The 104,873-nt window shown below is 44.8% G+C and overlaps 1 protein-coding gene and 1 long non-coding RNA gene across 2 annotated transcripts; one reads left to right on the top strand and one right to left on the bottom strand.

Annotated features, from left to right (window-relative positions):
• The first annotated feature begins 9,239 nt into the window (after window positions 1–9,239).
• On the top strand, window positions 9,240–100,346 carry STON2 (stonin 2). Its single transcript, XM_077323404.1, has 7 exons — window positions 9,240–9,446; window positions 20,769–20,978; window positions 23,063–23,320; window positions 30,510–30,707; window positions 83,633–85,495; window positions 91,239–91,441; window positions 93,171–100,346. Exons 2-7 carry the CDS (start codon window positions 20,891–20,893, stop codon window positions 93,252–93,254), a joined length of 2,694 nt encoding a protein of 897 aa, XP_077179519.1. The 5' UTR covers window positions 9,240–9,446; window positions 20,769–20,890; the 3' UTR covers window positions 93,255–100,346.
• Window positions 45,006–51,283, bottom strand: LOC143830634 (uncharacterized). The gene is made up of 3 exons (XR_013228553.1): window positions 51,147–51,283; window positions 49,754–49,825; window positions 45,006–47,703 (listed from the first exon to the last, which is right to left on the bottom strand). It is a non-coding gene; the product is annotated as an uncharacterized LOC143830634 (long non-coding RNA).
• Window positions 100,347–104,873: the final 4,527 nt, after the last annotated feature.

Here is a 104,873-nt window from a genome sequence, read left to right as displayed (position 1 = left end):
CCCTTCTTTCCCTACTCCCCCCTTCCCTTCTTTGAGGCTGGGCTTATGCACCTGGCCTACAGCCAATTCCTACATAGCAGGATGAAGATGGGTGAGATTTTGATGGTTTTTAACATTTAGGACCTCTTGTGGCGCAGAGTGGTAAGGCAGCCGTCTGAAAGCTTTGCCCATGAGCCTGGGAGTTCAATCCCAGCAGCCAGCTCAAGGTTGACTCAGCCTTCCATCCTTCTGAGGTTGGTAAAATGAGTACCCAGCTTACTTGCTGGGGGGTAAACGGTAATGACTGGGGAAAGCACTGGAAAACTACCCCATATTGAGTCTGCCATGAAAACACTAGAGGACGTCACCCCAAGGGTTAGACATGACTCGGTGCTTGCACAGGGGATACCTTTACTTTTAACATTTAGGGACCAATTATGCATGCGGCTAGAAATCTGGGAGGGCGGCAGCAGGGCAGCCCCAATTATGCACCCTGCTGCCACCATTCCAGCCCTGGCCTGGCACAGAGCCCTGGAAGACCCACGACAAGGGAACACGGAATCTTCTGTGTTCCTTTGGATGCCGTGGGTGCCAGCAGGGGCTGGGTCGGGCCAGCCCCATGCTTAAGCTGAAGAACCGGGCCTTTCGGCCTGACCCTTCCCTCAACCTACAGTGTCTCCAGAGGGACACTTCATGCTCCTGTCGGCTCCATGGCTCCACTGTGCAGTGGGGGGCCCATTTCCCCCACTCCCCTCGCTGCTGCTGCCTTCAGGCAGCTAGTCGGGCTTTCCAACCCCGGCCATGTACGCTGGGGCAGCCCGCATAGTCCGGGGGATTCCTCCCCCGTGAGTACACAGGAAGCATCTTGCCCCGCGCAATGCCCAGCAGCAGCCCAATGTGGCTGCTGCCATGCATAATGGGTCAGGATATTTTAATCTGTTTACGGATGTTTCTATCTATTGATGCAAACCGCCCAGAGTCCCTTTGCAGATCGAGGCAGTCTATATATCAAATAACGAATTTATAGAAATACTTCTAACTGAATGTTTTCCAAGGCCAGAAAAAGATGTTTCACCAACACAAGACAGATTCATGGGAGTCTTTTCTTAACAATTCCCTTGCCGTTTTAACATCTGTAGTAATTCCGCAAGCCAGAAGAGGGCGAGGTTGTTCAGCCCTTCAGGGTCAGAATACAGACAGAGCATTTTGAGTATCCAGGGTTCTTTTACACCAATGTCTTATGTACTTTGTATAAAGCACCTTTCAAGGGATGAGTATTTTGAGCAAGGAAAAAGGTACATGGTATTTGTGGTGACAAGGAAAACACAATGGATCTACATTTATCTACATTAGAGTCCCTTTGGTTCCTCTGACTCTTAACCACTACACCAAGCTAGCTCTGCAAAACATCTATAATGCAAGCTGGTTTTTAATGTTTTTCTTATTTTAACTCTGTATTTAAATGCTGTGAGCTTCCCTGAGCCCTTGGGGAAGGGTGGCATAGAAATTTAAAAATAAATTTAAAAAATCAATACCTGTGAACTACAGCACATAGAAACAAAAGGAAAACACAGATTCTAGCTAGTAAAAATATTTGCAGTCTTCAACACCTTTTCTCACCATCTTCCGTCCCAGCCCATGTTCCCTGCATCTGGGGTCTGGACTTCACGAAATGACAAGCTGAAATACAGTGTATATCTCTGTGTGATTTGTCTTTTACTGCAGACTCAAACAGGACAGTCCCATTTCTCTCATAAAGAATAGAGTCCTAACACGACACCCACTCTGATGCATGCATGCAAATATATTCTTGTGTGTGCCTGCATGTATGACTACTGTGTATATAAGATATTTTATACATATATCTATGCATCCATGCACACATAACCCCAGGGTAGGGGAACTGTATGCTTTTTTCTTCCAATCTATGTAAGAGCATCGTGCATATGCATGGATACAAAACCCTGTCCTAATCCATACCCTGCACACATATATGCACACTTCTGGCCTTGCTGAGCTACATTATATCTGTCAATCACCATGGGAACCAGATTCCATACTTAGTCCCCACTGCCAGTAAATAGTACTGCTACGTAGCTTTGAGATCTGTATTAGGCATGGGCTAATTTGGGTAGTTTTTTGGCTCATCCAAGCCAAACCACCCAACCCCTGCATTCAGACAATCTAAATTAGCGTGGCCAGATTGGCGTTTGGGCATGATTCAGCCATTTGAATGCACCCACCCACCCCCACACACACATACACACACACACACTTTTTTGGGCAGTGCTTGAGAAAGGGAAAGAGCATACGTCAATCAGCTGATTATGACAGGTTCCCTGCCTGCTCCATTTAAATGCCTTCCCAATTCGGGAGGCATTTAAATGGAGTGGGTAGAGCACCTGTTATCAACAGATGATCAGCACAGCGGCCGCAGTTAAAAGGAAGAACATCAATCAGCTGATGATAAAGCCCCGGAGCTTTTTGGATTGAGTCGAATCCAGAAAGGTGAAGGAATTTTCGTACATTTCAGATTCGGCCTAATCATTTCAGGCCGCATCTGTAATGACCACATTTTTATTGTATTTTTTTGCACATGCCTATTCTGTATCAAGAGCCTCTTGTGGCGCAGAGTGGTAAGGCAGCAGACATGTAGTCTGAAGCTCTGACCGTGAGGCTGGGAGTTCGATCCCAGCAGCCGGCTCAAGGTTGACTCAGCCTTCCATCCTTCTGAGGTCGGTAAAATGAGTACCCAGCTTACTTGCTGGGGGGTAAACGGTAATGACTGGGGAAGGCACTGGCAAACCACCCCGTATTGAGTCTGCCATGAAAACGCTAGAGGGCGTCACCCCAAGGGTCAGACATGACCCAGTGCTTGCACAGGGGATACCTTTACCTTTACCTTATTCTGTATCATTTATTATTTATCATGTGTCTTTTTAAATTGAAGAAATGGTTTGTTCTGACATATATCCTTGGCAGGTCTCCTGCCAGCTAGCCAAAGGCTCTGGAAAAGAAAAGCCACTGGGATTGCGAGAGAAGGTTTTTAGAAATTACATGCAATGCATGAGCTCTGACCTGGGTCTTGATCCCATTTCGAATCAGCTACAGTTTGCTGGGAGTCCCCCGGGACAGTGCTCAGCCTCTACCTCCAGTCAGTAATATGAAAAAAATGCTGCCTGCCTTTTCAGATTCAAGAATCCATTGGGGGGGGGGGCATGGCTCGGTGGTAGAGCATCTGCTTGGCATGCAGAGACCCCTAGGTTCAATCTCTGACTAAAAAGAATTGAGTAGGAGGTGGCATGAAAGCCCTCCATCTGAGACCTGGGGGAGCGCTGCCACTGACCTTGATAGACCACTGTTTTGGCTCTGTTAGAAGGCATGTATTGAAAGGGTTACTGACATAATGCATATGAAACACATTGACTTTCCTTTGTAACCTTGCACAGGCATATCAGCAGGGTTTCGGTTTTCATGGAGCATTGGTCAGGATCATCTAGAGACGTGTCCCTCTCAGCTCAGGGAGGAAAGTGTAACTTTTAAGGAAGGTGTATGTTTTAGGATGCTTAGGTCTGATCCTTCGTAGAGCAGGGGGTTGGACTTGATGGCCTGTATGGCCCCTTCCAACTCTATGATTCTAGGATTCTATGGACTTCGCAAGGCTAAGGCTGCACCTTTATTTGATTTTTATCCTAGCCTTATTGTCAGGATCTCATGGGGTGATGTCCGTGATCCCTTCCCACAGTATTATCTCACAGCAAACCTACGAGGGAGATTAGGTTGGGCCAAAGGTCCTTCAGTGAGCTACAGAGTGGGGGATTTTAACCCAGCTCTTCACACTCCTACTCCCACAGTCCAGCCGCTATGTCATGTTAACTTTCTTCTTGCTGTGTTCTTCAATCAGGACTGTACTTACATTGTTTTGGGATGTCCTTGTGTAATGGTTTGAGTGCAGGATTAGGAGACCCAGGCTCAAACAGAGAATCATCTCAGTCCTTTTGAGGAGCATTGGAATAGAAAGGTGATGGCATTCTTGTATTTGTATAGTCTTTTTCCTAATATGAGTAGCGAGGCCCTGCAGAATTAAAATCTGCAAAATATTTTCATTGCCTGAGTTACCTGCACTCAGAATTGTGTCCCCAATGTTTTCCAATACTGATGCTTTGCTAGTAGTAAGAAACCATAAAAAATACCTGCTTGTCTCATTTTGAAGGGAATAATAGGAGGAGAAAAAAAGAATTTCATTTCTATAAGCTAATTTTTTCTGACTAGGAATTCTAAAATTCTAAAATTCACTGATTTCTCCAGAGTTTATTTTTGTGCTTTGCATTCAGAATACACTATGTCAACTTGTTTGTGCAGGCTTGGACTGATTATGTTGGTTTGAAATAAGGTTACCGGCTCTGGGGGGGAGTGGGTGGGATTCAGGGTGAGAAGGAACCTTAATGCAGTATAATGCTACAGATTCCACCCTCCAAAGCAGCCCTTTTCTCCAGGGGAACTGATCTCTGTCTCCTGGAGATGAGATGTAAAACCGAGGGATTCTCACATCCTACCTGAGGACTGGCATCCATGGCCTGAAATATTCAGTATTGTTAATTACATTTCTAATAAATATTTTAATGGGGACTGTGCTCTGAAAAGTCAACTGACAGTGTAATCCTGTAATAGCTCCAGTCCAAAACCCATTGGATTGCACTATGACATATCGGTCGCTCTAAACTTAAATAGATTTTTTTTTAAACTTCAGGCTTAATCACTTTGCAGTCCTGTTTATTTCAAGAGAATGAAGTGTGTAGTTAAATCCCTTTCCAATCAAAATCCATATGGCTAAGAGGCGCTTATCTACAGACCGTGGCGTGTTGTTTTGTTTAGAGACTTGGATATTAGCAGTGTTTGGTTCTTCCTGGCAAGAATCACACAGAAGGGAGTGGAGTAAAATAAGAATGCTGAACAAAGTGACATCATATGATCTCACTCTACAGCTGCCTGCTCTTTTTCCCCCACTGCCCCTCTATTCAAGAAGATTCAAGAGGAGGAAGAGGAGGAGGGTGAAATAAGAACGCTGAACAAGATGACAGGAGGAGGAGGATCAAGATTTTATATGTCGCTTTTCCTCTACCTGAAGGAGTCACAAAGCAGCTTACAGTCGCCTTCCCTTTCCTCTCCCACAACAGACACCCTGTGAGGTAGGTAAGGCTGAGAGAGCCCTGATATTACTACTCAGTCAGAACAGCTTTATCAGCACCGGTGGGGAACGGGGAATCAACCCGGCTCACCAGATTATAAGTCCGTGCTCCTAACCACTACACCAAGATGGCTAAAGATTCATATATTTCATCCAGTATTCTGGATAGCCCAATATTTGAAGACACTCCCAAGTAATGATCTTGTGGTATATTTTTTTTAGAATCATCAGGAGGCAAATCCCGAAATGCTTCTTCCTCCATCTTCAAGCTTGAACAAACCCAGACAGACGCTCTGAACTAATGTTGTAATTGTGTTTGCCTGAAAACCACTGGAGACAACATACAATATGAGCCCATCCTTAGATTGGACTGAGAACACTTGTCCTGGCATGCAAAGATTTGTTTAGTAGTGGAAATGTATACTCACGCCAGGTAAACAGGGAGCTGCTGGTGAAATGGTTTCACTGGAACAAAGCGACTGTGAAGCAACAGGTTACACAGGGTTTGAATCCACTGCTTCCCCCCAAAAAATATTCCTACCCCAGATTCCTTTTCTTCAGTGACTTGTCTAACAAAGATGGAGCCTCTGAAATGGGACGCCTAGCTGAACAAAATTCCAATGGGGAACACACCAGAGGCAAGCAAGTTTGTTCTTTATTATTATTGGGCTGGCTCTTGCTGGAGCCTAAGGGGAAAGAGAGTTCAGAGTGGTTCAGACATGAAAGGGAAACACGTGGATAAGCTTTATGGCATGGCTCTGTCAATCATTATTTGTCTATGTGCAAAACTGCTCTCAAACATTGGACCTATGCATATAGCTACTCCCACACATTTGAGGCATTGTACTAGGCAAAAGGAAACCAGGCCAAAAAAGAACACAGTGAAAAGACATGATAAAAATGGACACTGGACAGAGCACTACACACTAAAAGAAGCGGTGCAAAATCTAAAATTTTGGTGATTCATAAGATAGCATGCATGTGTCCTGATTGTTCCCATCTGACTAATTTATTCCAGGCAATTCTGCAATAAGAACAAAATTTGTCTAGGGGAGAAAATTTGGCTGTTAGCTTATCAAAACCAAAATCAGAATAAACTGTGTTCATCCAGACTGAAAATTAATGGCAGATATTCAGAAATCTTTGGGTCTGATTATTATTCAGAAATTCTCAGTTTTGTCTCACCTACCCAGCTTGCTGGGGGGTAAACGGTAATGACTGGGGAAGGCACTGGCAAACCACCCCGTATTGAGTCTGCCATGAAAACGCTGGAGGGCATCACCCCAAGGTTCAGACATGACTTGCTGCTTGCACAGGGGATACCTTTACCTTTACCTTTACCTTTACCCAGGGTCTCAGGTAAAATCTTTCGCATCATCTTCTGCATGATCGTATAACTGGGGCTGCTGTGAATTGTACCTAGTGCCTTCTGTGTGCAGAGCAGGTGCCCTACCCCTGAATCTTAAATTATAGATAGTATCATCGCTGGTTCTTTGTAAACAGCATTTTGCACTTTCAATTCGGATCAGGAACTACGCTATATAAACAGGCTGCCCAGAATAAAAATTGCTGGTGATGCCATCTGATGAAAGAAATCTTAGTTGATATAAGTGAGCCATAATTAAATAAATGTGCCTAGATGTGTAAATTAATGAAACAATAACGTTTAATGAGGAGGAAAGCTTACGTTTTTGTTATGCCTACATATATAGCAGAAGGCACCATTTTAAGATTCTTTCACTCCTCTGAGAGAGAGGGAGGAAGGAAATTTTCTTCTAAGATGGTGCTTGCTAATTAATGTTTTTCATTTTCATACCAATGCCAGCTGCTGGTAATGAACAGAAGGGAGTCTTGCACTGTGTTGCTATTGCTGAAATATAAATATAAATCATCCTGTTTGCCCTATAATACTTATTGAATGAGTCAGAGAATGTTACATGCAACAGTTTGCGGGCGATGCTGAGTTATGTTAACCTTTGAGTAAATATTGCGCATGGAGGAGAACAGATGATCTTGCTAGAGAAATCAATATGTCTGGGCATGTTCTGCAGGGTAGCATTCAAAAGGGTTCTATGAGTTAATAGCGTTAAATCTGATGGGTAAAATATCCTATATATATTGGATGTGCGGGGGGGAATCTTTGCCCGTTTGTACATGCAGGCCTATGTTCCAGAACCAAATAACATGCAAAGGGCTCCTTTCTCCTCCAAAGAAGATTTAAAGACAGCCTAGAGGAGGGGAATTTTGATTGACAGAGGGGGAAGCCTTAAAAATCCTTCTCCCGTGGCAGCTCTGACCTATATCAGTGGTTTCTCTGCAGATGTTTTCCAATACTAAATTATACTTTGGGAGATCTGATTACAGAAACCCAGAGGAGATAGGCCATTATAGAGACCAGAACTTCCCACAGAATTATAGAGTTGGAAGGGGCCATACAGGCCATCTAGTCCTACCCCCTGCTGACTGCAGGATCAGCCTAAAGCATCCAGGATAAGTATCTGTCCAGACGCTACTTGAAGACTGCCAGTGAGGGGGAGCTCACCACCTCCTTAGGCAACTGATTCCACTGCTGAACTACTCTGACTGTGAAAAAATTGTTCCTGATAGGCTAATGGCAAGAAGGGTGACACCTGTCTAAGTGGCACAGAGATGGCAACACCCAGCTGAGCTGGTATGTAGTGGGCCTGGCTAAGCAGGCAAAGAGATTCTTCCTCCTTTTTGGGGTTGGGGTGGGCCAAGAGGCAGGGCCTTTTTCCAGGGGCTGCTTTTTCTTCCCAGTCTGTCTCCATGCTCTTTAAATCAGGGGTAGTCAACCTGTGGTCCTCCAGATGTCCATGGACTACAATTCCCATGAGCCCTGCCAGCAAATGCAGCTCTAAATGATGAGTGTATTAGGCTCTTAGTGGTACCTTCTATTCCTTGTCACTCTCGTGTACACAATGCCTGTTTACTGTGAATTGTGAATCCTTGACCCCAGGATGGAACAAATACTAGTTAAGGAATCCCAGGCTGCTCACCCCACTGCAACCCCTGTGAAAAGGTTGTTTGACCCCCAAAGGGGTACCGACCCCCAGGTTGAGAACCACTAAGAGACGGGTATAACTGGAGACGCACAAACTCTACCACTTGCATTACCTCTGCTCTTTTGCCGAGATGAAAGATGGCTTTCAGGTCTCTAGAACTCTTGATTAGACTAAATGTTGATAGGTGGATTGCTCCACAAAGTTACACCTGTGTCAGACCATTGGCTTCAATGGGCAGGGCAGTAATTCTGCATAGGATTGTTCTGACAGACATAGACAGCACATGTCTCTTTTGCCTGCTGTACTGGGGAGAGGGCTGCCAACTCCTGGTCTGGGAAAACCTGGAGATTTGAGGATGGAGCCTGGGGCAGTGAGGTCTAAAGAGGGGAAAGACCTTGGTCAGGTTGGGTATAAAGCCATGGAATACATGTTCTAAAACAGCCATTTTCTCCAAGAGAAGTTGAATAAATGATTTTGAAACAAAAAAGGGGGGTTATGTTGCTTGCAGATCAGTTGTCATTCCAGATCTCCAGCCCCCACCTGGAACTGGCAACCATAATCGGGGGGTTGATGTTTGTTGCTTTGGTTTTGCTTACCTTTCTCTGTTTCACGCGCACACACAAGAATCCCACGTACTTGACCGTGTTATGCTACGGCCTCCACGCATTCTTCGGATGACTGGAATACTTTGTCAGAAGTGAGGGAGTTTGCAAGGGCACAGATATACGAAAGAGAATGTACAAACGAACCGTGGCGGCAGGGAAGCGAACGCGGCGTGGGGGTTGCTGTTTCTTTCCCCCCCCCGTTGACAGCCTGAATAAGGATCCGGGACGGGATGAAGAACCCCTCCGAAACTGATACGGGAGAGACCGAGGAGCAGAATCGGGTCCCTCCGCGGCCACCAGCATCCCGAGCGCATCCCGGGTGGAAACGAGGGAACACCCTTTGACGGCCTGCCACACCCTCCTCCCTCGCCAGCCAATCGCGTGGCCCCTTGGCTTTCCTCCGGCCCCCAGACCCCGCCCCGGCGAGAGACTCTTTTGCATTGGTTCTTTCCTGCAAAGGGGAGGAGGAGGAGGAGGACAACGAGAGAGCCGGAGCGGTCCCTTTCCCCTCGCCCGGGGTGGGGGGATGGCTGCTCTGCATCCCCGTCCACCGCCTGCCGCTCAACTTTCCGCCGGCGCTTCAGTGCCCGGGTCTCCTCGTCCCTCTTTGGCCGTGGCTGGACTGGAGAGAAGCGGCGTGGCGCTGCACAGGTAATCCGAGCTCTCTCCCACCGCGCTCCGCTCCGCGTGCAAAACCAGGCAGGCAGGCAGGTGGAAAGTGCCCGAGGGAGGAGCGGGGGCGGGGAGGGAAGCATTCGCATAAGGAAAGCCTGCCTGCGATCTGCTCCGCAGCCCGGAGGAAACCGGAGGGACGACATGACCTTTCCCTCTGTAAATAGCGACACGTCCAGATCCCCCTGAGGGCACGGCCGCCTGGACGGTGGCTGGCGGCCGGAAAGCGTGCCAAGAGCCGGCCTGGGGAACTGACCAGGCAACTGGCCATGCTTCGCTCTTGGCAAATCCGAGCCAAGCGTGGGGTCTCCTCCTCCCATCCAAACAAAGGCCAGATCTTCGCCTCTCGGGCGTCTGAAGTGGCTCTTTGTAGCTGGGGTGCCCAAGTGGGGGCGGAGGTGAAAGAAAGAGCCTTAGATTTAGAAAGGATTGTTAAGACCGTGTTTTTTGTTTACGTCCCGTTAAAAACCAGATTTGAGGAAGATTGGGGGGGGGGGGTGCCTACCCTCTCCCAGTCTTGGGCGAACAGTGCTTTGTAGACAGGCTGTGACTTGGATGTGGAGGTTTTCATGGCTCCCCCCTCCCGCCAGGGCAACTGGTTGTTCACCCTATACAGGTGGGTGCTGAACTAGATGCACCACTGATGTGATCCGATGAGACCCCTCTTATGTTCTGTTCTCTCCTTGACAGAGCTCACAGTAGGGTGGTTGGATGTCCGCCCCTCACACAAACAATAACCTGCCCCAGTGTTCCTACATCAGTTGCACTGTTGCTCACGACCAGCCACTCTTGGGTTTTCAGGCAACCAAGCACTTGCTTAAAAGGGAAATGTTTATTTCTCTCCCTATTAACCTCCCAGTCTCTTTCCCTTTTCTGGATGCATTTCCTTTCCAGGTGGGGGTGGCGAGTCAATACTGTGTTGACAGCCCAGTCACCCCAGTACATTCCTTCCTGCCATGCTTAACCTGCCAGAGCAAGTCTTCATACATTCTCTTGATGACTTTTTTGTTTTGTCTGACATTTCCCCCAATAATGGTAACTGGCCTTCCTTCTCGTGTTGCTTGTGTGTTTTACTTGAATCGTTTTATATTTTTAACTGTATTTTTAATGGTTTTACAGTTTAACGTTCACTGCCTTGTAGATCCCAATTGGGTGGAAATTCACCATCAAAATGTTTTGAATAAATAAATGCTTGGGTGGCATTCCAAAAAAAAAAAAATGCCTATTAAGGAATTAATGGGCAGAATGAAAATAAAATCCAGCACGTGTGAGGCTTCCAAAATGTTTAGTAAAACTGATGTTGCAGATGTTTGTTGTAGATGTAAGGGAGATGTAAGGACAGCAGAATGAGTGAAAATCAGAATAATCCAGCCTCAAGCCATCATTCCCTTGCACAATTTCAGTGGGGCCTGCATGGGAGAAATTCCTGTCCTAGTGGGAAGAGGGTCTCAAGTGAATCTCGGGTTATCTGTTGCGGTACTTGTCCTATTAATTAGTCATTACTTGTACTTTGCGATAGACCATATTTCCCCTTTCTGAAAATAAGAGAAAATGTTGATCTGGAAAAATAAGACGTGTATATTTTTGAGAAAAAAAAACGTTTCTGCCCTTCTCTAGAGTTCACAAGTTTTGCTATGCCAGTTCTTACTCCTCTAATACTCTCTTGGAATCAAACTAGGGAATTAGAAGGAAGCAGTTGATACTGCATTGTGTTCCCAGAAGTCCATGATATGGATTAGCAGAGCTGATGTAGTAGTGGCATAAAGTATTCTGAAACTCAAGGAATAAAGCTGAATGTTCAAGATCTAGTGTACCTGCAAGGAAGGAGAAGTTTACACTGTGATTGAATTTCAAGCCTTAGACTAATAGTAACAGTAGCTTTATAAGTTAAAATGAGGTCTGAAAAGACATGCTGGGTTCTAAAGAAGATAAAAGGAAAGGAGCCCAGGTACATATAGGTTGGCTGAAGGAAGATTGCAGCTAATGAACTGACAATGAAAAACTCAGGTGAAAGGCAGGGGAACAGGGCTTTAGAAAAATGACAGAGGAGATGGGGAACTCATATAGAAAGAACCTTCACAATAGAAATGCAATAAAACTGAAACTCACTTTTGATTGAAACAACCAAGGAATTTTTTCCCCAGTGTTTCCCAATATTTGTAGTTTCTCTTTTGTTTTTCCCAATGTTTGTAGCTTCTCTTTTGTTTTTGCTTAAAGCACTTCATAAACTTTATAGCAGCCCTAATGCCTTGCTTAAGGGATGTGTTTAGCTGCTTGAGGAAATGATGCTTCCAGGCATTTTGAGGCATTTTCTGACATAGACAAGATACCATTCAACTACTTGCATGTGTTTGTGGATGCTGGGTTTGTGTATTTTGAACATGCATATTTACTTTTCACCACCACCTGGCCTCCTGACAAACCACTTTTGAAACTGATGTTGAAATAAAAAATGGAGGCGGGGATGGTAAGCAACAGACCTAGGGTTAATGTTAACATAGCATTCTTCATCCACTCCGTTTTAAAGCTGTGTCCGTTTTAAAGCTGAGAACGGTGTCTTCAGAGATGAGTATATGTGGTGGTATCGAAATGCCAGAAGCATCCCTGACGTCTTTGGAGAACAGAAACCGAAAATATTGAAATGGTTCATCAGTTCTTGTGAAACTTCCCTAAATGAGTCTGGAGAATCCGAATTCTTCCATTGTTGTTGTTGTTGAACCTTGGTCAAAATGTCCACCCTCTCTCCTGTTGGATCTCTCCAAGTAGAATTGGTTATCTTGCTAGCTTACTGATTATCTATGGTGTGAAAGCCATTTTCTTTCAAGAAAATCTGGATATCAGCTGCCCTTGCCATTTAATGGACATTTCTGTGAGCCTTGAATTAAGTGTGGTACTAGAACTTACCTGTCCAATATTGCACACACTCAGCTCCTTGCTTAAACTGGATCTGCTTGTGCCTACTAAGTAATTAATGGATAGAATGAAACTAAAATCCAACAGGGGCTCTCTTGGCCTGTGTGTTTAACATCAGCATGCCAGCACAATGCCTGCTCATCCTACAGAAATGCTTTATGCCAATGCCACACATGTACTGGCAAAGAGCCCAGCTTATGGAGATGCAGGGTATGTACAATATCAGGTGACTAAGTTCCATTTGCCCACCAACATTAAGTTTAAATTGGGTCTGAGATGCTGGGAAAGAGGGGCCCGTACCAGAATGCAGATGGCAAGCTAGGGCTGTCAGCTCCGGGTTGTAAAACTCCTGGAGGTTTTGGGGGTGGAGCCTGAAGAGGGCAGAGTTTGGAGCATAATGTCATAGAGTCCAACTTCTCCAGGTGGCCATTTTCTCCAGGTGAACAGATCTCTGTCATCTGGAGATCAGTTATAATAGCAGGAGATTCCCAGCTATCACCTAGAATTTGGCCACCATATAGCAAGTGCCAAATTGACAGCTCACACAGGTAGAGAAGAGCACTTCAGCTGGGAAGAAAGGCAATCATATTCTTTTCCCAAGATCCCTGAAAGGGAGCCAGTGAGGGTTACCGTTTTATGTTGCTAGGCAACAGTTTACAGAGTCATGTAGTATAGGGAACCTGTCTCTTAAGTGGACCTCTCTCTGTTACATGAATGGGTGTGTCATCTGGGATCTACTGGCTAGAATTGTGTTGTTGCTAGTCAGTTCTTCCCTGTTCAGTCAGTTCTTCCCTGCCTTGCTGCTCTGCACATTAAAGAAGGTTTTAAAGACATCCTGCCTGCTGTGTCTCTCTGGCCTTAGGGCAGACCATTTATTCACCTCCACAGTGAGTACACTTTATAGAGGAGACAAATACCACAACACACACATACATCCAACAGCATTCTTGAACCTGTCAGTGTAATTTCTTGGTGTTTCTTATGGGCTCCCCAAATCACTTTGAAAAGTAACCCAACATAAATACACAAGAAGATGCCATGGGGTCTTGGGATGCCATAATACATTATCAATTGTGTGAAACTCAGATACTAATGATAGCAGTCCTGTTGTGGGGAAGTCATTTTCCCTCCCATCTCTCAAGACTGTAGATTTGTTGCTGAGGTAATGCTTTATCTCCCCACCCACCCAGTTTTGAGAGCCATCCACCTACTATCTTACATAGAGTTGCCAGTTCTGGGTTGTGAATACCTGGAGACTTTGGGGGTGGGGTCTCAATAGAGTATAATGCTATGAAGTCTACCCTCCAAAGCAGCCATTTTCTCCAGGGAGACTGATCTCTGTCACCTGGAGATGAGTTGTAATACCAGGGGATCCGAAGATTAGGGACTAACAAACCTAATCTTATAAGTGCTTTCTCCGGCATAGTTCAGTCATATGTACCCTCTTGTCAAGTGTTAAGCGGGTTTTCCTTGTGGGTGGAGCCTGGGAAGAGTGGGATTTGGAGAGGGGAGGGGCTTCACTGAGGTACAATACTACAGAGTCAACCTTCTATCCAAAGGAGCCATTTTCTTCAGGGAAACAGATCCCAGTTGCCTAGAGATCAATAGTAAACCCCAGGAGATCTCTAGCCCCTGCCTTTCGTTTGCCAATCCTAATTTTCCACATGCCCACTGGAATGTAAAATGGAATCATGACCCTCTAATCATCTGTTCTCTGAGAGCTTTCATTTGGATACTATAAATATAAGGTATTATGATTATTTTTCCATCCCTAAGATAGCATTTTAGATGAAGACCTCTTCGAAGCCAATTGATTATGCAACTGTAAGCTTAGATTTGTCATTGGCAGACTGTTTTATTTAAAGACTCCCGCAAAGAGTGTAAGGCAGTTTTCAGCTAAACCAGATCTCGCAGAATGTGGGACTGCAAATGGATATTTTATAACAGGATGATTATACACTTTTGCTTTGTGAAACTGAAGAAAAATCTTTTGCTTGTGGGATGAAATTAGTTCTTTACTATTGGCACTGACTTTTCACTTTCAGAAGAAACATTTGGTCCTGGCATGGAAAGAAAAGTTTGGTTAGAATTTTCAATTGAAAATAAAAGAATTAGTCAAAGGGGGAATACAAGGAGCATGGCCCCTTACAAAGAGAAATCGTTAGCCTTGGAGGAACCCATTTCTCTAATGACTGCAGTACCTCCTTTTCTCCACATTTTGAATCCATTCTGTGTGTGTTCCCCCTCCCAGATTCCTTTGCAAATTATCTAATACCGGTGCAGTAGTTAATGGTAGCTTTCGGATTTATTACCTGCGTGTATTAGGATTGCATCTGATTTCACAGCTTAATAATTGGCATGCAATTACTTCTGTGGTGATTGTGGAAAACCATGTATATTGCTATTTAACTGACATTCATCTCACTAACTATCCAGGGGATCTCAAAAACTAGACTGGATTCCTTAAAATGCAGATTTTTGTCTGCCAGCGGAATAGGAACCTGGTTCTCGTTTCAGGTTATACATGAGGCAGAGTGAACAAGCTCTTGTATTCTGCCACTGGGATGACCTACACGCCCAGGTGCTTTGCAAAGGTTTACAGCAGATAAAAAAGCCAGATTTAGCAGGCAGGTCAGCAGAATCCTTCTCCAGCTGAATCCGTCAATGTGTGCTGTAGAGAGGAAACATTGTTTGAACCTGTGTAAACCTGCTGCATGTTCACAGGTTAGGCAACTACAGAAATCCTACGTCTCTTTCTGTGCTGTTACATAATGAGTGGATACTTTGCACATAAATAATGAAGCACTGGGATTAGCAAAGTTGGTGTCTTTCAAGCGTTGAACTGGATTTCCTTTGAAATGGCTCAAGCTGTATAAGATCCAGCTGGGTCCCTGTCAAGGTGGTTTCAAAAAAAGAACACTTGCTGTGGAATGATGGGGTGTGACTCTCATCCTACTTAACATACTGCAGCTCCCGGTTAAATCCCCTCTGATGTGACTTGTTACCTTAGCTTGGTGCACAGGTAGTCTAAATAGATTCACAACAGAGTTGCACAGCACCTTCAAGGAACATATTGCATTATAAGCTTTTTTGGTCATGTGCATTTGATGGTTAGCTCTGGCCCAGAACAAGTAATTGCTGCTATACATACAATACCAGCACTATGTTGTGATTAGAGTTTCAGAACAGGATCTGAGAGACTGAATCCCCAGTCTGCTAAATAAGCTCAGTGGGTAACTTTGGGCCAGCCACACTCTCTCAGCCTAACATAGGGTTATTGCAAGGATGAAATGAAGGAGGAAGAACTATGTTGCAAACTGTCTTGGTTCCCCATTGGGATGAAACCAGGGTCTAAATGTCAAAGTTAAATAAAGGAAAGAGTAGATTTCTTTGCTTTTAAAACAGCACAAAACTTCAGTTTTGCTGCTGCAGACTTGCATCACCCTCCTTCTGGCTAGGCATTCCAGCCTCCAGGTGAGAGCTGAGCATCTCCTGGAATTACAGCTCACCTCTAGACGACAAAGATTCAGTCTGCCAGGAGAAATGGCTATTTTGGAAGGTGGACTCTACGGCATTGTGCCCCATTGAAGCCCCTGACCTCTCCAGACCCCACTCCTAAATCTCCAGAAGTTTTCCAACCTGGCGCTGGCAATTCTACCACACCTGGTGGCCAAGGAGGACCTAGCAACGGTCATTCCAGCAAGTGTATGGTATTGATTCTTTATCCCAGGACACTATTGGACTATCACCAGCTTGTTATTCTGCATTCAAATAGTGGGTTAGGATGTGCTGCAGCAATGTGAAAGTGGATATGAAGTCCTAGATGAGGGATATAAAGTGCTAGATAAGGAATAGGAAGTGCTAGATAAGGAAGGAAAGATGAATGGATCTTCCAGGCTGTAATGTATGGTTTTTCTGCTGATTTCACTGGGATCAAGGCCAAGCTAGTATAAGTCTGTACTTTTGTCTGTTGGGAAAGGGGGGCAAAAAATTGCAGCCATCCAACGTTCACCCGAGACCATAAAAATCAGCAGCTGATTGTGCTTTCTGCAAGAAACACCAAAGTAGCATTCAAAGTGTGCAGATCAGCTGTAAACTGGTAGTCAGTGTTTTACCACAGCCACACCTTTCCAATTGGTTGCTACTTTTCTCTCTTCCCTGTATGCTTTGTCCATCTCTTCAGTCCCCCTCTTCCACATAACCTTCCTGAGGATCCTATCCTTCAAGCCACTGCCTGGTGTCGTGGTTAGGAGCATGACTTCTAATCTGGCAAGCTGGGTTTGATTCCCCACTCCTCCTCCTGTACATGCAGCCAGCTGGCTGACTTTGATCTTGCCAAAGCACTGATAAAGCTATTCTGACCAAGCAGTAATAACAGGGCTCTCTCAGCCTCACCCACCTCAAAAGGTGTCTGTTGTGGGGAGAGGAAAGGGAAGGCGATTGCAAGCCACTTTGAGACTCCTTCCGGTACAGAAAAGCAGCATATAAGAACCAACTCTTCTTCTTCCTCTTCTTCCTCCTCCTCCAGGAGCTCTGCCTTTGGAGAGACTGCCTCTTAACTTCCATTCCTCACTTATTTTTCCTAATTTTTCCGTATTGGTCCTAACAACGGGAAGAGCTGTGTGAGTTCTTCCTTGATGAAGCTGACCTTTCAATTTAACTTAGAGACATATTGTAGCAGACATTCTCTTGCTGCCAATTTTCCTCTTCAGATAAAATGGTTGTGAATATTCCACGATGTATTAGCTTATCCAACCAGTTCTAGCCACTTTGCCACTAATGCCAAGCCCCTAACCTCATTACAATATAGAAATATTAACCATGTAGCGATCCCTTAAATTCTTACTACAGCAGCTCCACCCAGGGAAAATGGCTATTTATAGACTCTGGCCGCATTATGAGTTGAAGGTTTCCACATTCTCACGATCAGGGAGTATGATTTGGACTGTTTGCCCACAGGCAATGTGCAGTCAGCTCTCCATACAGTTAGAGCCACCATCAGTTCATGCATGCATCCACAATAAATACTTGTGTGAATCCATCCATAGTAGGCTACTGTGATGAGTTGACATGTCCTTTAGCATCTCATTTCACAGATGGAAGCCAGGGGCTATTATCCTGTGGCAATCACCAAAAAGATCTTGTGAGCAGAGAGCCATTGTTTATCTAATGGCTGGTAATGTAGCTCCCTTGTATACCTTTTTGTTCATAATTGTGAGTTTAGCAAATCTTTATTTTACTTACATGATGACGGATGTGATGTCAACTGGAATTCTACAATGTTGCCAATGGAATTTCCACAGAGACAAAAGCGCTTCATAGAATACAACATCCATTGTACAAGTCTAAAGGGCACACAGCATACAATACAACACCCATACTTCCTCACTGTCGGTGCAATCCTAAGCAGCATTACACCAATCTAAGCTTTTCTCAAAGGGTTAAATTATTACTGCTAGTGTTAATGTCTACTGCTGGATAAGTCTTAGTTGGGCTGAATCTTGGTGCTGGCAAAAGGGGAAGAGTTGTCTTTAAATAGCATCAGTGGGACTGTGTCACCCAACCCTGTGAATTGCTGCACCAGAGTGATTCATAGGGTCATTAGGGTCTTGCTCACATATTACGAGACGGTTTTTGTGGTTGGGTGCTGTTCCAGCCAACACAAAGGGATGCTTTCACAGGGCCAATGAGACACCCATTCCACGTTCAGGCTTTCTAACATGACATGAAGAGCACAATTGAAATGCTATCTGTGCCGTCAGGCAAGCCACTCAGTACAGCCTGAAAGCAAGCAGGAATGATGGCAACAAAAGCTACTGAATACCATTTTTAAAAAACCTAAAGACCCATGTGAGAGCTTTTGAGGTCTCCAGAAATTCTTCATCCAGTTGAATGTGAGTGATGTGTTTCAAGCCACAATCTGTATTCTGTAGGAACTCCACAAAAAGCAACCAAGCAGCCTACCCAATTAAACAGCAGATAATCTTTTTAACCTTCAGCCTTTATCACTTCTTGGGAGGAGTGTGCCTGGTGTGAATGTCTGCCAGGAGTAGACCTGGGGTGATGTGAGGTAAATGTCCGTCCAGCTGAACGGAAAACAAGTTTACCTCAGCGACCGCTTGTCTTCCTCTTTCCTTCCAGATGCTTTTCAAAAGCATTGTTGTTGTTGTTTTTAAAGCATTACCCTGGTTTTGATGAGTGTTAAACTCTAGTCAAAGTGTTTTGCGTCTTCATTGTCTGCCCCATTCCAGATTTCTTTCTGTTCTTTCCTGGTGAGACCGAGGTCAATGTCCTGTTATTTAAAAATGACTCAAGTTACAGATATTTAAGCAGGCCAGAAGTGAACAGCCTGTTTGGTTAGGTGGGAAAAACAACAAAATATTGAGGTCAGTCTATCCCTCCCTGCCTCAAGGGCAAAGGCAAATAGAACGCAAAAAAATGTCTGTGACCTTAAATGTCTTTGGATGGTGGTTACTATCCCAACTTGTTGCAAACAACTGGGTGTGACTGAAACTCCCCCCCCCCCCCACACACACAATAAAATTACATCCTAAAATATTATAAAGCTTCCACGGGAAAAGGGGAGTGAAAGTGACCAAATCAAAACTTTGTAACTGAAGAAAGTCTGCCAACTGACTTTCCTGCCAGGAACAAGGAAGCTGAATAAGGAATGAGAATGTGGAGGGGGGAGGGAGGAGTAGAAGATTACCAACAGGTCTTAATTTGAGCCAGAGTTCATCAGAGCCCTGCCCCAGAGTCTGCTTTCAATGCCATGGCTTAAGGCCAAATGACACGTGATGTTAGAGAATTGGGGTTGGATCCCTGAGGTGTAAATTACTCTCACAAAACAGCTGCAGCAGCTGGGAGGGGGGTGCTTGTTAGGAATTGGGGCTGTGATGTTGGCAAAGGTCTTGTTTGTTTTCATTTGGTCATATTTTTATCCCACCTCACTGGCCAGGATGTGTTTTTTCTGGTCTCCAGTTTACCTTCATAACTGTGTAGGTGAGGTTAACGCGGGAGAGAGAAACTGGGCTGAGGTTCTCCGTGGCTAAGTGGGGATTAGAACCTAGGGCCTAGTTAGACATTAGCCACACCACTCCCCTGCCTCCCCCCTTCAGTGCTGTTTCCTCAGTCATAATTCCTCCCCCCCCTCCAGCTGTGTAGTCCTACTGACAGAAAAAAGACAAACTACATAATTATAGTTTTGATGTGCATGAAACCCTGAAGTGGGGGTGAGGCTGGGAAGTGTATTCAAGTCACACTGGACTTGTGGAAAGTCCATATGGTTTTCAAGGTAAGACATCCAGAGGTGGTTTGCTATTGCCTGCCTCAGCAGAGTGACCCTGGATTCCTTGGTGATCGCCCTTCCAAATACTGACCAGGCTGACTCTGCTTAGTTTCTAAGATCTGACTAGAACAGGCAAGCTTGGGTCATCTAGGTCAGGCCTGAAAGTCTATGCCAACCCAAATTACTTCCATTGCTATTTGCAAATACGTAAATGGTTGAGGGTATTTCTATCTAGGGTTCCCAGGTCTATAGCACTGCCGGCAAGGGTTGGAGAGCGCTTTCCAGAAGTGACGTGATGTGCTCGTGTGACATCAAGGAATGACACTGGCTTTTGGGCAAAACTGTATGGTAGAATTTGTTTCTAACCATAGTGTTTTGCTCAAAAAGCGGTGTTTGTCCCATCCCCGTTCCCCTCAGGACAACCCCAGCATGTCAGTGTTACTTCCAGGTGACATAAGCACATTGCATGAAAATTATTAATCAAAAATCCAGTGTTGGATTTTGATTAATAAAGGGAATAATAAGAAGGCTGATCAAGACCCCTGTCGCTGCCAGCTAGGTCTCAGCCAAACCCTGGTTTCCCTCGCAGTTTTGCATGGCCATGGTTCAGATCCAGCCAGTGCTGGTATAGGTTACAAGGTCCAGTGATGCCTGTCACCCTCTTCATGGCCAGAGACTGGGAGTCCTCCGAGTTCCCACCCTTCTCATTGTGCCACCTGAAGCAGTGGCTTGGGTGCAGAAGCAACCATCTGTGAAGGCATGTTCTTACAGGTACCAATAAAATCAAAATGATTTTATTGTAAAATCATGAATTAACATAAATCAGAATGATTTAATGGTAATTCCTCCATCTGAGCAAGGTATTTAAATGCAAGTGTTGCATCCTTATGAGGGAGTTAGCTGTGTGATGGATTTATGGCAGCTGTGTACCCTATACGCCCCAAAAGGAGTGTGCATGGCAATGCAGACATTAGCAAAGGAAACAGACTGGGTGTAGTTAATGGTGTTCAAGTGGTAGATGCAAGATATTTTCATTGCTGTCATTCAGTGCGTGAAATTGATGTGTGCAGCATCCAACGTAATTCTGATCTTCTTCGCAGCTGTTGGAGTTGAAAGGCAACATAGAGCTTTACAGCAAGAAAGAGTGTCTGTTCTCTGTGGATTGTTATTCAGACTGGACTATCTGCTGGGGCATGAAGATGAATAGTGACCTGCAGCGAGCATGACGTCACTGGCCAACGCCATTGCTTCCCAGCAGTCTGAGTGGGTCTCCTTCAGTGATGGGCTGCTCCTCCCCGTTACCTCCCAGGGTAGGTTCCTTCTCTCTGATGAAGCAGACTGGTGCCACCAGTCGCAGTCTTTATGCAGTGCAACACTGACTGTGGGCTGCCATTGCACACCCAAAGTGCAGCTCCCCTTTATCATTTCACTAGAGGTGCATCCCTTTGCCTAGGGTGATATCAACAGTGCCTAGCAGTGGCCTTGCCCTAGTTAGTTTGTGTAGGTTTGCCAGCTATGCACTGAGAAATACCTGGAGACTTTGGGGGCGGAGTCAGGAGTGGGTGTGATTTGGGTGGGGAGGGGCCTCAGATGAGAATGATGCTATGGAGTCCACCCTCCAAAGGAGCCATGTTCACCAGAGAAACTGATCTCGATCCCTGTCACCTGGAGATCAGTTATAAAACCAGGGGATCCCCATGTTCCATCTGGGGACTGGCATCCCTAACTTTGTAGCATGCATCATGAATCAAGGTCAGCCCAGCTTACTGCAGTGGCCCAACACACTCTTTATTTCCTGCTTCTGGGAGGAGAGTGAGCCCTATCTAGCAGACAAATTAAGCAGTGAATTTCCCAGATCAGACTAGAAACCAAGTGGTGTGTATTATTATAATACTAGCGTCAAAGCCCGTTCATAAGAACGGGCTTTGAAAGGGTTCTCCCCGTGAGCGTCCCTGCTGCTTTCCAGGCCACCAGGAAGCGCTGCCTCTCCCCCACGCCCCCCCCCCCACAGCCAGACGACTTTCCGGGGGCCTTGCAAGCACACCCGAGGCCTGTGCGAGGCCCCAAGTATGCTCTCCAGGGCTTTGGGAAGCGCTCCCCCCGCGGCTAGATGGCTTCCCAGGGGCCTGGAAAGCACACCTGGGTCCGCAGTGAAGGCCTCGGTGTACTTCCCAGGCCGTTGGGAAGCACTTCCCGGCGTGATGGCGGGAGCTGTAGGGCCAGGGCCAAACAGGATGCAGCTGGTTGTACCATGATTGTCCCTGGAGAGGCCAGACCGTTCCTCCCCCAAGGCTATTTCACAATTATTAAAAGGCACCAAATGGATAAGATTTGTATGTCTGTAGTTATCCCCACATTCTGCATCCAAACCCTCACCTGAAACCTGAAAAGCCACCTCTCATGAATAGAAGTCAAGTCAGTAAGGTGGCCATCAGCACATCTTTCCTATCCCACAGGAATTTGTTTGCCTGTTTATTCATGTAGCTGCTCTACCACAAAGCCCTCTGGCCTTAGGCCAGCCACTAGAGTTGCTAGGCATGTTCTGGCAGCCAGCAAGAGACTGAGAGGGTAGGGACAGGAGGAAGACTGTGGGAGTGTTATGTCACTTCCAGAATTTCCAGCAATTCCTAGAGAGGACTGATGTCACCTCTGGGCTTCACCCATAAGTGACAATGCTCTGCTTGTCAGTTGGTCATTTTGTATCTTTTTCCCAGCATAAAATAGGAGCCAGGAGTGAAAGGTCCCTGACCAGGTACCTGGAAACCCTTCCAGTTGCTCTCACATAGCCTAACTTCCTTCAGATGGCTGCTGCAACAATATGATTGGGGCAAGAACCCCATGTAAGCTGTCCTGTACTCCCTAGAGGAAGGGCCGTTCAAGACGATGTGTCATTAGTATGTCAAATGTAGTGAAAAAGGATCGGTGAAATAAAAGATTATTTATTGTTTCTTACAGCCCTGCAGCTTTATATTTTTGTGGGAGGGCTGCATTTAATGAGGAATGCAGGGGTGACAATGAAAAACAGCAGGGCTCAGGTTGAGTTCCATCTTCCCTTTGGTGATCTGTAGCTCAGCTTACCCTTTGTCATTACAGCGTTTGCTTTTTGCCACAGCAGCTCCATGTCCCAGCCTGGGAGGGTTGAGAAAATGTTCAGCATAAAACTCCTGCAAGAAGAGACAGATGTTAGAGAAGGGGAAGAGAAGATCTTGACACACAGTTGACATTTTCAGCAGAAACTTGCATTTTTTATGCTGTGGCCTTAGAAGCACAAAGCTGTAGTTTGGTATATGACATTAAAAAATTTACAACTAGTTTCAAATGATGACAAAGTTTAAAGAAAAGAAAGTTCCCTGCCATACTATGTTATCCAAGGATGTTGCATCTCTTGATTCAGGTCATCCTGTGGAACCTCTTGAGCAGTTTCTCTCCTCATCTGATACATCGTCTGAAGGTGTTCAAAACCTGGATGGAGAATTTCAGACCCTTGCCCAAGCTGATCTGGGAGAGGGAATGGACAAAGCGACTGCAGATTTTGCATCAACATGTTTGCTTGAAAATCATCAGTCTCCAAAACTTGAGTTATCTTCCTCCTTCAGCACTTGGGTCCAGTTTGAAGATGCCCCCTGGACCAGCACTTCACCAGAGCACACAGGTCAGAATGTTTTCCTATGTTTAGGCCTATTGACAGGGGTGGGAACAAGTTATATTAGCAGCAACCTTTCGCAGTGAATGTATGTTTAAGATTCAATGACCTTAGCAGCTAGCAGAAGGGTAATATCCATATTTCCTCTGATGGCATAACATGGGCACTCCTGTGAGGCTTGATCTAGGCTTCTGCATGCCAGGAGGAAATCTGGATGCTTACTTAGATTTTCTGTCTGTCTGTCTGTCTGTCTGTCTGTCTGTCTGTCTGTCTGTCTGTCTGTCTGTCTGTCTGTCTATCTATCTATCTATCTATCTATCTATCTATCTATCTATCTATCTATCCAGTTTATTGCCTGCCACTCCCCAAAGACTCATGGTGGGTCACAGTTGTCTCAATAAAAGCCCCAATAAAATCCCCTTAAAACAGACATAAAATCAGCTTACATATATAAAAACCCTTAAGATTAAGTGAAGAGACTGCCTCAAATGTGCTGATTCATGACTGTCACTTTCAGTTTGGCTTTTCTTGTCATCTTGCTGTTCATGCCATGGGAGTTCATGCCAGTTCATACCATGGGAGAGGAACAGCAACAACAACAACAACAACAAAACAGTGACTTCATCATGTTAAAATAAAACACCAGCCTTTGAAATGATGTGATAGGAAATAACTACAGCTGCCATACAACATACAACCTTGATTTCATATGCTACCTGCAGGATAACATTGAGATATTTTGACACAAAAACGTGAAGCTGCCTTATATCGAGACAAATGCTTGGTCTGTCAAGGGCAGTAGTGTCCATTTTGACTAGCAGTGACTCTCCAGGTTCTCAGGCAGCGGTTTTTCAGTTTGCCTCCTGTTCCTCTTCATCAGAGTGGCCCGGGATTGAATGTGGGCTTTCCTGCATGCCCTTGAGCCTTCCTCTTGTCTCCCACAATCATCCCAAGCAATACCCATTGCCTCCACCCAAATCATAGTCCTCTAGACCCGAACTGAGCTTCTGCAGCATCACTGGTACAAGTCTAGGAGGCAATGCCTGACTCCTCCTATGCTATGGATAACTAGGGCCAAGTCCCTTGTGCTGAATCAGATCACTGGTCCATCAAAGTCAGTCCTGTCTACTCATCATCCCTTGTAATTGATGCAATGTGGGACATGATCCCACAGAAGCATCACTGTGGTCTGGAAGCTAATTCATAGAACAGAACTGTAAAGGCTCCCATTGAATAGGAGACACCATCTGAAATGGCAAGTGAATTAAGTACTAATCAGATAGCTTGTTGGCATGAGCAACGCCCAACTTGTGTGTGTATATATATAAATAAAGCCTTTGACAAGCAGCTGGGATCAGCGGCTGGAATGTGGTAGGGCATGAATACGAAAGCTAGGAAAGGTCAAGTGATATCTAGTTTTTGCTCCAATCAAAGGCTCTGTCTGATTCTAAATGGCTGGAGTGGCTTGGACTTTACCTCTTGTCCTTGCTGAAACGTTTTTACAATCGGAGTCTCTCATGAAGCTTAATGTGGCATTTCCTCAAAGCCTGGAAAATACTGAATAGGGAATAATATGGCATCTGAGAGAGAAGAAGAAAGCCATAAATGGAAATGAAAGGTGCTTGTGAGTAATGCTAAAGTCAAAATTAATTTGAAGTTCTACCTTCTGCTGCAGGAGTCGGCTGCTGTAGTTAATGTTTTAGCATATAGAACGCAACACCAATTAAAAGAAAAACTGTTTTTTATACACCGTTTTACTTTACTTGAAGGAGTCTCAAAGCAGCTTACATTCCCTTCCTCTCCCACAACAGACACCCTGTGGGGTAAATGGAACTGAGAGAGCTCTAGTAGGACTGCTCTGTAAGAACAGCTCTAAGAACTGTGACTGGCCCAAGATGTTGGCTGCATGTGGAAGAGTAGGGAATCAAACCTGTTTCTCCAAATTAGAGTCCACCTCTCTTAACCACTACACCACAATGGTCTTCAAATTTTGAGTAGGAATTCTCAGGCCACTTCTTCTGGGTAAAGTCCTGTGACACCTGGAATAAAACTTTGTTGATCTTAAAGGTGCCACTGGTTGCAAACTTTGATCTGCTGCTTCAGACCAACATAGCTACCCACCTGAATCCATCTTCTTGGTAGAGTGGGCTTCAAAGGCTTGAATTTAATTCCAGCAACAGATGCAGTGGTCATTTCCATGTAGGATTCATGAGTTTTAGGGAAAGCAAAGCTGTACATAGGCTAGGGTTTTCAACAATGTGGAGATAAATGTCCTGTCCCTTTAATAGAGGCTTAATGTGTGGAAACTGGTTGGTAAAGTTTTTCATATCATGGATTAAAGTAACATCACCTAGTAAATAATATCCATCAATCCTCTATTAAAGTGACAGAACTTTTTCTCCCAGGCTGTGGGGAAGCTTGCAGGGCATTTGTTAGTTCTTGGAAAGTTGAACAGGTACGTGTCCAACATCTACGATGAAAACAGAAATCCTGCAGTCTCCCTCTCCTCCTTAACCCATCCTATTCCATCTTTGCTTTTTCAGCAGCCGTGCTGCCACAATGGCTGACGTTCTGCTTGGGATCTATTCTTAGGTTTATGGTTTTCCTACAGATTTTATTTCCATTTAGGAAAATAGTTTGAGAGCCAGTGTACAATAATGATTAGCGGGTCTGGCTGGAACCCTCGAAATCCAGGGTCAAAGTCTCCTCAGCCATGATGTTCAGCAGTGTGAGCTGGTGACTTGCTCTCTGCTTAACCTTTTTAACAGGCTTATGGGGATTAAAATCAGGAAGGAAGAACTATGTAGGCTGCCTGAGCTTCTTTGAGGATGGGCATGTAATAGACAGATATGCAATGTAAATACTGCAGCATATGACACACACAAGTCTAGTCTTCAGTGAAGTGGTTGCAAAGTGAAATAAACAATTCAGTTAAACAGACATTCATGTTTCTAACATTTACACATTACTGAACTTGTGGGTTTCCTATACAGATGCTTCAGTGGTCTGGGCAAGAAAATGTTTGCTGTGAATTGGCCCGTAAAGTGTGGGTTAGTGACATTAGTTTCCCCTATAAGCAACTTTGTTGCAGCCCCAAGTGTTTTGTAAGTCTTGAAAAACCCTAGCTTTCATTTGAGAGAGTGTATCTGTTTAATACATTTTTATCCCTTCCTTCTTTTGGGGAATTAATAGCAGCATACAGAGGTCTCCCTCCTTCATTATACCATCATAAAGGTAAAGGTTTCTCCTGTGCAAGCACCGGGTCACGTCTGACCCTTGGGATGACGCCCTCTAGCGTTTTCATGGCAGACTCAGTACGGGGTGGTTTGCCAGTGCCTTCCCCAGTCATTACCGTTTACCCCCCAGCAAGTTGGATACTCATTTTATCAACCTCAGGAGGATGGAAGGCTGAGTCAACCTTGAGCCGGCTGCTGGGATCGAACTCCCAACCTCATGGACAGACAGCTTCAGACAGCATTTCTGCTGCTTACCACTCTGTGCCACAAGAGGCTCCTTGCTACCATCATAGCAACCCTTTAAGTATGGTTGCCAATCTCCAAGTACACCCGGACATCTCCTGCTTTTACACTTGAACTCCAGACAATGAAGATTGGTTTCCCTGGAGAAAATGGCTGCCCTGGAGAATGGACTCTCTATACCCTGCTGAAGTCCCTCCCCACCCCCCCAAGTCTCCAGGTATTTCCCAGCCAAGATCTGCCTACCCTACCTGCAAGGAAAGTTAGGCTAAGAGAGTGTGATGGGCCTGTTGTGATTGGTCCAGCTCTGTAGGAGGATGTCACAGTCATCTTAAACTCTGCTTCTCCTCCACGGCTTGGTACCAATCTTTGTGATTTAAGCTTCATGCAAATCCAAGTGATTGTCAGCCAGTCAGAGCCCATGGAACTCCACTGGATGGCAGGCGGGAAACCAGCCCTCGCTTAGGGTGAAGAATTCCCCCGCCCTTTTGGACAGGGATTTTGTGGCTCTGAAAAAGAACATCAGTCCTCAGTCATCATAGATCTTGAAAGATGCTTTGGAAAGATGGCCTGTAGTAAAGGAAAGATTTTTTTTAAATCACAACATGTTTCTACACATTGTCAGAAGTCCAGAGTTTGGAAGGAACAATGTAGAGTGCTTGCAGACTGTATTCTTGCAGTCTTATTGTTTACCTACAATGTTTCTATGATTGGATTCATCCACTTTGGGCATTCTTGTAGCACTTTAAAATGTACTTGATTTTTCTCAGGTATGCAACTACCTTGAGTGTGTGCATGTATGTGTGTGTGTGTGTGTGGGGGGGGGGCTTTTGGCTCTGATAGGATGGTATTTACTCAGCCTGAAAAACACTGCAAATGAAGGAACACACCATATGTCATAGAGAAATTATGATGCCAACATTTGTCTTTGGATGCAAATTCAGAGACCCACTTCTGGAAACATTTAAATCTGTGACGCCATTCCTATATTATAGACTGCAAGCAATATTCTCCATGAACAGGGCTGCAGATATGATGGCAGCCCCAGACTTTTTTGTAAACTTGGAATTTATTTGTTTATAACCCACCACTGTGACCCAATGTGGCTTACAAATCACAATGTATATGATATCAGTGGGGGATCCACAAGGGACTTGTGAGGGGACATCTCATTTTCCTGTTCCCCACTATTTCCTCTTTCCCTTCCTTGAAAGCCCCTGTAGCCTCTCCCCTTTTCCTGCTTCCTTGTCTCCTTCCCATCCACCACGAAAACTACCTGTATCTTTCTGGCACTGCCCCATCTTCAGCTTTGCCTCCTTCCTGGCCTCCGGCACTCTGTCTCTGGGAGAATTCTGGCTGAGTTGCATGGTGCCAGTTGCCAGATAGCTGAGGCTGGGCTTGCTGAGTTGAGTCTAGTTGGCCAAACCATCCCAGGTGGGGATCCTCCAAAGTCTTATGGAAAGCACCTTGTTTCCTGCTCATTCCCATCCTCAAATTATTCTCTCCTCTTGGCAGCCCCCATATCTTCAACTTTCCCCTTCCAACCCACCAACAAAATGATTTTTATATGCTCCCCCCTATCTTCAGCTATCTTATTTGTTTACTTCATTTATACCCAACTTCCTCCACAATTGGGAGGCTGGGCTTTCCTGCAAGTCGCCTGGTGGTTACAGAGTTTGGAAGGAACAGGGTAACAGGTTTACTGACTGTACTTTTGTGATCTGAGACAGCTTGGTGTAGTGGTTAAGAGCAGCATCCTCTAGTCTGGGTTTGATGCCCCACTCCTCCACATGCAGCCAGCTGGGTGACCTTAGGCCAATCACAGTCCTGTTAGAGCTGTTCTTACAGAGCAGTCCTGTCAAAGCTCTCTCAGCCCCACTTACCTCACAGACAGAGAGAAACGTAAGATGATTGTAAGTCACTTTGAGACCCCTTTGGGTAGTAAAATGTGGGGCACAAAAATCTAGTGAGAGTCTGACTATCACAGGGTATATGGAACACATATCTGCTGTGGGACTTCTTGGCCTGCCCCTCGCCCCCTCAGTCACACATACACACACACAGAGGCACACAGACTCCTTCACCTACTCCCTCTTTCCTGGTCCCCCCCCCCCCCGCTCTCTCACACACACACTCACTTACTTTCCCCCCACTCCCCTCTTCCCTCTCCCAGCTATCTCTCCATCCTGTTCCCTCCCCTCTCCTCCCCTCCCCTCCCTCCTTCCCTCTCTCTCCCTCTCTCACCCATACACCCCTTTCCCCCTACTCCCCCTTTGCCTCCCCCACCTACCTCTCCTTCCTGGCCCCTCCCCTCTCCCTCCCTATCAGTCACACACACACCTCCCACTTCCCTTCCCCTCCCTTACCTGTCACAGCAGGAGTTCTGTGGCCCTCCGCCAGTGGAGTGGCAGAGCTCCAGCTCCAGGCCTCAGAACTCTGCTGGTGCCGCAGTGGCATCTATGCTCTTCCCAGGCCAGCCCCATCCTAGGGGGTGGGACTGGGCTGGGAAGATGAGCAGTAGCGTGGCAGAGCTCCGTGGCATGTCTGCACTCTTCCCCGGCTAGCCCCATTATCTAGAGTGTGGGACTAGCCCAGGAAGACAGGTGGTGGCATGGCAGAGCTCTGAGGCCCAGTACTGGGCCTCAAAGCTCTGCTGATGCTGGTCGCAACATCTGCGCTCTTCCCAGTCCAGACCCACTTTCCAGAGGGCTAGACTGGCCCGCAAAAATGGGCAGTGCTGTGGCAGCTCTGCCGCTGCAGCTGCCATCAACTGGCGCTCTCCCTAAGGCAGGACAACCGTTATCATTTCTGTTTTAGGGAGCACGCTAGTAGATGTTTTCCACATTAAAAAAAACAAAAAACAGCTCTTTGTCTTCAAAGGTCATACGGTCCTAGAAATGGCCATGCCCCTTCCCCTTGCCTTTTACTGTCAGAGACCAAAGCTTGATGGCTGACAGTGTTGTTGTGATTGCCTTGCAAATACCACTGAAAGTCCTTTAGGAAAGCCACATGGATGGCTTCTATCATTTTGAAGAGTTTTAGCCTCCTACTTTTTTTTTAGTTTGCTTTTAGATGCAGATGTTTCTACAAACCGTGGATTTTTCTCAGGTTCGTAGAAAGATCTGTTTTGTCTGTTAATGGCCCCAGGAGAAATATGCAGAGATGGAGCCACATTAAGAATTAATTGATAAAATAAATCTCCAAAACTCCCCTCCCCCTAGGAAAATTCCCTACATTTCTAGGCAACGCACACATTCCCCAAGAGGACATGACCCCCAAATAAAACAGTCTTGATCCAGAAGACCCTGTTAGTAGCTATGCATTAACACAGACCAGAGTATATGGACACATATAAGAAGTATCCTCGAGTTGGTGTTCCCATGGTTAAACCTAGACTTCTGAAACTACTTGCCATGTGCATTCTATCACCCCATAGCTACTGGCTGGCTAAACGTGGGAAGTTATTTTAACCAATTTGTTGTACCTTTCTATCACACCCTTGTCATTTTGTGCCATGGCTGCTGAATTTGCAGAATATGAAAGCTGCCTCAGTGTAGTCTTGTGTTCTCCTTTCTAAAGGCCCAAGGTGATCATGAAAAGGAAGGGTGTGTGAAAAAAGCCCAGTGACATCTCAGGTAGATTTGCACAAAGCAACCCACCAGAGGAAGAGCACTTTTAGCCATGATAGCTAAATTTCTTTTTCTCTTTGTTTTCTCTTTAAGCTCTTTCTCCAAAAACAGCCTGCTGCACCTGTCTCTCAACAGAATCTTCTAGGAAACGACCCATTACCTCGGACAGCAGCTGGACAACAACTTCTGAGAATACCAGCAGCCCTAGTATGACCCCTTCCTATATTGATCTGCAGTCCATAAATACAGAGGACCAGACCAGTGGTGGAGTGTCTGCAGCTGACTCAACTGGTAAGGCAAGCTTTGCTCACTCGCTCGCACTTTGGCCCCTGCTGGATAAATCTCAGGTCACAGGGAATTTGAGTGCAGTCTCAAGATGAGCACTTCAGCAAGAATAGACACTGACCAGGCAACCAGAAGTTCTTTTATAGCCATGGCCCATGTGTGTTTGTGATTAGGAGCAGGGAGACCAGAAAAGATCAAATGGGGACAGGAAATGAAAGAGGCAGACAGATACAAAAGGATGGACCTCCAGTTGCTTGATGGACTTGGTCTTTGAGGCAGAGTGTGTATGTGTGAATATTGGCCCCTGTTTCGCTGTTCTTAATCGAGTTAGATGTGAGATTCTTGAGAGCCTAGAAACTGAATTGCTGTTTGGGCAATGTTAGTACTCTGTGACTAACACATAGAAGCAGCGGTGAAGGATGTATGGGGCGACACTCAAGGGTTGTGACTTTTAACTTGCCTGGAAGAAACTAAGCAAGCTGGGCTGTATTCACATTGTGGGAAAGGTCTGCAGAGCCATGATTCAATGGGGCTTGGCTTGCTTACTTTGGCTCTTGACCTCCTGTAATCCACTTTGGAAAATCAGCTACCTTTGTGATAGGTGTAAAGCAAGAGTGTCAGAGATTTCTTGCCTGAACCCCATGGGTTCTCAGAGCTAATGTGCAAACACACACAAAAATCCTTGTTTAAAAAAAAGAGTTTATTTGAACAATATTCCAAAATAGTTTTATCTCTAGGGCCCTGATTTGATCTAGGTGACTATATAGAGCAATAAGGCTCTTGGTAAGCTGGCATTAGGTTGGGTAGATAGGATGGGGATTTCAGAGGTAAGAAGTTTCTTCTGAGATCTGCCGGTTTAGTGTGGGCCAGCACTGTGCACATGTTTCCCACGGAGGCAGGGATGCTGGGTTCATGAGGTCAGTCAGTTATGCCAAGCTTCACTGATGCTCTGCAGAAAAAGGTTGGCCTGACTTTTGCCTTGTGTTTAGGCCAGAGCAAATGGCCAAAGTCCATAGTCTTGATTGACGAATCACACAAGTGTTATTCTTGTCCCACAATGAGGTCTGTTATTATAGGTGCTGTTCCAGGGTTTCTAGCACCATGGAATACAGTCCAGAGGGTCTGGTTTTCACTGGATATAATCCAGGGTCTGGTTGCACTGGTTACATTTCAGAGGTGTGGTTGCACTGGTAACACTAGCATCAGGCAATGACAAGCAAATCAGGATGTATGTGGAGTTTTTTTGCTGGAACCTTCTAGAACAGGGGTAGTCAAACTGCGGCCCTCCAGATGTCCATGGACTACAATTCCCAGAAGCCCCTGCCAGCGAATGCTGGCAGGGGCTCCTGGGAATTGTAGTCCGTGGACATCTGGAGGGCCGCAGCTTGACTACCCCTGTTCTAGAATATTACCTCATCACACTTGATTCTCTCCCTCCCATCACATGGGCTGCAAGTCCCTCTGGTGAGCTAATTATCCCATTCCTAACTCTGGCCTTGAAGATGATAAGTGCCCTGCAGACAGAGGGGCCCCCTAACAACACCTGCAATATGGAACGAGCCCTTTACTATACACATCTACCCTTGGGAGGAATCAGGAGTGTTTTGCCTCACAAGGGGATTGCGTAGGAATGTACTTGGGATTCTTTGTCAACCTGTTGTTGGAAATCCTCGCTGTTGCGTAGCAGTGCACGAAGCTGCCATACTGAATCAGACTGTTGATCCATCAGGGTCACCGCGTGGCAGCTTTTTTCCTGGGTCTTGGAGAGAGGTCTTTCATATCACCTGATACCTGATCATCTAAATTTGAGATGTCAGCGATTGAACCTGGGATTTCCTGCATGCAAAGCAAATTCTCTGCTGCTGAGCAATGGCCCTTCCCCCTATTCTATTTCTGGTTGGTGGATCAAATTGCTGCATTGGAGTGGGGCAATGGCACCACATTGTTTGGATCTGATCTATCCAGGGCCCTGAAAATTCCATTAAAGTGCCTGGCTCTAAGAAGACCCCCCCCTTAATGAACAAGAGAGGAGAACTTTGAAAATATGAACCGTAAGCAGTGAAAGGGGTCCTGGGTCCCGCCCTTGAGGGAGCTCTCTTTTTTTGTCCTCAATAGATTACCACTGTGAGCGAGAGCAAGCTAGGACTTTGCAAAGCTCAAGGTCTTTCACGGAGGAAACGTACACGGCATGCCATGCAAGTCTCAAGTCTGCAGCGCCATAATGAGCCGGTTTCCCAGGGTGAATTAAATACAAAGCTGAGAAGCTTTCATTCCCTTGATGTGGATTCCAAGTGGCAGGAGATCAAATCAGTGAGGTTTTAGCGGTAGCGCTAACTGCTGTCCCTTGTAACTCGTTTCATATGCTCGCTACTGGAATCTGTGCTTTGCCAACTGCTCAAAGGTGGCATTTGCCACAATCAAGCAGTGACCCTGCTCTATCCCCAAAGACTGACAAGACCACACAGCCAGGGGGGACGAGGAGAGGGGTCCCCCATCTGAAAGGAGAGCCTCTGTTTCTTTTGCAGCTTAAAATGCTTGCATCTAAATCATGGGAAAGGATGAGACGGTCACGCTGGTGAAACGCAGAAGAATGTGGTATGGCAGTGATGAGAGGATGACAGGATCAATTTGAGGCTTCTCTGCTCTTATGCAGAGGGAGCTAATTAGAAGCAGATTCCATGTCAAAAGAGAGGGAGGGAAGTCTGAAGAAGGGCACGTACGCCACAGAATTGGCTGCCCTCATGTGCGGCTTCATTCCTGGATGATGACAGAGGGGCTGACGACTGAGCTGGGTTTTCTGATTACTCAATTGCGAAGATGATCAGGGGTCCGGTCCCGATGAGCCTCCCCACTTGAAAGGAGCTGCGTTACTATAGGCTCCCTCCTCCTTGTCTCCTGTGGTTAAACATTCCTGGTTAGCACTAACGACAGCTACCATTTTCCTAGTTAGTGCTAACCATAGCTTGCAGTGACATTCAAAACCCCACATAGTGAAAGCCCAGCAACTTCCTGGAAACTTTCTAAGCAGTTGCAGGCACCACATTTCGGGGCGAGCGGGTGTGTGTGTGCATATTTTGCTTGAGTATACCAACCACTGGATTTGCCAGGGTTCTGCTCCACACGTACCAAATCTTACATGCACTTGCCAAATGCATGCACCCCTCCTTTTCAGTCAACATGGCGATCACAAGTATCAGAGGGTTGCAGATAGCACATGCTTCCAAGATGTACAGTTTCCAAGCTCCCAATGTATGTGGATGTACCATCCGAAAAGGACTAAAAACAGGAAACCAGGGTTAGCATTATCCCTTTGAACCCAACTTCAGATCATCAGTGCCGATTTCTCCAAGGAAGAAGAGTGCTCAGTAGAGGTTGCATCTTTGCAGATTGCAATAAACTATGCGTCACACTAAACTAGCCTTTCTCAATTTTTCTATCATTGGGAAACCCCAGAAGTGGCACGATCTTGTAGAATATGGTTGGAAAGCATATCTTTCCCACCCTGGACCCCTTCCCTTCTTACCCCTCCAGGCCCATCACTGGCCACGTGGGGGGGCAGGTCGACATGATCATATATGATCATATCTCCCAATAAATATTTCACAAATGTTAAAATTTTATTAACAATTAATTAACTCCCATCCATTCAGGAAACCCTTCCAGGGCCATCAAGAAACAAGGTATGCCGATGGTACAGCTTCTCTGTACTGTAGTTCCTTTAACCATATTCACCTGAGCAATGAATGAAAGAGGGCAGTATCTTGCCTACTGTCCCCTTTGCCAGAGATGGCTGATCTTTTAGAGCACTCACATGCCTACAAGTTCTACATGAAGCGTCTCTGTAAAGAACCAGAAAAGATGAGGAGCAAGTGGAACAAAAGTTCAATCTTGACCCTTTCATGTATTCAGTAGTTGTATGAATAGGGCAACTGAGTGCTAATATATAAAAAGGCAAAAATTCCATTAGCTTGGCAAAGAAGTGGCACAGGCACATGTGCACATAATGCTGCTTTCTACTGAATCGGATGATTGGTCTGTCCAGGTAAGTATCATCTACTCGGTCAATGACTCTCCGGGGTCTCAGGCCAAGGTCTCCCATATCTCCTACTTTCTGGTCCATTAAGCTGATATGCTGAGGGTTGAACCTGGAACCATTTTGCATGCAAAGCAGGTGTTCCATGGCTCTTCCCTGCCAGATTAAGAGTCTAGCACTGCAGTTGTAAAGTATGGCAGTGGCCCCCAACCTTTTAAAGGCTGGGGACCGGCTTGCAGGGGTGAGGGGAGAAGTGACTGATTCGCTCAAGGCCTGGCGAGCTTCTCACTGAGGGGGGGGGGGGAGAGGGAGGTGCTGAGGCTTTCACGGCCCGGGAGTTGACGACCCCCGAGGTATGGCAGACCTGCTCACAGTACTCTGGTCAGTTTCCCCACTGGCTTTAATGCTGGGAGATTTTAGTTTGCCCTTGAGAAAGAATTTGTAGGCACAGTTATGTCCCAGACTGTGTTACAGTTTTGCTTGTGTAGATTGTCTAGAGTACAAGCATTTCCAGGATATTTTTGTATCTGATTTGACACATGCCATGCATTCGGGTGGAGAACAAAGCATTTTATTTAGCAGGCGGGATTCTGAAATTTGAGCTCCAGGTAGCATTTGAGTAGGTAGACGCCTGCCCAGACACCTACTGGCTCCAGCCTTGAGGTTTGCTGATAGTTATCGTAGAGCTCAGAAGTGGAGATGGAAATTAAAAAGTGCACTGGTGTAATTTCCTGAAATGCCCTGAAGCAGATTTGGGAGCAAAGATATAATTTAATGGATGCGCTTGAATGCCATAAATGCAGGGGATTTAACTCCTGAATCCTTCAGTGGAATGTGCAAAGATTTGGAATGAACGAGGCTGGTGCAAGGAGTGTTAAATACAAAGAAGAGGGCCAACTACTCTCAGAACCCCCAAACATGCTTACTACAATTAAGCTTCCTGAATGTAAGCTGTGTTTAGAACTGCAGCTTTAACCACAAGAGTAACCCTCTCTACAAAAATAAAGCCAGATTGCCTGGTTTGCTACCACTCATTTCAGACATTAAATTCATGTGTACTGGGAACCTACTGTCAGCATGTAGATCCTCCCAAAATATGTGGCCTGGATTGGCAGGGCTCATGTTTGGCATGCATTCACATCTTCCATAAGGGCCTACCCTTAACATTGGCTCACACAAATACAAAATGGGCACATGGCCCCTTTTCTGAGAACATAGTGATCATGCAGACTAGGAGCAGCAGAGGTCACACCAGCTCCAGGAAAACATGACTGCTCAGATCCCAATGCATGCAAGTGAAACATTTGGAAAGGGCTGTTTAGCTGTTCATCTGAGTCCACCCACCATGAGAACCAAACAAAAGTTTAATAAGTTACAGAGGGCATTAGCTAGAATTAACTATTCCTCTCAACGTAGCTTTAAATACAATGAATGGGATAACAGGTAGAGAGAGAATGTATTTATTTGCATATAGTAATAGGCCTTTACAAAATATAAGAGACAAGTTTATAAACAGTAAAATAGAATAAAACTGTATACAAACATAAAAAAATCAACCAACAATGTTTCTCATTTCTTATGTGGAACGTCTACCTAAGGGATGAGAATCCTTGTCCCCTGCCCACTCCCACCTCCCCTCCACCCCCACTCCCTTTCCCTACCTGCCTACGTGGCTCCTGAGGCAGCTGCATTGGTTGCCAGTTGCATTTTGAAGAGCATTGAGACACACTTGCTGCCACGGCCCCCACCAGTCTCTCGAGGGTTCTCCTGCTCTCCTGAGCATGGGAGCGGCCTTGGAAGCTTAGGAGGGGTGGCGCAATCCCAGCAAGCCCCAGCCCCAAGGTGCACTTGCCGCCACCAGTCCCACCAATCTTCTGAGGCTGTTCCTGCTCCTTGGATGGTGGGATGGCCTGGGAAGACTGGTGGTGGCGGTAGAGCAACGAGCACACCTCAGTGCTAAGCCTCACTGCTCTGGTGCCACCGCTGCTCCTGCAGGCCATAACGGATGTCACGTCCGTCTACATATCCGTTTGAGGGAGTGCACAAGTAGATGTTCCACATCAAAAATTAAAACAATAGAACTATGAAGCAGCATGCAAAAATACAGAGATGCAAGAGAGTTAAGAGCCTGCCTTAATGGTGACAGCATTAGCCCTTATTTTCCTTGTAGCCAAAGCAAATAATGAGGTTCAGATAATAATTACCATCAGATAGGAGACAGATTATCTTTTCAGCAACAGAGTGAAGGTTAGAGCCACATAAGATCTCATCGAGGACTTTTGCTCTGGATTGAGTATAAAGTGAATAGACAAATATGTAATGGGGTAAATCCTCCAGCGGTAAGGGGAGGAGGTCTTTGGAGAACGATGAACGCAAAGTGGGCAGCAGACATCGCAGGAACTGTGAGTCTATAGTGTTCCATCAAAGTGGATGCAGGGAACATAGGACGACAGGCAGCCCCTCAGGTATGTGGGTCCCAGACAGCGAAGGGCGTTGAAGGTCAAAACCAAAACCTTGTACAGGATCCAGGCAGCAACTGGCAACCAATGCAGCTGCCTCAGCACAGGCAGCATGTGGGCCCTCCAAGATGTTCCCATGAGGACCCTAGCAGTTGCATTTTGTACCAGCTGCAATTTCCGGATCAGGGACAGGGCAGGCCATGTAGAGCTAGTCACAGAAATCTAGTCTGGAGGTGACCATTTCATGGATCACTGTGGCCAGGAGTATGCCCAATTAGAACTGTAGAATTTCGCAGAGTAAAATCTTTCTTAACTCATAGTAAACTACCTCCCCCTCCCTGTTTTTGTAATTTTTCATCTTAAATAGCTGTTGGGCAATCATTTTTTAAAAGGAATACAGGTGTGTGTGTTTTTGAATATTTTTAAACCATCTGTATCAATTGATTCCTAAATCAGATATGTTACATGGGAGAGTATAATAAAGTTTGAGCCCAGGGGCATTTTTAAGAGCAACAAAGTTTCATTCAAGATACAAGCTTTTGCGTGTAAGCACACTTCTGTACATAATGATGGGAGAATAACACAAAGAGCTGGAGGGTTAAGTTCCAGTATTTTTTCAGCTACAGAATCATTGTGGCACCTGGAGCCATCTCCCTCACTATGCCCAGAGGAGAAAGGGAATGAAGATCATGCTTTCGAACATTAACCAGTTTCATAAAGTTATAATGAATATCTGGAATTTGATGAATGTCAGCATTCATATGTGAAGATTGACTGTCCCATCTATGTGGCATTTATTAGGCATCCTCTCCTGTCCTGCATGTACTGACAGATGCAGGCAGTCATTCAGCAGTCAAGACTTATTGGTGTGTCTCTGTCACCTAAATAAGATTACTGCCAGCCATACATGGCAAATGCTGAAAGAAGTAATATACCAAGAAATAATTTTTTCCTCCAAACCCCCTGGGACTGCTGACATTTTCCTATGAGTTTTGACATGCCCCGAATTTTATACATTCAAAAAGTTCAATGTAGAAGAAAATTTACAGATGGTGTCTATATTTGAGAAGATGGATTAGACAGGTACCAGTGGATGTTCTGATGGCTACGGGTCTTTGCTGCTCTCCTTCTGACAGCCATTTTTGCCTCCAGAATAGTTTATTTCTTGGGGTTACAGGAGTGATTGCCTGGTCTAGAAACTGCAATATGGATGGTTCAGGAGCAAAATCTTGCTCCTGCATCTTTCATGAATGAAACTGGGAAAATTGGAGATCCTGGTAAGGACTTTAGAATGTCACACTGAAGTATTTGTTTGCACATTTAAAAGTCCTCTATAGTCAGAAAGTCCAGTCCTTTGTGTAACCCAGAGGGGCACTTTAGTTAACGTTGAATGTTCCTACTGTAGAACATTACAAGAATAACAGAAGAAAGAACTTGATTTATAATCGTTCTCCCTAGACAATAGCCATGCATCTGTGTTCTTCTTGAGGGTGAAACAAGAGAGAGCTCTGAATGAGCAGGAGAATGCATTGCAGGAAGAGATGGGCAAACATCTTTGTGGACGGAAGAAGATTATTTGCCAGTTTTCACTGCTTCCAAGCAATGCAAAACAGAGGCTCTCCCATACAGTGCAGTCCTGGCTCTGAAAGTGGGGCAGTTGGATTCCCCCAGAATGCCTTTCAACACTTTCTTTGTGGCTGGGTGTTCTCTGGCCAAGCAGAATTAGTATGTGGTTGGGAAACTTTGCACAAAGGAACTGGGGGGTGGGGGTGGAGGGGACTCTGGAGGGTTTGCGTTCACGAACTCATTTCTTCTTCTCCTTGCCTGGGTTGATTTGTTTGCAGAGACTTGGTTGCCTCCAGCAACGTAATATCAAAGTGAACTATGGGGTATCCTTGGAGATCTGCCAGATTCCCTGCAAACCATTTTTTTCCAGTTCACAGCCCCTTCTGCAGTGGAGGGGGACGCCCAGAAATTTTCTTCTGACAATAATATTGCTTGTTGTTTTCTCTCCCCCCACCCCATCTCTAAAATATTTGAAAATACCCAAGACTGTTATACAAGCAGGAACTGGCTCAAAGCTCCATTACAGCCTGAGACTCGTCTTGTGGTCTTAATGCCTTCACATAAAGCTTTGGCCTTGGGGAGAAGTAACAGTTGAACTTCTACTGGGGTCGCCCTCCTCACACACACACATTCTTCATCTGTTCTGTTCCTTCTGTCTTTGCCTTTCAATGGGTTGTGTAGGGACATCTCCAGTTGTTGGTCCTCTACTTCAGTGGTCCCCAACCTCCGGTCTGGGGACGGGGGCCAATCCATGGATCAGTCGGTACCGGGCTGCGGCTCCGCCTCCTCCTCCTCCCTAGCTGCTGCCTCAGGGGCTGCCCTGCCACTCTGCCGCCAGCTCACCTTTCGTGCTCTCCAGCGGCCGCCATGGCTGGGACTCTCCCTCGGCGTGGCACTGTGCAGCTGCTGCTGGCAGCACCCCCCAGCGGACGGCGGAAAGTCAGGGGTGCTGGCGAGAAAGCAAGTGGAGCAGGGGCTCAGGTGAAGGCAACATCCCTCAGCAAAAGATTACCCCCTTCCCCGGCCTCAGTAAAATTGTCAAGCGTTGACTGGTCCCTGGTGATAAAAAGGTTGGGGACCACTGCTCTACTTGATCCTATCTCGTTTCAGCCAACAGAAGTGTAGGATATTTAAAGGTGTATGGCTCAAGAGAAAAAGACAGGCCATCGGGTGTGCAGAAAATTGACATGATATTAAACTTCTCTGAACTAACTTCATGTGCTAGCACATCAAAGTATGAATATATGATAACAGCTGCTATAGCAACTGAAGCTTCCAAACTGACTTCAAAGGAATAAAGCACATGACAACAGTCTAATCTTTGTCATCGTGACTAGTCTATCACTGTGCCTCAGTGTTATTATTTGTAAAGCTGTAAGAGGAGCACTTCTCTTCTGCCTAAGATGCATGAAAGGGATGGCCACAGATGTTACTGGAGTCCAAACAAGTCCAATGAGAGCCAGCATGGTTGTTAAGAGTGGCAGCCTCTAATCAGAAGAGTCCAGTTTGATTCTCCACTCCTCCACATGCAGCCAGCTGGGTGACCTTGGGCTTGTCACAGTCCTAATAGTGCTGTTCTCACATAGCAGTAATATCAGGGCTCTCTCAGCCTTACCTACCTCACAGGGTGTCTGTTGTGGGGAGAGGAAAGGCAGGTGATTGTAAGCCACTTTTGACTCCTTCAGGGGGTCAAAAGATGGGGTACAAAAAAGCAGCCCTTCTTCAAATGTCATCATGCTCTCAACAGAGTTCCCAGTTATCATAAGGGACTGCGGGTGAGAAAATAATTATTGTGATGGGGAAAGGTTACCATTTCTTTTCTCCCTTGATTTCCCTATCTTTGCTGTTACAAATTTTAGAAGGGTGCCCTGCCAAAGAGTGCTCTGAAATGGTCACCCACTGAAACACCAGTGGGAAAGCAACTGAGTAGTTCTTCTGCCTCATAATCTCCATTCATAAGGGTGACTGAGCACATCTTCATTAAGCTGTTGGTGTTGCTGTGATGGGGGATTTATTTGGCCCCGGCCTCTTTTCAGACCGTGACCTCGATGAATCAACAGTAATGCATGCACTCGGAAAAACCTTTTGTGTGGTTTCCGTGGTGCTGAGAGCAATTAGTACTTCTGTACCATGTGTCTTGGAATGGGAGGACCCCAGATCTCCATCCCCCCTCCACTTTTTAATGAGTGGGCTAGCTGTCATATAGATTGGATTTACTTTGAACGATTGACTAGCATGTGACTGACTGAGCTCCTTTACTGAAATCCATGAAAGACACTGGGAGCATTACGTGTCTGACATATCTGGACCCTTCCCATTCCCCATCCTCTGTTTGAGCACAGAAACTTCTGTGTTCTAGGTAAAGTGGAGCAGGCATCCTAGATCTTATCCTATCAAATGTACCTTCGCACGGGTGAAAATGTGTTCTTTCTAAGGGTAACAGTGCTGACTTCAAGAAGACTGGCATCTATGGAGTGCTATTGCAAGTGTGAGTGATCGCTGGTCTGCTTTATGAGTGCTAATTGTTTCTGCTTTGGTTCCCGGGCACATTGTGAACTAGTGTTGTGTAGTGACCATGAATTGTGATCTGGAACCCCCACCCCACAAGTTCATCTTTCACTTCTGCAAGTAGGCATCTTGAAGTCTGCAAATCCTATATCTGTATTAAAGAATTAACTATTGTGTTGAGGAAATGTGACATGTTTGGCAAACATGATATTTTATTTATTTATTATATTTCTATAATGCCCTCCCGTAAGGCACAGGGAGGTTTACATAAAACATAGGGGTATACATTGTAGCCATAATAACAATAATCATAACATAGCAGTAAGAACCAGTATTGAGTAACAACGACATAACAATTAACAACAGGATAGAACTTTTTGAAAAGAACCCATAGGGGGTCACAGTTGGGTTCAGGATGTGGAAGGATGTCTGTGATGTCTGGGGGCAGAGGGTGTGAAGTCTGTCAGCCTCAACTGGATGCCTGGTGGAGGAGCTCCCTTTTACAGGCCCTGCAAAATTGTGGGAGTTCAGGCAGCTCATTCCACCAGGTGGGGGCCAGAACAGAGAAGGCTCTGGCCCTGGTTGAGGCCCAATATGCTTTCTGGGGGGCCAGGGATCCTCAGCCAGTTGGCGGTGGCAGAATGTAATACTTTTGGGGGAGTATAGGCAGAGAGGCGGTCTCTCAGACACACTGGGCCCAAACTGTGTATGGCCTTGAAGGTGATTACCAGAACCTTAAGCCTGGGCCGGAATGCAAGTGGGAGCCAGTGAAGTTGTTGAAGGGCAGGCCAGATGTGGGACATCCATGGTGTATTTCTGAGGATCCTGGCCATTGAATTCTGGACCAGTTGCAGTTTCCGAGTCAAAGTTAAAGGAAGGCCTGCATAGAGTGAGTTACAGAAGTTCAGTCTAGAGGTGACCATTGCATGGATCACTGTGGCTAGATGCTCTGGGTAGAAGGCCTGTTGTGCTACTCTCATGACCTCCAGGAATGTTGATATTTGATTCACTGTAGTCATTTCAACCAGCTTCCCCAGAAATATTAAGTGTGAGACGGGGTAGTAGTTGTCAGTCCAGGGATGTTTCCCCCCCCCCCCCAGCAACAGTCACACCACTGCCTCTTTTAATCCCTTCAGGAATTCTCCCATTGAGAGCGAGAGGTTGATTATTTCCCAGAGGGGGCCCCCTATTCTTATGTCAATTGTTTTTAGGAGCCAAGATGGGCATGGGTCTAGTGGGCAAGTGGTTGGCCTCATTTCTGTTAGCATCCTGTCCACTTCAGCTAATGAGAGTCGACTGAAGTAACTCAGTGTTCTCTCCAGAGATGGCCAACTGAGGGGGAGGTGGCAGCCCTAGCCAAGCCCTTAGAGCATGGGTTCCTAACCCCCGGTCAGCGGCTCGCTACCGGGCCGCAAAGGCCATCATACCGGGCCGCCAGCAGCCGCGCCTGCCTCCCCCCCGCAGCGAGAGGGGGGGAAAGAGGCCGGCACGGCAGCTGGCGCGCTAGCGACGCTAATGCGCACGCGCGGAACAGCCATGCATGCGCGTTAGTGCCCCTAGTGGCCAAAACACGCATGTGCAGCAGTTCCGCGCGTGCACGTTTTTGAGCAACTGCGGCTGGCTCTCCCCCACCCCCGGAGACGGTCCCCGACCAGATGAAGGTTGGGGACCGCTGCCTTAGAGCATACTGGTCTGACCATGGCACGGCATTAGTTGTAATCAGATCCACGTCCAACCCCATGCCAAAAATGAGGTCCAGGGTGTGGCCTGCTTGATGGGTAGGGTCAACAACAAATTGTGAAAGCCCTAGCATTGCCATGGCTGACACTAAGTCTAGCCCATTTCCAGGGGTCTGCTGGAACTCATTTCTTCTCCTCCTTGCCTGGTTCTCCAGAATTAGTAGTCTAGGACATTGCAACATCCAGGCAGCCACTGCCTCCAGCAGAGCTGACAGGGCATTTGGCAGAGTGTTGGGCTCACGGTCAACCAGCCAGATGGCCATGCTCTCATTTGTGTCCCACCCGACACCGACACATTCAATTCCTGGAATTGACGGCATGGGGAGTGCTCTGGAGGAGAAAACCTCATGAATTAGGATTGCCACTCCTCCTTCCCACCCCACAGTCTGACTGATGGTGGACGGAAAACCCATCAGGGGCCAGTTCTTTAACGACAACTGTTCCACCCTCCCTGGTCTAGGTTTCTATCACATAAGCCAGTAAATCATGTGCTCTGCAAAGTAAGCTTGCAGAGTAGAGGCCTTTTTATTAATGACAGACCTATTGAATTATCCAATATGAAGTAAGACAATATATTGTATGTGGGGTGAAATACAAGGTAGGGGCCACTGCGCCCATTTCTGAGGGGAACCTATCTCTAGCTGATGGAAGTACACTAGCTGATGGAATAGTGCCCTCTTGCAGCCACAGGGTTGTATTACCAACAATTAAGTTCACATTTCCTTCAAACACTTCAGGATTCCAATCCATACTTTTCCCTTTGAAAGGCTCCATTTTGGCCCTATAGAGGCAGATCTCAGTAGCCAATTCTTTTCTCATCCTGTCATCTGGATCACAGAAGCAAAATAATGTCCTCTTGCTCAGAATTAATCGAGCCCTAATTAATGGCTTTCCCAAGTTCCCAACTGACAAAAGCAAATGGAAATGGGTGCCAGCTGGGCAAGAGGTGGGCCTAGGTAGTTTTGGGGTTTTCTTTTCTTTCTCTGGCACATGCAAGTCGTACCCTTGGCATTCTGCAGATGTAGCACTGCCATTGTTCCTCAAGGTGAGAAAGGTGAGTAAAGTTAAGAAATTAAATCAGTTTATCTGGGAACTGTCACAGCAACATTCTTCTATTAAGCGCATTATGCCTGGCTGGTGACTGCTGTCAGAGAATCAAGTATTTATGGACCCTAATTGGTGTCCAGAAATGTTGGGTATTTTGTACTTAAAAGTAGCAGAGTTAAATATAAATGACGAGACCAGACATGGCGGTATTAAAGTATAATAAAGTATTTTACTAGAACTACTAGGGTAGGGAAACTGGGATACAAAACAATAAAATGCATAGCTTCTTATAGTTCATGACAGAGGTCTTAACTCTAGATGTGACATGGTGGAACTCTAAGATGGATCTCTCTCTCAGCCTATAGCAGTTTAGAGAAAACGAAGGGAGGAAGGATAATTTCTTCTCCTCGGTTTACAGTTCCTTACCTGCGAACAGGACATGTAGACAATGGTGTAAACACATTGCACACTACAAAAAGGAGAAAATATCCTGACCCAAGTCAAGAAGGAAGATCTGAATTTGAAATTCCTCACCTGCTGACTATCTCTGTGGGTGATGGGTCAATGCTCGGCGTCCCCCTTGAGTCCAGATGATAGCTAGCTCTATGGGATTTGGATTGGTCACCACCATTGGTATTTTTATGGGTATTTTAATGGGACTATATTGTATATTTTATTGGGGGTTTTAATGTGACACACCGCAAGGCAGCTTGCTGGGAGCAGCAGAATATATATTGAAACATACATACATACATACATACATACATACATACATACATACATACATACATACATACATACATACATACATACATACATTAAATGAATGAAGAAGAAGAAAAGGAAGAAGGAAAAGAAGAAAGAAGAAAAGTTGGTTTTTATATGCCGCTTTTCTCTACCCGAAGGAGTCTCAAAGTGGCTTACAGTCGCCTTCCCTTTCCTCTCCCCACAACAGACACCCTGGGAGGTAGGTGAGGCTGAGAGAGCCCTGAGATTACTGCTCGGTCAGAACAGCTTTACCAGTGCTGTGGCAAGCCCAAGGTCACCCAGCTGGCTGCATGTGGGGGAGTGCAGAATCAAACCCAGCTCGCCAGTTTAGAAGTCTTCACTCCTAAGCACTATGCCAAGTTGGCTCTCAAAGCCAGCTAAAATTCTTTGAGGCCTTTTATGTTTCTAAAGCAGGCCCTGTTCCAGATGAGCCAGCCTTTCTCCAAAGTATGCTGAGTTTTTACCCTACAGAGGCTTGAGCACCTTTTTCTTATTTTGACCCTTTTTGGGGGCAGGGGGTAAATGCATTGCATACCAATAAACAAATCACATGACTCACTTTGCCTGTTCCCACTAGCAACAGCAAGTGTCAACAAACAGTTAACTGTTTTCTGACAGTCAGTGGCTCTTGCTATTTATTTGTTTATTATTTCAATTTATAATCCCACCACTTTCAGTAGACTTGTGGGAGGTTACATAAAACCAAATAAGAACGCCAGTAAAGGTTTAGACAAAGTCCAACATACCCCTTCTAAGAGTTAGCTGCTGACTTCAAGCAATCCTAGCTTATCTGTTTCTATCTAATAGTTTGGTCAGCACATCAGCAATCATGTTATTCGTAGGACAATACGCAACCTCAATGAGTTTTTCCTTTAAACTTCTGACAATTGCAATCTCGATTGTGACATGCCTCGTTCTGTTCTCCATGTTCTTGCCTTTGATCTAGGCTGCATTATCCTCATACATTGTGGTTGGCTTACGATCATCTATGCCAAAGTCCTTCAGTAGACCTACTATGAGACTGAAGTAGGCTGTTGCAACCTCTTGGCTTCTCCTGCCTTATCACCTGAGACCTCACACAGAAAACTGCTGCTCGAAAAACTCTGGGAGTGAGGCTTCTATAGGCTGTGCAGAGTGTAAGAAAGATGAATATTAAATTGTCAAAATGAATATTCAATAGTTCTGTACAATGTGTAAAATGCATTGGGGCTTCATTGCAGCGGCCCTTTTTATCCTTGTTAATTCCAGGATTAGTGAACAGATTAGCTTCTCAAATTCTGCTGTTAAATGCCTCCAAAGAAGCTTGGTCTTATTCCAATGCAAAATTGGAAATCAAGATCCAGTACGAAGAAGTTCCTTGTGTATAATTTTCCCCTTGCTCTTGTCATGGCTCCTGCATGTCACACTAGGGTTTGTGTGCCTCTTGTTTCTCTGCCTCCATCAGCGATAGCAGTTAACTCTCTGCTGTCAGAATGACTATACACACAATGACTAGCTCCACTGAAATTTACTGTGTCAGAGATAGAACCAAGCAGCAAGTTGGTTCCCACAAGCACGTCATTATCCCTTAACGTTGTTGTCATTATATATCAATGTGTGATGCTGCTTTCTATCAAGTGGTTATGTAGCCCACTTTTGCTTTACTCTCACTCAGGGATTCCCACAGTTTAAGCAAGAGCTCCCCAGGGGCTACTCAACCTTTTCCAGAAGTTTGGATGGCCCCTGACATTCCTAGACATCACTGAAGCCCACTTCCCCTGTCGCTCTGCAGGCTAAGTCTCGTTCTCCACAATGGAAATGGTAAATGATTGATGGATTGATTGACTGCATCCTGCATCTTATTTCCATGCCCGCTTCTCTGAAGGGGCATGCCACCACTTCCAGGTTCCTCGAAGCCTGAAGAATATTTCTGGGGCCCCTCTACAGTCAAAGGTTTGGAAAAGGCTGCTCTAACTAGGGGTGCCATTCCAGGATCTTGAGCATTCCCAGTTCCAAAACCTTTTTTATTGCCCGTGTTACGTATTAAAATTGGGACCTTTTGTAAGCATGCAAACTGCATATTTTCCCAATGTACTGGAAGGGGCAGGGGCTCAGTGATGCAGCATGAACTTTACATGCAGGTGCCCTTCAATTAAAAAGCTGTTCAGTTAAAAAGACCAGGTAGTAGATCATGTGAAAGGCCTCTGTCTCAGACCCTGGGGAACCCCTTCTGCTCAGGCCAGATAGATTCAGATTTCATCATCATCATCATCATCATCATCATCATCATCATCATTATATTAAATTTATAATATAGTACAGAAATAATAGAAGGTGTATAGATAAACATAATATTCCCCCTAAGGGGTGAGTGTTTGGTTCCCTTGCCCCGTTGTTTACTTTTATTTATCCAGAAAGTCTGTATAATAGTGACATTGTTCTTGATATACTTGTGTTGTTCTCTTGTTGACTTGGTTAGTTAAATTAGCCATTTTTAAGAGTTCTCTCAGTTTGTCAAAACATGTTGATAATGCTGGTTTTGGGTTTCCAAGTTTTAGCCAGTATCATTCTTGCCAACGACATCGTGTAGAAGAAGAAAACCTCTGCTTGACATGGTAGATTCTCTGGACAGACACTTAACAGCATATACTCCGGTTTCATAGGTAATTTGAATATAGCCTCTAACAAAGTTTTGCCCAAAATTTACAGACTTTACTAGACTTCTACCACGTATGAAAAAAGGAGCCAGTTTTAACATTGCATTTCCAAAATATATCATTATGATCATTTGCGAATTTGCTTATCACCTTGGGTGTAGTGTGCCAGTGATAAAACATTTTATACCAATTAAATTAAATGAGAAGAGCATTTTGATTTTTTCCTTCTTCAGAACCTACAGGAGACTGAAGCAAAAGGGAAGCAATGATCTTATTGCTGTATAACGCATAGAGTGGACACCTAAAGAAAATATGTCCAATTGCTCAGACCAGATTATACTGACCTTGATGGCCAATGGTCTGACTCAGTAAAAGTCAGTTTCATGTGAAATCCTCCTTTGAAGAACATGCATACATGCTCAATCTTAGGACCAAACTAGAATGCCCATTGCCATTTTAAAGAGATTTTGACTTGCAGGTTGGGCATTATTGGGTTTTAGAAATACATGGGCTCAAGACTTTGGCTTTAACAATAGGCCACAGCTTTTATTAACACTTTAACCAAAAGAATGCGGACAGAGGCAGGGAGGTGAGAGCCTGCTCAATGTGGTTAGCCGACCACTTAACAACGTAACCCTGATGGCATCCAGGGGAGTCTGCTTTATTCTTCAGCTGACCCCCAGGTCTCTTACCGTTGGGTCCTTAACCAAGGAGATGTACCACCTGGGGTGCTGCTGGAGGCATATACCTCCATTGGCCCACCCCAGGCCATCTGGCCTGCGAACCTCTTTGCTTTCCCCAGCCGGGGTCAGCCTGCTTTGCAGATTGCCACCTCCGAGGAGGCCCCTATGCGGTAGAGTCAAGTACCCCTGACCTGACTTCCTCCATCAAAGCAGACTCCTCTACTTGCCCCTTTCTACCACCAGAATAGGAGCATCCGGCCCCGTTCCTGCCAACATTATTTTAAAGAGGATGAAGCAACTGTTGAGAAGATATTACTGGCTGAATTTCTTTTGATTGAAATGTGCATGTTTGGGCATTTCTATGCCCCTTTCATAGGAGCTATACTGTTCCATTCTTGTTCCATCTACACTGGCTTTCAGTTAGTTCCCAGGCCCAATTCAAGGTGTCAACACTTAACTATTAAAGCGCATACAGCTTGGAGCCAGCTTACTTGAAGGACTACCTGCTCCCATAGTATTGTACCTAAAAATTCTCTCAAATTCAAAGGTTTGCTTCTCAAGTGAGCAACATGGTAACCCAGGGAAGTTCAGAAACAGCTTGTTGATTTCACTCCAGAAATAAAACCATAAAACAACAATCAGGCTAGCAAGTTTCAAGTAAACAATTAAGACTTATCTTCTCTGAGCATTCTCAATGTGTCTTATTACACCAAGAGCCCAGAGCTCTCCTAACTTTCAAACCCAAAAAAATGTCCTTTTCAGTGGTGGCACCAAGAGCCCTTTGGCTCTTGCTCTGTCTTTGGCAGATGGTCTTGAAATTGTAGGCTTCCCAATCTGAAGGTAGGGAGATCAGTTCAACCGGATGAAATGGCCCCTTTGGATAGTGGACATCCCTTCCCCAAACCCTGCCCTCCCCTTCATATCTTCAGGCATTGCCCAAGCCAGAACTGACAGTCTTATACTGATGCCCACTTTCTTTGTTTTCCACACAGTGGGTATGGTCCAGAGTCTAGCTGCTCAAGGAAGAGAAGAAAAGCTGGGGGAGGGTTGTACCCCACTTTTCACTACCCAAAGGAGACTCAAAGCATTTCCTTTCCCTTCCTCTCCCTGTAACAGACACCCTGTGAGGTAGGTGAGGCTGAGAGAGTTCCGCAATCTCTAGGGGAACTGTGGCTGGCCTTGGTTGTGTGGGGAATCAAACCCATTTCTCAAGATTAGAGTCTGCCCCTCTTAGCCACTACACTGTAGTGGCTCTCCTGCACCACACTAACTGTCCCAGTGTCTGGAAAGTTAGCAGCATTGTCTGTAGTTGACACTTCAGGGCCAGGCCCTTTGGCCAAGGCCACAGGGGTTCAGGGGCTCTGTGTATGACAAGGTACAATGGTGCCAGGTGTATCTTGAACTCCCCATATTCCCACACGGTGTTCCATGGCTCATCCTGGTTATCCACAGATGAGGAGAGCATTCCTAGTTCTGAATCAGGCCTAGGTGGAGTCCTGATAGCTCTTGCCCTTCAGCTCATGCCCAAGGGCTTGCATCTTTGTCCACACCCAAGGTTTACGTTTCTTCAAGGAGAGAGGGAAAAACTCATAGTCAGCTCAGACTATACTCACCTTCTGCTACCAAAGTCTTGCCAACTTCCTCCTTTAGTAGAAATGACTTTAGCTATGTCCAGGCTTAAGCACCTGTAAGAGGAAGAAAGAACATGTTTAGCTTATATTTACAAGCATACAGGCTCTTCCTAACTTCATCCTCTTCCAGAAATGCCTCTGGCGATGCCCCAGGCTTACATACCTGCAAGGACAAAAACATACCTCAAATGGTACTCAGCTTCTGCAAGCAAACTCTTCCCAGCTCCCTCCCTTGCTGTCTATGCATATTGGCTTAACTCTGTTATTAAATTAATGTTTCAGTTCACAATTTTTTATTTTAACTTGGTGCTGTCTGAATTAGCCACCTTAGGAAAAAGGCGGGCATGTTTCAATTAATGGATTGATTAAATGTTCACCCTGTTAATTAAGACGATGCACTGACACGTTCTCCTCCTCAGATCCAAATCTGCCTCAGTAATTCAAGGCTAGCAGTAAAATTATCACTACCTGTTGACATAAGAACTACTGAACTTCTTGATAAAGAAAATTGGGCTCCGGAGGAGGGGGAATCCTCTGATTAGGAAAACAGAATAGAAATGAGCACAAAATGGAAATGAGCCTTAGCAGTGCTTTTTTCAGGATGGTAGTCTGGAAGCCTTGTTGGGGGGCTATCAGAGTGTCATTAGTGGCTATTAGATTGGGGACAATGCAAGGCCAGAACAAGAGAGGTTCATTTGGGGGTCAATGAGGAGAACCAACAGGTGGTTTTCCTCGTGGTTCTCCCAGACTGCCTTGCAGCGGGACTGAATCAGCCAATTTCTCCTCTAACAGTTTCACTCATTAGTGAGGAAAAAAGAAGAGGGGGTGAATTTAATTTTAATTGAAATTGTCCCCTGGAGGAATGGGGTATCTGGCAATGATGGCAGGATTGGAGACAAAGCTGCTTTAAGATTTCCTTTCTCCCTCCCAAAATGATTAATGACTGGTCTGTGCTATATCTGCAGAGGGTCCTTGTTATCTGTCACTGGGCCTCAGCATCATGTCACCTGCCTCTGCTAAAACATGAGACAGCGAATGGAATTCACAGGATTTCAAACTGGCCCGTTTGCTCAGGAAGCAAGTTAGAGCCTCGTGTTTGTCTGGCATAGGAGGGAAAACATTTCAAGGAGGTTTAAACCTTTCTTTGTCTTAAAAATTAATTAAAGATTCATACAATCTGGTTTTAAAAGTTTTTGATGGCAAGAGAAGCGTAACACTTGAGAAAGCCTCTGAGCACATGCAGAGTGTATTTCCATCTCAACACGATAAGCCCAGATGGATAGCTGTATTTGTGCATGACAGCAAAATGACAGATTGGTGGCGTTTTAAGGATTAATCTTTATTCCAGCATAAGCTTTTGCGAATTAAGGCTCACCTCAGGCTTGACTCCCCCGATGTGTCTGTCAATCGGCCTGGTGGAAGTACACCTCATGAGCTCTGACTCACGGAAGCTTATCCTGGAATAAATTTTGTTAGTTGTTGAAGGGCTGCTGGACTCCTGTTTATTCACAAGACGATCATATCCTGTTCTGACGTGACTGATTGTAAAGGGCAGCCTTTCCCTGTCAAAAGATGTGGCTCTTGAGGCAGCCTCTCAAAAACAAAAGAAGCTAACCAATCTAGCAGCTGTCTTTCCCACCCCCAAAGTTAACTCTCAAAGCCCCAGGGTATTCCTACACTGCCTTGTTTCCTCCTTATCTGTCTGGGTGTGCCTTGTTTGATTTAAAAAGTAACCTGCTGCATTTCCCTCCCCTGTTATGCTCTGCCCACACCACACAAGCAGGGCCGACTGACAGGCAAGGCCACGAGTCCTGCTCAAGCATGCATAATGCATACTTCCCCGCACCACTCCCACAAACAGCCTCGCACACCCGAGCCTTTGCAGTCATTCTGAAGGGACTTGCTAAACCGACAGGGGCAGGGGGCCTGCTCTCAGGGGTGAGTGTCACCAAGTTGCTCGGCTCGCTTTGATTTAAACGGAAGAGGGAGACTGCCTGGGGTTGAGGAGCACTGTGGGAGGAGTGGGAAAACCAGAAGACAATTGGGGAAGGGACGGAATGGGGAAGTGTGTGGCTGATAGGACTTGAAACCGCAAAGTCTGAAGTGTAACCCTAGACTAGAGCGTTGAGGTGTGGGGGGGGGGGCTGTTTTTTTTCTTCTAGAGACTGAGCTGGGATTCTCCAAGCATGAGAAAAGGCTGCTTTTTGAGTGGCTTGGGGAGATAAATAGAACTTTTGGGCATCACTTCTTGACTTGCGAATGTCAAATGCAGAATGAATTCCGGGGACAGTGGTCTGATTGCCCCAGTCCACCCAATGGAGAACCATTCATGCTATTTGGATATGTGCTAACATGAAAGGGAGGCTGGAAGATGGAGGTTGATACTTGTTGGCCAGGTTTAATCCAGCCCTTTTAAAAGAGAAAGACGGGAGGCAAAATATGTACTGGGCTGTCTGAAAAAGAAAACATCAATGGGCTTGATTGTAAGTGCATGTGTATGCCTTCTCCCCCCCCCCCCAAGGAGAAATAAACATCTAGTGCCTGTTTCACAAACACCAACTGCTTGTTTTCACAAGTTGTGTTCATATCTATTTTGACATTTCTTTTGTGTCTGTAATTTAGATAGGAACCTCACATTGGCTAAACCTTAGTTATGATTTTAGAGTCTCCTCACCTCGTTCTTAACATTCACAAGCAACTCTTATACACTGAAGGATGTTCTTGGAGTTGATTGGTAAAACTTATTTCTCGTCTAAGGATACTGGAGAGGCAGCCTTGCAGGGAATGGAATCATTTCAAGGGAGCGATCCTGTGTATGATTAGCTGGGAACAGGGCTGATTGGAATAAATACAACTTACTTCTGAGTAAACAGGCAGGAGATTGGATTACATGGTTGTTGTCATAAATGACCATTGAACATTAACCTGAGCAGGGTGTTTTTGGGATGGTACTCATGTGTACGGAGTACTTGGGGGCTATCCCAAGTCCTGAATAGGGAACTGGTAAGAAATGGTGCAACCTTATATATGGGCACAGGCACTTTTTAAAACAAGAGAAGACAAAAGAAGACAAAAAAAAAGTGCTGACTATGATGGAGCAAATAGAAATAAATCATTTTTTAAAACCCTACATTGACATTCAAGCCGATGAAGGTTTGCATTCAAATGATAGGCACAACATACTGATTTTGATCACTGATTGTGAAAATGGTCTAGAAAAGCTTTGCTGTGATATTAAAAATCAGGACTGTAACTGGCAGCCAAAGGGTTTTGTTTAATACAGTTGGATGCATTGTTAAAAGATGTGCAGTCTGACTCTTTGTGTTTGTTCAAAACTCCATGAGCTAAGCAGGTCCCTTACAGGTAAGTCCATAAGAGGGGATGTTAATTTGCTACTAGCTTCCTTAAGGAAAAAAGTCTTCTGTTATTTTAAAAGAAGGGTTTGAGCACAGCCTGATTACCATTAAAAGCATAGAAGTTCTGGCAGTAAATTTCAGGACAGTCTGAGGAAATTAACATGGTTATTTTTAAAGAACGATATAGCATTACTACTTTTGAAAACGTTATTTTGACTGCATTTTTGAAAGAGAGCAATTCTATTATTTATTTGGAGATTTATTGGCCACTGCTGTCAGCAAACCGGCTCGCGGAGGCTTACATATAGTAGAAAGTACAACATTCTAAAATAAAAAATGCCCCAGTTTAACCCCCCCCAGCCCATAATAACAAAAAAGACAGGACAGTTGTTTAGGTAAACAATTACCTCTCTTGGCAGGCCTCAACTTCCCTGTGCTGTGATTAAATAAAGTAGCAGGCCATACAATGGAATATCCTTTAAAAATGAAAGGAGAGAGAGGGGAGGGGGGACCCAGAGATCTTCAGGCCCGAGCCATGACCCCATGCCTAGTGGAAGAGCTCCATCTTGCAGCCCTGCAGAACTGTGATAGCGCCAATAGGGCCGTCAGCTCATCTGGGATCTCATTCCACAAGGTACGGACCAGGATCGAAAAGGCCCTGGCCCTGTTCGAGGCCAGGCATACTTTACAGGGGCCAGGGATCACCAGCTTGTTCATACCAACAGAACGAAGCACTCTGCGGGGAGCATAGGGGGATAAGCGGTCCCTCAGGTGTGTGAGGCCAAGACTGTGGAGGGCCTTAAAGGCCAATACCGGAACCTTGAACTTGATCCAGAACACTACTGGCAGAAAACAGAATTAACAGCATTACGTAGAAGCAGCATTAAGCATGCAGGAGCCTGGTATTAAGCTTGCTTTCCACACTGATTTCATTGTTTCTCCCTTCTGAAATGTTTTCTTGTTTGCCAGATTAATAATGCCATCTGTTGAGTACCTCCCATCATCATTCTTAACTTCCCCCAAAAAATTACGCAGCCTTGACTGAAATGAATTCTGTGGTTCCTTTTCATTGCTTGAAGCAGTTAAGCTTATTTAAAGAAATTTCAGCATTTTAATCTTCAGTCAATTGTAGCAAAAGCAAAAGTCCTGCCACACCTTCAAGGCTAATACGTTTACTGGGCTTTCTGTTTGCATGTATTATGTTATATAGACTCTTGCCTACAGAAACTGATGCAGCAATAAATGTTTTATGAATATAGTTAGTTATTTTTAATCTCTAAGGTGCTTTAAGATTCTTGGAAAGTATATACTTGGCCTGTCCTTTTCTCAGGGGGGGGAGAGAGAAATCAAGATATGTATATGGTGCATTGTATTTCCCTTAAGTGCTTATTATGCATAGTGGCTTGTAGAAAACAACAGTGGCATTATGCCTAGAAATACAATTCAGAGCATGGGCAAACTGCATTTGTCACCAGGTTAGCATAGGCCAACCATGGCCAGTTATGAGGCAGGGCTTCCACACCAACAGGTAAGCTTTTGTGGAGCTGGACCCCTGCTCAGAAGTGCCCCCCCCCCAAGTTTCTTCCACTGTGTGAAATGATAATGGGGAAAGAAGAGTTAAACGCCTGGCAGAACAGCTCCATCTTACAGGCCCTGCGGAACTATGATAGCTTTTCTCTGTAAGACATGTGCATATGGTGGGAATGAGGTTCTGGAGAGGTAGCATCAAAATTAAATGTGTGTAGTGTAGCCACAACTTTTCCCTGAAAAGCTGGAACTAGCTACAGTAATTAGAATTACCAGCTCCCAGTTGGGAAATCCATGGAGCCTGGGGAGGGTGGTTTTGGGGAGGGGTGAGATCTCAGAACTGTGTAAAGCCTTAGGGCCCACCCTCCTGAGCAACTGTTTTTCCCCAAGGGAACTTATCCCTCGTCTGGAGATGAGCTGTAATTCTGGGAGATTGCCAGCTCCACCTGGAGGCTGGCTATCCTAAGTCAAGGATCTGTGCTTTGGTCACCTTCAGAATGCTGTAATGCTTTTTGTGCAGGGCTGCCTTTGAAGTCATTTGGAAACTTCATTTAGTCCAAAAAGCAGCAACAGGACTCCTAGCTAGAACTGACTACAGGAGGCATCGAAGTCTGGGGCTTAAAGATCTGTAGTGGCTGTCTTCTCCCGTCTAGCTCTTACATGTCCTCCCCCCACCCCGACCCTGAAATCACACAGTTGCATGGCTGTAAAGAACAAGGGGGCTGACCATTTTTGGATTAATGTTTTAGATTTAGGGGGATTAATAAATATCACTATGCATAGTGCTTAGATAATGCTGCTTAGATAATGCCACACATTAGGCAGAATGTGTGGAATCAGCCATGAGATGCGGGACTATATTCTGGGATATCATCTGCCTTTCCCTCCACCTCGAATTTTCACAATCAAACCTTATTTTAGATCCTTATTTCTCATCTCCCGATGCTGCTGGCCTTTTGGTTAGCCTGTTGCTTATCAACAGATGTTAAAAGTGCAAATGAATGAAACTAATGAACAGCATGATAGATGCACACTGAAGAGTGAAAAATGAACCAAATCATAGAATCATAGGGCCATTTCGCACGGCTTCAAAATAGCACAATGGTTGCTAATTGGAAACGCTACTAATTTGCCATAACCCACGACGTCGTAGACAATCTGCAACAATCCTGAAACCGACCCGCAAAAAGCGCTTCGTTGTAGCGCTTTCGGGGGAATCCAGAAAAGTGGATTCACCCTCCAGATAGCGATACACTCCTGCAACCAATCTGCAACAGTAGCGCTAAAGACCTGTGCGTTACCATTGTTGCTGGTTCTTCAAAGTCCCTCCCCCTGGCTCTCTCCTCCAAACTTCTGGCGAAGCGATCGCCATTTTTTTTTCTCCGAGCGAGCGGGGATAAACGCACCAGCGAGCCTCTTTCTGTTTAGAGGCTTCCCTGGCTTCAGTCCTTCACCTTTAGTCACTAAGCACAAACCACATAAAAGCCCGTTTGCTGAAATAAAGTCCCTTTATTTTTTACACATAAATTCAGCCGAAAATTGGGCCCGTGAGAGGGGGGGGGATTTTTTTTTTATCACTCGAGGCAGCGTGCAAACGATCATACAATCAAACGACAGCTCACGTTAGGCAGCTGGATGGGTCTCTCCGTAGCAACGAATCTGCCTAGATTCGTTGCTATGGGTCGGTTTTTTTTTTTAAAAACCTTTCTTAAAGGGAAAGGGGGTGTTTGGGAGCATGCTAACGGCTGCCCATTGGCTGCTTGACGGCCAGGGGCGGGACGAGCTTGGCAATAGCGCTTCCTTTCTAGCGATTTCTGCCGAGACCGGAAGCCTGTGGGAAACGCTAAAAAATGCAACTGATTCCACTACAAAGGCAGGTATGCATAACGACGAATTCCACTATTTTAAATGGCGATTTTTCATTCCGCAAACAATTTGCAACAAAGATCCCCGTGCGAAAAGGCCCATAGAGTTGGAAGGAGCCATACAGTCCATCTAGTCCAACCCAAAGCATCCTAAAGCATCCAAGAGAAGTGTGTATCCAACCTTTGCTTGAAGACTGCCAGTGAGGGGGAGCTCACCACCACCTTAGGCAGCCTATTCCACTGCTGAACTACTCTGACTGTGAAAAAATAAAACCTTTTAAATTGCTCTTTCTAGTTGAAAGCATTTCTTAAGGGTGGGGCGGTGGTAACTTGGTCCTGTCAGGACAGGTAGCTTTGGGAGTTCAGGCAGCCGGCAGGATGTAGTGAGGCATTTGGGTAGATACAAGAAGATCTAATTAACAGCATCCTTGTGAAGTCCTTGCACAGGATGTGACCCTGAAATCACACGGGCTTCCTTCCTGAATCTTGCCATACCATTTCGTACCATCGTGAATTAGAGAGTAGATTACTACATTGAGCTTTGTGTGGAGCTATCCTTGAAAACAATGTGGAAGCTGCAGCTGGGGCAGAATTGGGTGGGCCACCTGTCACAGAGCCCACCAGTAGCAGGACATAACTGCCATCCTGGAACAGCTTCACTGCATCCAGTTCAAGGTGCTGACTTGATTTATTAGGGCATCCTGTGCTGCTTTTCTTCCTGAAGTCACCCCAAGCAATTTAGAGAATTTCAGAACAACTAGCCCCATGGGAACTGCTTTGTTGCCATCATCTCCCATAGAGATAAATGACCTGGCTGTGAAGTTAGTCTGTGAAAGAGGAAGACCAGTTTTTTTTCCAGGGGATGTGGGGTGACAGGCGACGTAATCTGCCTCTACCCAGTGGTTTGGGTTATTTAAATGTTGTTGCAGCTGCATAGAGGTCTTAATGGAGACACGGATCCTCGGATAATTTTCCAGAGGTGTCCATGATACGAATAGAACTGGGCCATGGTGATACAGCCACTTGAGCTGTAAAGTGTTTTGCCATTCCAGAATAATTCAGTATAGTTCATTTAGTGATAATGTCCCTTTGTTTTCTTCTGTGGCAACATACAAAACATTCCTAAAATTCACACAGAGTGTCTCTGGAAGGCTACCTGTGGACTACCTGTTCATAGGAGTTTTCCCCTCCTCAGGGGGTAGCCTGCGAAGGAACAGGGTTTAAAACAGAAAGAAATCTGTCTTTCTCGAGCAGGACACTTAATTTTAGCGATTTCGGGCCTAGGAAAAGATTTGTTTCATCCCTCCATCCGTGTCTCTTTTACAGCTCTCTCGCTGCCTACAGGGTCCAGCTGTAGTGCACAAGGATTCAAGTATTCTCAGGAATGCTGATCTAACAGCTTTTCTGTCTTGACTTGAAGAGTTGGAAGTTTTACAACCGAGGCCAGCCCAGGCTTCCAAACCTTCAGAACCTGCAAACTGAATGAAAGGGATTATACTGAGCAGAATATATTCATGATCTATTACACAGTAACAGCATTTTGAAACGACACATTCCAGACATGAATGTGTTCTCAGCATTAATTATAGGAAAGTAAAAACCCTTTGGCTAACTGGTTTAGCCCTAAGAATGTCAGCTGAAGTTAAAAAAAAAAAAAAAACCCTTCCGGGCAGAGTTCCTTTGAAATAATTCGTAAATTCCAGCTGTAGCCCATTTTGCGAACATTTAAATTGGATTTAGTCTGAAGTCAGATAGGAACAGAACATCTCAGGGCCAGTCCTTCAAAAAATAATCACAACAAAGGTGAAAATCCTACGTATACTTATTTGCGAGTAAGCCCATTGAACCACACTGGGGCTTAAATGCCCTTATGTCTTGAGAATCTCGCTTAATTCAGTTAGCCTTACTGGGATCTAAATATGGAAGTTCCCTGCGGAATCAAAAATGACTTCAGGGTAATTTGGGGGCCTGACCAAAAATGTATTCATTGCAGCGGAATGATATGGTAAAAATCCTGAGGTGATAGAGTAGAATAGAGCAAGAGGGAAATACCGCTCTGGATTTTATCTTTCTTTTTTTGCTAATGTCCTCCTCTCCTTATTCAAAATCCTCAGGAACCACAGGAGGTGCGTGTGTGTGTGTGTCCCAACTGCAGTGTGAACAGCTGTCGAGGCAGGAGATGCTTCAGCACATGGCAGGCTTACTACTTCATGCATTCTCCAGAAGCAAACAGCCTCTCACCAACTTATCCTCAGGAGTTGTGGGTAGGATTGCCAATACCCAGAAAGGCACAAATCTGTCAAACAGGGGAGCCAGTGGGGTCAAAGGATGGAGCCCCTGGATCCAGGAACAGTATTAAGGGGTCAAAGGGTAGAGCCAACAGAAAATACCAATTTACTTAACGGGCTTGGCTCTTTCTCCCTCCCTTCTTCTCTCTCTCTGTCTCTCTGGAAGCCTTTTCAAACTTCTCCTTGATAAACACAACTACAGCATTTAGAGAAGCTGCTTTTGAGGTACAGAAGAGAAAGAGCTAGGTTTTTATATAGAGAGAGAGCCTCTTGTGACACAGAGTGGTAAGGCAGCAGACATGCAGTCTGAAAGCTCTGCCCATGAGGCTGGGAGTTCAATCCCAGCAGCCGGCTCAAGGTTGACTCAGCCTTCCATCCTTCCGAGGTCGGTAAAATGAGTACCCAGCTTGCTGGGGGGTAAACGGTAATGACTGGGGAAGGCACTGGCAAACCACCCCATATTGAGTCTGCCATGAAAACGCTAGAGGGCGTCACCCCAAGGGTCAGACATGACCCGGTGCTTGCACGGGGGATACCTTTACCTTTATATATCCTGCCTTTCACTACCGGAAGGAGTCCCAAAGCAGTTTGTGAACACCTTTCCCTTTCTCTCTCCACAACAGACACCCTGTGAGATAGGTGGGGTTGAAAGCGCTCTAACAGAACTGCTTTGCAAGAAGAGAACTGTGACTAGCCCAAGATCACCCAGCTGGCTTCATGTGGAGGAGTGGAGAATCAAACCTGGTTCCCCAGACTGTAGTCCACTGCTTGTATCCACTACACCACACCTAGACTGAAAATTAAAACTGCCTGGAAGCAAAGGCCCTACTGGTTTTACAGACACAGCATAAAAAACATTCTTTGCCTTGAAATCCAGCCTCTCTTTTATTTCCTCTATATCACATGACAGAAGGAAAAAGAAAAACGAATGTGGCAACCAGCAGGAGAGGAGGGAAAATGATAATGCCTGTGGAAATCTGGCTGGCAAGCAAAACTAGCCACTGTTGTTGTGGAATACGGTATGAAGCAGGGCTGCAACCACAGCATAGCTTCCTTTTGTCAGAATTCCTCATTAGTTGCTGAATGCTGAAGCAGGCTGGCCCTAAGAGACCATAGGAGCGCCCTTTGAAAATGACATGTTCCTCCTGAATTGTTAGTGGTTCTTAAGTTATTGTTGTTGTTATGTGCGAAGTCGTGTCCGACCCATCGCGACCCCATGGACAATGATCCTCCAGGCCTTCCTGTCCTCTACCATTCCCCAGAGTCCATTTAAGTTTGCACCGACTGCTTCAGTGACTCCATCCAGCCACCTCATTCTCTGTCGTCCCCTTCTTCTTTTGCCCTCGATCTCTCCCAGCATTAGGCTCTTCTCCAGGGAGTCCTTCCTTCTCATGAGGTGGCCAAAATATTTGAGTTTCATCTTCAGGATCTGGCCTTCTAAAGAGCAGTCAGGGCTGATCTCCTCTAGGACTGACTGGTTTGTTCGCCTTGCAGTCCAAGGGACTCGCAAGAGTCTTCTCCAGCACCAGAGTTCAAAAGCCTCAATTCTTTGACGCTCAGCCTTCCTTATGGTCCAACTTTCGCAGCCATACATTGCAACTGGGAAGACCATAGCCTTGACTAAACGCACTTTTGTTGGCAGGGTGATGTCTCTGCTTTTTAGGATGCTGTCTAGATTTGCCATAGCTTTCCTCCCCAGGAGCAAGCGTCTTTTAATTTCTTTGCTGCAGTCCCCATCTGCAGTGATCTTGGAGCCCAGGTTCTTAAGAGGACCCCCCAAACTGGCATTTTATCATCCGTTTCTAGCGCTGTGTGTCTGTGTCTTTGCTTCTCTGTTCTCTTTTTGCTCCGGTACATGAAAGTGTTAACAGCTAGGTGCCGCTTCATTACAAGAGCCTGGCTGGCTCGGTGCTGGGCAGCAATATAGGCTCGTGGAACATGCAGAGATTCTGCCACAAAATCAAGTTTGCTCAGCTGCTATAGCAACAGGTTGAAGGTTCTCCCCACCCCACCCCCACCTCCATTTGTTCAGAAGAGCCTGCTTTGCAGACAGCTCTGTTGTCTGAGGCACATTGAATGTGTGTGTGTGTGTGTGTGTGTAGGGGGGGGTCGGTTATACATTGTCATCCTCCCGATAAAGAGCTAATGCAAAAGAGAGGCTGAAAGGGAGCAGAAAGGGTCGATTCCAAGACAAGGGGATGGGGATGGAAGCGGTTCCCTAATGTATGCCTTTAAGAAGGAGTTGGTTCTTATATGCCGCTTTTCTCTACCCGAAGGAGGCTCAAAGCGGCTTACAATCGCTTTCCCTTTCCTCTCCCCACTACAGACACCCTGTGAGGTGGGTGAGGCTGAGAGAGCGCTGATATCACTGCCCGGTCAGAACAGTTTTCTCAGTGCCATGGCGAGCCCAAGGTCACCCAGCTGGCTGCATGTGGGGGAGTGCAGAATCAAACCTGGCTTGCCAGATTAGAAGTCCGCACTCCTAACCCTATAGCAGGCAATCCCAAAGCATGCATCCCAAGGAGACTTAGCTGTTTCAGCTACTACGGTGCAAGTCTTTTTTGAGAGTATGTCAGACATTATAATAGGGGTGAGAGTTTAGTGGTTAGTGGGTTGCACTAGGACTATAGGGACCCCAGTTCCATTATCTGAACAGTGGAATAAAACTGGTTAAGTGCATGAAGATTTCTGCTGCTAAACATCTAACCAGAAATGATCTGAAGCCTAGATTGCATAAAAACGTGGTAGCCAGGGTCTTTTTAGACCAGTCACATCATGAGTTTATAACCTAAAGCTAGGATTGCAGTTTGAGACGCATCTTGCCTCCAGTGCTGAAAAGGAAACGACGCTTTGTTGTTTGTGGTGTGAAACAGGGAAGGAAGTATGAGTTTCCTGTCCTTTTCCCACCAAGCGATCCCAGGATAATTATCAGATGTTGTCACACCACAAATTGCTTATTGTTGATCATGTGATTCCCTCCCAGGTCATCTTTTGTTCTGAAGGCTTAGTACATACCTTTCTTTAAAAAAAAAAATCAGTAAACTCCCCCCTCCCAATCTCCCTATTTCCATCCATCTGACCGGCTTGTAGGAGAACGTGAGTGTGCAAAGTTGCAGAGGAAACAGTGACCTCTCGGCTAATTCCGTTCACTGCCTTTCTGTGACGTGACCCCTGGTAACCCCCTGAGCTGCAATGGCTCTGTTTTCTTGCAAGTGAAGGGTAGCAAATGAAATCCAAGTGGCAGCTGAAAGATAACAGCCCAGTATTGGCTTCTGTTGATTTCCTGTCATTGTGAGCAGTTGGACTAGCAACAGGCATTTATGATGAAAATCTGTATATCTGGTTGGTGGGAATATCTGTAATAGATGGGTTCCAGTCTACTGCAAGGATGTCCCCTTTGCTCCATTGATGAAAGCACCATGAATGATTGCCATTTTTTATCATGAACGATGTCTCGTGAATACCCTTTTTAGTGCTTTCGTTTCTGGCTCCTTCTTGGAGCCTCGGTGTCTGAACTGAAAAGAGATTAGGAACTGCTAGTAAAGAGCACTGCTGCTAGAATCCCAGGTGTCCCAGGCTTCCCACAAGAAGAGCTGTTGACCACAAATAAACAACAGGGTCGCAGGGCAGCTTGTTTTATGATAATAGCTTGGATTCTGTCTGAGATTTCTGCAGGCAGAAGGATTTATGTCTGCAGAAATGTGAATTCCCCTCTTTCCCCACTCCTGCTGCAACCCCAAATGCTCCCTGAAAAGATGCTATCAGAAAATGGGGGACACCTAGGAATGGTTTGGGGGAGGGGGCTACTGAGCCTGCCAGTAATCGTCAGGACAGCTGCTGTATTCTCTCCAGGCCGGCTGCACAGGAACATCCCATGCAGTCCTAACTATAATGATTTTCTGAAACTCAGTGAAAGATTGCTCTTGGAATGTTGAGACAATATACATCCCTTGCCCTGAACTACCTTATAGAAAGTAATCTGGTTCCCCAGCAGCAAGTATGTGAAAACTGTATGTACAGTGTGGAAAGGCCTTCATTTCTAATGCAGCCGACACTCTCTTTTACTGGCAAAAGGGGAAAGACGAAGGTTCGAATCCAGCACAGTGAGCCTGATTCAGTGACATCTGGCTCAATCAAGAACATGATTGGGTTAAAATGTCTGTGCTGGGAAGTTAAGCCCATATTATTTATTGATTGGGGGGATTTCTATGCTGCTTTTTTCCTAATGGACCCACGGCAGCTAAAAGCCATTTCAGTTTAAATACTGTGGGTTGGATCTAGCCACGTTGTTCACTTGATTGCGTTTCATTTTGCCTCTTACTACAGCCCTGGTTCCACATGGCTTCTGCCCTCACTAGTTCCATGGTTAGGGTTTCCAGCCATGTGCTTTGGAAAGCAGAGACTTTCAAATTGATGTCGCAGCAGTCCCATGATGTGGCTTCCCGCATGAACCCAGAAGTATTGTCAACTTGCCAGGACAAAGTTCCAGGATGTTTTGTGCTGGAAGAGATGTCCTTTTGTGTTTGTGTTAGTGCTGGAAGAGTGCCCCCAACGCCCTCTCCCTCTTGAACTGGGCAAGCAGCAAGAAGCTAGGGGGTGGGTGGGTGGTCTCCCGCCTCTATCCACCCCTTTTGGGGTGATCTAAGGAGACCCCCCTCCTCCTCTTTTCTCCAAGTAAATGTTAGTTGACTAAGGTAACCAGATTTTAACATTGGTAAAGCGGGACACCATTGACCGGGGGGGGGGGTCTTGATTAAAAATTTGATCTATATGGAGCAACAAAAAGTTTCATAGAATGCATAGAACGCAAAAATAGTATTGTAATATATATATTTTTTAATTTCAACATAAGTACAATTTGCCAGGTACCCCCAGATGTCCCTCCAAAAGTGGGATAATCAGGTCACGTTATAGTTGACCCAACCCTATAAACCAGAGATGGCTCTCCAGAGGCCCATGGACAACAAGTACCATGAGTCCCTGTGGCAGGAGCTCATGGTAAATGTAGTCCATGGACATCTGGAGAGCCACAGTTTGGCCACCCCTGCTATAATGTAAAACTTGTTGATTATTTATTATAGTGCACAATTTAAAACAGAATAAAAACTTCATAAAAACTATACAGAACTAACAGCACATAAGACCAAATGCGTTTCGACCCTACTAGGTCTTCCTCGGTGGTCTGTACTGTGATGATACACTCTAAATAAATACCTATATTAAACTCTTTATAAAGTGCAGCTGAGTGGTTAAATGGGATCTGTAAGTTATGGCTCCAGCCCAAATATGTAAATTTTGTCCTTTTTTTCTGATGCACATGAGATACACGCTCAGCACAGAATTAAACAATAGCGAAGAGTGGTGATAATTTCCAGATCCCATTTAACCACTTAGCTACACTTTATAAAAGGTTTAATATAGGTATTTAATAGTATCATCACAGTTCTGAACACTGAGGAAGACCCAGTAGGGTCGAAATGCGTTTGGTCTTATGTGCTGTTAGTTCTGTATAGCTTTTATGAAGTTTTTATTCTGTTTTTAATTGTGCACTATAATAAATAATCAACAAGTTTTACATTATTTTATTGTACAGCTCAACTTCTGAGTTCCTGCCTGTTAAGGTTGTGTTGTGTTCCTGTTTTTGGTTTTGCACCCCTGCTATAAACCAATGGAAGCAATATAATAAAATAAACACACACATCTTGGGTAGTTATGACTGACTAGGCTGACTAGCATAGGCTGCAAAATGCCATCTTAGTGCTAAGGGCCGTGATCCCTTTAACTCTTGCCCCCAGGCTTGTGCTTCTGGCCACTGCTTGGCTTAATGATGTATGAAGGATTCAGCTTCTTCTAAACTGTGGGCCATCCATGTTATCTGGCAGAAGCCAGTATCGTTGTGAAAGATGTCTAGAAACAGAAACAGATGTCTCTGAACCCAGATAATTTTCCGTTGCAGAAAAACACAGATGGTCATTGGCAACAAATTACTTTTTAAAAATGTACCAGTTGATATTGCCTGTGGGATGTTCCTTTTTGCTCACACGTCAGGAATAGGGTACTCAGGAATGGGTATGTTCAAAACAACATCCATGTATTAGCAAGGAGATGCAGGAAGCGAACTATTAGTTTCAGGACAAGGAAGCTCTTACTAACAAGCGGAACTAAGTGAGCAGGGACTCAACACCATGAGAATACGCCAACACACACAAATATCAGAGGGGGAAACAGATTGCCCAATTGTTTTGTCTACAATCAATACAGCCATGACTACCAAGGTGTTCTCTATGCCACACTGCCACTAGTAATACTGTTGGAGGTGTGTTGTGTGTAGAGGTTGCCTTTTTGTCTGCCTCCTGGTAAATAAAGATTGCAGGATACCAATCTTATTCATGGTCAATGGAAGGGCAACTATGATATGTGGAACTAAATCACCTTGATAGCTAGTGTGGTTTAGTGGCTAAAGATCAAATCCCCACACAACCCTAGCTGACTAAATGGCATGAATTTATAGGAGCCCTGGAAGCATTTAATTTTAAAGAATAAAAGCCACTTCACAAGGTTGTGACTAAGGGTATAAAAGCAGCAGGGGGAAAGGATGCACAATCTTTTTCAGTACTTGTTTCCCCAGCTCGAAATAACCCCTAACACTTGATTGGGGAGGGGCATCTTGATTGGAAGCTATTTGTAGTAGGAAAATGGAAGGTGAAGACAAGGGTTTTAGTGTTTTCTTCCCTACCGTTTACCCAGCAGATGGGAGTGTATTATAACGGCTGCCCTCTAAGTATTGGTGGTGGTGGGAAGTACAGTCAATTCACAGCCACCTATGGTAATCTCATAGGTTTTTCAAGGCCAGGGACATTCAGGGGTGATTTGCTATTGCCTGCCACTGTGTAGCCTTCCCTGGGCTTGCTTAGCTTCAGAGATCTAAAGACATAGGGATAGTCTGGGCTGTCCAGGTCAGGGCTAGGTAAGTATAGTTAGCTAGTCAAAACAAATAGATTAGATAGTTATGTACTGAATGTACTTGGCTGAAGTTTTCTGATATGAGTCTGGTCATAATTTTTGATGCCTCCTTATCTACGGAGGCACAAGTTATGAGAGCAGTGCAGCTGAAATTTTTCCATATTCACCAAGCTAAACTACTAGCACCGTATCTGGCCCCAGAGCATCTAGCCACAGTGATCCATGTGACAGTCACCTCCAGACTTGACTGCCGTAACTCACTCTACGCAGGCCTTCCCATGTCCCTGCTCCGGAACTGCAACTGGTCCAGAATGTGATCATAGAGGTCCTCACTTGAATACCTTGGAGTGCCCCATATTCGGCCGTTTCTCCAGCAGCTACACTGGCTCCCAGTTGAACTCCAGATTTGGTTCAAGGTTTGGTCCTTACATTTGAGACCATATGCGGACTGGGCCCTGTGTATCTGAGAAACCACCTATTTGTTTACATCCCGCAGATCAGCAAATGCTGACTGTTTGGAAGTCCCTGCCTCCAAAGAAGTATGTTTGGCCTCAGCCCTTGGTGGAATGAGCTCCTGGGGTAGATCAGGGCCCTGTCAGAATTCTCAGAGGGTTTTTTTTTTATTATTGCATTTTTATACAGTCCCTCCCATATGGCTTAGGACTGTTTACAACGTAGGTTCATAACACATCTCCAGCATGAAACAGCACAATACACTCCAGAATCAGACTTAGTAAACTGCCCCAGCATCATTAAATATATAACCACAAACCATTTAACATTTGACTGTAATCCAGGCTTTCTCAATCAGGAGTTTATGAAACCCTGGAGTTTCTTCAGGGCCCTAGAAGGCTTTCCCAAATTGGTGAATTATTTTTTAAATATCTTTTCAAATTTGTTAAACATTTATCTCATGATATGACCATAAGGTAAAGGTAAAGGTATCCCCTGTGCAAGCACCGAGTCATGTCTGACCCTTGGGGTGACGCCCTCTAGCGTTTTCTTGGCAGACTCAATACGGGGTGGTTTGCCAGTGCCTTCCCCAGTCATGACCGTTTACCCCCCAGCAAGCTGGGTACTCATTTTACCGACCTCGGAAGGATGGAAGGCTGAGTCAACCTTGAGCCGGCTGCTGGGATTGAACTCCCAGCCTCATGGGCAAAGCTGTCAGACGGCTGCCTTACCACTCTGCGCCACAAGAGGCTCATGATATGACCATATATGGTCATTTTTACTCCCCCCCCTCCCAAAATGGTGAATGATGAGCCTATTCTGCACAATTGCACAATTGTGGAATGTTTCCACAGGGCCTGCAAGATGGAGCGCTTCCAGCAAGCATACAGTTGAGACCAGGGGGGAAAAACTTACTGAACATCCTACCCAGTCCTCCCTCCACACTCCATTCTTTCCTCTCCCTCCCCTCTTTTTCTCACCACATGGGGCTAGCAATTTTAGATAGAATATCAGAATTTTAATTTACTATATTAAATGTTGAAATTTCATTCAGAGAATCATAGAATCACAGAGTTGGAAGGTACCTCATGGGTCATCTAGTTCAACCTCCTGCACTATGCAGGACATTCACATCCCAATCACTCATCTATTGTAACTTGCCACCCCCTTGAGCCTTCACAGAATCAGCCTCTCCGTCAGATGGCTATCCAGCCTCTGCTTAAAAATTTCCAAAGATGGAGAACCCACCACCTCCCGAGGAAGCCTGTTCCACTGAGAAACCGCTCTGTCAGGAACTTCTTCCGGATGTTTAGATGGAATTTCTTTTGAATTAATTTTATCCCATTCGTACTAGTCTGTCCCTTTGGGGCAAAAGAGAACAATTCTGCTCCATCCTCCATATGGCACCCTTTTAAATACTTGAAGATGGTTATCAGTCATCTCCTCTCTAGGCTAAACAGACCAAGCTCCCCCAACTTTTCTTCATATGTCTTGGTTTCCAAATCCCTCACCATCTTTGTTGCCCTTCTCTGGACACGTTCCAGTTTGTCAACATTCCTCTTCAACTGGGGTGCGCAAAACTGAACACAGTACTCCAAGTGATGCTGAACATTCAAGGTGTGAGCATTTGTGTGCATGCACACTTCCTCAGACAATGGACCAAAAATTATAAGGCATACTCCTTAAGAATAGTAGATTTTTCTATCATAATCAGAATCCATAACTGCAACATTACCTAGCAATGTTCTAGTCTATCAGCTAGGTATGCCAACTGGTTCCAAGCAAAAATAAATAATGAGTTAATAAGTAATAAAAACACACTCCATGACCTTAGATATGGAATTTTATTGATCCTTGGATCAAACATAAACACACCTCATTAAGGAAACTAATCACGTCACCAATTCAAATTGTAATATGATCATTATATTTGCTCTATATCCTTCCTTTCTCCCCAATGGGAATCCAAGGTAATGTATCCAGTTCTCATCTCCTTCGTTTTATCCTGACAACAATCCTGTGAGGTAGGCTAGATGGCTTACCAGAGGTCACCCAGATAACGTGGCAAAGTGGGAATTCAAACCTGGGTCTCTGAGATCTTAGACTGACCCTCTAACTACTGCACTGTCTCTTTACATATTACCAGTTCTGTATATTGTCATGATGTTTCCTCACCAGCGTTCATGTTTCTCACCAACTTAGAATTATTCTCAGTTGCAATTTAAATCCACTCTTCCTCATTAGCAACACAACATAAAAAGAGCATTCCTTGACTGAAAGCCATTGTTCCACCCTCAAGGCATGTTGCTGAGCTTGAGATGGTTAATTGATCCAGGATTCCAGCTATTTTCTTGCTGTTCATAACCCAACATTAAAATTATTTAAAGTTCACATTTTTAAAAATGTCTGCACAAAAATAATTTTTGACACATTCAGTAGTCAGACTAAAAAAAAATAATATTAGTGCCCCTGTCAGCTCCATTCCAGAAAAATATATACTCATTATCCATTGACTAACCTCATTCTGTAACATCCCAACTTCTTCCATTGCCTTGCAATATGCCATGCTCATTTAAGCAACATTTTGCTTTCCATTTCAAATATAAATGCACAAAATTCCTTATCAATTACAATTCTGTGCAGAATTACTTATTTCTGATTCCCCCAAATCTCCAGTCCTCCTTGTTGTAGGGAAGTGTAGGGAAGCAGTTAATTCCAAATGTATTCTCACCCTCAAAGCAAACATGTTCCTTCTTAAGGTGTGCTTCCTTTTATATGGGGCTGAGTAAAATCCCATGTCTGGGGTAATTCCTGTTCAGGGATGCCAGCCTCCAGGGTGGGCCTGGGGATCATCTCCATACTAAATCATCTCCATTCCCCTAGAGAAAATGGCTACTTTGGAGGGTTGCCTCTGTGGCATTGTCCCTGTTTTCTTTACTCAGGCATGCCTATCTGCCCTTCCCTTCACCTAGGAGAAGGGGTCACCTCTCCCAATCCCTGATAGGCTTTTGACTGGAGCCATTTCCTGACTCTTAAGGCCCCTGGATCAGATGTCTACAGTTGTTAAGACTCATTATTATAACTTTTGCCTTGACCTGGATAGCCCAGGCACAGTAGCAGGGGTTGGGGGAGCAGGACGTGGCATCCCTACAAAAGAAAGCAGTGATGATCGGCAGCCTCCAGCCTTTTCCACTCAGTGATAGGATCCAACCTGCACTGGGTCTGCCTGCAGTTATTGTAAACACATGAAAAAGGTGAGGTTACATTCAGTTGACTTGTGTATAGGCCTCGCTGTTATATTTGTGTACAATGGGATACATGTATTTATTTGTTTGTTTCATTTCTATGACACCCTTCCCTATGGGCTCAGGGTGGCTTACAACTCTAATAAACAATTAAATAATAATAACTAATAAACAACTAGGAATAAACAATTAAAATATTAAAACTTTAAATTATTATTAAAATCATCATGCATTATAAAACCCCAAAGGCCCACCACCTTCCCTCCAGTGGAAGGGAGATGGAATAAACTGCTAAGATGGACTGGTATATACAAGTCATTTTCTTTCTTTCTTTCTTTCTTTCTTTCCCTTTCCCTTTCCCCCCCCCCTCTCTCTCTCTTTCTTTCCCTTTCCCTTTCCCTTTCCCCCCCTCTCTCTTTCTTTCTTTCCCTTTCTCTCTCTCTCTCTCTCTCTTTTTTTCTTTTCCTTTCCCTCTCTCTTTCTTTCTTTCTTTCTTTCTTTCTTTCTTTCTTTCTTTCTTTCTTTCTTTCTTTCTTTCTTTCCTGGCAGACCTGTCCATCATATGACATGCTCTTGTGAGTCTGTCGTAGGATGTACTCTTCTAGATGTAAGGCTGCTAGAGAGAGATGGCAGTGTAAATGCAAAGGGAAAATGGTGCACCTTTGAAAGATAATTGATTATATGAGAGCAGTAGAAATAAGAGCTTCACACAAGGGATCAGACGTCTCAGATCGCTAATCCCCAGCACAATGTTTGTGGCATTTCTCAGCGCTCCCTACTTTGGCACGTGCACCATACTCTGTTTCCCAGATCCCATCAAACCCAAGTAATATTTTTGCAGTTATCTATTTTCTTTCAAGATGTTCGTGCTCGTGGGCATCACTGTTCCGATTACCCTCTGAACAATATGGAATCAAGCTGCTAATGTTTCTCGGGTTCTGCTTTTTGTAATGAAAAATCTGATCTTCAGCTGGTTCATAATTTATGGAGGATGCAAACAAGCCAAAGTAAAACTAAATTATCTCACTATCAGCCCCAGATTTCCATGGTAATAGCTTTGCTGTTTATAACTGCCTGCTGAGCCATAAACTCTCCCCCAGGCTGTAGTTCTGCCTGTCATTTTGAAATTACCGTTCATATTTACACCGGCTGTATTTATGTTGCCAGTATCCAGCTTGGCTTGTTGTTGGTCCTAGCAATAATTTGATGAGTGAGACATGATGAAAAAAAATATTGCCTCCAGTTATCTATATTAATCTCATGATTAACAATTTGCACTGGTGGCTGGAAGAAAAAATCTGTGTGGCCAAAAAGCCTACACAGAGAAGTCATAGAATCATAGAGTTGGAAGGGGCCATACAGGCCATCTAGTCCAACCCCCTGCTCAACGCAGGATCAGCCCAAAGCATCCTAAAGCAAAGTCAGAAGAAGGCCGTTAACTTCCTTGATGAGTTGGCTTACCTTCTTCAATCACTTGCGTGGCTGAGGTCTTTTTTGTACCACATAAAATATATTGAGGCTGCCAGAATCCCAAATTAGTAAACATGCTGGGATTGAAAGGTGGCTTGTGCATTGACCCCTTCAGAGGCAAGATGGCCAGTAAACAAATGATGGTCCATCCACTGAAAGTCCATCCACATCCATCATTCCAAGGCGGCTGGGAAATAGCAACTCATGGAAGACTAGAGAGTACAGTTGAGTTGTATGTAATGTTATTGCTGTGGCTTTCCACCTAACGTTTCCACCAAACTCCAAGTAGTTTCTTGAGGCTAAGCCAAGAGTATTGATTCCCTTGAAACGGAATTACTTACCACCTCTCAGTTGCCCGGTCATCACATGCTTTTATGGGCTGCGTGTTTCAAAGACTGCACATGGTGCTTTTGAAAATGACAGATAAAGCCTTATTATGAGCAGGTGTTCAACTGTCTTCAGTCCTATGCACATCAAAAGGGGGGGGGGGAAATGAACCACTATTTCCATTAGTTGTTCGTATCTAGGAATCTTTATCTTCTTGAACATTTCTATTTGGTGGCTCTGATCACTGTAATAGCCAGCAAGCTGGGTTCTGAAGACTGAAGATTAAGGCTCATAATGAAGTAGTTCCTTGCACGTAGAAAACTGGCCTATCAGGGAGGCAGCTGACAGTTTTCAATATGCAAGAAATGCTTTGATTTTTACTAGAACATTTCTGTGCTGGACTCAAGTGTAAACAATGCAATTTAGATTTTAAAAGACAGACAAAACAAGCAGGTCCTTTTTCACGAGACTGGCAATCGTAGGCCCAGGTATGTTGCATTGTTTGAGCTGCTTTGAGCAGATCTTAGGAGAGGCTGTACATACAACCTTTTATATACATAAAATGTGCATGGGCTTTCTAATGATGTGTGCCTCTGATTGGCTCTCACTGGGGAGCATTCCCCCGATAAAGTGAGAGCCAGACATCGGAAGGACCAATCACAGCCTCTTCTGACCTTCATCCTCCTCCTCCTCCTCCCAGCACTTCCCCAGGAGAGTGAAGAGCTGGCAGGAGGCAAGCTACAGCAGGTGGCAAGCTGTGAGGCTCTGGGTGGCTGTCCACAAGCCAACTGCCTCTATGCCACAGTCCTACCACACTCCACACCCTCTTGGCTGTTCCCTGCCTTCCTGGTTGCCACGAAGGCATGGAAGATGAATGGGCATGCTCTATCATGGCGCATAGCATTCACCACCTTCCTGGCTTCTGGGAAGGCTAGGGAAGCCAGCTGGGTGTGTACCGCAGGAAGGTGAGGAGAGGCACCAAGGTACTCTCCATCATGCTATACTCTGCTGTGCCACACACCCTTCCCCACCTTCCTGAGTGCCAGGAAGGTGAAGGAAGCCAGCTGGGCACACTTCACCACAGTATGCATTGTTCCCCTCCTTCCTGGCTGCTGAGAATATGAAGGAAGCTGGCTGGGTGTGCTCCACCCTGGCAAGGGAGGCCAGCTGAGCATACTCCATCACTGCGCACAGTCTTCCCCACCTTCCTAGCAGCTGGGAAGGCTAGAGAGGCCAGCTGGGTGTGCTCCACAGCACCGCCCCAACTGGCTTGCCTTGCTAGCTGGCTTCCCTTCCTTTCTTTGGCCTATTATTAAAGTAGGTTTTGCTCCAAGGTATAAATACAGCTGGGTCCATCACCAGCACTGAGTCCTACTTTGATTGTTAGAAGGCATAAAAAATTCTGTACAAGCATCTGATAGGAAGAAACCCATTCCAAAGCTGTAAAAGGCTAGGATGTCCAATGATAAATTATTTGGCAAAAATATACAGGATAATCTGGGCTATTTACCAGGCACAAAATACAGCCATATATGTGCAGGCAGTTCCATAAAAAGTGGAGAGAGGGACTAGCCACTCTTCTACACAGTATATCAACTTTAAAACCACATTTAGTTGTAGGCAATGCAGCAAACTGTGGTGGACAAAACTGTTAGTTTTACAAAGCTGTGTTGTATAAAACATTTTGATGTATTGTCTAGAGTGATGAGGCTCTTTTAACACTTGGTATTTGGATTACTTGAAAGGCAATTTCTTTTTTTATGGGACAGTATGTATTTACGGTTTGTAGTGGCCCTTTCAATTATGATGTTAAAGGCATTCTGCTGATCTAACAGACTTGTACGGATGAAATGGGTGTAGGGACCATCTGTAACAGCTGTCCCACACTCATTAAAGAAAGAATAATAGAATCATGGGTTAGGAAAGGACAATAGCCATCTAGTCCAACCCCTTGCTCAATGCAGGGTCAGCCTAAAGCATCCAGGATAAATATCTGTCCAGTGCTGCTTGAAGACTGCCAGTGAGAGGGAGCTCACCATCTCCTTAGACCAGGGGTAGTCAAACTGAGGCCCTCCAGATGTCCATGGACTACAATTCCCAGGAGCCCCTGCCAGCATTCGCTGGCGAATGCTGGCAGGGGCTCCTGGGAATTGTAGTCCATGGACATCTGGAGGGCCGCAGTTTGACTACCCCTGCCTTAGACAGTCAATTCCTCTGCTGAATTACTCTGATTGGGAAATTCTTTTCCTCATATCTAGCTAGTTCCATTCTGCACGTAGTTTAAAACCATTACTGCTGGTCCTATCCTCTGCTGTCAACAGGAATGTATCCTGCTCTTCTCCAAGTGACAATCTTTCATATACTTAAAGAGAGCAATGATGCCCCCTCTCAACATCCTCTTCTCCAGGCTGAACATTCCCAAGACCCTTAGCATTTCCTCATTGGGCTCAGTCCCCACTCCTTCGATCATCCTCGTCACTCTCTTCTGTACCCTCTCAATTTTGTCCACATCCTTTTTGAAGTGAGACCTCCAGAACTACACAGAGTAGCAGAAGAAGAGTTGGTATTTATATTGCACTTTTCAGTAACCAAGGAAGTCTCAAACTGACTTAATTGCTTTCCCTTCCTCTGCCTACAATAGACACCCTGTGAGGTAGGTGGGGCTGAGAGAGCTCTGAAAGAACTGCTCTGTGACTACCCCAAGGTCTCTCCCAGCAGGCTGCATGTAGAAGAGCAAGGAATCACACTTGGCTCTCTAGATTAGAAGATGCTGCTCTTAACCACTACACCAGGCTGGCTCTCCAGATGTTATCTGATCAATCTGGTATACATCGGGATTATGATTGCCAGCAATTTTGATGTAATGCCTCTGTTGATACAGCCCAAGTCTGCATTTGCCTTCTTTACTGCTGCATCACACTGGATTGAGGGGAAATCTTTTTAAGGAATACATTTTACATATAATTCCATTATTCTTTTCACTGACAATTTTGGATTTTTAAAACAGTTTTAATAATGCAGTTACAGATGAAGGTAGCAAGGAGTATTTAATCCTTTCTGAATTCTCAGAAAATTGCATTCCCAAGCTGCTTTTATTGGTTCTTGAGAAAACCTACAGAAACATATGTTTTCCCCAGTGATGATAATGAAGTTTATGAGTAACAATTTGCAGTGGGAAAGGTCCCTAGAGCCCCTCTTCCCGATAACATTGTCTTTCTTAAAACTGAAGCCAAGTGGTGGCATTGTAGAAAGAATACCCAGCTTGCTGGGGGGTAAAACGGTAATGACTGGGGAAGGCACTGGCAAGGCCACCCCGTATTGAGTCTGCCATGAAAACGCTAGAGGGTGTCACCCCAAGGGTCAGACATGACCCGGTGCTTGCACAAGGGATACCTTTACCTTTACACATTGGGAAGTTCTAAAGATTTGAAGTTTTTTGTTGCCCAGGGAAACATCTTTCAACACAGCCTTGTGAATAGATCCACAGAAGTTAATAACCCATAAGGATTTTTGCTAACCTTACATATCCCTGTTAATAGTTTGTAGCATTTTGGTGGCTTGGGGTGAGGCGAGAGAGCAAAACATGAACCAGTTTCTGCCTTTTCCAAATCTTCTCTGCCTGTTTGTCTAGAGGACATTTTACCACTAGAATCTGGGCAAGTTCCTATTGTCCAGATGCCCTGATGATATATAATTACTTTTTTCTTGCCATTCCTCATAGGAGCTCAGGCACCTGGTTCTCCTCATCCTCTACTTTATCTGCACAATAATACTGTGAGCTGGACTGGGTTGAGAGAGTGGCCAAAAGTCACCCTGGGGATTTGAATCCAGAATTCTCAGATCATAGTCAGACCCGAGAACCACATCAGCACCTTATAATTCTTCCGTGCTGCTAATGAGACTGTAACTTTGTACCTCTTGATTGACTTTGTAAGCAGAAAACATCCCACAAATGACACTTACAGGGTTCTCCCTCCCTCCTCTTGCTCATTCTGGTTGTCATTCAGCAGACAGAGGAGACACTGCTGCCCAAAGTAACATCTGATCCCTAGGAAATACCCTGGGCATAAGAAGCATGTTTCTATTTTTGAGTCCAGAAAGAACTCCAATGAGAGCTAGTCTGGACAGGGTGGTGAAAGCTTCACATTTGAAAATAGAAATGACTGCTATATTCCAACTTCCATGTGAAATTCTGGAAGTTAGGTTATAAATCAATTCACACAAGCTGTATTCTTAGACAGGGATAAGTCCTGGCTTTGAGCATCATTCATCACTCATGGCCAAACTCCCAAAGTACCAATGCAAAATTGTTTCTTAAGCCAACATTAGCAGTTTCTACCAGATAAAGCCTACTACTAGCAAAAAAACCTAACAAGGATATGGAAGGCTCCCTTATAACATTTTTCCTGTAATTAACAAGCATATAGGACCCCTCCGCCAAAAGCCCGCACCTGTTGTCCCTAATTTTTCTGAAGTAGCCTGGCAAAAACTGCCTTGCTAAGACTTGAAGTGTCAGAACTTCCCACCTTTATATCAGCCACTCGAATGTCACAGTATTGGGAACAGATTTAGAAAACTGTATGCAAATCAGTTACTCTGTTATAGAGTTGCCAGGTCCATCCATGGTGCTGGCAGAGGATTCTGGGAGCTCCCCAACCTGCTAACGTCACCCAGAAGTGATGCCAGGAGACAACACTCTGGCTTTTGGGCAAAACTTTATGGTAGAATTTGTTACAAACCATAGAGTTTCCCCCCAAAAAACGGAGCATCATCCCCCCAACAAACCTAGCATGCCAGAATCACTTGCGGGTGATGTCAGCATGTCACAACATTCTTCCAGGTTCAGGTAAGTTTAGTGGGTGTTTCAGGGGTGGGGGGGGGATTGAGGTGCATTTGATAAGCAAGAAACCATCCACCCAGACCAGTAGACCTGTTAGAAGTAGAGCAAAAAGCAAACGTCCACACAAGTGGTGTGGTTGATCTATTCCCCATGTGGCTTTCTTTAAAACTTTATCATTGTCCTTCTACTGGGAAGGATGATCTTGAAGAAGTAAGTACAATTAACTTTAATTATTCCTCCACTAGAATCCAGCATTTCCTTAAGGGGCACGCCTGCCCTATCTCTGTCCTGTTCCGGCGTCTGATATTAACAGCCTGGTAACAGTCATCTGTCAGCAGGAAAACTCCTAAGAATCAATCAGAGGGGAGGCAGATATTAAGCCATTTGCTGGTCTGAACCAAGTCCAAAAGTCCTAGTAGGCAGACAGTATGTCTCTCCAGAGCATATGTGAGATGAGGCCTTTGGAGATGAGCTGGCCATTGCACAGGCAGCTTCCAAGAGCCCCTTCTCTCCTCAGCCCTTTTGGGAGCAATCCCAAGCAGGTCTACTCAAAAGTAAGTCCCATTTTATTCATGAAGCTCATTCCCAGGAAAGTGCCCTGCTGAGCCTCTGGGAATTAGTGCTATCACATGCTTGTCATCTGTGTGGCTTAAAGTGTCGGGCCTGAACATGGGAAGATTCAATTCCAAGCCTTCCCTGCTATGTGAAGCTTCCTGGGCGGCTTTGAGTAACTTCACTATCTCTTCACCTAATTTACCTCCCATGTAGGGAAAGCAGGAAATTAAAAGGTCCTCTGAAAGACAAGATAAATGTGATCATAAAATAGTTTACCTGTGCAGCATTAGAACGCAAATCCAATATTCCAAAAATATCCTACTAGTAAGATAAATGACCTAAGGGGTGGAAAGGAGGGGGGAAAGGCCAAACTGAGGTCACATCAAAATAGTGTGGATGAATGAATCACTCCCAATTTAGCTTATGAATACACTCTGTTGTGGCTTTCAAAGCCTGCTCCTGCTTTGAAACCATGGTACTGGATGGCCTGCTGGTATCCCTACCATGTTTTCTTTTGTTGCAGGATCAGAGGAAGTCACAGAGCCTCGACTAAAACATTTTCCTTGTATTTAGTTATTTTCAGTCCTGTTTTAACCACAGGCCAAAGAGCTCCAAGGGAGGTAGAATTGCCAGCCTTCAGGTGTGGCCTTGAGATTGCCTAGAATTACAACTGACCTCTACACATCGCTTCCTTTGGAGGAAACTGGTATGATGAAACTATGGTATTATATCCCACTGATGTTCTCCCCCAACCCTGCCCTCTCCAGGCTCCACACCCAAATATCCAGGAATTTCCCAACACAGAGCTGACACGCCTAAAAGGTCAGTTTGTATCAGGAAAACCGGTAGGGAGGGATACGTTAATGTTCTCACAGTGGCTCCGCTCCGCAATACAGGTGTGATCCATTTTGGGAGTCTCCTGAAGCTGTTTTTGCCTAAAAAGAGAAGAAACCATGATGAAATTTGATCACAAAACTCCTGGCACCCTGCCTGGCTTCAACATAAGAGACTAGAAGTTTTTAAGGCACCGTTTAACCAAGATGCCCGTGTAAACACTTGTGGCCTTCTGTGAATCCCCAAGCAAATGTCCCAGGATAGTGCAAACTAGCTCCAAAATGAATCACCATGATGGCTTCAAAGCCAGCTTGGTGTAATGGTTAAGAGCAGTGACCTCTGATCTGGAGAACTGGGTTAGAGAGACAGTTTGGTGTAGTGATTAGGAGTGCGGACTTCTAATCTGGCATGCCAGGTTCGATTCTGCACTCTCCCACATGCAGCCAGCTGGGTGAATTTGGGCTCGCCACAGCACTGATAAAACTGTTCTGACTGAGCAAGGATATCAGGGCTCTCCCAGCCTCACCCACCTCACAGCGTGTCTGTTGTGGGAAGAGGAAAGGGAAGGCAACTTTAAGTCACTTTGAGACACCTTTGGGCAGAGAAAAGCGGCATATAAGAACCAACTCTTCTTCTTCTTGTTCTTCTTGATTTCCTACTCCTCCACGTGAAGCGAGCTGGGTGACCTTGGACCAGTCACAATTCTCTCAGAGCTTTCTCGGCCCCATCTCCCTCACAGGGTGTCTGTTGTGAGGAGAGGAGGGGAAGGCAATTGTGAGCTGCTTTGACCATTTCCACAATGGAGGCTTCACACAGGGCTACAGGCTGGAGTTTGAGCCGGGGTAGGTTGCCCCAGCTCTTCCTGCTCCCACACGGGGAAGGATTTGGCCTGGAGCACCTCGTCCCCCCTGGATTTGTGCTTCTGCATTTGAGCCAGAGCAGCAAGTTCCCAGTGCGGAAATGGTCTTTGAGATTCCTGTGAGTCTACCCACAACTCACTTGTGTGAGTCTACCCACAACATTTGAACCATCCCTATGAGCATTCAGATATCTGTCAGCATCCTCATTTCCCCCTGGTCCTTTATTTTATTTGAATGACTGCAAGTCAGTTTCCCCCTTCCAGTTATGTGACTACAGAGTGACAGATGATTCAAACACTAATTAAAGAAATCCATTTGCTAGTCAGTATAGATAAAGATGATATGATACAGTTTCTTTTGTTTACTTTCCTAATTTGCCTATGTATTTTGCTGGAGTTAAATTCCTCCCCCAAGAAAACCGCTTCCTACCCACACAGCCTATAATATCTGTGAAGTCACAGATATTTATTTATTTTTATTTATTTAGATTTCTATACCGCCCATTTCTTTGCAGCTCTGGGCAGTTTACACAGAACATTATAACTTACATGAAACATTATGTAGACTATAACATCAAAACAACTTTTTAAAACATCAAAAAAACATCTGCTTTATGATAAGATGTAGAACATGCGTTTGCTAAAGCCCTTTTGGGACTAGGAGTTGCATTCTTTCCCAGCAAAGGGTTTTCTTCTTTTCCACAGGGTATTCAAGGCTACAGCTACTGTTGTGCGGGCTGCCATACATGAATATTTAAAAAATATTATGGAGCTTTAGAATATAAGAGATTAAGCCAATGGCCCATCCAATCCAGCACTGTGTCACAAAGTAGTCAAAATCCCAAGTGCTCTAACCTCTCTAACCTCTCTAACTTTCTGAATGTGAACAATTTCAACAGTTTAGTGAGACAACATTCATTTTATAATAAATATTGTAGCTGGAGTGTTATGGAGAAGAAGAAAAATGTGAACCATTTTGGAGTCCAACTGAATAAATGATGTTCTGGCTTCTGATCACTTTGAACGTGCAGTGCTATTAAAAACTCAGCATCTAAATGTTACCCCCCAATCCACAAGTACTTTTTGGGGGCGGCCGGGCGGGAGAGAACTGTTGTTAACTGCACTGAATTTAGAAGGAATCTCGAGCCTGCCAGAAGTTTAATCTGGTTTCATTGCTCCACCTTCTGGCCATATTATTAAATTACATAACAAAGTTATGGGGGCCAAAGTACTACTTCCCTTTCTCCTACTGCAGCTTGAAATGCCCTACCAAGTGCTGCTCTGAAGAAAACCTAAGAGAAGTCATACTGGATCAGGCCGATGGCCTATCGAGTCCAACACTCTGGGTCACATAGTGGCCAAAACCCAGGGGCCATCAGGAGGACCACTAGCAAAGCCAAACTCCAGAAGCCTTGCCAGTGTTGCCCCCAAAGCACCGATAATACTGAGCATCACTGTCCCAAACATAGACTTCAGTTTATACCATGTGGCTAACAGCCATTGATGGACCTCTGCTCCATATATTTATCCAATCCCCTCTTGAAGTTGTCTATTCTTATAGCCACCACTTCCTGCAAGGACAAGGTGAAAAATTCAGAAAGTATTCCCACACACACAAAGACGTCGATATCTTTTCTATGGGATCTGACCCATGGATTTTTTAAAATCAGGGACTAGCATGACTGAAGGTAGGTGCCCTAATTTATACTTCACCTGCCAGTATGGATACCACTTCTTATGTGATTTCTGTCACATGTTCATGCAGTGGCTAGGAATGCCAGCTGTGGGTTGGGAAATACCTGGTGATTTTGGAGGTAGAATCTGAGGAGGGGAGGGTTTAGGGAGGGAAGGGACTGGTGTCCTGGAATCTATTCTCCAAAGCAACTGTGTGCTCTAGGTGAACATATCTACATGATTACCTGCTGTGTATGCTATCATTGCACTGTGTGTGTATTTATTTATTTATATTTTGATTTAAAGGCTGCCTCTCTCCAAGCACCCCTATCACTGGCCAATGGAATGGGTGCTCTTTTCTATAGCAGTTAGCCTACTGATGTGGCAACCAATAAAGGGGAGGGGGGGTGTCTGATTCTTCTAAATTTAAAGAATTGCTCTAAATGCACATCAAAGTTAAGCATTGTTATGACAGTACAAAATGATGGTCATGTGACTCGTGTTCATGGTATTGAGTCTTCTTCAGTTCTAGGCTGAGCTTTTAAATTTTACAGTGAAATGTGAATACTTAAGTTTTCACGTTCTACTGGGTGAAAACAAATGACATTGACTGAAGCTGAGAAAGGCCTTTATAAAGGGAATATGTTATCTGGCTGAAACTGGCTTGTGATGAATGGAGACTGACCAAAAAGCTACTTTCCAGCCAAGATGGAGCTATCTCACAATGCTAACAATTTTATCTTCTTAAGAATCACATGAAGTGGGCCAGGCTGAGAAGGTGATTGACCCAAAGTCACCCACTGAATTTTTTACCTGGGCAGGGATTTAAATCTTTATCCAAACATGACGTTCTGATGACTACATTGTACTGACCATTTGCTTTTGGGAAAAACTAAATGGTTGCACTTGTAAATATACTTGCAGTGGTGCAATCTGTCTACCCTGGTACTGGGAAGATCCACACTAGCCTTCACTCAAAAAGACCCTATGAAAAAGTACAATACATGTGTGTGTGAACAGTTCTTCTGTCTCCCCTCCCTCCCTATGGCAATCCCTGCAATACACAGATCTTTCTTCCCCTATACCTCTATCCATTGTAAAAACAGATGATCATCTAAACAGAGCAATATGAAATATTACCTTTGTGATTACTCTTTATCATGGGAAGAGGGGTTGTGATAGAAACCCCCCTTGATGGGTGGTCCAATCTTTATTTTGCTGGTTGTACTAATGTAAGCTCACTATTTTGAGGAATGGCAAATTATTTGTAAGCGTTACTGGGGCACAGGAAGCAAGATTACAAAATAATTATTATTTGGTTTCTTAGCAGGGTTTGACATTTGTGTTTATAAACAGCTGCTGTTTGAATGCTATTGCAGTCACATAGCCTCACAGCTTTTGGCTGGGGCTAATCTTTTCTTTCCAGATAATTACTGGTGGGAAAATTTCAGATGGGTCTAATCACAAGATAACTCAAAACTTTACAGAGCTTAAGTCTGCTACCAGCCACAACTGACAACTGTTTCAGTCAACCAACGTATGCCAACGCCAATTTCAAGACAAAGTTAGAGTCCCATGACACCTTTAAGACCAACAAAGCTTCATTCAAGGTGCAAGCTTTCATGTGTACAACTAACTTTGTTCTGCTACTTTGAATCAGCACAGCTACCTACTTGAATCCAATTTCAGGAGTTCTTCAAATCAACTAAGCACTGCAGTCACATCATTATAGGCACACCCAGACTACTCTTGGCCAAGATATTTTTGTCTTTGGAACCTTAGTCAAATAATTAGTCTGTTCTACCTGAACCAGACTTCCATACCCACATACCATCAACATTCACTCCTCATTTCTGGAACCACCATTGGAGTGGTCAGTTCACTATCCATTTTTCCCGTCCCCCTTAGCATTTCAATTCTCTCCTTCCTGACTGTTTGTTGCTATGGCTCTGAACATTCAAATCTTGGTACCAAGGGATAAGCCACCTATCAATCACATCTTTCTTAAGGAATATCTATTTGGTAGGTGAAGTATGACTCCTAGGGCTGTGGATAGTCATGATGAGGAATTTCATTTTTCCTCCTGTTTTTTTTTCCTTAGCATTATTTTTGGTGAAATTTGTATCTCTGTACAAGACAGCTTAAAGAGTTGCTAAAAACAAATTTGAGTATGTTGAATGTTTGGCCTTTTTTGTCTTGTTTTTGCTACTGAACCTGACAGTCAAAGAGTGTGCACTGATCAGAGGCAAGTTGGTGTGGTTGATAGAATCACTTGAGAATGTAGTGGAGCACAGATGATTTTTTTTTAAATGTCTACACAGGAGAATCTTGTATCTGCACATAGCTGATCAGAGATGACCAATGAGAAGAATTTCTAAAGAATACAGTGTCGCCATCATTGTATCAATGTTATCACTTATAAGCAGAACCAAAAATGTCTGTCCCATTTTGGACTCTTGTAAAGAGCATTTATTTCCATCAACAGTTTTATAACAGTGGCATCTTTTCTACATCTAGCATGGCTCTTTCCTCTATAGGAACCATTTCCCAACTCTATAACATTTTAGAATCATAGAATCATAGAGTTGGAAGAGGCCATACAAGCCATCTAGTCCAACCCCCTGCTCAACGCAGGATCAGCCCAAGCATCCTAAAGCATCCAAGAAAAGTGTGTATCCAACCTTTGCTTGAAGACTGCTAGTGAGGGGGAGCTCACCACCACCTTAGGCAGCCTATTCCACTGCTGAACTACTCTGACTGTGAACATTTTTTCTCTCATATTCTAGCCTATATCGTTGTACTTGTAGTTTAAACCCATTACTGCGTGTCCTTTCCTCTGCAGCCAACGGAAACAGCACCCTGTCCTTCTCCAACCTTTCAAGTACTTAAAGAGGGCTATCACGTCCCCTCTCAACCTCCTTTCCTCCAGGCTGAACATTCCCAAGTCCTTCAACCCAGTGGTCCCCAACCCGCGGGCCGCGCCCTGGTGCCGGGCTGCGAAGGCCTCGGCGCCGGGCTGCGGCTCCTTCTTCCCTCCCCCCCCCTGAAGCGAGAAGCTCACCAGGCCACGAGCAAATCGGCCGCCAAAGCAGCCGATTAGCTCACGGCCCGGCAAGCTTCTCGCTTCGGGAGGGGAGGGAAGAGAAGCTTGCCGAGCCGCAAGCTAATCAGCCGCTTTAGCGGCCGATTTGCTTGCGGCCTGGAGGGGCCGGGAGGGAGATCCACAGCCGCTGGCATGGGGGCAGCGCAAACGCGCATGCGCGGACTGCCGCGCACGCGCGTTTGCACCCCTGCCTGGTGCAAACGCGCGTGCGAGGCAGTCCGCGCATGCACGTTTGCGCTGGGACTACCCCTGGGCCACCCTCTCCTTCCACTATGCCGCAGCGGTCCACAGCAAGCAAAAGCTTGCGGACCGCTGCTTCAACCTATCTTTATAGGGCTTGGTCCCTTGGCCTCAGATCATCCCCTTTCAATTTTATCTACGTCATTCCCACTTTCATACAGATCACATTGTAGTCCTTGCATGTATGGCATCAAAGTTATATATATTGCAATCTTTAGAATTTATGTTATAGTAATGGCTATCTTTTCTCCTTCTCCTTTAGACAATTCCTCATCTCTTCCAGAAGATGAGGAGCTAGGAATGGAGGCTCCCAGCTGGCAGCAAAATGGCACATCCTTTAATGGCCACAGTGAAAACCTGACCCCAGCTCGTTTCCCCAGCTGGGTGACTTTTGATGACAATGAAGTCAACTGTATGTCTCCAGAGACTCTATCCCCCATGAAAGTAGAGATCCCGCCCACAGTGACTCTACCAGTGGTAACAGCAGCAGCCCAGGCCCCAGATGCAAACTCCAAGCTCTTCTCCTCATCTTTTAAAAAGAGAGAACGTCCCAGGAGCACATTAGGTGATTTCTCCAAAGTTCAGAAACTAGACCTTTCCTCTATAACCAGGTTGCCTTCAGTTGATGGAGCACCTCCATGGAGTGCTACTAACCCTTTCCTCAATGAATCTCTGAGGGATGTTCAACCTTCCCCTATCAACCCATTCAGCTCTTTCTTTGAGGAAAAAGAGAGGCGCTCCCAGTCTGTATCTGGTGCCCTTGGTAAAAATCAGAGAGATTCCCTCATTGTCCTCCATCAGCAGCCTGACACCATTAGCTTCATTGAGTCAAGTAAACACCTAAAGCACACCGATGTTGTTGAACAACTCAAGCAACTCCAGATGGGGGATCCAGATGAGCTAAGTAGTTCTTCTCTGCCTGATGATGACCCCACATTGCCATGTGAGCTGGATGGCATTCTATCCAGCTTGGAGCCACCTCAGAGGAAGGACGGTTGGCCAATGATGCTGAGGATACCAGAGAAGAAGAACATCATGTCCTCTAGACACTGGGGCCCAATTTACGTGAAACTGACTGAGAGTGGCTATTTGCAGCTTTTTTATGAGAAGGGGCTAGAGAAGCCCTTCAGGGAATTCAAGCTTGACATCAACCATGAGATTTCAGAGCCCAAGCTCCAGAACTTTGATGAGAATGGCAGGATACACAGTGTGAGGATAGACCGTACCGTCTATAAAGAGAAAAAGAAGTACCAACCAAAGCCAGCTGTCACTCACGCAGCAGAGCGGGAACAAGTTATAAAGCTTGGCACCACTAGTTATGAAGACTTCCTCAGCTTCATCAGGGCCGTCCAGGACGCACTAATGGATTTGCCCACCTCATCAACAGACCTGAGCACAGTGGGACTAAACTACCAGGAAGAGGAAATCACTGTGGATGTAAAGGATGAGTTCTGTGGCATCTTGTCTAAAGGGGACAACAGGATTCTGCAGCACAATGTGTTGACAAGAGTGCATGTTCTCACATTCCTTTCTGGCTTGGCAGAATGCCGGCTAGGCCTCAATGATATCCTGGTCAAAGGGAATGAAATTGTCTCACGGCATGATATCATGCCTACGACTACCACCAAGTGGATTAAGTTGTATGACTGCCACTTCCATGCCTGTGTGGATGAGGAGATGTTCACCAGCAATCGTGTAATTCTATTTAACCCCTTGGATGCCTGCCGGTTTGAACTGATGCGCTTTAGGAGTACATTTTCGGAAAAGACATTGCCTTTCACCTTAAAGATTGCAGCCAGTATCAATGGGGCTGAGGTGGAACTCCAGAGCTGGCTGATGATGTCTCCAGGATTCTCCTCCAACCGAGACCCTCTAACTCAGGTTCCCTGTGAAAATGTGATGGTCTGCTACCCAGTGCCGCAGGAATGGGTGAAAAATTTCCGTAGAGAAAGCGTCCTTGGAGAAAAGTCTTTGAAAGCAAAAGTAAATAAATGTGCCAGTTTTGGATCCACCAGTGTTTCTGGTTCAGAGCCAGTTATGAGAGTAACACTAGGAACTGCCAAATATGAGCATGCCTTTAATTCCATTGTATGGAGGATAAATCGATTGCCTGACAAAAATTCTGGTGGGTAGTACTGCTTGAATTGGATGATTGTGCAGGAAGTGGTATTTTTTGCAGTGTACTCAAGGGTACATTTGAATAACATTAAAAGATGTTAAAACATGTTTAGTTGGAAAGTTCAAAAAGTGTGCCTAGATAAACTGAGGTAGCTAAATTTGTTGAATGTCTCAAAAATTGCAAAAGTCCTAGTAGTTAAAACAACCCTCTTGATGCTGCTTAAGCCACCTATCCTGTTTTCATATTCTTGCCTCTGTCCTCTTGAGTCATTGTCTGTTCTGCTTAGGTATCACAGGCAGGCCTCTTTGGACAGAAAAGTCATAGGCCTTTCCTGCTTGTTGCCATTGGTTTGTCTGCTCTGAAGTTCTAGCAGAAAGGGCCTGCCTAGATTCCAGCACATGAGGGAGACGTCAAAGTTCTCAGAATTCTGAGGCCCATTTGTATCTTATGAAAAAATTAACATTGAATGGGCAATCCAGTGCAGCATGGCTACAGCACAGCTATACAGCCCATTCAGCAATAAAGCTAAAAAGAAAGGGAGAAAGCACAAATTATTTTCTGATGCAGTTTATGTCAGTTTATGTCAAGGCAATAGGGAGAGAGGCTTGGGAAATTCAAATCAATACTGAGAATCGGGTAGGTGTCAATAGCTCGGACGGCATTTTTCCATCTTCGCCAAGCCCGGCTACTAGCGCCCTACCTGTCCTCGGAACACTTGGCCACTGTGATCCATGCAACAGTCACTTCCAGACTAGACTTCTGTAACTCACTCTACGTGGGCCTGCCCTTGACTTTGATCCAGAAGTTACAGCTGGTACAAAATGCAGTTGCCAGAGTCATCACTAGACATCTTGGAGGGCCCATATTCAGCCGGTGCTTCCCCATCTGCACTGGTTATCAGTCTGTTTCTGGGTCAAGTTCAAGGTACTGGTATTAACCTTCAAGGCAATAATGTGGCCTGGGTCCTGCCTACCTGCAGGACCACTTGGTTGTTTATGCCCCTCGCAGGGTTCTTCGCTCTGTGGGTATGAATTTACTGGTTATCCCAGGCCTCCGGGATATTTGCCTGGCCTTCACCAGGCCAGGACTTTTTCACTCCTGGCCCCAACCTGGTGGAATGAGCTCCTGGAAGAGCTGAGGGCCCTGCCGGAATTACCAGCTTTCCGCAGGGCCTGCAAGATGGAGCTCTTCCGCCAGGCATATGGTTGAGGCCAAGGCAGAACCCCGGGATTTCAATGTTGGATCCCCAAGATTCATCAGTCCAGCTCCCCAGTAATTGGAACTGACGGTATGGCCTCTGGCTGAACAAGGTGGGTAAGAAGTGAATATAGAATGCCATTGCTGCTTATTTTACTGTAAATTGGGAAATTATGGGATTTTACTGTATTTTTAATGTTTTATTTATTTTTATTTATTTATTTATTTGATTTGTATCCCGCCACTTATGGCGGGTAACATGGTCTTAAAACCCAATTAAAACACCCCCATTAAAAGACTTAAAAACCCATAACATGGCGGATGATCTCCAAGCCTACTTCCCCATTCCAACTAGAGGCGTTGGGAGCATGGGGCGGCGTGATGTCCACAGGCCCACAACCTCCCTTCGCTGGGGGGGGGGCAGCCAATCTCCTCCACTCGTCCCAGCCTCAACCATAAAACTAGGCGTGCTTCCCTGGGGCCAGGAATGACCAATAGGTTTTCCCCCACAAAGCGTAATTATGTGACCCGCCGCGAGCCCTGTCAGGGAGCAGCTGTATATAAATTTAAAAATAAAATAAAAATAAAAATAACAATGGAGCTGCTGATGAAATGAGATTAGAGTAGAATCATAGAGTTGGAAGGGGCCATACAGGTCATCTAGACCAGTGGTCCCCAACCTTTTTATCACCGGGGACCGGTCAACACTTGACAATTTTACTGAGGCCCGGGGGGGGGGGGGTAGTCTTTTGTCAAGGGACGTTACCGCTGATGCCTGAGCCCCTGCTCCATTTGCTTTCCTGCTGGTGCCCCTGACTTCCTACGACCCATTGGGGGGAACTGTCAGCAGCTGCTGCACAGTGCCATACCGAGGGGGAGCCCCAGCCTTGGCAGCCGCTGGAGAGCACCAAAGTTGAGCCGGCGGCAGAGTGGCAGGGCAGCCCCTGAGGCAGCAGCCAGGGAGGAGGATGAGGAGGAACCGCGGCCCGGTACCGACTGATCCACGAACCCGGGACCGGTCTCCGGACCGGGGGTTGGGGACCACTGATTTAGTCCAACCCTCCACTCAATGCATGATCAATCTAAATCATCCAGGATGAGTATCTGTCCAGCCGCTGCTTGAAGACTGTCAGTAAGGAGAGGGAGGGCTCACCACCTCTTTAGGCAGTTGATTCCACTGCTGAAGTACTCTGACTGAATTTTTTCCCCCTAATATCAAGCTGGTACCATTCTACAAATAGTTTAAACCCATTACTTTGGATCCTATCTTCTGCTGCTGGGAACCTTTCCTTGCCCTCCTCTACGGGACAGTCTTTCAGATATGTAAAGATAGCAGTCATGACCTCTCTCAACCTCCTCCAGGCTGAATGTTCCCAAGTCCCTCAGCTTTCTTCATAGGGCTTGGTCCCCAGGCTCTGGATCATCCTTGTTAATCTCTTCTGCACCCTTTCAATTTTGTCCATGTACTACAATACTGGGGAAGGCACTGGCAAACCACCCCGTATTGAGTCTGCCATGAAAACGCTGGAGGGCGTCACCCCAAGGGTCAGACATGACTCGGTGCTTGCACAGGGGATACCTTTACCTTACTACAATACTACAATGTGATTAGGGTACTACAATGACAGTCAGCACTAAGGTACTACAGGAACATCTTCACTGAAAAAGTGCATCTTGTGGAGCTTTTCTAAGAAATGTTTGGTAAGGCAAAGTTTCAGAAATTAGGAGACTGGGCAGGCCTTAATTGTCCTGCACAAACTTTACCAGCATGGAATAGTAATGATAGTGCCAGAATTGGGAAGATGTGGATTCAAGCCTCTCTTCCACCTTGAAAAATTGCTGGATGCTGTTGGGCCAATTACTTTCAGTCTAATTTAACACACTGAGTGTCATTAGGATAAGTGGACATGGGAAGCCATGTCTATCATCCTTCAGACTCAGAAAACCTTTATTGGCATACACAAACACAATCCAAGGAAACAAAATAGATTAAACAATATTATGTTCCTGCTCTTGCAAACATAGGTTATTTATTTGAATCTGAGTCTATCATCCCTTAATTCCTTAGAAGAAAGGCAGGATAAAGGCAGAATAGATCTATTTCTTGCCTTTTTCGAGTCTTGAAAAATAATCCCCCACTTGCCATCCTTTTGTACCCTGCCATCATGTCGGGCCTTGTCAAAAAACCAGACAGTCTGCTATTACAAGTGGCGTGAACTATACAGGCTCAGTCCCCTCGGAGGTGATAAAGATGGAACTTCAGACCGTAGGAGGGGCTCAGATGATTAAAGCATCTACATGCAAAAGAAAATTAGATGTTAGAAGGAAAGGTAAGATAGAACCTTGCTCCTTCATATCCAAGTTTTTACATGAAAGATTTTTTTCCTGCATAATGGAGCATTCAATAATGTTATCCATGTATCAAGAAGAATAAGGTCTGAATCTGCCTAATTTACCATGACTACTAGGGTTGTGAGCTCCCGGTTGGGAAATTTATGGACATTTTGAAGTAGGGCCTGTGGAAGGAGGGGTTTAAGTAGGAGAGGGACCTCAGTAAGGGTATAATGTCATAGATTCTACCCTCCAAAGCAAGCATTTTCTGCATGGGAACTGATTTCTGCAGTCTGGAGTTCCAATGTAATTCCAGGAGACTTCTAGTCCCTTTTGGAACTTGGCAACCCTATGAATCCATAAATGTGTGCTGCTTCTTTAGGGAGTTGGGAGGTGTAGAATCCACCAGGGTAGCCTGACTAATGTGTACTTTTGGCTTATTCTGAAATTGGCCCAACTTGGGTCTTGCTGGAGTGAGTGTTGTGATGAATGAAAGCATCAGTTGGCCCTGGTGCAACAGAAGGCAAGTGTGTGAGTTGTACAGCTGTCTTTTGTTATGTCAAGGGGCAGCTGTTTTCCAATGGCACAAAAGTGGTAGTGAAAAATCCTGTCCTGGGCCAGTTTGGAATGGTAAGATTGACGTAGCAAAACTGGATTCCACCAAAAGAAAAGCACTGCTGTGTCTGTTCCAAGAACAGTTTGGTAACTTGTCTTGCGTTCTGCTGACTCAAAAGCAACATGTTGATGTCGGCTGATGAAAGGAGCCTTGTTTACAGGTTGTGAGGCGCCTCAGTCCCAACTAGACACAGTTCGATGCTACAATGTGAGTATCTGTTTGTAGGCAAGCAAAACAGAGTGCAAAGAAAATATCAGTGCATACGATTGATTGCTCCTTTTTGTTGTGAGAAACCCAACTCAGATTTGAAGGATAATAGGATTTATAATATTGCTTTGATGCTGAATGATATAGGCAATTGGCATCTGGTCAACTTCTACCAATACTAGTTGTCTCTTTCTCAAAAGCACACTGCATGGATTTCATGAATCCAAAAACAGGGGCAGTTTTCAAGCAAGTCTCCTATCAACTCTTGAAGCAAGTCTCCTTAGAAATCTTATTTAAATGTATGACGTTTTTATTTACTAAGTTTAAATTTTTAAAATTGTAGTCATGGACTGAAAGAGACTGTTTTGCCTAAGGCCATCTAGTAAGCTTTTAACCAAGGTGAGATTCAAACTCTTGCCTTTTCAGATTACTCAACTATTGTGCTGAGTTCAACAAGGCTTAATTCCTAGAAAGTGGACTTAGGACCAAAGTAGACATTACATTTTTTTCCTTTCCTTTTATCCAGTAAAAACTCTGTGATACGTCAACTTTGATCAGTGGATGTTATTAATCACTTATCACCCAATAGACAAAAGGAGTTTTTTAAAAAATTCCAACTGCTAGAGTTCTTCTTGGATCCCTTTCAGAAAGTAAAAAGGTAACCAAGTCATGGGAATGTCCATCCAAATAAACTTGCAAATTTGGGAAAATACAGTGCCTTCTGAGATTAGCATACAAAAGACACTCCAGAAGGTTATATACTATCATGTCGATCTTATCTAAGGGACAGGGAAAGATTCATTCTGAATAAAGTAAACACATGAACCCTACCCCTCATAGCTACCAAGGAGTGAGCATTTAGTCTGTCCCGAATGAACACTCTTAACAGGCTTTGAGAGGACAATAGTTGTAGGAGGAAAGAGATGTTGGAGGCGGAATACCAAAAATATTGGAATAAACAGGTGCAGCGTGCTCTAAAGGCAGAGTGTTTCTGATTGATTTTACACAATTTCTCGCCAAAGCAACTATGAAACATTCATATCAATTAAGTACAAACTTTAAAACAATTAAACTGCCTCCTCCTAATAATCATTTAAAACCTTTCGGAGACTGGTCAGAGCTTAGAGCTTATATTAGTGGATGGGTTCTCAGGCAGGGAGGCCATGTCTTGATATTTATAGCTGGGCTCAATCAGTGGCTTGGCAGAACAGCTCTGTTTTGTGGGCCCTCTGCAGCTGCTTAAGTTATGATAATTGGATTGTCTTCATTATTTACTAATTTTATATCCTGCCTTTCTGCCCTTGGATTGCTTTCTTCTAAGGTATTGCTTCTGAACAACTTCATTGTTAAACCTCCCAAAGGTTTTAATTTCCATAGTCTTGCTCTGGTTATTTACAGGTGCTGGCCATCCTCACTGCTTCTTCTGCCACCTAGAGCTTGGTTCAGACCGAGAAGTGCCTTCCAGTTTTGTCCGCTATGCGGATGTGGAGTTTGATATGCCAACCACTTCAGCATCCAAAGCCGCCATTCGTTCCATCTCTGTGGAAGGCAAGACTGATGTCAGGAAGTGGGTTAACTATTCAGCACATTACAGTTACAAGGTATGACTGAGAAGCTAACCAAAACATGGATGGAGATATTTCGGTTTTACAACTAGATTTACAAATGTCTAACACAACTAAACCTATAAACATTTTAAATGGGCATTCAAACTCCCCCAAGCTGTGTAGACATTGCAACTCATACAAACCAGAATGCTATGATTGTGCAGTATTACATTTTGAGAGCTCAACAACTACTTTTGGCTTGTTAGGCAAACCCAGGTAACATCACTGGGCACAGAGCTGAGCTGCAAGCCTCCCCCATCTACTGCTTAGCCAGGAGGGAGGATTAGAGCAGATAAGCCATGTTATCTGTTTTCAACTCTAAGCCATCCTCCACCTGTTGCTGTCGTATTAGAAGCTGGAGCTTCACAACTTCAGGAGCCTCCCATTCAATTAGACGGCACTGGAGGATGGAAGTTTGAAGCAGAAAGCACATCTGGAACATCTTCTGCTCCAATTAGCCCAATCAGCTGGCTGGCAATAGGGCTGATGGAGCGAAAGGCACGTACTGTTCTCCAGACACCCCCAACAGATGGCCTGGAGCCCACAAAACATGTAGCAAGACAGGAGATGAGGCAATGGGTTAGATCCAGCATCCATCAGTTGTAGTCAGCCATGAATGTGGATCTCCCCCATTTCTTCCTCCTTTCAGTAGCACCCTTGGAAAGGTGATATTCAGATAGCATGACTGACATGTATTAATACAGTATTTGCTGGCGTATAAGACTACTTTTCCCCCCTGAAAAACATGCCTCCAAGTGGGGGGGTCGTCTTATACGCCGGGTGCACTTCAGTTGGGATAGACAGAGCTGCCCATAGTGGCCCATAGTACTGTATTTTGAGTGGAAATGTTGGTGGGTCGTCTTATATGCCCAGTCGTCTTATACGCCGGCAAATACGGTAATTATGTGGGAAAGTATGCTATAGTGGAGAAGGGGGCATATTGCCCTTCATGTCTCTTCCACAACTGCAGAACTGCATTGAGGGAAGATGGAAATTTTCATTGTCTTTCTCACTGCAGCAGATTGATCTGTATGGCTATCACTCCATGTGAATCAGGTTTTGTGGGTCAGAAGGGATCATTGAGGGAAGGGAAAAGATTACTGGAAAAGATTTGTGATCATTGCATGAGTGGATTACTGAATACAACCCACAAGGATTTCCTATCCCCTGTAAATTCCCCTTTTTCTACATAATTTAGATTTAGTATTCATGCAAGAGAAGTCCTTTCCAAAGCAGACAGTATAACAGATCCATGCTGGAAAGGCTGTTTAATGAAGAATTCCACAAATAAAGCTAGAGATATTATCTGCCAGGACACCCACAGATTATTTATGCATAGAATTAAACAACAGTCAGCTCCTCATTTGCTGAAACTGGTTTTACTCTTAGCCTGGCACTACCATCATGGCTGGAATGAATCAAGTCTCTTTCCCTCATCTTGAACCTTCTTAGGGAAGGGCCAGCTTTCCGTGTTAATTTAGGAAGCAAGAATTCTAACATCCATGAGAAACAGGAAACAACCAACAACTTTAGAAAACCTATTCCATTTTCTGGAGAGATAAGAACCAACATACACTTCCACTAATCAGTGACTGCCTGCAAATAATATAGACCCTAAGAAGTTGGCTATTCTTGCTTTAGAGCATGTTACTGTGGACAGAGGATGCCAAGAAGCAGAAATTGGGTAAGCTTGTGCTCTTTAATGATTTATTTTTCTCATCAGGTGGAAATAGAACAGAAAACAAGCTTAAATCCTGATGTGATGGGAGAGGGAACTGGTAATGCCAAGGAATGTGCTGTACACTGAAGGAAAGGTCCACCCTCTGTGGTTAAGTCAATATAATCAACAGGCCTTGTGGAAGAGAAGATACAGAACCTCCTTCGAGCTGCTGGAAGAGCAAGGAAGCACTTGGAGTGTCTAGATCTCTTTGCCAACTGCAACTGTATTTAGAGCGGGAGCTCTTTTGCAATTTGTTTACAATACTCTGGTGGCTTTGATAGAAGCTCACTTAAGTTTCTAGAGACTGATGATTCATTCAAGCCTGTTTTTGCCCCTATGGGTAATCTTCCCACAATGAGATAATGTTGGTTCAACAACTACAACTCAAACATAAGGTGTGCACTAGCCTGGGTAACAATATCTCCTTGAAAACTGGATGGTCTGCAACAATGCTGAAAAAGATGGGAGATGTAGAGATCGACTTTTCTTTATGGGTTGTGATAGAAGCACGATACAACAGTCTTTCCTCTCAACTAGTATAGACTTAGCTACTGAGAATTCCAATAAGCAGAACCTCTGAGAATTCCAGTAACTGAACAACAATTGAATCAACAAGTGAATTTTCCCCACATCTAAAATGGAACTTTTAAATATTTCACTTTTTTTTGGGGGGGGGGGGGTGATGGATCTTCAGAAAGCTACCTTCAGTCACTTAGACTGATGCCAAGGTCAGGGTGATTCTTTAAACTTGATGTACTTTTAGCTGCCAGTAGAGGTGAACTTGGCTGATGTTTGATCATTCTTGTTTGGAAAGATACTTGGATGAAACATTTTTTTAAAAAGAAGTCCTTGGATGTTTTAGGAGGACTGGTTATAACTTCTTACATGCATCTATGTTTGGTTGACAGACTATGACTTGCACCTTTGGTACTCTTTATCAGGCCTGGTAGAATAGAAAATTGGCCGGATTTTTTTTTTTGGGGGGGGGGGGGTGCTGAGAAGGCTACTTGAATTTTCTTTTCCAATAGTATGTCTTATTTTAAGGTGGTTCCACACTCCAACTTTTTTGCACTTCTTAGTTGTTTCTGGGGATGCCAGTCCCTACCTGGAGATCTCCTGGAATTCTAACTCATCTCCAGTTCTCCTGGAGAAAATAGCTGCTTTGGAGGGTGGCATCCATAGCATTATACTCCACTGAGGTCCCTCCTCATCCCATATTCTGTCCACTCCCAGCTCTACCCCTAAAGTCTCCAGGGCTAGCAACCCTAGCTGTTCCATTTTTTATTTTTATTTTATAACTTCAGATGCAAGTGGAATTGAAACAGGTGTTCCGCATAGAACTAAATAAAGCATTATATAATTAAAAGAAATCCCTCGGGACAAGCCTCTTAGACCATGAGGAAAGATGGAATATAAATGTTTTAATGCATTTTCAAAACACCTTTAGTATTAAATGTACTTCAGCAAATATCCCACTTCCCGCTGGAATTTCCCTTTTATTTTTATGTTTTCATGGTAATTAATTGTACTTGTCAGGCTTGCCACTCTCTCACCACTTATCAAACAAAGGCTAATTATCAGGTGCCCCTCTCCTGCGAGTCTGGGGAAGTTAAGTATAGCTTCTATTTCTTTATAGCCAGTGCAAGCCTGTGTTCATGCTTTTAAAAAATTTGATTGTTTATATGCAAGTCACAAAAGTTTGAAAGAGCCATAGCTGTGACAAACGACAAAAGGGTATACAAGTCCCTCTGCAAGGGACCAAGAGCAGATCATTTACAATTCATTTGTGAGTAGAAAAAGAACTAGGCAGAAAAACTCCAGTTCTGCTCTGAGTGTTCATATGGGACACCCTAGTATTGCAGGCATGTTTTATTTTTTAAATTCAGTTTGAAGAGGCAGGAAGAGAATATAGAAAATAAAAGTACTGGAACATGAAGGGATTGACTGGATGGTCCACAAAAACTGAGTAAGCAGATCATGGCAGTGTGACTACTGTGACTACTGTGGACCCAGCCTTTAAAAGACTGCAGGCTGTTAAATGCATTCATACAAATGTAATACCCGTAGGAGTTATGTCTACATGTTCTAAAGAATGCCAGAGCAGAAAAATATAATCTCCCAAAGGTAAGGATAAAAACAAGTTAAGACCAATTAAAAACAGTTTAAAACTATCTAAAACCTGTTTTCACAGCAGACCTGCCAACTACTGCCTTGCTGTTGCAATCTTCTGTGAAATGTGTGTCCTGTTTGCAATGGCTGGTGTTACTGTGTTCCCTAACTGCATTGTCAGCCATTAACATCCTGAGGATCTCAGCTTTCACGTTTTTGGTTTTTAATCCAAGTTTAGCCCATTTGGCCATGGAGACAATCTGGGCATGCCTCGGCAGGGCATCTATTTAATAGGTGGAAAGCACCATCAAGTTGCAGCTGATTTATGATAACCCCAGAGGTTTCAGAGGTGGTTTCCCAATGCCTGGCTTTGCAGAGCAACCCTTAGCCTTCTTGGTAGCCTCCCATCCAAATACTGACCGAGTTTGACCCTACTTAGGCTTCCCAAATAGACTCATAAAGCTGGAAAGGGCCATACAGGGTTTCTAGTCCAACCCCCTGCTCAATGTAGGATCTGGTCATTTGGAATATTGTGTACAGTTCTGGTTCCACACCCCAAAAAAGATAGTATAGTACTAGAAAAGGTGCAGAAAAGGGCAGCTAGAATGATTAAGGGGATGGAACACCTTTCCTATGAAAAAAGATTAAATAAATTAGGGCTCTTTAGCTTAGAAAAATGATGACTGAGGAGTGACATGATAGAGATTTACAACATTATGTGTGGGATAGAGAAGGCAGAGAAAGAATTACTTTCCCCCCTTTCTCACTGAAATTGTGAACACTTTGAAATTAATGAGCAGCATGCTTAGAACAAATGAAAGGAAGTACTTCTTCACCCAAAGAGTAATTAACTCAGAATTCACTGCTAATGGCTAAAAGCATAGACAGCTTCAAAAGGGAATTGGATAAACATGTGGAGCAGATCATCAGTAGATATTACCCAAAAGCTATAGAAGGAACACTATGTCTGAGGCAGTAATGCATTGTATTTTTATGCATAGGGGGCAACAGTGGGAAACCTTCTAGAGTTCTGGCCCCATTGATGGATCTCCTGATGACACCAGGGCTTTGGCCCCTACGTGGCACAGAATATTAGACTGGATTGGCCATTGGCCTGATGTGACATGGCTTCTCTTATGTTCTTATGATGAGATCAAGTTACGCAAGGCCAGTCAAATCAGGGCAAAGCCCCTGTTTAGAAAACTGTATTTCAGAGAGGGCACTACTCAGCTGGGGTGAGGCTATAACCCTCATAAAGATTCAGGGCCTCTTGCCCCTCCTCCTTGCAAACAGAAGGAACATTAATTGGATTGATCTTCATGGTTCATTCATTAGGTTGCCTTAGAATGGATTCTGGAATTTTGAGTGTGTGCAGAGAACTCCCAGCCCTGGCTCCAGTACGTTTCCCCATATTGCAACAATCTCTGCTTCAGAGACATTATTATTCAGTACTTGCCCAAATGATGAAGAGAAACTTTATTATTTAAAGGATAATCATTTCTCATTGTTAAAAATATCAAAGTTCTTACTACAAAGTAGTTGCCTTGAGCTGTCAACAGACTTTGTTCTATTATCCACCTCCCCCCACCCCCCACCCCTATCCTATATGCCTGTCTTACATTGTCTCCTCCTGGATCAGGAAAAATAGGCATCTTTGCTATGCAAAAACACATTACTCAGAAACCCTGCTCTTGCACTTTCAATACACCTTCTGTGTAAGCATTAGCTGTTTAGCAGCAAACTGCCCTGCAAAACAAGAGGAACATGTTTCTACTGGGGAATTTACTATATGATGTTTGTATGTCTGCATAAGTTCTTGGCAGTTTCTAGTCCTCTGTGAATTTGTGCAGATCACCAGAATGACCTGGTCTCTGGGAAACAAACAGATTCTTCTCTGCCCAGTGATGGGAAGTTAATCCTTGTCTGCAGTAGCTCTTTTAAGATATTTCAAGGAGGGAGAACAGGGTAACCGAAGCAAGCTTGGCCCCAGGCCTATGCGTGTTTATTGGTGCTCATATATAGAGCCTACTTATCTATGGTTGTACACATACATTGACATATATTAACATACTCAAGATCCCTGCTTTTCCTGGGTTTTGGGGTCTTATGGTGAAAGTTCTTGTGTGCATGCATCAGTAAAGGCCCTGCACCTGCACTGCAATGAATACATGGAGGATGTTGAGGGGCAGGGCTTGTCATACCAGTCCCCACCACCGCTATGTGCATTCATCCTATGTTATCGGGAAATCGGTACACCTAGCAGTCAGCATTTTAGAGGTCATTTGTGTGAGTTGTGTGATAGCTGTACATTTAATTATGAGATTGCAGGCCAAACAAGAGAGTTATGGTGGCAAACAATTATCCTGCAGAGCTACTTTAATGGGCCTAGCCATGCTGCCGATCAAGTATGCAAAATGAGCTTCACATCCTGATCAGGGTGCATGCTTACATTGGAGAGTCTTCAAGTGACTTTTATCAGTGGGTCATTTCACAAGTCACTTAAGAATGTGGAAGGGAGAGAAAGCAATGTCTGGATTTCCACACTTTGGCTGCAACACTGCATTCAGTTTAAGTTGCTGAAATCTAATGGACTTCAGCATGGTTTAAACATCCAGTGTCTGGGATCACAGTTTTGATCTTCAGCAGATACCTCCCTGGCCCCTAACTAATCACACTCCTAAAAACAAAGGTGCCTTTTACCCTGTATAAGTGCTTGCAGCCAAAGTGAAACTCCGAAAATGCCCCCAACTATTTAAAAATTGAAGAAATATTTGCAGACTTTTGATAAAAACCAGAGAAAATTAAGCATCCTTTGATGGGACATTTACAACCCAGTCCTATGCATATTTACTCAAAAGTATGTGCATGTATAGTGGGGGGGGGGAATCTTAGCCTTGTGTATTTGCTTATAACTCTCCCACTGACATCAGTGGGACAAAGTATTTAACTTCGGCTGGATTATGTTATTTGTGTGTAGGAATCTCTTCCAATTCCAGGACTGCAGTCCCTGGGCTGGTTTTGCATTTATCTCTGCATTAAGCCTTAATGCACTTTTAAAAAATAAGGACACAATACAGAAGCATTATAAATATTAAACCATTTAGAATGCTGGAATATAATATGGGGATTGTTCCGCTCGGGGGGGGGGGGATAGAACACAATCTGTCCACACCTCCTTCCTCATCCCATCTGATCTTGCTTAGTACCTGCTTGTCAAGGTTGTGGCAGTGGAGCCTACCTAGCCATAAATGAAGCTGTTCTGCTAATTAAGCCCACGCATATCTCTGGAGCTACCAACTACCCTGACTGCCAGTGTCTTAACCAGAGGTCTTTCCCATTCTGCTTCCTGAGCCCCTTTTGAGAAATGCTAGGGCTCCAGTCAGGGACCCCTTCAGCTTGCAAAATGGGCTCTATCTCTGAACCATTTACAAAGAAGCCTCCTCTCCTAATACTCCAGGTTATAATCCCCAGGCCATAAAAACCACAGTATAATCCTACCTAGGTGGATTCTCATGGGCCTAGGCTGATTTCAATAGGCTTAGATTGGAGTAGGTCTACAAAGGACTGCACTATAAGTAGGTTGACTGTCTGATTTCAAGAGTTTACGGTATATGTGTGGAATCCTCTTGAAAACTGTAATGGTGGGGTGGAGCGAAGCAAGGGAGCCTGAATGTAAGTTCTGAATCACTGACCTGCCAATCTATTGCTGGTTACTATTACAGCTTTTTAAAGAGGGTTCAGTGTGCATGCAGCAGCTGAACCATGCAGAGGAGTCTCACGTGTAGCAAAATCACCTGTAAAGCATTGCATTTGACAGTTCAGTGCCTCATTCAGGCGGGCTTGGATATACCCCCTAGGGAACGGGATTTCAAGTGACAATTCAGGCTGCCAAGCAAGGTAAGGAAGTCATACTCCACTGGGAAAATCCTTACACACATTGGAAAACAAGGGTACATCTAAGCTGTGGAGTCCTAATTGGATCAAGGTGGAAACTTTCCAATGGGGCTTTTTTGCCACTTGAGATGACTGTGATCAAGGATATAGAGCTCAAGTGGCAGCCATGTATCTGTGAACTAGCCCTGGGCCTCACTTCAAAGATGAACCAAACAGTAAGTTTTTATAGCCACCACTGGAAATGATGCAGAAGCATTGGCACTCACCCTTGTATGAACAGCATACATTGAAAATACATTCAAACAGTCCCTTTTCAGCTGAATTTAGGGAATGCAATCATCAGCAAGGGAAACAGGGGAGAGGATTATGTTGTAGGTAAATGAAGCCCAAGCTCTTAGCACTCTAAACTTAACAATTAGCACTTTGAGTTGTTTCCAAAAGGTAACTCCATTCAGACTCTGGGGCTTTAATGTATTCTAAACAACTGCCCCCATAAGATGCATGGCCCCACACAAAATGCACTACAGTTCTGAATCAGCAGGAGGTGAGGCAACATTATTGACTGTTATTCCCTCTGTCTTACATGTTGACATTACAATCCCCAGCCTCTGCCCCAGAGCACTGGCAAACTGAAAAGAACCAGGTTGGATCCTGTGAACCTGTTCTGTCAGCAGAGGGTCTTTCCTCTGATGAAAGGAACCATTTATCAAAGGAAAGAGTAGGGAGGCAGGTTTCCTGCTATAGCCAGAGACCTTCCAGCCTGGACACCCCCCCCCCCAATTCATTGCCATCAGTAGAAAAATGGAGGGGGGGGGGCTTTGGCTTCATACCAACACACATCACATTGGCCCACAACTGGAAGTCACATTGTGCTGGGGTGACACTCTAGGAGTCACTCAAAGCTCTATGTAATCTTTGTTAGAAGCCCTGATGCATTTCCATTTTTGTGTCAGACACTAAAAAGATTGTCTCCATCCCTGAAATTCTCCCACCAGGTTGTCAGCAACCAACAGAACACACCCACAGAATTCAAACCACCATTAGGCTCCCATAGTTGTTTATAGACCAAATGACTTCATGGTATTGCTAGCTGTGCAGAATCCCTTTTTAATTTATTGTGGAAGCAACTGCTCTCTTTTGCTAGTCAACCAGGGCAGGAATAGACAAGTTGTTTTCAGCCTGTTTTTTTTTTACCACCTTCAGACAGACAGTCCAGAGCAGGGGTAGTCAAACTGCGGCCCTCCAGATGTCCATGGACTACAATTCCCCATGAGCCCCTGCCAGCGTTTGCTGGCAGGGGCTCATGGGAATTGTAGTCCATGAACATCTGGAGGGCCGCAGTTTGACTACCCCTGGTCCAGAGCCTCTTGCACTATTGTGGTTGAGTGTTTTTTTTACATATTTTGTAAGAGGTTTGTACCTTTTTGATGTATTATGTCGACACACTGGCTGAATCTTTAGACATTTTGTTGTGACCCCCCCCCAAGCTTTCTTTGAAATGTTGTTCTGGTTTTGAATTGTGAGAGAAACTGTTGAATAAATGCAAGTGAAGTTCTACTTTCACTGAAGTTATTTCTTTGTTGTCGTGCTCATTTAATTTTCCTGTGACAAAAACTTGAATGCTGATCAAAGAACAAGAGAGACCATTTATAGTAATGATCTTCTGTATCTGGGCTAGGTCACACCTTTGCCTTGCCTAAAGCTGTTTCTAAAGGTATTAATGCCAAGGGATCCAGAGAGGTGGCTTCATAATCTGGTTAGTCTGCATATCTACCTGTCAGAAGGGAATGCTGGTTGCCTTATCAATTTCATTTTGAAGGTGAAGAAATCAAACTATTGTCACATCATTCAATATCGGTGCTGGCTTTTCTGGATGTGTCTTATCAGGACTGATTCAGCATGTATGAAACCCTATTTCTGGTCATTTAATTCCTGGAAAGAGAGACATTTCAACATTTTAGTTTCCTTGTGGATTTACCACACAAGTGATAACTCTTAGAGGATCTTACCCAAAGATAAGCAAGGAGACCCTTCTGAGAAGAAGGCCTCCCCCAATCAATTCAACTTCCCGTATTTATAGAGGTTAGTTCTTTTTTATTTACTAATCTAGCACTAGCTATCTCACTTCATAAGGGTACATATGCTGGGTTAACTAATCTTATATGCTAATGATCAGATGTGGGCTCATCTGCAGATACTTTAACCCATGGATCAAGCCCACAATGATCATTTTGCCAAATTGGGTCCCTCCCGCAGGTTTGTAAAAAAAAATCCAAAAATATATTGTATGTATTTAGTTAGTTATTTGCACAAATTCGGCCTACCTCCTCATGAAATCCCCAAATTATTAAAAAGTATACCCTCCAGATGGCAGAAAACAAAGAGAAAAAGCCCTCCACCCCCTCCACAACCATCCACAAAAGATTCAGTAGTTGATATAGCAGAATCGGGGGGGGGGGGCGCGATGCTCTTACACAACCTGGCCTCAATCAAAATCCTGGCAGAAGAGCTCCATTTTTGTAGGCCCTGTGGAACTTTGACAGCTCTGTCAGGGCCCTCAGCATTCCCAGGAGCTCCCACAACAGATGAGAGAGAGAAAAAACATTATTTGTGGTGGGTTCTACTGCTCTTCTGCCATCTTTGTTGCCTTATGTCTCTGCTGCTGGCCCTTGTTGGGAGAAGGGTATTTCTGGGCATCATGGTAGCTGGGAAGATGTTCCTGCGGCATCACAGAATCACAGAGTCATAGCGTTGGAAGGGGCCATACAGGTCAACTAGTCCAACCCCCTGCTCAATGCAGGATCAGCCCAAAGCATCCAAGAAAAGTGTGTATCCAACCTTTGCTTGAAGACTGCCAGTGAGGGAGAGGTCACCACCTCCTTAGGCTGCCTATCATATTTAGCTTCTGTGGGTCTCCCTAGATTAAGGTGACCATGTGTCCCGACTCCTGCGGGAAAGTCCCGACTCTTGCAGGACGATCATGACTTTGAGCCAAGAGTCCTGCGTCCCACTGCATTTTTTAAAAGCCCCGCTTTTTTATGCTGGGGCCCTTACCTCCCAGGGACTGGGCCGAGTCCTGGCATTCCAACAGGGCTCACCTCTCCTCTCCTCCAGGGGGAAACCAGCCATGTCACCCGCCAAGTGTGTCCTTCTGCCCCACTCCCCATCTGGCTCTCTGTTTACGGCACAGCCCCCCCTTCACTGTCCCCTTCCCTTCGTTGCCACCTGCAAAGGCATAACTCCTGCTCATTTCGCCCCTCCAGTGAAGTCTCCCTCCACAGGAGTTTGCAATGACAGATTCAGGTTGGGGAGCGGGAGAGGGGGCCCTACGACTGCAGCGGCTGCCTTTCGCTCCCCTCTCCTAGGCTAGACCTCTTCTCCCAAGGGACAGCTGGCTGCCAATCAGACTGTAGTCCCTTGCCACCCTCGGAAGTGACTTTCAGGCACTCGGCAGCCAACTGCCTTTGTTCCCAGGCCAGTTAGCAGCTTGCCAGCCTGTTGGCTACAATGAGCAGAAACCCGATGTGGCTGCAGATCCTTGGCCATTTTTCCCTTATAGGGTTGTTGTGAATAGAGACAGAGTTCAACGAGATCTGAACACAATGGAAAAATGGGCAAAGGAGAACAAGATGCAATTTAATAAAGATAAGTGTAAAGTTCTGCATCTGGGTAAGAAAAATGAAAAGCATGCCTACTGGATGGGGGATACGCTTCTAGGTAACACTGTGTGTGAACGAGACCTTGGGGTACTTGTGGATTGTAAACTAAACATGAGCCGGCAGTGTGATGGAGCGGTAAAAAAGGCAAATGCCATTTTGGGCTGTATCAACAGAGGCATCACATCAAAATCACAAGATGTCATAGTGTTACCCAAATTGCTTGGACACGTGTCCTAAAAACACGTATCTTTGAGCTTGTGGGGAATATTAGCTCAAATGCTGCGAGAGGGGGGTAACTTAGCGTTATCGGATCGTTACCTTTGTATACGAGGGTCGATTGAACCCGTAGGAACTCAAGGCAAACACAGATTTAAATGGTAAAATAGTAATATAAGCTTTTATTGAAAGGAAAATAACAAAAAGACACATAAATAGCTAACACACACATACAAGCAGTCCTATAGAGAAGGGGGAGGAAGAGTGGAAGGCTTGATAGTTACCTGTCCGAGGAGTGGTGGGTCAGAGGAAGGAGCACGAACCAGCGTGGGAGGTCCAGGGTTGGAAGACACTCAGAGTGGCTGTGTGAAGCCACAGTTTTTATAGGATTTTGGGAAGGTGGCTATGTGACAAGGCTCAGGTAAGCATGTGCTGGAAGTTTCCAGGGTCCCCAGACATTGGGACAATACCTGGCCAAGTGGGGGGTGATGGCCGTAAATGGATTTGGATAAAGGTATTAATGGCTCTGAGGAAGAGAGCCATCAGGTCTAGCTGGCAGGGTGTGGGGAGGAAATATCCCCTGGCAGAGGGGCCAAGTGTGAAAAATGTTGCAAGACAGAGGATTTTCCTAGGAGCCCTTAGGCAAACATTCCCCCCCTTCTGTAGTGAATTATATGTCCAATTTATTCACTACAGACCAATATACTGTGTTAGTGGCGGCAAAGATTGAAATTCAGACTAGAAATTCAGAGAGAAAAGTGGGGCCATCTTCTGCCACTACAAAAACTTAAGCCAAATTAAAAACAAAACACATTTAGGAGGGGTTTGGGTGACTTAAGGAAAGCTGTGAAGTTGCTGTTCCTCTTTACCACAACCACTCAAAACTAAATGTAACATACATGAACTATGAACTAGCTAAGCGTGAGGTCTCCACCATATGAATAAAGCAATGAACCAATGCAAACTAATACGTAGAGCAAGGCAATCTAGCAAACAATAGACAAAAAGCAAATGCAGGGAAAACCAAATTCTATGCAGGCAGGAAACTGTGGGCAGTACTGAGCAATATTTTAGAATGCGAGCACTAGGCAGTCCTAAAAATGCTGGCAATGAATATCAAGCAATTACTATGAAGCAAGCAGAAAGTCGTAGAAACTAAAAAGTTAGACAATGAACTAAGCAATGGCTTCTAATAAGCAATGCAATAAGAACAAGATAAAGCTAAGCAATTTAGCAAAACTTATATACATAAACTAGCAAACTATTTAAAACTGATACAGGCACAATGCAATAGACAGTGAGTTGAAATACAGAGCACAATACAATTTGGAATACAGACAATACAGTTTGAAAAACTTCCTCCCCCCCTTGTCCCATTGGTAAAGGTGGGAGTGAAGCTGGAGATTCCTTGAATAGTTGAACATGAGGATTGATGAGGATGAGCAACTGGTTCAGCAGTTGAAGATGTTGATATATATATGCATATATATATAAGACATTGCTGGGTGATGTTTGCAAACACATAGAATGGTAAAGGGGGTTCCTCCATGGGGGTAAAAAAAAAGTGGTTGTGGAAACAAGCCAATAGCTGGAGATGTGTTCAGCATACCAGATGATCTTTCTTCCCCCCCTTGTGACTGAAATGGCAGGGGAAGAGGCAGTGAAGGCACTAATCCAGGGTGTCAGAGCATACGCAGGATCAGAGGTAGCATACAGAAGAAGAAGCAGGCTGGCTGGGCAGCAAGGCTTCATACAGCAGGAGCTGGGGTAAACAGCAAGCATCAGAAGTTCACCAGCAGGTGGGCTGGGGCAGAAAGTGCAGAACAGC

The sequence above is a fragment of the Paroedura picta genome, chromosome 2, assembly GCF_049243985.1.
Source record: "Paroedura picta isolate Pp20150507F chromosome 2, Ppicta_v3.0, whole genome shotgun sequence".
In the NCBI taxonomy this organism is placed as follows: Eukaryota; Metazoa; Chordata; class Lepidosauria; order Squamata; family Gekkonidae; genus Paroedura; species Paroedura picta.
The sequence above is the reverse complement of the archived record's forward strand: the minus strand, read 5'-3'. Positions and strand labels throughout refer to the sequence as shown.

What these genes read in the sequence shown, in the direction of transcription:
- STON2 (XM_077323404.1), top strand. Translation starts at nt 20,891, where the DNA reads ATGACGTCACTGGCCAACGCCATTGCTTCCCAGCAGTCTGAGTGGGTC. An exon ending in CACTTCACCAGAGCACACAG is followed by an intron (nt 23,321 to 30,509) that starts GTCAGAATGTTT and finishes TTTCTCTTTAAG; the next exon opens with CTCTTTCTCCAAAAACAGCC. An exon ending in GTCTGCAGCTGACTCAACTG is followed by an intron (nt 30,708 to 83,632) that starts GTAAGGCAAGCT and finishes CTTCTCCTTTAG; the next exon opens with ACAATTCCTCATCTCTTCCA.